Here is a 137,675-nt window from a genome sequence, read left to right on the forward strand (position 1 = left end):
GATGCGGGGTCGTTTCAAGGCTCCTCACAAGTGAGGCGATTTCATTCTGGTTTCGTTTCAGCAGGAGCGCCTCACGCGGTACAGACAGACGAGGAACCGCGTCGGCGAGACGAGTGTGTCACCGGCTGCCTGACGGACGCCCCGGGGGGGTCGGTCTAGTCACACGAGGAGCATTGCCTGGCAGCTGCGTGCGACTTTCTGCCGACGCGGCTCCCGCAGACTTGGCACGGCCCTCGCTGGGGAGCAGGCGTCACCAACGCCAAGTGGGGCCAAGTGGGATGGGGGTGGCGGGATCTGGACTCCAGCCCCAGCTCGTCTCACCTGGCCGTGCTCCGAGGAGGAAATGCAAGAGGAAGGCGGGGGGAGGGGATGTCTCTGCTGTGTGAGATGCTTTTGAGCATCCTGGGGTCTGGGAAGACTCCCAGGGTCACAGCTGAGTGCGAGCCACAGTGGATTGTTTTGCATAAGTCGCAGGCACACGGGCCCAGCAATCCCTGCCGCCCTGTGTTTGGCTGTGACACTCAGAGGCTTGGCCTACGCTGCCAAGTTAGGGCAAGACAAGGCAGCTTACGCTGACCTAGCCGTGCAGATGTCTCCACTTACGTTCATCTTCCAGCCATTACACCAACGTGCGTGCCACCAGCCCCCTGAGCAGTGTAGGGACGGGGCCATCCACATCGTGCGAGTGTGGACACTGTGTTACTTATATTGACCCTAAACTGTCCTCCAGCAGCTGTCCCACAATGCCCTGTGCTGGCCGCCCTGGCCACAGCTGTGAACTCCACTGCCCAAGGGTCACATAGACCCGAAGCTCCCCTGCCCTTTTAAAGCCTCATGAATTTTTGAAATTTCTTTTCCCGGTGGCCTGGCTAGGCGAGCACCCCTAGCAGCTCTCTGTAACTGCCCCCCACCATCCTGGCTCCCCAGTCCAGACGTGCTCCTGCCTGGAGTAGACCCGAGGTCTGGGACCTCACAGGCCTGTGGGGAGAAGGGGCGGGGCAGGTCTCCACACAAGCTACAGAAACATGGTCCTGAGTGAGCAGATGCTCAGGGACAGCAGGGCTACGCGCAGGACTAGCGGCAGTGCTGCGTGAAAGCCAAAGAGCAGTGGCAGGCCAGGCAGGCCGCCCATCACTCCGGAGCTGAGCGACAGACCTGCTGCTGGGACAAGGCTCTGTGTGCCACACCAGCCGAGACGCCCCTGCCCGCACCGCCGGGGATACCTCCAGGGAGCACACGCCACAGGCCCGCTGTGCACAGAGAGGAGGAGGAACAGGACTACGGGGACAGATGAAAGGGGGACCCAGCTGCACAGCCAGCCCAGAGCAGTTTCTGACTCCCCCACAGTGCAGCCGGTCGAGCGCGGGGAGCCCCGGGCAGAAGGAATCGGAGGCAGGTGTGCAGAAAAGTTTTCAGTTACAGGGACGGCCCCCTGCAATAGCAGGCCTCAGCTTTTGGCTTTTCAGTCGTTCACGTGTGCTAACGCGGCAGCTGTACCCCCAAAGAGGTGGAGGTGCTCTCAGGGCGGGCGGGCACAGCAGAGGGACGTTCCTCCATTCCTGCTCTGCAATCCCTGCCGTAGGTCTCAAGGGAGGGCTGCTTTGTTTTCTCCTCTGCAGTAAGATGCTTTCCCATGCCACACAGCAGTGACTTCGGCAGACACGGACGCAATGCACAGGTGAACGGGATACAGGCTGTGACGTAGTGGGGGTACTTGCTGGGCTGTGGTGACCCCTGCTGTCTGTAGCAAGACCCAGCAGGGAAAGCCTCACTAGGCAGAGGTAAGGCCAAACTTGTTGAACCAGTGGCCAGACACCCCCCATGGAGAGGAACAAAGGGAGGTGGAATGCTGCCCTGGCTGGGGGGCAGGGCTGGAAGAGGGTTAGTTAGTTCCTGGCTGGAAGGCAGGGTATAAGGAGCTGGGGAGGGGGCTGGGACTCCCCATCTCAAGGGGGGGCACTGAGGCCTCTTAGCCCCAGTTCCTGTAACCAGATTCCATCTGTACTGCGCTGTGCTGGAGGAGCAATAAACCACCCTCAATTCCACTGGCTGGTGCAGTCTGTTTGTGCCATTTCGGGGTGCAGGAGACGGGGAACCCCCAACGCGCCGTCACACAGGCCTGGGGTGCTTCTGGGCTCCAGCAGCTGTGTTCCCTCTGCCTCTGCTACCCTCGGGATCGGCTGGTGGGAATGGGACCAGTTTTCAATTCCACCTCCCCTCCACCCTGGGCAGGGCAGGCCCATCACAGCTCGGGCTGCGACTCCCAAGCAGAAGTGAGAATGGAAGGCCTAGCACTTTAGGGAAGCAAGGGGCGTAAGGGCTGCAGCATAAGTTTTACTCTCCGGATGAACAGACGGCAAAGCGCTGTGTGTTTTACCTGCAGCAGCTGTCACGGTGCCCTGCAGGGTCTCCCCCCTCCACATCCGTGGAACCCCTGAGCCACGTGAGGAGGAAAAAGGGGCAGATTTGATGACACGTTCAGTGAGATCCTGCAAGCTAATGCTGCTTCGGAGCATCCGCACGGGGCCTGGAGGATGAACACGCAGACAGCCTGGGGAGGAGAGAGAGCCAGGACTGCAGCAGGAAACGAGAAGGAAATGGACCAGACACGATGGGGCTTCTGGAAATACTGCAGACACCAGTGGACTTGCAGATTCAGCACTCCTACGTTTGCCTGTCTCTGCTGCCCACTGAGAACTCTATCCTGGGACCTCCCTTAATGTTCCACATGGCTCCAGAACCCCTAACACGCCAGCCCCGGACGCTAAAGACAGTCACAGCTTCCTACGCACCAGCCGTGTGGATCCAAAATGCTCTTTTCCCAGCATAAGTTCTGCTTTATTGACTTATTCAACTGTATTCAATGTTTAAGGATTTGTTTTAAAATTGCGGGGGTTTTGCGCTGGTTTTGTTACAGAATAAAATTCTGTTATTTGGAGCCTAATTTATCTCTGTTCACAACTTATGCTGCCGAGTGCTTAGCAGTTCTGAAAGCAACCAATTACCCGTTAATGAACAGCGTCACCCAGCTCACGGGATGAGTCACAAACAAAATGACCAGGTGCACTGAGAATGTTATAGGCCTACGTGGGCAGTAGTCACCACATGATTCCGAGCAGGCCACAGAACAGCAGGGCCAGCAAAGTACACTACCACAACACACACTACTCTGGCTCGCTGCTGATATGGTCTTTTCAAGTCTCCCTGAGCCTTACAGCTCTGTTCTGAGCTCTTCTAGTAGCCCTGGTATCTGGCTGTTCAAACTCAGCAGACTCCCACTCTCCATCCTGGTGGAAACTTTTCCCCATTTGCCTCACAGATGTTATGCAGGACACAACAGGCAGCTATAACTTCGGGATACTTTTCTCACTGCGATTCAGTATGGTGAGTGTGCGATGCCTGCATTCCTTCAGACAACCAGAAGCACCCAACTCTCTCCTCACCAAGTCAGGGGGTAGCTCAGTCCTTGCCTGGTGCTGCTGGAGAGACCTGTGAGCCATGGGGGAAGGAGGCTGGGCCCCCCAAGATCATAGCTGTATCCTTCTGGTGCCAAGGGTGATCCCCCGGTGGGGATAAAATGTCCTGCCTGGTAGCTTTCCAAACAGCCCGGTGCACTCAGGAGTGGCCCGAGAGTGTCTGTAGCCGCTGGCACCCCAGGCAGAAGGCGCGATCGGTGCCCCTGCCTGCATGGCCATCAGTAGCCGTGAAGTAATCACAGGGCGCCCAGGCCAGTGGCGCCCTAGGTGACTGCCTAGGCTCCCGGGCCGCCTGAGTGCACTCGTTGCACCTTCCGAGCACCCCACCCTGATGTCAGTGACGTGCCCTGGTGATCCCCAGCGCTCACGTACCTGTCGGAAAGGGATGCGTCTCCAGGGGAGCCGTGTTAGTCTGTTCCAGCGAATGCGATGAGGAGTCCTGCACCTGAGAGACTTTGGTTAAACACGCACTAGGAGGCACGGCGGAAGGAATTGGGCGTCTTTAGTTTGGAAAGGAGACGCCTGAGAGGGGACCCGATGGCGGTTTTCAGGTATCTAAAAGGGCGTCACAGGGAGGAGGGGGGGCAATTGTTCTCCTTGGCCTCTGAGGACGGGACAAGACGCAATGGGCTTACATTGCAGCAAGGGGGGCTTAGGTGCTGGGTCCTGCCGTGGGGGCCGGGGACTGGACTCGCTGACTCTCGAGGCCCCTCCCAGTTCTAGCGTCTGTGATTCTAGGATTCTACGTCTGCATAAACCGACGTGGGCTGGAGCCCACTGCCTCAGAAAAGGGTTGAGGAAATGGGCTTGAGCTCCCCCTGGGCTGGGGGCCGGAGCCGCATGAGACCTGCCCAGCAGGCGCCCAGGGGAGTGGAATATCTGGCCTCACGTATGAAAAGTGCCATGGAAGGAAGGTGGCTTTGCTCCAAGTGCACATCCATGCCACATTCCAATGCTGACTACCGGGTGGACTAACCCCCCTAACTGTGTGTCATAGACCCCGTACCACCGCTGCCAATGGAGATTCTCCTCTGGAGCCAGGGGCATGGGTGACTGGGCCTTTGGGGCAGGAGGAGTGGTGTTGAAGCCCATTGCAGGCAGCCCGCTGACGGGGGCTCTAGGCAGCTGGTGTTTGTTCTGCCCTGGGGCTTTCCTGGGGGCTCCTTCCCTTTCTCGGGGGCGTGGGCTAAGCGAGCGTTCTCAGGAGATCGGTGCAGGATGATTACGCCCCAGCGAGGCGGAATTTGGGTTGCAAGACACGTGGTATCTGGTTACACATCAGTGGGGGGAAGGGGCGCTGTGCACAGATAACAGGAAACAGGACACACATTGGGGTAGGAAAAAACACCCAACCCAGCGCTGTAGCCGGCCTCAGAGGGTGCCAGGGGCGTTGCCCGAACCACATGGCACTTCCTATTCCCAGCAGCCGTGAGACACTCACAGCGAGCTGAGGCCAAGCAGGTGCCGGGGCTGGCTCCTCCTGCCACTTTGCCTGGGGACCCCGCGGCCCAGAGGGCTGGAGGAGAGGATGGGGGGACGTGGAGCCTTGAAGAAAATCCCTTTGTGTGGGGGAGGGAGCCGGGGGCTCACGTGGCGCTGCGGCCCTGCGCCAGCCCCCTGACCCGGCAGCCGCCCGCTCGGGGCCAGAGCAGAGGCCGGCTGGTTTGCGCACAAGCCCCGGGGCCTCTCCTGAAGGGGCGGGAAGGTTAGCGCCAGGCATGGGGCACCCCTCAGTACTGGACTCCCACGCACCCTGGGCCCTCCCCCGTTCTCAGAGTCTGCATTAACCAGGGCAAGACGTGGGCCTGCTTGGCCGCCCCATCCCTGGGCCTCTAGGAAGGGCAAGGCCGTGGGGGCAGCAGCCTCGGGGAATCTGACCTGCAGGGCCTGGGGAATCCTCCAGTCGGTCGTCTCTGTAGAGGAGATTTCAGCCCAGACCCCCGGGGCCTGAGCAGACCCGAGGTGGAGAGAGCACAGGCCTGGGGACTGCTTTGGGGGAGGGGGTCCAGTGTGCAGGATCAAAGCCACTGCCCCCCCCCCAGCAACCAGAGTCTTGCCATTCCCACCAGCTGGCCGTGCCCATGTGGCCACTAGCCTCTGCGAGGCAGCGTGGGCCAGAGCTCTGGTGAGCTGGGGGCCTAGTTCTGCCTCTGTGGGGTGACCTCGGGGAGATCACGTCCATGCGCCGTGCCTCAGTTTCCCTCTCACCCTTTGTGGAGACTGGGAGCTCTTTGGAGCAGGGGCTGCCTCCTAGTGGGTGTTTGGCCAGCCCCTAGCAGAATGGGGCAGCTGGGACTTGCGGGGGGCTGACTGGGGGGCAGAGACCCTGCCCCTACCCAGGGCCCACACCTGCTCTTCTTCCCGTCTCTCAGGGCAGCTGCGGGCTGCGGCTGGCGGGAGCCGAGACGCTGCTGGTGCCAGTGTGAGTGAGCGGCAGTTTCGGGATGAGTCACTGGGGTCTCAGATGAGCCTGGCATCCTGTTTGCAGTCAGACTGCGACAGGACACAGGCGTGGGCACCGTGCACCACACTGAGTCAGGGCCCCCCCCCCCCCCCGTCTGCATCTGCACAGGCCTGTCGGGCCTGGGTGGGGACGCTGGGCCAGGCCACGGGGGCCAGGCAGGGGTGGACACGGATTGCTGCGGAATCCCCCCCCGGCGGCGAGTGAGATGGGCTGGGGAGCTCAGGCGGCAGGAAGAGTCCGGGCCCCAGCCTGGGCATGGCCGGGATGAATTCCAAAGCTGGGAGCAGCCCACCTCGTGGCGGGAGGTTGTTTCTAAAGCAGGGGGAGGAAGGCAACCCAGGGAGGGTCCCCAAGGCCGTGTGGGGCTCTCCAGCCGAAGGGAGGGACAGCGGGCGGGCGCACAGGGCACTTCGGAGCCATCTGAGGGGCGAGATGCACTTCACGTTTCATTTTCTTTAAACTTCTTTAACCCCAAAGCCACCTCATTCAGACGAACAGCCACCGAGACACGACAAGCTCTCAGAGCACAGGGAGGAGGCAGAAGCCCAGCAGCAGAGTGGGGACTGGCCAGTTTAGTGCACCCAATGTAGCATGTCTGATCATCTGCCCCATGGGGCAAGGAGCTCCTGGCCCTCAGGGACCGTGTAGGGGCCCTGGAGACCAGGGTGGAGTGGAGGAGCTAAGGGAGGCTGGGAGGTGCGTGGGTGAGACTTTCTAGGACACAGTAGAACGGTCCCACCCCGGTCAGACAGCCCTGGTGCTGCTGAGGAGGGTGAAAGGCTCAGGGAAGAACAGCCAACGGCAGCAGAGGGAAAAGATCCCCCAGTCGGGACCCTCCGTCCAGAGGATGTTGGGGGACCTCTCGGGGGCAGGGTCCAGTCGTTAGGAAGCGGTGGTGTCAGTCCGGGGGATTCGATCCGACACACGGCGGGGTTTGCGGTGGCCGGGAGGACCCCATGGGGACCTGCTTGCTGGGCGAGGGATGTGGCTCTCTCGAGGCAGCTAAATCAGCAGTTTTCAAACTTTTCTTCTCATGACCCAGTTGAAGAAAATCGTTGACGCTGCAACCCACCGGAATGTGACTGCGGGCGGGGCTAGGAACTCTGGGCTGCAGGAGGGGGCTCCGGCTTTGGGCTGGGGCCGGAGGGGCTTACCCAGTGCAGCGGGGATCTGGGGGGGGCTAAGGCAGCTTCCTGCCTCGCCTGGCCCCGCAGCCCATGCTGTGCCCAGCAGCAGGTTCCCAGCCAGTGGGAGGGCGGAGCTGGTGCGCAGGGCAGGGGCAGTGCACGGAGGCCTGTGTGCTCCCCACACCCACCTAGGAGCCGGGCCTGCTGCCGGCCGCCTCTGGGGCCCAGCACAGCCTGCGGTGCAGGACAGGCAGGGGGCTGCCCCCCTGCTCACCTGATCCCCCTGCAGCCAGGGGGCCCAGCGCCCGACATTCCACCCCCCAGCGTGGGTCGCGCCCCGTTGTTTGAAACCCGCTGATCTAGACAGGCCTGTGGCAGTGCTGGGGAGGACCCAGCGGTCGTGGTCCACGTGGGTACCCTTGCCCCAGGGATGGCCGGGGAGAGGCTGCTAGGAAAGAGACCGAACCCCTGATCCCTGAGATGCTTCCAGTTCCGTGTGCAGGGCCGGGCAGACAGGCGGAACCGCTGGGTCTCAGTGCCTGGGGAGACCAGTGGGGCAGGGTGGAGGGGTTAGGAACCGGGGAGTGTCATGGGGCAGGACTCACCATGGCTCGCTCCCGCCCGTAGCACCAGGGCATTAGACCTGCCATCAGCAGGGCACCTCCTTTGGGCGACCGGCGCCCCGTCCACACTCCTGCTCCGGCCCCGTGTGGCCCCTTCTGGACACTGCCCTCCAGCAGCGCCCGCCGCTCTGGTCTCTCGCCCCCTGCCGGGGGTATCGGCCGGCCGAAGTCTGGCACCTGCCGCTGGGGCCAGGGCCCAGCCACCCACCAATGGCGGCCAGACACAGTGCAAGGGGGGACCCAGGCCCTGCCCAATACTCTCCAGCAACCCCTAAAAGCTCCCCTCCGGCCGAGCGCTCCGCACAGGCTCCCTCCAGCCTGCTTTACCCCCTTCCGGCCCGCGTGGGGCAGGCGCCCCCACAGGCTGGGCTCCCCCTTCCAGAAGGGAAGCAGGGTGCTGGCACTTCAAACAAAGGGGCGTAGAGCAGTTTTGGAACGGAGGGCTGGGGAAAGCTGCCATGGACTAGAGCAAGGTTCCCAACCTGGGCTACGCGAACCCCCAGGGGCACGAGAGGCTCGTCCAGGGGATACGGGGAATAGTTGGTAAATAACTAGATTATTCTAACTGAAATATTCCAAAAGTAGCAGAGTTAGTGAAAAAGGTTGTGGATTCCAGAGTCTGGAATTGATTTCCTTTCCTATTGACTAGGGGGTACGGGAAGGTTCACTAAAAGCCAAGGGAGTACGGGGACCAAAAAAGGTTGGGAACCCCTGGACTAGGCAGAGACAGCCTTAGGGGAAGGTCTATTGCCAGAGCTTCTCTGTATCCTGGTGAGGAGGGGAGGATGAAAGCGATAAAATGCAGGTAAGAGCTGATGAGAAACAGACAAATGAAAAAACCAGTCCCGCCCAATCACAGGAGCTTATAGCAGGCAGCTAAAAAGTGGCAATTTTCAGTGCTTAATACGAACCCGAGAAATCGAAATAACGCTAGTTCACCGTCTCGCCTGGTGTGAAAGGAGGCTATGGATGGAACAGGCATCACAGAAACGAGGTGGAATGTGGACAGAGGGATACAGTCGTACCAGGGCACAAAAGACAGCGGCAGGACAGAGCGCACCGCGCGGGTGGGGGCGTGGCGCTGTGTGAAAGAGCATAGAATCAAATTCAGTAAAAACCTTAAATGAACCAAATTGTGCCATTGAATCGACGGACGGTAACTCCAGGCTCTAGGCTGTAGTGGCAGATACATCACCGACCACCTGCCCAGGCTGGCGAGCGTCACTGGGACGCGCAGAGAGATTAGAGAGGAAAACAGCCATGGCCCGGGGGAGGCGCTGCACCCGGCGTATCCCATCGCCATATTGCAACCCAACCCTGGGCACAAAAGCACCTTTCCTGGGTCGTTTCTGCCTTGTCTCATTCACAGCTCCTTCCCATGCCGACTTCGGGGTGGTTGGTTTTCAAAACAAACGGCTGTTTAAAGTGGAAACAAAATGTGTGTGTTGTGTGCGCACACGTGCACGTGTGTTGTTTGTGTGTGTTGTGTGTGCACGTACGTGTGGTGTGTGTTGTGTGCGTGTGTGCGGTATGTGCATGCATGTGTTTTATGTATGTGTGTGCGTGTGATTTCTAAAGGTTATTTTGAAAACTCCTCTGGGATAATTGAAATTTGAGATCATGGTTGACAGTTCCCTAAAAAAACCCCAAACCAGAGCCAACCCAAGCCCCAAAAGCAAAGCAAGAAAACCCAGCGTCCACCCAAGGGTGAAAGGCGGCTGCGGCTGGCAGTCACACTGCTCCACGCCCGCTGGCCAATGTTCCATGGGTTGCAGGGGCTTTCTCCATCCTGTTTGGGGGACAAAGCCGCTGTTGTTCTAACCCTCTGCTCTAGCAACGATTTGCAGCAGCTCTCTGGCCTGCGTCATGCAAGAGGTCAGACTAGATGTCCCCACGTGTCCTTTCTGGCCTTGGACTCAGCAGACCAGTCCTAAGCAAGCCCCCGTCTTTCAAGCAATCCCCCACACTGCCATACAGAGGGGCAGCACTGGATCTGCTTGAGAGGCAGTGTGGCCTAGTGGACAGAGCACTGGAGTCAATTATCAGCTCTGCCATAGGTCTGCGGGGTGACCTCGGGCAAGTCACTTCCTTTCTCCGGGCCTCAGTTTCCCCATCTGGGTAATGGGGATAAGGACACACTCTCAATCAGAAAGTGCTTGGAGCCCTACAGATGTGAAGTGCTGGGTACCAGCATTTAGGATTGAATCACCCCACAGCCCCGCAGAGAGCAGGGGGAGCTGAGCTCAGACTCAAACATCTGGGGACAAGGGTACTGCTTCCCGGCACCTGGGGTGCCACCCTCTGGAGACTGCACAGGGTGAGGGCAGAGCGCAGCCCTGGCACACCCCCCCAGATCCCCCCGAAGCAGGGATCTCTGCCCTGCCAAGCAGGATTCCGGTTTGCCCCCAGCCCTGCCACAGACCCGCCTGCGGCTGGAAGAGGCGACGGAGGCAAAGCAAGGAAGAGACAAGAGGGTGTGTCAATTTCTGCTGCCTTAGGCAGTAGGAAGATGACCCCGAAGGGTTTTCCCCCAACCCATCCTCCCCCACACTTGTATTTTGATGAGCGAGCCAGCCTGGCAGCCGCCTAGCAGGGCTCTGAGCCCAAGGAAGTGGAGTATGTGTAAGGGGGGGGGGGGGGGCAGGCGCTGTGAGCATCCATGTAACTCAAACGCTGGGGAGGAAATCAGCTTTGGGGGCATGGAAGCCCCCGGCCCGCCTGGCGTCAGGGCTGGGGATGTGTCCGGGGCACAGGGCGTCCCCACCCGGCCCGGGACAGACTGGGAGAAAAGAATAACCACCAGGTTTGTTACTGAGCAGGGAGGGCGCGGGGGAGGGGGTTAGCGGGGGGGAGGGGGTTAGCCCTTACCAGGCTGCAGAGCCCAAGGAGAGTGCCCATCTCGTGCGGCTCCCCGCCCGGCTTCTGGGGGCTGGCGCCCGGCCGAGACTACGGGCTGGCGGGGAGGGCCGGGGCCGCCGAGCGCCATGCAAGCTGCAGGAAAGGCTGGGGGGAAACAGGAGATGGTGAAAGCCCAGAAAAGCAGAAGTGGAGAATGACCACAGCCTGCTCCCAGCTGCCCGCAGGCCTTCCCCAGCACCAGGCGCGCAGGACGCAGCCCCTCCAGCACCCCTCGGTGCTTCTGATGCTCACGGCAGGTAAGCCCCACGGCACGGCCTGGGCTCGGCGTGCGCGGCGCCGCGGGGAACGTGGCAGCAGGCGGGCAGCCCCTGCCGTGGCCGGGCCGGGCTGTGATTCCTCCCAGCGAGGCAGCACCGCCAGTGACTAACGCTCGCTGGGGCAGCGCCGCTGGGCACCCGCTGTCAAACCCCCACCCGCACGAGCCAATGAAACTGCACTGGCACCGCAGAGGCTACCAAAAATAGACAGCAGCAGGAGCGTGCATGGGCAAAGCCACTTCCTCTGATGGTGGTGCCCTCGCACGCTCAGGAGGCTGGGTGTATTTTGGTGCCTCTGAGGTGCTTTGAGAGCTCCAGACTCGGCCGGCTGCCCCACTGCGGCCTGTTAATGGCAAGAGAAACCCCCCAAGCCTCGCAGATCGGCAGGAGGTGAAACGGCTTCGTTGCACGGCAGCACAGAAGCGTCCCTCCGCGGCCTTCGCCGCCCCCTGCGCAAGCAGAAATTGGAGCCAGCACCTGGCTGGGGAGGGAGCGCGGAGGACGGTAACTGGCTAGGCAGGGAGCCGCGGTGAGGTCAGGCAGGAGTGAGCGTGCACACCGCAGCTCGGCTCCCTTCCTGCTTTCACAGCCCCCCCGCACAACTGGCATCTCGCTGGAGCAACCTGTCACCCGGCCAGGCTCCCAGCCCTGCTCCGCCTGGGTAAGTAGTGGGGCAGGGGTGGGGGTAAAACGAGCCCCCGGCGCGAGCCAGCACACTGGGGCTGGGGCTGCCAGGGCTTGTTACTGACAAGGTACCGCAATCCCGCGCCAGATGGGCCGTCGGCTGGGCCTGGAGTCCTCCTCTACCAGTCACTCCTCCCGCAAAGGGGGCTCCAGGCGGCCAGAGATTTCCCATCGCTTCAGGCTCCTCAGGTTTTCTGCAACTAAATCCCTGGTGCTAGATTGTCTAGAGATGGGGGGGCTGTGGTGAAATGCACAAGCAGCCTTTCTGCCGGGCCAAGGGAAAGACCATGCCACGGACTAAAGGGTTTCTCTGTAATAAATACACAGATCAGGGAGGCAATAAAAGGAACAAACAAAATCAAGTGACTCGGGAGCCGGTTCCATTGACACTGAATGAAATTTGGCTTCCCAGTCGCCTTTGGGCTATTGCAAAACGTGCCCCCAGAAGGCGGATTCTCCCAGGGGCTCTGCGCTGCGCGCTGTGAGCGCCATGGCACGCTGCCCCGGGAGGCACGCTGCGGGCTGAGCTGGGTTCAAGAGCTGGCCCGTCCTTTGGGCGCTGAGTTTTCAGAGATCTGGGGTGGGGGGATCCACCCTTCACATGTGCAAAATGTGAAACATCGGCACGGCCCTGGCGGGGGGGAGATTAACGAAGCCAGGGGACATTTCAACCTAAGCGTGTGCGCCTAATGCAGAAACCCGCTCAGGTCCTAACGGCCGCTGCCTCAGTTCTAGTCCAGCTTCTGCTGCCTTTGTTGCTCTTTTCCTGGAGTTTGTGGGTTTTGTGGAATACCGACGTGGTACAATGCAGGACGGGGGACAGGCGCCCCGAGGGGACTCGGTAAAGCTAAACCGAGCAAAGAGGCACTTAGTGGTCAGAGTCTCAATTCTACGGGCTTGTCTAGACACACAAATTGAGTCAGTTGAACTGCATGGGGGTGGAAAGGAAAGAGAGTAAGTTATGTGGCACACGGACACCGGCACGGAACGGCCACCGCCCGGCCTGGCGGCTCTCCCAGGACACAGGCTCCGTGTAGCTCTAGCCTCGGGGGATTCGCAATTACACCATTGAAAATGCCCCCGTCGGGCCTGCTAGCACTTGGCACTATGTGTACCGACGGCAGTGACTTGTATTGATGTCAGGTGTGGGGCACCGCAGCCTGACACGTCTCCGGGTTCCCCTGACACTTTCCCTGCATTTCGCCCGTGGCTGTAGACGCCTCCCCCAGCCCCCGGCAGCACCAGGCTGGTGCTAAGGTTGCACAGTCAAGTCCTCTAAAGTTAGTAAATGCCTGAAGTAAGCTTGGCTGTTCAACCTTCGTCTCCCCCTCCCCCCGGGCCTGTGTATTTTGATACAGTCTTAATTACACGATCAAACGCTGTTTCGCCTCAAGTCCCCGGCCCAGTGCCCAGGACAGCGGGCACGTCGTGGACGAGCACCGAGTTGTTTTCTCCTCGTGCGACACGTGGCCCGGCCCTTAGCTAATTCCCCGTTCCAGCCTTGCTCGGAAGACAGAGATGAAAGGCCAAAGGGGTTCGGATTCGGAGGGCCCTTGTTCGGCAGGGGGCTTGGTGCCACACCAAGTGTTGCTTCTGGTGACGAGCCCGGCACCCAGGAGTCCCCTGGGGCAGCAGCCAGCTCCCTTAGCCACCACCCGCCCCTCCTTGGCCTTACACAGTTCGGCTCCGGGCACAGCGCAGGGTCTGACAGACACGCTGTTCGCTGACCACTCGGCCCCGTCTGGCACCCGGGAGGAGGCGGGGCTCTTGTGGAAAGAACAGTGGGTAGGGAACGACTGTGTGGTCCTGCGCACACGCCGGGACGACTGACGGCTGCCCAGGCAGCTTCACTCCATGCTGGGCCTTGCTGGACCCCCGGCAGCGCCTGCCACGCTGACCTCGTGGACCTACTGCCTGGAAAGTGTTTCCTTGTGCAGGGACGTGCGTTCTCTGGCAAGGCCCCACAGGCAGCAGGAGACCCCGGTTCTGTTCCCAGCTCTCCCGCGGACTCTGCGTAGCTGTAGCCAGCCTGCTCCCCCTCTCCGTGCCTCCATTTCCCCTGTGTAGTACAGGCACGACACCACCTCCCCTTTGTACAGTGCTTCCCGCTAGACAGCGCTTCCCGGGGACAGGCAGCGAGTGGTGTAGCCAGAACCTCTCTCATCCAGAAACAGCCGTCATGCAGATCGATTTCAGCGAGCCAGACGGCCACTTTTCAAGGGGGTGGCCAAGTTCTCCGCAGTCCCGTAAAGTCTGTTAGAGCCCCAGCCCTGCCTCTCAGGGCCCTGTACTGTTCCGTAGCTCTAATCCCCCCCCCCCCCCCCCCCCCGGCCTCTCAAAGCACAGTGAGCAGTGGAAGCGCGAGTAATGCGGCTAGAAAATACTGACCTCCATGGTCCGGAAAACGCTCGTGTTTGGAACCGGTCTGGTCCCGATGGTGCCGGATGAGAGAGGTTCAACCCGTATCGCCGGCCACCGCAGCCCGGCCAGTGCAGGGGCTAGGAATGAACCAGAGACGAGGTGAAATAACCTGAACCAAAGCTCAGCAATCCTGGGTCAGACCAACGGGCAGGGGGGTGTCCCCGGCCTCTGCGTGTCCCAGGCTGGGAACGGGTGACCGGGAGGGGCCACGTGCGGATTCCCCGTTCCATCCCCCGAGGGCAGCTGGCCCTGGCCGCTGCGGCAGACCGGACCCTGGGCTGGGTGGGCCTTTGGTCTGGCCTGCGTGGAGACGATGGAACGGGGCCCATCGGTGTCTGTGCGCGTCCTGCTGTTGGGGGCTCGCCCGCCAGGCTGCTGCCAGGCTCTGAGCTCTGCAGCCAGAAAATCAGCCGAGGGCCTAGCTCTGCAAACCCCTCAGAGGAATCACAGTTATAACCACCATCAGCAAACAAAACTCTCCAGCATGCAACCACATCCCCTTCGCGGACCTGCGCCCAGCAGCAGAACCAACCCAGAGCACCTCTGCCTACGCTGCAGCTCACCCGGGGCTCAGGCTCTCTCCCGCCTGCTAAAAACAGCCCCCCCGCCCCAGGCATTGCCAGGCTCCCCCCAAGGCCAGTCTCAGCGGCACCAAATTCTCATCCCCAGCTGACATTTAATCCCCAAGCCTTCCGGCAAGGCATCCCCTCTGGGCAGCACTGGGCCAGGGCGAGGGGCAGCAGGAGTCCTGTAACCCCCGCCCCACAGCTAAGCGAGCACGGGCCACAAACAGCACGGCCCTCTGCCTCCCTCTCATCTGCTAACCCCCTGCCCCCCCCCCCCCCCCCCCCGGCCTTCCTCCCCACCCGCCTGCCCGCTCGGACGCTGCTCCCGGAAGGTGCGTTGCTACGCTCCGGAGGCTGCTTTTCACCGTCCGTCTTCTCTGTTCCAGGGGCTGGACTCCGCGCCGTTCATGAAGCCGAAATCCTGCCAGCCCTTCGGCCCAGCCAGCAGCTTGGCAAGGCAGGTGCGATGTCAGCTGCTGCTGAAGATGCGGATTTGCTTCTGGCCGATGCTGAAGGCCTTCGCCAGTGCAACGATATTCGCAGGCGTCCTCTGGCACATGAATTTCCTTGGCTACCAATCCGTGGTCCCCGGCAGAGTCCTGAGGCCTGAGACACCCCTGACAGTCTTGGTCTGGCACTGGCCCTTCCAGGACACCCTGAACCAGAGCGTGGACGTGTGCGCAGATCGCTACAGGATCCCGGGCTGCCAGCTGACGGGGGACCGCAAGCTCTTCAGCCAGGCAGATGTGGTGGTGTTCCATCACCGGGAGCTGCAGACGGGCACTGTAAGACTCCCAGCAGAGCAGAGGCCTCCTGGACAAAACTGGGTCTGGGTTACTCTGGAGTCCCCTTCCAACACTAAGGCCCTGGCCAGCTGGAACCGAACCTTCAACTGGGTGATGACCTACAGACGCGACTCGGACATCTTCATGCCATACGGAGAGCTTGTGCCCCGGCCATCCGCCAGCGTGGACATCCCAAGCAAAACCGGCCTGGTGTCTTGGGTCATCAGCAACTACCACCGGGCTCAGAAAAGAGCCCAAGTCTACCAAGAGCTGGCCAGACACCTCCACGTGGATGTGTACGGGAAAGCAAACCAGAAGCCGCTGTGCCCAGACTGCCTGCTGCCCACCACCTCCCGGTACAAGTTCTACCTGGCCTTCGAGAACTCCGTCCACCAGGACTACATCACGGAGAAGCTGTGGAGGAACGCGCTGCTGGCCGGCACAGTGCCGGTGGTGCTAGGGCCGCCCCGCGCCAACTACGAGAAATTCATCCCTGCCGACTCCTTCATCCACGTCAAGGACTTCGGCTCCGTGAAGGAGCTGGCCAGCTTCCTGAAGACCATGAACTCCAGCCGCTACAGGGCCTTCTTCGAGTGGAGGAAGAAGTACGGGGTGAAACTCTACACGGACTGGAGGGAGCGGTTCTGCACCATCTGCACCAGATACCCCCAGCTGGCCCAGGGGCACATCTACTCCGACCTGGAGAGCTGGTTCCGGGCGTGAGAAGACGGGGCTGGGTCGAGCGGAGGCTCCTCGGAGCTGGGTGCTTGTGCTGTCTGCAGCAGCGGAAAAGGGCTAGCTGGGCCAGTCATCGCTGGTGGGCAACTGAGCAGGGCGGGGGCTGGGAGCCAAGAACGCTCAGGACCAGGCTCACCTCTGACTGGTTCTTGCTGGGACCGGTGCATGGGGCGGTACTCGGCTTCCCCTTAGAACGGGCTGACGGACTCCCCTACCTCGCAGGGCTGTTGCGAGCTCTCACTGGTGCCTTGAAAATACACGGTGCTACATGCCGAGCGTTGTGCCTGCAGGTTAGGGGGCGGGCAGGCTCGGCTCTGGCCAGGGAGCTTTGCCGGGCTGGGAAGTTGGGGTTTGCCAGCCCCTGCTTGGGGACCAGCTAGTCGCGCCCCTTTGCCCCCTCAGGAATATATGGGGCAGAGGAGCAAAGTTAGGGGGCGGGGCAAATGTCACCCTTCTGGCTGTGCCGAGAGCAGAGGTTTCCTGTCTTGCTCGTGCGTGGGCCGTGCCAGGTGCTGCCCGGCGGAGCTGCCGTGGTGGGCGCTGGCAGAGCCGTCTCAAGAGCAATCACAGCCCGTTCAGTGCTGGGACGATTCATACAGCCAGGGCTGTGGTTTCTCACTCCTGCGTAGCGTTCACACCTCCGGCAGGAAGCCGTTGAGTCTGGTTTCGCTCTGACGCGAGGCTCCCGGCAGTGGCGATGGCCTGAGCCCTGCCGGCTGCTTTCCCGGAGGTGCCCGGCCAAGGAGCACGGGCGCCCGTCTTGCAGCCTGGATTAAAGATGGGAATTTACGCTCGTCTCGGGGGGAAGAGGAGTGAGCGGAGCGGCTGGAGAAACGGCCCCGCCCAGCAGGGACTTCTCCGCCCCTCCAAGACCCGGCTGCTCCCAGCATCCCGCCGTGAGGACACTGCTCCCCGCTGCCTCTGGCAGGGGCTCACGGCAGGTTGCTCTCGGAGCCCGCGTCGGGGTTCTGAGCGCTAGGAAGGAAGAGGGGCAGGAAAGGGGCCCAAGGGTGGGGCTGCTGCCAGGAACCAAGTCTCCCTTCCCAGGTGCTGGTTGTCAGGAGAGCCGGGGGCCAGCTGAGGCTGGAGCGGACACAGGCTGGGGCAGTCTGGCGCCTGCTCCGGGAGCACGTGGGTCGCCCCTTGCTTGTGGATTGAATGAATCCCCGGGCCCCGCTGCAGCGTAGGGACGGGAGCAGCTCTGAGCTGGGCAGAGAAGGGCCTGGGGGCGACCGTGGGTGGGAAGCTGGAGAGGAGGCAGCAGGGAGCCCCTGGAGCCAAGCAGGCTGAGCACTCACTGGGGCGTTGGGAGGGGCGTTGCCAGCAGATCTCGGGGCCTGATGATTCCCCTTTATGCAGCTCTGGGGAGGCCACAGCTGGAGCGGGGGGTCCAGCCTGGGCCCCGTTTCAGGGAGGGGGTGGCCGCATCGGAGAGGGGCCAGCGGAGGGAAACGAAAGTGATTCGGGGCCAAAGCACATGACCTCCGCGGAGAGGCTGAGGGGTTTGGGTCTGTTCAGTCTGCAGAAGAGAAGAGTGGGGGGGGGGGGGGGGTTGAGAGCAGCCTGCAACTACACGAGGGGGGTTCCAGACAGGGTGGCGAGAGGCTGTTCTCGGGGGGGGGGCAGAACAAGGAGCAATGGGCTCAAGTTGCGGGGGGGGGGGCCTAGGTTGGAGATTAGGAAAAACTCTTTCCCTAGGCGGGTGGGAAGCGCTGGGCTGGGTTCCCTGGGGAGGGGGGGAATCTCCATCCCTCGAGGTTTCAGCCTCCGCCTGAGACAGCCCGGGCCGGGTTGGTTGAGTTGGGTCGGTCCTGCTTTGGGCGGGGGTGGACGCGATGGCTCCTGAGGTCTCCCCCAGCCCTGATCCTTTGTGGTTCTAGGATGCGCTGGTGGCCCGAGGGGGCGCGTACGGTCACAGCCGACTGCACTGTCAGTCTGCAGGGAGGCTGTTGAACCTGCTGGGCTGCTCCACTTTGAGGCCACACACGGCGTCAGGTGAGAGTAAATCAGCTGCCTTTCATGGGACAGCCTGTCCAGTCAGGGACAGACCCGCCGTGGGGGGCTCCCCTTGGGCTGTAGTTGTCACCCCCCGTCACAGTCAGACCCTTCAGGCAGGCTCCCGCAGAAGGCATTATCGGAGGTGAGGGAGGAGCCACATGCACGACCTGCCCCCGCGCTTTCCAGGAACTGAAACCAACACTGCTCAGCCCCGCCAGGGAGGCCAACACCGCTGCACAGCCCCCGGCTCCCCTCCCGGGCCCCTGGGCCCCCGGGCCCCCGGCTCCTTCCCCAGCTCCCCTGGGTCCCCGGCTCCCCTCCCGGCCCCCTGGGCCCCCGGCTCCCCCCCCCAGCTCCCCTGGGCCCCCGGCTCCTTCCCCAGCTCCCCTCCCGGGCCCCCGGCTCCCCCCCCGGCCCCCTGGGCCCCCGGCTCCCCCCCCGGCCCCCGGCTCCTTCCCCAGCTCCCCTGGGTCCCCGGCTCCCCTCCCGGGCCCCCTGCGCCCCCGGCTTCCCCCCCAGCTCCCCTGGGCCCCCGGCTCCCCCCCGGCCCCCTGGGCCCCCGGCTCCCCTCGGCCCCCGGCTCCTTCCCCAGCTCCCCTGGGTCCCCGGCTCCCCTCCCGGGCCCCCTGCGCCCCCGGCTCCCCCCCCCAGCTCCCCTGGGCCCCCGGCTCCCCTCTTGGTTCCCCTCCTGGGTCCCCTGCACCACCGGCTCCCCTCTTGACTCCCCTGCCTGGCCCCTGTGCCCCTGCCTCCCCTGCACCCCTGGCTCCCCTCCTGGGCTCCCTGCTCCCCCTCCTCCTGCACCCCTGGCTCCCCTCCCGGGCCCCCTGCACCCCCGGCTCCCCTCTCGGCTCTCCTCCTGGGCCCCCGGCTCCCCTCCCAGCATCCGCGCTCCCCTCAGGAGCAGTCCCTGCCCGCCCTTGCTCGGCGGGGCCCATGCTGGATGAGCCGACTGCCGCAGGGAGCCATCAGGGATTGCCCGGGTCCCTGCAGAGCACCAATTTGAGCCGCGGAGCCCTGGGTGGAGCCGCGCCAGCCTGGACGCCGCAGCCCCTGAGTGCTGTGGCGCTCACAACCCGCCCGGCTCCTCAGGGCAGGCCTTTGCCAAGGGGGTCAATTTTTAAAGCCGCCCACGGGAAGCGGGTCCCCAGGGCTCAGGACCTCTCAAAGGGGCCTGGCCGTGCGCTGCCGTGGCAGGCCCCGAGCCGGCGAGAGCCGTGGCCCTGAAACACTGGACGTGGGTCGGTTTGTGGCAAGCCCAGCCCTGCCGAGAGAGCACGTTACAGCATCTCACCAGCCCACGGCCGCCTCTCCCTAGCAACAGCAGCGTCTCCTCTGCACCTCGGGCGGGGCGGCCCCCCTCCTGCCTGCAGACAGCACCCGGGTGAATCACCCTTCCTCTGCCAACCTCAGTCAGCCTGTTTGTGCCGTGTGCTGGCACTCAGCCGCCCTGCCACGCCTCAGCCAGGACAGGCCACCGGCCACGGGCGGCAGGGGAGCCCCTGGCTTCGGGAGGAAAGTTCCCCCGCGCCTTGCCCCTTCCATGCCCACCAGAGCCCAGCCCCCCCAGTGGGCACTGCTGGCCCCTGCCCGGCCCCCCCACCTGGCCGCTGGCCCCTGCCCAGCCCCCCCCCCCACCTGGCCACTGGCCCCTGCCCGGCCCCCCCCCCCACCTGGCCACTGGCCCCTGCCCGGCCCCCCCCCCACCTGGCCACTGGCCCCTGCCCGGCCCCCGCACCTGTGACCGCTGACCCCGCCCGGCCCCCCCCCCACCTGGCCGCTGGCCCCTGCCCGGCCCCCCCCCCACCTGGCCGCTAGCCCCTGCCCGGCCCCCGCACCTGTGACCGCTGGCCCCTGCCCGGCCCCCCACACCTGTGACCGCTGGCCCCTGCCCGGCCCCCCACACCTGTGACCGCTGGCCCCTGCCCGGCCCCCCACACCTGTGACCGCTGGCCCCTGCCCGGCCCCCCCACCTGGCCGCTAGCCCCTGCCCGGCCCCCGCACCTGTGACCGCTGACCCCGCCCGGCCCCCCACACCTGTGACCGCTGGCCCCTGCCCGGCCCCCCACACCTGTGACCGCTGGCCCCTGCCCGGCCCCCCCCCACCTGGCCGCTGGCCCCTGCCCAGCCCCCCCCACCTGGCCACTGGCCCCTGCCCGGCCCCCCCACCTGGCCGCTGGCCCCTGCCCGGCCCCCCCCCACCTGGCCACTGGCCCTCACTCCTGTGGCTCTAGCCTGCCCCAGACTCTGGAGACCCAGGCAGCGAGCACAGCCTGGGAAGGCTGGGGCGACGCCGCCCGCCCCCTGGACCAATAAGGCCCAACCCCCCTCAGCTGAGCCGCCAGCCCCAGCACTGGGCAGCCAGAGTGGCCCCAGCTCAGCCCCCAGCCTGCCTGCTCCAGCTTCCGGCCCCACGACAGCAGACTGGTGGGGGGTCCGGGGGACGCCAATGGGGCCTGGGCGGGCCAGGTGAGGCACTTTGGGAAGTCAGCGCCTCTCCCTGCCTCAGTTCCCTGCTGCCCAACCCAGCGGCCCCCGGCCGGGTCGTCGGGGCATCAGGAGGCTGACGGAGGCCTGCACGTTCCTGTGGATAAAAACCCAACCGCCTGCCCCATAAGTGTTACTAATAAGGGTCACCGACCTTCGGAGCACAGGCGGGGTGTCCGGCACTGGCGGCTCAGGTCGGGATGCTCTTCACAAAGCTCTGCTCTAGGAACTCGGTCAGGGCCGGCGCCGGCTGGTACCTGGGGCCGACTAGATCAGCGCGCTGTCCCTTCTGGCCGCGGCGTCCGTGGGTTGCTATTATTAGCGTACTCCAGGCCTGTCGCCCTCCGCAAGGCCGGCCGGGTCTCCAGGGTTACAGCCCCTGGGCATCCCAGCGCCAGGACCAGCAGGAATCAGCCACTTGCTTGTAAACATCCGCACCCCCGTCACCAAAGGGGTCTGTCTCTCACCAAGCAGGGAAGCCAGAAGAGCCAGCCCCCTGCCCGGCCCCCGGCTCGCGCTCAGGCGCTTTCGTACAGAGCCGGCTTGCGTAAGAAGAAAGGGCTCCCCTGAGCCGCTGCAGACCTAGTTTGACAAGCCCCCCCGTGACGTAGGTAACACCGACCGAAGCACCGGAGGGGGCGTCTCTCACCGCTGCGCCCACAGGTGGATTTACTATGCCAAGGGGAGCGCCCCTCCCGTCAGCACCGACCAGCCTTGCCAGTGCAGCGGCAGCAGGTCTAATCAAGCCTAGGCTAGCCCAGAGCAAGGCAAAGCCGGGGGACTTAGATCCTTACTCACTGGCTTACTGGGAGAGCCCTTCCCAGTCAGTCAGAAACTATTAGCTGAATGACAGCAACAAAACCACTCTTCTCCAACCATCGCCCCACACATACACCGTGCAGACAGGCGTTGGGGCCGTCCGGGTGTCAATTACACCGGGCATTGGGATGGGGGGGGGGGAGGCTGCACAGGCGGCATTTCAGGTCTGTGTTCCACTGCCCCAATGCCCCCGTCCAGTTCCACTTGGACAGGTATTTTTTGCCGGGACCCACAATCACAGAGCAGCCCCCTGCTTGAAGCAGCTGGCTGCTCCCTGGGGCTCTCTGCTCTCTGCCCTGGGAGGCTTTGCAGAAACCAGCCAATGGGAGCGGAGAGATTTTGCTGGGGGCGAGGACCGCGCGTGAAGCCTCCCCCTCTCTCCAGCCCTCAGAGCGGAGAGCTGCAGGGAGCAACCCACGGCAGGCAGGAGGCCACCTAGGTAAGAACCTGTCGACCAGAGCCTGCCTCTGGCACCTCAGCCCCTTCCCCCAACCCCTCCCTCCCTCCCCAGGTCACCGTCCCCACCCTCTGCCCCCTCCCCTTCTCCCCAGGTCACAAAGCCAGCTGCAAACTCCCGAGACCCTCCTGCCAGTCGAACGGCTCCGACTCAGCGGGCTCTGCTCAGGAGCTGGGGGTCACGCTCTCGCCTCCGGGAACAGGCTGCTGCCTTGCACAATCACTAACACCTCTGTGCTGATGGGCTGAAAGGAAGCCGGGGAGCGTCCGAAGTGCAAGCCTGAGACCGTGCAGAACGACACCTCGCTGAACTGTGGTTAGAAGCATTTCACAGCGAGACCCACCCAGCACCAACACCCCCTGCGCTCCCAGTGCCAACAACAGGAAACCAAAACAACCGGGCACCTCTCCGCAGCCACGCGATGCACTCCCCGAAGGGAGACGTGCGTCATCACAGATTACTCTTGGGGCTCAGTTACGAGGCCAGAAGGGAGCACTGTGATCGACCTGACGTCTGCAAGACACGGGGCTTCCCGGACGCCTCTGCGTGAACCGGAGGCTGCCTGGTGCAGACAGCCAGACTTACCATTGCAGCCCGTGGCGGGGAAACCCTTGGCATGACCTTTCCAGGAGCCCCACAGCCTCCAAGTGCAGCTCCCAGGCTCCCCACAGCCCCTCCTCTACCAGTGTGGGGCTGGCACCCCTCCTCAGCCTGCTCCAAGCCTGACCCCAGGTGCCCGTTCCCATAACACATCCTGCCTCCAGCTCTTCCCTGCCCTGCCCCCATGCCCTCTTGGGCTTGCTTTGCTGTTAAGCTGCATGGCAGCCATGAAGGGACCTAGGTCCTTGGATCCTGCTCAGTTCCCTCCCCGCCCCATGTCCTAAGGGAGCCTGTCAGCTCTCGGGGGCAGGGACCGTCTGGCTGGGTGCACACAGCTCCCAGCGCAGCAGGGGCCAGCCCGGGACGGGGGAAGGTGCCACCACAAGGCAGGTGCCCAAAGAGAACGGTTCCTAAGAGGGAGACACTGGCTTGCACTGGAGTTTGCCCAGGAGAAATGTTTCCTGCCCCCCTTAGCCCCAAGCTGCCCCCAGGACGTGTGCCCATTGCAGATTCTTGCTGCCCTGAAGGCCCATGTCGCTGGCTCCCGGACAGCCCTGGAGCCGTGTCTCCTCCTCCCAAGGGGGCCAGTTTCTGATCCGTCCAGGTGACTCATTGGACCCACTAAGGGCAGGGAGGACGCCCCTGACCCGCTTGGTCGCTGGCAGTCAGGGCAGCAGGGGACTGAGACCAAACCGTTCGCTTCCATCCCGGGGACTCGCCTCTCTCCCCCCCCCCCCGCCCCCGTGTTCCACAGGGCCGGGAGTTCATACCCAGCGTCCTCCTACAGCAGCGGCCCTGTTCTGGGCAGACGTGCCTGGCTGGGCCTCCTGGAGCTAGGTGCTGTACAGAGAATTTGCTGTGCGCCCCCACGCCAATCCGCTACTGTGCTGCAGGGGTCAGTCCTACAGAAAGCAGCTTGAAATAACCTGCCGCTACCTTGCGCGGGGCAGGAACACGCCAGGCTCGCGGGGACGGCGCCAGCATCTCAGTGCAAGGTGAGAACAGGAGTGAGGGGAGCGAACAGGGACCATCGGTAGGAGGTGTGACGTAGTGGGGGTACCTGGCTGGTTTCTATGCTGCTGGCTCTGGGGTAACCCCCACTGGCTGCCGTGGGTACCACGACCCAGCAAAACAGGATGAGTCACTATGCAAACGAGTAGGGCCAGACACCCCCCATGGAGAGGAACAAAGGAAGGTGGAGGCTGCCCTGGCTGGGGGGCAGGGCTGGAAGAGGGTTAGTTAGTTGCTGTCTGGGAGCATGGAGGAGACAGCCTAGGGAAAGGGGCTGGAGTTTAGGGGCCCAGTCTCCCCCATCTCAAGGGGGCCTGAGGCATCCTAGCCCAGCTCTGTGACCAGACTACATCTGTGCTATGCTGTATCCTGGAGAGGCAATAAACTTCCTCTATTCCACCGGCTGGTGCAGTCTGTTTGTGCCATTTCGGGGTGCAGGAGATGGGGGACCCCAACGTGCCGTCACAGGAGGGAGCAGACGGCACCCCCCTTGCCCCGCACCCCCGGCTGACAGGCATGCAGCTGGCATGGCCCAAAGTGAGGGGTTGAGGGGGTTTAGAACAAGCTGATAAAACCAGGCTAAGACCCGGGTCCCCCACGACTGGCGGGAACTCGAACACGCCATGGCAGAAGGCTGGTGGACGAAGCGTCAGTGCAGCTGCCGGCCCAGGTGACCAGACGATATTTTGTAACGGAAAACGAGGCCTCGCGCATCGACTAGAATTTCTGTGAGGCAGACAAGCAGCAGGTGCCAAGGGGAATCCAGGGAGAACAGGGCCCTTGCGTTCAGCAAACCTCTGACAAGGTCCCTCATCAAATGCTTTGAAGCAAAGTCAGTCATGGTGGGGAGGGAAGCCCTCCCGGGAATGGGTAACTGGTTAAGACAGGAAACAGGGTAGTTGGTCAGTGGAGGCCTTGGCAGTGCAGAGAGATAAAGCTCCTTCCCCTCCCCCCCCGCCCACCGCCTGCCTGCAACCAGGGCTGTTCGACCTGCCCATATGATCTGCAAATAGGGGCAGACGGAGAGGTGGCAGTTTGCTCCCAGTTAGGTCCAAGACCAACTGCAAAGAGTTACAAGGGGACCTCACAGAATTGGATGACCAGGCGACAAAATGGCAGAAAGTCCATGTTGAGTAATGCAAAGTAATTCACATTGTAAAACAAAATCCCAATTATACAACCAATGGGGGAGGGAGGGGGGGAGGAGGGGGAGGGGCGTCCTAAATTAGCTGCTACCACTCAGGAGAGATCTTGGAGTCATTGTAAAGTCTTCTGAAAACATCCCTGAATTTGCAGCAGCAGTCAGAAAAAAAATCCCCCAAGCATTAGGAAAGGGCTGTCCAGTAGCACCTTAGAGACCAACAAAATATCTAGTATCAGGCGCTTTCACAGGCAAAACCCACTTCCTCAGCCGAGCAGCGGAGAGAAAGAGCCTGGCCTAGAGAAAAAAACCACAGTGGCCCGAGCCATGTGAGAAGGGTCAGATAGGACGACAGTAAATACCGCGCCGCTGTATAAATCCACGGTACGCCCGCCCAGTTCTCGTCAGCCCATCTCACCGGCGGGGGAATAGGTCGAGAGAAGGGTGACAAGGATTAGGCGCAGTAGGGAACAGCTCCCCTCTGGGGCTCCACTATTCAGCTTAGAAAAGACGGGGGGGGGGTGGGAGAGGGCCCCAGATCCTGGCGTGGTGAGAGGAAGGAAGTCCCAGCAGCACCAGAGGCGGCAGGTTTAAAAACGCACGTTATTCATCACACGACGCAGAGTCGACCTGCGGAGCCTGGACTCCAACAAGAACTGGACACGCTCCCAGGGGATCTTAGCCGCGTCAGAGATGCAGCCCCAGGCTTGGGGTGGCCCGAAGCCTGTTTGCAAGAAACCAGGTGCGGGCGGCAGCAGGGGAATCGCTTGATAACTGCATCGCTCTGCTCCGTCCCGATGCACCTGGCACTGGCCACGCAGAAGCCCGGGCCCTGCAGGAGACGGACCCTTGCTCTGACCAAGTCCTTAGTCTGCGTATCGCCCGCCAAGCAGCAATGACACCCAACCCGCCTAGCCAGGCATGGACGCAAGGGGGAGCCAAGCCGAGCCTGGCTGCCCATGGACCCGGTGCAGAGCACATCTGCTCGCCAGAGCACCTGCCCCGTCTTCTGAGCAGGGAGCGCCCTTCGGGCACCTCCCAGGAGTGGTGCTTATTGGGGGCAGAGCTCCCAGAGGGGCGCCCTCCACTGCCCCTCTGTCCCCGGGGCAAGTGCTCGCCGTGCTAGAGGTCTAGAGAGAACCACCCAGTGTGCATGGCTCGGTGCCGCTACACAGAACCGCGTTTTCCACCAGTGCCTCCCTACTGGGGTAACCCCCCCAGGGCTCGTCACCCTCCCGCCCGGGGAAATCCCAGCCTTCCGGCACAGGGCCTGGGAGAGGCACCAGTATTTCTAAGCCCTCCCGGCGAGGGGCCGTCTCGCCCTTCCGTGCCACGTGCTCCCCTCCCGCAGAGACGCAGTAACTCAGCTCCGACCAGGTAATTAGGAGCACAGAGCATGCCTGGAGCCGGGCTTCACGGCAGCCGTTTGGAAACCCTCGGGGCCCTTGGCTGGTCTCCAGCAGGGTGGCCCGCCCATCCGCCATGCCAGCCCGGGCTGATCAGCCCCTGGCCACATGGCCACTGGGCCGGCCCAGAGCCCCACGGGGGAACGGCCGTCAGAGCTGCCAGTCTGGAGCTGTTCAGCGAAACCTGCTCTCCGTGGGAAACGCCGAGGGGTCGAGACCAGCATGGCTCAGTGCCCGGCTGAGCCTCCACTGCCATCTGCCCAGGAGACCGAAGGGCCCACGCCAGGGGCACCTAGCATCTTAGGCTCGTGGCTGCCTGGGCCGGCGAGAGACACAGACACAGGACGGGTTTAAAGCTAAAAAAGGCTTTTTTCTCCTCCTCCCAACTAACAATATAGAACATGCTGTTTACAGGTGAACGAGGCCCCGCCCCCCGGGGGAGGGGCAGGACAGGTAGGTCAGCTGGGGATCTCCCCCCCAGCGGGAGAAGCCGGCTCCCGGCAGTGGGAGCAATTCACATCAGCAGGACGGACAGGGCTTCGCTCCAGGGCGCAGGGGGATCTGCGCCCTCGGCCTGGCTTGCTGCTGCTCCCCCAAACCACACACAGCCCCCCCGCCCCTGAGTCAGGCGTCTAGGAGCAGCCGCAGGCTCTCTGGGGTGCTGTTCTCTCCGGGGGGCCAGCCAAGCACCGACAGGGAGACGCCTCCGTCCAGCTCCCCCCGTGGCCAGGCTCAGTTGCTGCCATTCCCCATGGAGACAGCCGGCTGCAAAGCTTGCGGGAAGAGCTCGCCCTTGTGGAAAGCCGGCAGGTAGATGGGAGGGGGCGAGGCCAGGGGCGCCGGGGCATACGCCTGGGCACTCATGGCGGCGGGCAGGGCCGGGTGTGCCAGGGCCTGGCCCATGTCGTACGCGGCTCCCTCGCTCTCCTCGAAGGGCAGCAGCAGCCGCTTGCCCTTCTGGCGCCGGTTGCAGAACCAGACCCGCACCACCTGGGCAGAGATGGGAGAAGGCACAGAAGGGAGATGAGCCAGTTCAGCCTCCCACAGCCCCCCCTCCCGCGAGGAGCAAAGCGCCCAGCGGCACCAAGCCCACCAGGGAGCCTTGCGCTCTCGTCTGGTGGGCCGATTTCTGCCTTCCCTCCGCCCTCCGAGCCCTGCCCCTCCTCCCAGCTCAGCAGGACCGGCCGGGAGGGGCAGGAAGGCTGATCTCTGCAGAGCCGCCTGGCACTCGGACGGCCCCACCGCAAACGAGGCTGTCCTGCAACACCGCTCCGCTCCTTCCCCAGCTGCACCCCCCATGCAGGCAGGCTGGGGGATACTCCCACCAGAGGGTACCACCTGAGAAATGAGCTACCAAGGGAGCCCACGTGCACGCTCGCTGCATCCATGAAGCACACCTGCCCTGGGGGGCGGGGCGTGGGCTAGCCGCTGGCGCTGGACGGCTCCGTGCAAAATCTCACAGCCCTCGGCACGAAAGGGCTGGATCAGAGCTCGCCAAAACTGGCGTGGGTAGGGGAGGAGGGAACAGGAACGTGGAAAACGTTGGTAACACAAAGCAAATTGTTTCTGACCAAGGTGCCAAAGGAAAATTTGATTTTTTGGGGTCCCAAGTTTCAGGTGCCCGAGTTACGGGAAGTGTCATTTGGGTGCCACACGTCCCCATCCTACTCGCTAGGCTGGGCTCCGTGGCTGGGCGACAGCCCCCCTTGCGCGCTACAGCCCACACGAAGTGGGAGGCTGTGCATCCTGGGAGATGTAGTCTGGCTGGGAGAGCCCGCTCCCAAAGGAGAACAGGGAGACGCGGCACCTAAACTCCAGTTCCCACGAGGCACCGCAGCCGGGCTGGCAAAACGAAAGGTCGGCTTCTTGACTACCACCCCCAGGCTGCGGCGAGCCGGGCGGTTCGGCGAATCCTCGCGGGAGCCACAAACCCAACGTTCTCCTTAAAAAGGAGTTTGGACGGAAAAACTTCCAGCGGCCCCGACCTGACTTGCAGAGGTGCCGGCAGGGCAGGCGGGCGGGTCCCTCCGAAGGGCCCTGCTCCGAACCTGCGGCTCCACCCACCCCCGGCGAGCTCCGGCCACACCTACGTCTTTGTCCAGGTTGAGATCCTCGGCGATCTGCGAGATCTGCTGGGGGCTGGGCTTCACGCACTTGCGGAAGAAGCTCTCCAGCGTGCCCTTGACGTTGTTCTCGATGCTGGTTCTGCGCTTCCTCTTCCGGGCCTGGGCCAGGGCCTGCTCCGCATTGCACAGCTGGAACGCAAGAGCGAGACACAAACCCGCAAGAGCCATGTGGCACGTGGCGACCGGCCCTCCTGGGGACACCGGCTCCTCGGGTCACGTGCACCCGGCTGGCAGAGCACCAGGGCGGAGAGCTGCTCCCGGGCCCTGCAAGTGGGTGAAAAGCCACCCCCACCCTCCGAGGCAGGGCTGTCCGGAGGGGAGAGGCCTCTGCAAGCAGCCACAGGCTGGGTGCTGCGTGTCACGCGGCGGGGAGACACCGAACAGAGGAACGAGGGATGCTGAGCTGGGACCACATTTTTCTGCATCCATTCCGATTTGTTGTGCTTGTCAGAGCAGCCCGCCCGGCTGCACCCGCTTCACAACATGTGAGGGAGCAGGAATTCACAGCACGGACAGCTGGGGACAGACCTCTACAGAGCAACACATCAAACCACCACCCAGCAGCCTGGCTCAGAGGCTGGGGGTGCCGACTTGGGCTCGCACCAGCAGCTGGGTGGGCAGCTGGACCAGCGCAGTCTGGAGAGGAGGAGCTGGACAAAACCAGCCTCGGAGACTCACGTTGGTTTCTTCTGGGCAGACGTACCTCCCCACAACGGCTCCGAGACCCAGGCGCCTGCCTTCCAGAGACATGCACCCGACACGGGCACGGCCGGCCTGCCTCCAGCAGCTGCTACGACCACCCTCCCAGAGCCACGGACCCCACGGCGCTCGACGCCGCTCAGACTTCAACCACACTAAACTTCAGGGGCCCGATTTCCACGGCTCCCCTGGGGCCTACCCACGAGCAGGGGCACCAACCGGCAAGGGGCGGTCGCATCCTCCGAGGGGCCGCTGCGTTTGGTGGCCGAGCTCTGGGCTGGGGAGCTGGAAGAGCCAGTGGCTACGCAGCCGCTGAGCCACATGGCGCCATTCCGGCTTCTCCGCTTTTTAACCAGCTGCTCTGATTAATTCCCCAGGAGACCGCACCCCCGGAAAGAGACCGCACAGCAAAACCCCGTCCAGTCCGCCAAGTACGGCGCAATGCCCGAGGAAAAGCCAGGGCTGCGTCTTCACGCCTGCCACCAGTAGGCCCCCCAATTTGTCATGTCCACGTGCGGAATGAGTTTTGTTACATGCACCAACACGGAGATGACGTGCGACAGGGAGAGGACGTGTGGCACATCGCCTCCATATTGGTGCATGTAGCAAAATTCATTCCGCACCAGGGCAATCGGTGGTGGGGAGCTGCTCACAAAACGCTGCAATATCTCCTTGCACTCGGCGGCTACCGTGGGGCTGCGGCGTGGGCCCAGAATGCAGCCTTGCCCCTGCTCGCCCCGCCCCGTGACGGAGCCCGGGAAGGCAGCCATACTGCAGTCTCCAACAGAGGCACCAGCCCCCAGTTAACCCCAGTGCTTTGAGAGCCCCCGTGCCCAGCGCGGGCCCTTCCGCCTGGCGTGCAGGGAGGGTCCAGGTGGGACTCTCCCCCCGGGTCTCGGTTTTCAAAAGGCAGCTCGTAAGAGAGGTGAGGGGGCAGCAGATGGACAAGAGCAGGAAGATCAGGCCTTTCTATCTGCTGGGGTTGTAGCAGGAGAACCGGTTACACAGTCAGCCGATACGCCCGGGCTTACTGGTTACGGGGAACAGCTACATGCAGGCTCCACCCCCTCCCAGGGAGCCGGCTGCCGCCCCGCACTGCGGGTGCGTGGAACCGCTGAAATTTTCGCCGGTTACACGGTTACCCAGTTACCTGGGTAACCCCCCTGCTACCTACCCTGCCTCGTAACGCACGAGCAAGGGGCTGGGCGGCACATTTGAAACCAGCATGAGACAATACCACCCTCTGTCCCCCGCCGAGTGAGAAACTAACCTGCGGAACTCACCGCCCCAAGGTACCCGCAAAGCCCAGGACAGAGCAGGGCTCTCGAGAGCAGCCCCACACGTCCTGCTCCTCCACAGCCACCGCAGAACGGACAAAACGTTCCCAAGGGGCACGAGCCCCCAACATGGCCCCAGCCGACAGCCAGGGCCAGGAAGGACTTTGCCTGCGACTAGGCCATCGGTTCCAGAGCTGCCCACGAGGGCGTCACATGCCCCTTGCTCAGCAGCAGCGAGCCCCAGCCTGGCCCCTCTTACCTCCTGCAGGCCGTCGCTGTTCTCCGCCTCGTTCAGCCAGCGCTGCAGCAGCGGCTTCAGCTTGCACATGTTCTTGAAGCTCAGCTGGAGGGCTTCGAAGCGGCAGATTGTCGTCTGGCTAAACATCTTCCCTGGGGAGAGACGCACCATTCACGCAGGCCCCGGAGCATCCACGTGGGAGATGTACCTCACACGTCCCCATGGCTCCCTTCCCTCCTAACGGGGGGGCCTCCTCCCTTCCTGGGGACTCAGGGGGCGCTTGAGTCTCCCCCTCAACAGCTGGATCTCAGAGCCCAGGGGCTGCTCACTCGGCTCCAGAGAATGCTGCTTCCTCCCCAGGACCCCGTCTCCTCTTGCGAGGCCGCAGCCGGGACAGCAGAGCCCTACATAGTGTCAGGTCGGGGTCCCCCCAGCGTCGCCCCACGTTCACTCAGGACTCGCTGCAAGGAGCATCCAAACCCCTCCAGCCGCTCTGAGCGCCCCATGGGGCAAGAAGCCGCACAGCACCAAGGGGGGCCCGGGGCTGCCCCCCCCCAGGATTCCGGGGCTGCCCCTCCCCCATTCTCCCGTTCTGCACTGAGACCCCCCCCCTCCCCCAGAGGCAGCGGATGCGCGTGGGGAGGGACGCACTCACCATACAGAGTCCCCAGAGCCATCCCCACGTCGGCCTGGGTGAAGCCCAGTGTGATGCGCTTGTGCTTCAGGTCTTTGGCAAACTGCTCCAGCTCCTCGGAGGTGGGGGTGGCGTCCTGGCAAGAGAGGCAGAGGCCGTGTCCGCGGGGGCTGGGAGCCCGGCGGGAGGGGGCACTGAGGCTCACCGGGGCGGGCGCAGACCCGAGGCCGGAGAGACGGAGCCCGGCGAGCGGCGCGAGGACTCAGTGACGTGGACACGCCAGCCTCCAGCAGCGACCCGCCCCAGGAGCCACGCCCGCCCGGCATGGACCCAAGAGACCCCAGACGCGGGCGCGGCCCTCCGGCGGCGCTCTGCCTTTCTACCTCCCGGCACAGCGCCTGGCTGGACCCTCCCTCTGCCTGGCTGCCCGAGAAACAAGCCGAGCCCCAACCTCCCGCCTACGGGGTCTGGCGGGCGAGGCCTTCGGGCTGCAATGGGGGGCAGGGCAGCACAAGCGCAGTTTTCCAAAGGGGGGGGCAAAGCGACCTGCCCAAGCCGGGGGGGGGGGGGGGGGCGATTCCAAGTGCCAGGGTTTTAAGTCTGATTTTCCACGTGCCGTGGCTAGTGCTGCCTTGCTCGTTCTTTGCGCCCTTCCCACGCGACAGCCTTAAATGGCTACAGGGGCTGGTTTGTGCCTGTCTGGGCACCACGCTTCCTAATCGCCAGGGGAATTGCAGACTTTACCTGGCAGCTTTTCCTTCCTGAAGAGTTTCAGCCTTGAAACGCTCCACACAGGCCCCGGGCCTCCCTCGTGGACACCACAAACTCCCCCACCCACGGCCCCGGCCGGGTCGGGAAAGGCTCAGGGAGCAGGGAGACACCAGGCCTTGTCTCTGGAAAATCCCCCCGTTAGGCTTCTAGGGACCCAAACTCCTCGGCCTGTCGGGAGGGGCCGGAACGCTGCTCCCGAGCTGCAAGACGCAACCAGTTGGCATCATTAACTTGGCCCCCACCACGGATGTGCCTCGTACGTCTCACCCCTCCCGCAGCGCCGGGGAAGTCTGCTTAGTACGGGGGAAACTGAGGCTCAGCCGACACGGCCCGCGCATAAGACATGGCTCACGCCCGAGGGACACGGAGACCCACTGATCTGCCGCCCCACGCAGCGCTGCGTCCATGAGACAAAGCCTCTCCCGGGGGTGGGGGGGGGAGGTACCTACTGCGCTGGGTGGCGCGCTCTTGGGCACGGGCAGCCTCTGCACCTCACGGCGCCAGACACGCCGACGCGCTCGGCCAAGGCCGCCCAGAGCCATCAGTGCAGCAGCTGCTGAACCTCGCGCCTGCACCCGCACGCCCGTCGGCAAAACACGTCAGTCAGGGGAGCGACAACCGCCCGGCCCGAGCGCCGCACTCACACGGCTGGACGGGGCAGCGCCAGAGAGCGCGTCTGACACAGCAACCGCCTGCCGCTGGGGGGGGGGGGGGGGGGGGGGGGGTCATTCAGCGGCACGAGACCCGCTGTAAGGCCTGGCACAGACGCGGCTGGTCGCTCAGATTCCAGACCAGCCTCCTGTCTCGGCACGGAAGCCGCGTTGCTGGAGGGATGCGGATTCTACGCTACCACCAGGAACGGCTGGAATAGCAACCGGGGATGTGAAAATGCGCTGATCTCGGTAGACACGTGACCTCCGAAATCGTCTCCGATAGAGGCAGTGGGGGTGGGTGACGTGTTCACACCGTTACATCTCTAGGAGGAACAGAATCGCTGCCGACAGTCCAGCGCCTGCTTCACTCTGGGCCCAGCAGTCAATGGGGCGTGAGTCAAGTTACGGCCCCCCCACGCGCCTGCCAGCCCAGGTCCTTCACGGTCAATGGTTGGGGGCTTGTCAGTCACAGCTTGGCATTTCCTGGCTCCGGCGCCCGGCTCCGGGCAGCCAGTCTGAGTTCCAGAACCCCCTGACCGGAGAACATCGGCATCGCGCTGGTAACGTCCGAGCTTGGGGCCACTTGAAAAGTTCAGTTCCTTATAAACGCTAGAGGCAGGACTGAACGCCGCCCCCCCGCCACACCCATTCCCACTGCACCCCCTCTCCTGCACCACAATACCCACAGCTGGAGGGGCAGCAGGAGGGCAGATCCCCACGGGCTGGAGGAAGTCTCCATGGAGCAATGCCCATCTACGCCAGCCGTGCACCTTTCCTCCCCTTTCGGGAAGGCTGGGAAGTGCCTGGCCACTGGGTCTCTTCCCCCAGGAAGCCAGCAGGAGACACCGATCTCTGCTCAGATCTAAGCACACCCCAGAGAGGCTCCCAGCTGGACCCTCCAGCAGCGGCGGGTTCTGGGCAGGGCAGGGGAGGGACAGGAGGGATGCCCATGTCAAGATGCCCCCTCTCCCACCCTGTATCCGATCTCCAGAGCAGAGAGAGGGGGCACAATGGGACTGGGGATGGAATCTGCTGGCTGCCTTTGGGAGCGGTACGGGGTGAGCCTGCCTCAGCCCCGCTGCAGCACCACCCAGGAGCCACCTAGGAGCCCTAAGCCCACACCCTGAAACCCTGCCCCAGTCGTGAACCCCCTCCTGCATCTCAGCCTGGTGAAAGGGAGGGAGAAGGGATGGAGTGAGCATGGACAGGGCCTCAGAGGAGGTGGGGAAGGGGAATTTGGGTTTGAGGTAGCTTGGATTGCACTTAAAATTCAACAAGGGATCTTGTGTTCCGCCTGGGGGCCAGCCACAGGCATTCAGCCTCCCCTCGGCTCCAGGGGCATTTAGGAGAAGATCTGGGCCCTGCTGCCCAACAAAGCAAACAGGGATCCGCCCCCCTTCGCAATTTCCCCTCCAGACTTCGCAGCCCAGGGGGAGGGCTGGGCTGCTCCAACCCAGCTCTGAGAGCAGCAGAACTTTGGCAGGGAGGGGGCCAGTCACCTGCCCACATCCAGCCGGCAGGATCCAGCACTGCCCGGGGAGCTACATGCTGCTGAAATGAAAGCATCAGGGGGCTAGTTCCCTGCACCTCGCGTCAGCCTCTACCCCGTGCAGAGGTACCACGAGCCAGGCTCAGCCGCGTCGCCCAGGGCGAGTCCCAACACAAGGTCCAGGCCAGGAGAAGCTGAGACGAGCAGCACCCTCGGTTTGCACCAAAATGACACGCACAAAATGCGCAGGCAGGTGTTCGCACGCCCGGATTCTCAGAGCCACCCGTCTGTCCAGCTGGCGCTGCGGTGGGACAGCCAGTCAGCTCCCAGCCTCCGAAGAGCTCGCTGCGTGCGTTCCCCAATGCAGTCACAGCCGCCGGCCCAGTGAGAGTCGGGTACAATGACCAGAACCCAAACCCTTTGCCATTTGTGTCCATCACAAAGGAGGCCGGGCCAGGGGAGTCCCTGGGTTTCTTGCTCACTTCTTGCTGATGAGAGCGTGCAGAGCAGGCGGCACTCGCACCCGAGGGCTTGCGGCCGCAGAACGGCCAGATGCAGAAGCCGTCCCAGATGGACACGTTTCCAAGAGCCAGCAGAGGGAGCCCCAGGAGAAGCAGCTGTTTGGAACAGTGCCAAAGTCGGGCCCTCCTGCCCCCCTCCCCCCCCAACATGGGAAGAAACGGAGCGGTGCTGGTCTCGGGATCCCAGCGGCCCACGGGCCCCAGTGCTGGGCTAACCGAGTTATCTGCCATGTGGGGCTGCCCCTTCCGGCTTGGGCTCCCTGCAGTAAGGGGCAGAACGCGCGGCCCGCAGCCAGTGGGGAGCCTCAGGGCAGCACCACGCTTAGGAACTCTGCCTCCTCCCTGAGCCTGGGCACGCCGGGAGGGCACGCCGGTGACTGCCACCAAGCCGCCTGCAGCCACCAAACCGCCTCTTCGGCAACTCACCTGCTGCAACAGCCTGCACACCCCTGTGGAGCCTCCCAGCCAGCAGCCCCTCCCCGTCCTGCCAGCGGGACCCCCACCCCATGAGATGGGCATGGCCAGGCACAGCTGACTCCTGGTGTTCCCACCACCTGGGTAGGCCACTGTGAACCATTCCCCTGCTGCGGTCACCAGGCTGGGCCCCAGAGAACGGGGAGGGGGCAGGGAAGATGCAGAGTGGGAGAAAGGGGGACCCAACCCTGAGGCTGGCAGGTTAAGGGTCAGCCTCAAACCCTGCAGGCATGTGCCTGGGGGGGGGGGGGGAATCTGGGAGGGCATCTCTGCTTGGTGCCCACTAACCTCTCCCCAGGCATCACAGGGCAGACCAGATGATCCACTCTGGTTCCCCCCCCCCCCCGGCCTTGCTCTGGAAAGACTTAGCACGGGGGCTGAGCACGGGGGCTCCCTGGAGGCGGGGGGGGAACTAGGCAGAGGCAAAGGAAAAGAAAAGGCGAAGGGGGGGGCCGTGCGGGGCAGCAATGGAGGCTGGAGGAGCGGAGAGCCACTGGCCCGCACACGGGGCGGCTGGGAACGCAGCTCACCCCCCGAGCCCAACAGTTTGCAACTTACCCCCCTCGCAATGCAAAGAGCTTTCGTCCGGGGGCGCCTGGCTGCCTCGTCCCTGCTGCCCCCGGGGCGGGTGCGTCTCTGCGGGTCTTCCACTCGCCCAGTCAGAGCCGTGCACCCCGAGGGGCTCCCCGCAGCCCAGCGCCGTCCCGCCGACCCCAAAGCGCCACACCCGGGCAGGACCACGGGCAGCAATCCGGGGGCACGTCCTCTGGGGCTGCAGCGGAGCCGGGGAGAGGAGGGTCCCGTCCCCCCCGCGGAGTCAGGCCTGGGCCAGGTGTAACTGTGCTCGGCAAAGGCGAAGGGAGGAAGATGCGGGCGCCCCTCCCGCCGGAGAAGTGGGGGTCCCTTGAGCAACCGCCCAGCGGGCAGGGCCTCGACGGGCCAGCCCGTCCTTACCTCGTCCCCGCTCTCGCTGGACTGGCCTCCCTCGCTGGCCGCCCCGCTGGAGCTGCCGCTGCTGCCCAGACTGGAGAGGCCGCTGGGGGGCTGGTGCGGGGCGCTGGGGTAAAGGGCGGGGTGGGCCCCGGGGCAGAGCCCGGCTCCCGGGAAGCTCTGCCGGGACCAGAACGCGCCGCTCCAGGGGGGCGCGTAGTAGGCGCCCGCGGGCAGCAGGGCGCATTGCGCGTCGGGGGAGCCGCCTTTGCGCCCAGTCTCCTGGCCCGGCTCTTCCTTCGGGGCCGGCCGGCTGGGCAGCAGCGCGGGGCCCGGCTGGGGGCAGGGCTCCGGGCCAGGGAACGGGCCCCAGGCCTTGGCCGGCCCCGCCTCGGGCTCGTACTCCGCTTTGCGCGCTGGGAAGGGGAAGAGGGGCTGCTGCGGGGCCAGGCCGCCCGCCTCCTGCAGGCTCCCCGCGCCCAGGCCGAAGGACGGGGCGGGCAGCCCCTCCTGGCTGAACATGCTGGCGGCCCGGAGCTGGGGCGCAGGCCTAGGGCGCCCTGGGGCGATAGGCGAGGGCCAGGCGGCCGCGGCTGCTCCGCATGTTGGGGCTCAGGGGAGCCGGGCAGCGCCCTTCCATGCTGCGGAGCCTCGTCCAGCCCGGGGCCTGAGAGTCCTCCCCGCCCTCGGCCGGGGGCCGCTATGTGAATGGCCCTGCTCGGCTATTGGCCCCGCCAAGACAATCGGCACCAATGGCTTGTGAATGAACTTGAGTCTTTTGTGGGCCTCGGGGGTGGGGCAGCGCCTCTCGCCCCCACCTGGACGGGGAAGAGCTTCAGAGGCCGCCCCCCCCCCCCCCCCCCCGGGCAGCCAGCAGGGCACTGGGAGAGGCAGCGGCCTAAGGAATTGGTGGGGACCAGCCTGCCCCGTGTTTCCGAAAGGGGGAGCCCCCCAGAAATGCCGTCGCCCTGTCCCCCGCCCCAGGGCCGTTGGAGGAAGAGGGAAGGCAGCACATTGGCAAGGCCCAGGCCCCGGCCTGCACTTGGCCTGTGCCGCTCCCTGCCACCAGGTTTCACCAAGGCTCAGACGCTGGAGGTGAAAAGACAAAGTCCGGGCGGTCACGGGGTGAGAGAATCCCAGACCCCTGGGACAGAAAAGCCTTTCCCCATGCAACCCCTCGGCCTAGGGCCATCCCTGGCCACCACGGGCCTTTGGCCATGGCCGCTGGTGCTGGCCACGCTCTGCACTGGGGCGATACCTTGCCATAGCAGACCAGCCCCGTGGCTCCCGTGTGAGGACTGGAAGAAGGACTCTGTTTGCCAGATGGGAGCATCCTCCTCCCTTGGCGGCAGGGCCGGCGCTGCAGATGCTCCGGGTTTGGGCTGGACGAGGCCACGTGCACCATGTCCTAGCAGCGCCACTGCGTCCCTGCCTGCTGCTGAATGAACGGCCAAGAACTGCAGAGCCCCTTGGCGAGAGCCCGAGAGGCTCCCAGCTGTCTTCTGAGGAGGCATTTGCAGAGCCAGGGGCTTGATCCTGGCATGGGGGAGGGCCTGGCTCTTGTTTTCATGTCCAGGCCCCGGAGCTCCCAGTGGAGCTGAGGAGGAGCACGGCTATTGCTCCGCACACTGGGACCGGCGCTGGGTTCTCTGTCCACGGGGCGTTACTTGTGATGGCCATTGGCCAATGGTGCTGTCAGGCCTGGCCCGACCACGCATCCCGAAACCCCTCCCTTTTGCAGCATGTTGGTTGCAGGGCTGGGGTGATCCCTTCCGTCGGGGAGCACGGCCCAGGGCCAACTACCCCGCCGGGGGGCCGGGCGGTGGGCACGCTGAACCTGGGCAAGGTGGGAGCAGGGCAACTCCAGCTGCAGGGTGCTAGCCGGCACCCCATGGGCTCCCAGGGACGTCCCCTACTAATTAACTTGGCTGGCTGATAAGGGGCTGGGCTTTCTTTGGAGTCTGGCTCAGAGACCTGCCAAAGAGATAAGCCAGAAAAGCTCATTTCCTCTGACTGGGCGGCTGAGACTGTTCTGCTGTGGATTAGGGAAGGTGTGGCTGGCGGGTTGCAAGCACCGAGCTCCCTCACTCTAGCTGATTTCCTGGGCTCCGCAGGGTGCTAAGGGAAGACAATGCCCTGAGTCCGACACCAAAGTGCAGAACCGTCAGATGCAGGCTGGGACCCTGGTCCTCCTGCCCCACATACCCGCTAAGCTTCTCCATCCATGTGCGGAGTACATTTGCTCTATGCGCCGAGGCACGTGCGGATGTGCACTAGTAGAAACAAAACACCTGGCCGTGGGCGCTCTGCTCGCCAGCTGGGTGGTGTGTGAATCTCTCCTGAGCAGCCCCCCACATCCCCGCTCCGGACATCCCTGGCAAAACCATCAACTTCACTGGGGCCAGGATTGCAGCCACTGGGTGCGGGCTGCCAGCCATAGGGCAGGGTGGCCTTTGCATGGTGCCCTGGGCCACGAGCCCCCCGGCAGGTACTCCTGCAGTGCAGAGCGCACTGTGCATGCAAACAGCCCCAGACATGGCAAGCACAGCGGAGTTGGCAGGTAAGAGATGCCAGCGTGAAAGCCCCGTGTGCCAGGCCCCTGGTGCACTCGGACAGGAGCGTGTTACGGGGCACCCAGCCCCTGGCCTGAATTACGCAGGGTGGGAGAAAGGGAGGACGTGAGGGGTGATCCTGGGCCCTTGTGGGGCAAATGGGGGGCTTTCTGGTCTCCGGGGGCTGCATGGAGCCATTTCCATGGCAAGGCTTGTACACGGAGCCCCAGGAACGCAGCTGCAGCCCCCTCTGGGCTCCTGGGAAAAGGCCGAGGCAGGAACTTGCACTAGTAGAAACAAACCTCCCAGAAGGTGCCACAGCGTCTGGGCAGCAGGGCCGAAGCCCCAGGCTGGCCTAGGAGCCGGGCCCTGCCCTCAGGAAGCGCCGGCTCTGAGGTGTGAGGAAGTGACACTGCAGGATTCCAATTGCCGGGATTCTCGGCTGCTCCTCCCCGGCTCCGGCGGGGGACAGGACACTGGGAGAGGCGCCTTCAGCTCCACAATCAGCCTCCTGCCTTTGATTTATTGTTCTGCGGCCTGGCCCCCTCCTCCCCCCCACCCGGCTCTTTCACTCCAGCCCCCAGGAAGCACATCAAGCCAGCCTGCCGGGCAGCAGCCCCACACATTCCAGCCCCCTTTCATATACAGCGCCCTGCGGAAGGGGAGCCGCTGACTTTGAACCGGCCCTCTGGGGAAGGGCTGCCCATTGTGGAGAGCAGCGTTTCCCGGGGGGGGGGGGGGGGGGAGGGGTCCTCTACATTTCAATGCAGCAATTCTCCTGGGGCCGGCTGGGGGGGTTTCTCGCATTGGCCCGGGGGTCGGCGTGCGGCTGGATCCGCTTCGTTCAGCTCCCGGGAGCGGAGGGGCTGGGCCGCTGGGGGGAGGACCCTCCGACACGCCGCCAGGTCCAGTTGAGCCAGGACACGGATGGTGTCTAAGAGGAGCCGGCTGCGCTCCGGCAGCAGGTGGAGTCCCGTTCCCCAGGCAGACGGGAGTTTTGGGAGGCTCAGCACAGCAGCCAGCGGTTTGCAGCAAGGCCTGGCGCTGGTCACCCACGTTGGTCCAATGCCGCAGCCCCGGTGCGCGGGCCCAGCCCGAGCCGTTCGACGCCCCCCTCGAGGCAGCCGGAGCGTCCGCAGGGGCTGACCAGCGGGATGCCCCCCCACCCCGAGCCCGACTCAGAGAGGGCAAGCGTTCGGCAGCACAGCCGTGGGCGAGACACACAGGACACCGGCAGGGACCGCAGGGTCTTGCTCATGCCCTAAGCATCCGAGCCTGCGACCCCTCAGAGGGGCCAGGGTTCAGCTGGGGGGGCTTGGCCCTCGCTGGCATTCGGGCCCCCTCAGGGTCTTGATGCTTCTGAGCTGCTTGGCCCCTGGCGGTGTTCTGGGCGGGGCGGGGAGGGGGAGGTTGACGGTCACACGTGAGAACCACACCAGGGCCCAGCCATTGGAAAGGGCCCTTTGCCAGCCTGACCCGAGCACCAGGGCCGTCTGCAGGAGCCTGGCCCAACTAACGCTCGCTCTGGAGCCAGCACTGGCCCCGTGGAATCGCTTGGCCCATTGCCCCAGGGTAGACAAGCCCTAGCTGAGATTAGTCTTTAGGTCACGGCGAGGCCTTTTAAGGGCAAGCCTCCAGCTTTCTACCTCCTCATTGGTTTTGGCCCAGGACCAATGCATTCTGGGACTTGTAGTTCCCCAAAGGCACTCAGCCAGTAAGCTGAGATCAAGGGGCGCCGGAAGCAGGGGGCACAGGCTGTAAGTCCCCCCATTCCACTGAGGAGGTGGTGGGGTGGTTTGGGCAGGGGCTGTAGTGGCTCTCAGCTCCCAGGAAGTCGGGCAAGGGGAAGGGCTCTGGAGGAGACCAGAGAGAAGCAGGAAGGCAGGGGAAAGAGCCAGGCGTCGGGTGGGAAAGCTGAGGCTGGAGCAGAGGAGTAACCGGAGTTAGGGACGGATTAAGGGGGGGGGGGGTAGCTGGGCAGCTGCTCGGGCACCAACCTACGGGAGGTGCCTGATGGCAGCTGTAAGGGGCACCGTGTGCCGGGGGCGGGGCTGCACGTGTCACGTGGCCGCTGCCCGGGGTGCAGGAATGGCTCGAGCCGGCCCGGACCAGAGCGGTCACTGTCGCTGGGAATGGGGCATTGTGGGACAGCCGCTGGAGGACTGGTAGAGTCAATGCAGGTCACGCAGTGTCTACACTCACTCGAGTCCTGGCTCAGCAATGCCAGGGAGGCGGTTTCACTGTGTCACGAGCAGGGGGACTGGGTCATGCCTGGAGCAGTAAGGCCATGCAAGACGATTTCCCTTCACCTGGCACCGTCCTGTAGACCAGCCAGGGCCCTGGTCCTGCAAACTCAGCGGCGTAAGGCCAGTCACTGAATGCGGAGAACAGCCGCCCTCGGCCCTACGATGTTACTGTCAAACCAGGACCGAGTGCACCAGGGCGAGCGTGGACTGAGGGAAAGGCTGGAGGCAGCGTGCAAGGGAGAAAAGCTAAAGGGACGAGTGCGTTTAACTTGTCTGAACCAAACCAGTGTTTCTCAACCTTTTTTTAATAAAGTACCCCTTAAAAATTATAAGTGTCCCCCGCACCTACAGTTTTCAGACACGGGGGCTGTGTCTAGACTGGCCAGTTTTTCCGGAAAATCAGCCGCTTTTCCGGAAAAACTTGCCAGCTGTCTACACTGGCTGCTTGAATTTCCGCAAAAGCACTGACTTCCTACTGTAAGAAATCAGTGCTTCTTGCAGAAATACTATGCTGCTCCCGTTCGGGCAAAAGTTCCTTTTGCGCAAAACTTTTGCGCAAAAGGGCCAGTGTAGACAGCTCAGATTTGTTTTGCGCAAAAAAGCCCCGATCGCGAAAATGGCCATGGGGGCTTTTTTGCACAAAAGCGCGTCTAGATTGGCACGGCCGCTTTTCCGCAAAAAGTGTTTTTGTGGAAAAGCGTCTGTGCCAATCTAGATGCTCTTTTCCGAAAATGCTTTTAACGGAAAACTTTTCAGTTAAAAACATTTCCGGAAAATCATGCCAGGCTAGACGTAGCCAACATTTTTTTCTACCATCGCAACACATTTGTTTAAACAACTTCATTGTAGCCAGGCAGGCGATGAAATTTTTGGGTATAAAAAGTACAAAAATAATAAAGCGCTGGAAACCGTAACACAAAAATTCCGTTTTCTCCAAAGTTCGGTTGTGTTGACGTAGCCCCAGACTTCTCTCGAGTGCCCCAAGGGTTCTCGTACCGCCGGGGGAGAAGCACTGCTCTAAACACTGACTGATCCGAGAAGCGGGGCTGGGGCAGGCATCGCCTGGTGCTGCAAGTGCAGACACACCAGGGAGGGAAGGTGACAGCATCCGGGGGCTGGGAAGAGAGAGAGAAACAGATCGAGCCCAGGGTGCTCCGGGGAGCTGCGGCCGCTACGGCACTCGGGCAGGCTGTAGGCCTCGGCTGGCCAGTGTCTGGAGAAGGGCCTGGCCAGGCCGGGCTTGCACTGGCCAGGCTTCCCCCCGGGGCTTGGCTATGAACATTAAAGCCTGTTCCAATTCCAGTCGATGCCCTTTTGCACCTCGCTGCCGGGCCCCTCGTCTCTGGAGCCCAGCACGGCTCAGCGCTGCAACCGGCAGGGAAACACCCTGGCCTCGTTCTTCCATCGACGGCTCAGGAGCAGGGACCGGTAACGTGCCCCAGGGAGAGCCCCCAGCGTCGGTGCTACAAGCCTCTGAGGGCTGCTAGGACCTACGGGCGCCAGCCGGGGAGAGGTGGTAGCAGAAGACTCGGTCTGCACTGAGCATGCTCCAGCCCAGGGCTGCAGGGATTTCAGTGCCCTGGCTGCGCTGGCACCAGCCACGGAGCTGAGGGCTCCCCAGCGACTGCTGCCATGGCTCAGGCTGCACTGGGGCAGCAGGCGCAGAAGGGGCCGGCAGGAGAGCGTCGGCCCTGAAGGGTCTGCAGCCAATCCAGTGCATGGCCCTGCAGACCTGCGCAGAGGACTCAGCATTCTAACATTCCCCCCCCGCCGCCACACCCGGCAAGAACCAGCCTTTAGCTTTGGCCTGCTTAGTGGGGGCCCAGCGGGCGTCGCATGGGACTGCCAGGGGTGCGGGGGCACAGTTACACCGGGTGGGAAACGGCCCACCGCCGTGCAAACCCAGCATGCGCATGCTGGAAGAATGCAAGGGAACCGGCCGGTCCTTCTGCCGGTGCGCCTCGCCCTGCAGCCAGCGGCTCCCCTTCCGGGAAGGCCCGGCGCGCGGCGAGAGGCAGCCGCAGGGCTGTCCGGGAAGGCCCGGCGCGCGGCGAGAGGCAGCCGCAGGGCTGTCCGGGAAGGCCCGGCGCGCGGCGAGAGGCAGCCGCAGGGCTGTCCGGGAAGGCCCGGCGAGAGGCAGCCGCAGGGCTGTCCGGGAAGGCCCGGCGCGCGGCGAGAGGCAGCCGCAGGGCTGTCCGGGAAGGCCCGGCGCGCGGCGAGAGGCAGCCGCACCCCAGCACCGCTGAGGCAGGGGCTTGTGACTAGTGTTCCCAGCGCCGTGAAGACGCGGCCGCAGAGCTGCGCTCCCACACACCACACGCTCCCTGCGGTTTGAAAGACGGTCGTTTAATAAAACTTTCTGTTCAAAATCATACAATCCGTACAACGGGCGGGGGCTCCAGCGACGCTACGCACTGGAAAGGAGCCGGCGTCGTAAAGTGACAACACAGCACTGAAGGCCGGGGCCGCCGGGCTGCAGCCGTGCCGGGGTGCAGAGGCGGACACAGTGTTTCCAGGGCGCGTGGGGTTCACTCGTGGGCCCACATGCGTTGCTCTTCCCTGCAGGCCTCGTGCAAAGGCTGCAGCTCAGCTCCCTCCCAGTAACTCACCTGGGGGCCAAGGCAGGAGGCCGCCCAGAGAACCCAACCTTGCATACATCTGGGGAGGAGAGAGGGGGGGAGGTTGGAGCCAGTGAAACAGCCTGAGAGTCAACTTTGGGACAGATCCTGTGTGCAGGGGGGGACGCCCAGCCTTGGGGGGGGGGGGGAGGAGGCTGTCTACAGCCACACAAGACAGACGCGGAGTGCGGAGACTTGTATCCCCGAGGCACCGTTACAAATGGGCAGAGCTTTAAAGGGCCCACGTCTCATGGCCTGTGACTGGCCCGTCAGTCACACACACCAGCAGCAGCGAGGCAGAGTGAGGAGGGTAGCTGTGGCCAGGCCTGCCAACGGGGGGTAGGGTTGCCAGGTGTCCGGTATTCACTCGGACAGTCCCATATTTGTGTCCCTGTTATAGGGCTGTCAGACGGTTGAACCAAAAATACCGAACATCCCACTCCCCCCCAAAAAAAGGGGGACTAAAATTGTTGAGCGGGGGGGGGGGGGGGGGGGAAAGGACTCCAAGACTTATTAAGCAAAAAAAAAAAAAAAAAAAAATTTAAATAATACAACAGCATTAAAACAGCATGGCCCCTTTCAGGGTGAGCGCTGAGTTAGACTAGGGATAGAAACAGGGGAGCGGTTGAGCACTAAGACCCAGGGAAGGCACTGCTTCCCCTTGGTCTTTTTGCCGGCGGCCATTTTGTGTTCTTGCTCAAACCAGAACTTAGCTTCCCTGCGGAACAAGGTAAAATGGGGTTCGGGGGCAGGGGGTTGGGGGTGTCGTAGCCCAGGGAGGCCGGGGGCTAGGAGGTGCCAGTGTCCGGTATGTTCACCTCCTGGCTGGGAAAAAAATCAGAAAATACCAGACATTTTAGGACTCTGGTATTTTCTGAAATTTTTTACCCGACAGAAGGCGAAAATACCGGACACCTGACAACCCTACCCCCAGCCAGTAAAAACCCAGAAAATACTGGAAAATGTCCAGTATTTCCTGTTTCCCTCTGACAGAAGCCTGGCGGGGACAATTTTTCTCTGCCATGTGTGGCACGTGCAGGGGCGTGAGGAGTGCAGGGCTATTTAAAGGCGCAGCGCTTGCTTTGCTTTGATGGGTTTTTTGCTTAACAACTTTGGTCTCCTCCCTTTTTTTCTCCCGCCCTCAACAGAATTTTTTCCCCATTTTTTTTTGGAGGGGGCGGGTGTTTGGTATTTTTGGTTAAACCATCTGGCAACCCTAACGGGGGGAACTGCCCCCGGGCCTGGCGATTCAGCAGGGCCTGGGACTCCCACATGCCCTTGAAATGACTGTCAGAGCGCCGGGTGGTGCGCTCCGGGATGGGAGGGGCGGTGGGCTCGGGCGGCACTGTGGGCTGGCTGCCCCCGCCCCCGCCCCCACTTGCCCAGGGGCCCAGTAAGTCCGGCAGCCCTGGCTGAGCCCAGCAGCGCCTATGGAGCAGTGTGCGGATACCGCCAGGCCTGGCCGTGGTATCAGTCTGGAAGGGGAACAGAAACGTGCCCCATTTCATGCAAGGAGGCTGGAGCCCCAGGCTCCTGGCAGCCACCAAGGGAGGGGCCAAGGCTGCATGGGCCAGGGCTTGGTCAGTACAGGAGCGTCCCCCCTACCCCCATGGCTTTCAGCGGGGGGTGGGGGGTGGAATGATCTCTAGCCCCTGCTGAGCAGCTCAGCTCCTCTTCCCAGCCACTGCCCTCCAGCATCCCGCGCTGGCCCGGGGGTGGGGAAGGCAAGCCGCAGAAACAGGCTGTAAGCTCCCTTGGCGGGTGTCTGCCCGCTGCCCCTTGCGTGTCCCTCCCGCAGGCTGCGCGGGGCTGGCACGGCCCAGGAGGGACAGGCTCTCCCTTTCCGAACACGGGCCCTTTTGGACGCTGCACTGATGCAAACTGAGCAGCCGCAGCCAGGAGCCCGCGTGGACCCGCAGGGTGGGGACGTGGGATCCGCCCGTACGCAGGGTTCCAGAGACGCAATTCGCAGCCGGAGCCGCAGAAGCGAGCGGCGGGCGCCCGGCCGCGTTTGCGGCTTGCAGGGCTCCAGTGCTCTCCAGGCACAAGGGGTGCTGGAAAGGGCCAGGCGGGGCCCTGGGATTCGCTCTCCTGCACACGCGGGTTTGGTTCCTTTGTGCGCCCAGGCCAGCGGGAAACGCCAGCGCTCTCCCACCCCACGGCCCTTCCCGCCACTCACCCGGCCCGGGGGCGTTGGCAGCGGGGCCGTGTGGACACACACAACCCGAGCGAGGGAATCAGAGCCCGGCCGGCGGAGAAATCCGCCCTGGGGAACCTGCAATGCTGGTTTATTGGACAAACGGGTTCACACAACGACAGAGAAGACGGGCCCTGGCCAGGCTCGGCCTTGGGAAATGCTACAAATATGGAATTATAAAACCCGCATCACAGCCAAATTCGGTGCAGGGCAAACTTGCTGCGTCAGACCCCGAGCCCCAGGGGCAGTGAGACAAAGGCACCGAGTCTAGAGCCACCCGCATGGGAAGCCAGACACCAAGTGTGGGCCAGTCCCTGGGGCTAGACTCTCTCACTCCACCGCTCCAGACCATGGTGCCTGGGGAGGGCTGGTTCCCGTTCACGGAGTTCCCACCCTCTGCTCTTGACCTGGCGACATGTAGCCTGGTCCCCCAGGGCACTCGGGTTTCTGCTGCAGTGGCACCGAGGGGCCCAGCCACGAGAAGGACGGGGACTGGTTTTAACCACGTCTACACTAGGACCTTCTCAGAAAGCTTCCCACCAGTTCAGCTACGAGCGCTCGAACGCCAGGGCTGCGTCCGGCTGCCAGTGCCAGCCCCGGGGCCTGTTAACGCCGCGCCCGCTAGGGTACCACTGCGGCAGCACCGGCCCTCGCAGGGTGGGACGTTTTCCAAGCCCCGGCGCTTGCTTTGCTGTTCATTCCTCCATCCCCACTCAGGGGCCCCTTTTCAGCTGCCGCAGCACGAGACCCCCAGCGACACAGACCAACCAAAGCCTGTGGGGGAGACACCGCTGCCCCTCGCACTATCGCTCAGCCAGCCACCTGCCCCCCGAGGGCCCCGCCCTGCCCAGCCGAACCCCCCGGGGCAGGCGGCAAGCGAGAGCGCAGCAGAGAGAGCAGCGTGAAGCCGGAGCCAGGGGCGGCCCCGCCCAGCAGGCGTGTTCCGAGTGGGTCGGACAGTCCGGGATCCGTGGCTGGAGCGGCGCGGGAGGAGCCGGGTGGCTGGCGCGCTGCCTTGCCGGGCAGGCGGCCTTCTGCATCCCAGTCGGCAGCGAGCTACTGGTGGGTCCGGGGGCCCGAAGGGGGGACGGCAGAGTCGTCGAAGAGGGGGTTCTTCACTTCCATCTCGCCAGTCTGCAGCCGCCGGCGGGGAAAGAAGGGGGGGCAGGTCAGAGCTCACCGCCCCGCTCGGGGCCCGCTAGCTACGGATCCCTGCTGGGGGGCTGGCTCGTGGAATCCCTCCCACCTCAGCAAAGCTCTCTGCTCCTTTCCCAGGGAAGGTTTTGGCTGACTAGACAGGGCCCGTCCTGCGACAGAGTTCGCCGAACGTTTTCCAGTGGGAAACCTCCAGCCAGCTCTACCAAGCAGCAGGGTCCGGATCTGACCAGGATCCCAGGGAGCCACCTTCAGCTGAGGCTGGATGGGGCCCTGTCCCCCCGGTCGGTGGGAGGAAGCCAGGAGGGGGGCTCTGAAGCAGATTTGGCATGAGGGAGGGGGCCAAGGTTTTAAAAGCGGAAGGGTGCTCCCCAAGGCTGAGCCAGGGGGCGGGGCCTCTGGGGCCGGAGCAGCACGGGGGGGAGGGGGGGGGTGTGTGGGGCACCCGTGGTCCCCACTTTTAAGGAGCTTCTGACGGTCCCGCATGAGGCCATTGTAACAAAACAACCGCCAGCCCCTTCCTGGCAAGGGAGCAGGCCTTCTCGCCCCCCGGCGCCTGAGGCCTGGCGGGGCCAGGCAGCGCCGGCTCCAGCGTCTCTCCCAAGGCAGCTCCCGCCTTAGGGGAGCTTTGGGGGCTCCCGAGGAAGCGCGCCCGCCGCCGCCGTACCGGAGCCAGCCCGGGGCACTCGTACACCGTGAAATCGCCGTCCTCGTTCTCTTCGTCGGAGGAGGCCGAGTCCGGCACTTTGGGCTCCTCTTTATGCCTGTGAAGAGACAGGCCCGTAGGGGGGAGGTGAAATCCCCTATTGCCCCTTCTGCCCCACAGCCCTCCCACTGCAGCAGGGCAGCCCCAGCCCTGCAGCCGACGGCCCCTCAGGCTAGGTCAAAGCCAGCGGGGATTCCTAGCACCACCCGCCCGGCCCCTCCCCCCGCCCGGCTCTAGCCTCGGTCGGTCCTTATTGCGGGCAGGCCCCTCCCCCCGCCCGGCTCTAGCCTCGGTCGGTCCTTATTGCGGGCAGGCCCCTCCCCCGCCCGGCTCTAGCCTCGGGCGGTCCTTATTGCGGGCAGGCCCCTCCCCCCGCCCGGCTCTAGCCTCGGTCGGTCCTTATTGCGGGCAGGCCCCTCCCCCCGCCCGGCTCTAGCCTCGGGCGGTCCTTATTGCGGGCAGGCCCCTCCCCCCGCCCGGCTCTAGCCTCGGTCGGTCCTTATTGCGGGCAGGCCCCTCCCCCCACCCGGCTCTAGCCTCGGGCGGTCCTTATTGCGGGCAGGCCCCTCCCCCCGCCCGGCTCTAGCCTCGGTCGGTCCTTATTGCGGGCAGGCCCCTCCCCCCGCCCGGCTCTAGCCTCGGTCGGTCCTTATTGCGGGCAGGCCCCTCCCCCGCCCGGCTCTAGCCTCGGTCGGTCCTTATTGCGGGCAGGCCCCTCCCCCCGCCCGGCTCTAGCCTCGGTCGGTCCTTATTGCGGGCAGGCCCCTCCCCCCGCCCGGCTCTAGCCTCGGTCGGTCCTTATTGCGGGCAGGCCCCTCCCCCCGCCCGGCTCTAGCCTCGGTCGGTCCTTATTGCGGGCAGGCCCCTCCCCCCGCCCGGCTCTAGCCTCGGTCGGTCCTTATTGCGGGCAGGCCCCTCCCCCGCCCGGCTCTAGCCTCGGTCGGTCCTTATTGCGGGCAGGCCCCTCCCCCCGCCCGGCTCTAGCCTCGGTCGGTCCTTATTGCGGGCAGGCCCCTCCCCCCGCCCGGCTCTAGCCTCGGTCGGTCCTTATTGCGGGCAGGCCCCTCCCCCGCCCGGCTCTAGCCTCGGTCGGTCCTTATTGCGGGCAGGCCCCTCCCCCGCCCGGCTCTAGCCTCGGTCGGTCCTTATTGCGGGCAGGCCCCTCCCCCGCCCGGCTCTAGCCTCGGTCGGTCGTTATTGTGGGCAGGCCGGGGGGGGGCTGACTGCTCTGGGAGCGGCAGGCCGGGGGGGGGGGGGCTGACTGCTCTGGGAGCGGCAGGCCGGGGGGGGGGGGGCTGACTGCTCTGGGAGCGGCAGGCCGGGGGGGGGGCTGACTGCTCTGGGAGCGGCAGGCCGGGGGGGCGGGGGGGCTGACTGCTCTGGGAGCGGCAGGCCGGGGGGGGGGGGCTGACTGCTCTGGGAGCGGCAGGCCGGGGGGGGGGGGGGGCTGACTGCTCTGGGAGCGGCAGGCCGGGGGGGGGGCTGACTGCTCTGGGAGCGGCAGGCCGGGGGGGGGGGGGGCTGACTGCTCTGGGAGCGGCAGGCCGGGGGGGGGGGGGCTGACTGCTCTGGGAGCGGCAGGCCGGGGGGGGGGGGGGCTGACTGCTCTGGGAGCGGCAGGCCGGGGGGGGGCTGACTGCTCTGGGAGCGGCAGGCCGTCACTCACTTTTCCATGGAGAGCATCTGCTGTTTTTGGTGCTGGTAGTGATACATCTGGGCGCTCTGAGCCAGCTTCTGATCCCCGGGCTGGAAAAGAAAAGCAGGAGGTGAACGCAGGTCTCCGGAGAGCGGCTCACTCGCGTGGCCACGGAGCCTCCGGTACAGACCGAAGCCCAGAGGCCAAGGGGAGAGGCGGGCTTTAGCCGGCCTCCAGGACTTCTTTCAAACTCTCCATGGCACAGCCCCTCCCCCGTTGCGTTGCATTACCTGCCCCAGGCGTCCTACAGGGTTTGCGCCCCAAGCACAAGGGTCAGGAACAGACCGTGCTGCGGATGGGCCGGAGGGCGCCGGAGCACGCTTACCGACAGCTTGTCGTACGGCAGGGGGCCGGGCAGCTTCTGAGCTGGGTAGTCGGTTTTCTGGGCTAGTCTGATCTCCTTCTGCAGCCTACAGAGGGGACAAGAGGCTGGTTAAGCCAACTGGGGCTGCAGCAATGAAAACTCCTACCTCCCCCTGCACGGAGCTGTTCCGGGACACGCGCTGAGCTAAAACCCATCCGTGCATCCGTCTGCTTGCTGCAGGCCGGGGGCCCTGAACCCCCGTCCCCCCTCGGGGCCGGCAGGGGAGCAAGCTCGTCCCTACCCACGGCCTGCCTGGTCTCCAGAGCGGAACGGGAAATTGAAAGCTGGTCAAAGGGAACGTGCCCTGAACGTGGAACGAGCTTGTGGAACTCTCAGCCACTGGGTGCCACCGAAGCCAGGCGCTTGGACTGGCGGGTTCCACGGACACCCAGAGCGCCTGTCGCTTGCGCCCAGTCTTGGAGGGAACAGCAAATCCCGTGCGTCCGACCGGGGGTGGGGAACACGTGGCTCACAGCCCAGCTCCGGCCTACAAGGCTCAGGGTCGCTTCCCCTCCCCCCACCGCAGGGCGAGCCAGCGCTGGTGTTCTAGCCACGTGGGGGTGCCATAGCCGGAGCATCGGCCCTGGCTCCCGGCGCAGGGGAGAGCCCTGAGCCCCACGGCCCCAATCAAGGCAAGAAGCCATGGGCCAGATCCAACCCACGGATTCTGCCTGGCCGGGGGCTCTGCGCACTGCAGGGAACCGCCCCCCCAGCTCCCATTGGCCAAACTGCCCAGGCCCCTCGCCCAGGCGCGCCCCCTCGCTCCCTAGCCCCTGCCCCGCCCAGGCCCCTCGCCCAGGCGCGCCCCCTCGCTCCCTAACCCCTGCCCCGCCCAGGCCCCTCGCCCAGGCGCGCCCCCTCGCTCCCTAACCCCTGCCCCGCCCAGGCCCCTCGCCCAGGCGCGCCCCCTCGCTCCCTAACCCCTGCCCCGCCCAGGCCCCTCGCCCAGGCGCGCCCCCTCGCTCCCTAACCCCTGCCCCGCCCAGGCCCCTCGCCCAGGCGCGCCCCCTCGCTCCCTAACCCCTGCCCCGCCCAGGCCCCTCGCCCAGGCGCGCCCCCTCGCTCCCTAGCCCCTGCCCCGCCCAGGCCCCTCGCCCAGGCGCGCCCCCTCGCTCCCTAGCCCCTGCCCCGCCCAGGCCCCTCGCCCAGGCGCGCCCCCTCGCTCCCTAGCCCCTGCCCCGCCCAGGCCCCTCGCCCAGGCGCGCCCCCTCGCTCCCTAGCCCCTGCCCCGCCCAGGCCCCTCGCCCAGGCGCGCCCCCTCGCTCCCTAACCCCTGCCCCGCCCAGGCCCCTCGCCCAGGCGCGCCCCCTCGCTCCCTAACCCCTGCCCCGCCCAGGCCCCTCGCCCAGGCGCGCCCCCTCGCTCCCTAACCCCTGCCCCGCCCAGGCCCCTCGCCCAGGCGCGCCCCCTCGCTCCCTAACCCCTGCCCCGCCCAGGCCCCTCGCCCAGGCGCGCCCCCTCGCTCCCTAACCCCTGCCCCGCCCAGGCCCCTCGCCCAGGCGCGCCCCCTCGCTCCCTAACCCCTGCCCCGCCCAGGCCCCTCGCCCAGGCGCGCCCCCTCGCTCCCTAACCCCTGCCCCACCCAGGCTCCAGCTCAGCCGGAAGCCAAGAGATGGGCCAGGTGCTGGCTGCAGGAGGTCCGGCCGCTCACCTGCACCAACAGATCCCAGCCACAATTAAAGCAACGATGCCGGCCACAGAGAACATCACGATCATCCCTGCGGAGGAAGGACACAGCACAGAGCTCCTGACGGGGCAGCACAAAGCGGACGGGGTGGGTGGGTGGGGGTGTGTGTGTGTGTGTGTGTGTGTGTGTGTGTGCACGCGCGCGAGATGGCTGGCTGGCAGGGGTTCACCCCGCCCTTGCAATAGCAAACCCCCCGGTGCCCCTTAATGCCTCCCCAGCCACACCATCACCCACACACACCTGGAGCGCCGCAGAGTCGATGACTGTTATTGCACCAGGCATGCACGGCAGTAAACCCAGCCACTCCATGGACTCATTAGCAAGCTGATTTCGGTCTCTCCCTGCCTCTCTCCTTCTCCCCATCCCGGGAACTTCCAGGAGAGGCCAGCCTGAGCTGCAAAGCTCCTTTTCGGAGCCAAACTGCCTCAAGACCCATCACAGGCAGAGCACCATGCCCCGAGGTGCTAAACCTGCTCCCGCACCGGCTGGATGAGGCCCATCTCTAGCGCTGAACTCCACAGGGAAGCCTGCACCTACCGAGTATCAGGAGGTCATTAGAGGTGACGTGGAACACCTCCACTGGAGAGCTCTTCACGGTCTTGGTGGCAGCGGTGGGATGAGATGTCACAGCATTGTGGTTTGCTCTGCTCTTCTGGTCGGACTCCCCTCTCACTCCACTGGCTTCAGGATGCTTCCCTGCAGGGGTCAAGGTCGCTGTGCAAGAAAGCAGAGACCAACAGCTGTAGCAGATGCAGTGTGATCCATCAACACCCAGCTCTGGGTCAGGGAGCAGAAAGATGCACAGAGTTTCTGTGACCAGCAAGGATAAAGGAGAGAACTCCAACATTCGCGACCCCATAGATGTTTAATGATTTAGCACCAACCAGGACACAGCATCTCAGGAAGCGAGACTACGTGCCCAGCAATCACGGGATGGAAAGGGAGAGAGAAAAGCCCATTTCCACCCAGGGAACGTCTCTCCCCAAAAGCACCTTCTTCCCCCCGTCACCAAACATGCTGCACTTCTAGAGCCTCTTGCATCTAAGAGCCTCATGGGAGAGGACATCCCTCGTTTACAAAGAGTGAAACTGAGGCACAGAGGGGTTAGGGGAGTTCCTCCAGGTCACCCCGAGTTGTAGTCAAGCCAGGAATAGACCTCAGGCCCCCCTGCTCTAACCACTAGTCTGCACTGCCATGACGTGCCTGGAGGACGGGAGTCTGGGGAGCTTCCAAATGAGGAAGCGCACATGTTTTCTGGGCCCTGGGCTTTGCTCCTGCTGAAGTGTTTGCAGAGCAAGGAAACCGCCGTGGCTTGCTCGCTCCCCAGCCAGCCAGCCAGCCAGGAAATGCCAGCAACCCTTCCCTGGAAAGCCAGCAATTCCGGACGGCCCCTCTCTGAACAGCGGGGCCCTGCGGCAGGCTCGTGTTTCTTGCTTTCCACAGATTTCAGCGCGAGAGGAGCCGGAGTTGTCAGCCCCAGGGGCCTGGGGGCCCGGGCCCTCGGGAAGCAGCTGGGAGAAAAGGCTGCGGGGAGCGCGCCGGGGCAGGCGGGTTCCGGACTCACCGTCCTGGGGCAGGTGGAGGCGAGTGGCATCCTGCTTGGCCAGGGCGTCGGCTAAGAGGTCGATTTCTTCCTCTAGGTTGGGTAGAGACGTTCTCCCTGTGGAAAGAAGCAGCCAGGGGAGGGTTACTGCTCCGGCGCCCCCAGCGCATCCGGCTCCCCCGGGGCTCCCGGACGCACGTGCACGGTAGCGAGAATCCAGCTGGGCAGTGGGGAGCTCCCTGCGGCGGGCAGGCCCGACCCACGCTCTGCTGGCAGAGGGCTGGGGGCTCAGCCCGGGGGGCGCGAGGTTCTGAGGTGGGGGGCGGAGCCAGGGAGCAACCGCTGGAAGAGCTGGAACGTAAATGGAGCCTGTAGAGAGTGGCACACGGAGCCTGCGGCGACCCCTGCTCCCAACCAAGCCCCTCACCTCTTGAAGGAGGCTGGACTCTGGGGGGCAGAGACCGCACGTGAGGGCTGGCTTGCTCAGCAGCTGCAAAGCTGCATTGAACTGCAGACCCGTCGGATCACTGGGACCAGCCAAAACCAAACCCCAGGTAACGGGGACGCAGCCGGCGTCAGACGTGCCGAAGGGTTGGCGCTGGCAGGGGGGGACCTGCCGGGCTCCGGCCACCTCCACGTGTCTCAGCCCCCGGCCTCACCCTTCCCAGCGCACAGGTCGAACGTCATGCAGCAGCGAGGGGGGCATGGGACGGCACGGCCAGCCGGACTGCCGGCAGAGCTGCTGCCTTCGGAGCCGGGGGCCAGCCAGCAGCCACCGCCCTCTGCCTAAGTTCCCCCCGCAGGGGCTGAGGAAGGAGGTCGACTGGGTGGTGTCTCTGGCGGGGCAGGGGATGAATCCTAGAGCCCTAGGACCGGGAGGGACCTCGAGAGGCATCGGGTCCAGTCCCCAGCCCTCGTGGCAGGACCCAGCACTGTCTGGACCGGGGTGGGGGGTCTCCCACCCTTTTAAGCACCAGATCCCTTCTGGAATGGAAGTGCAGTCCAGGATCTACCGCAGACCCAAACACCCTTGTCCCGCCCCTTCTCCGAGGCCCCGCCCTGCTCACGCCTGCCCCCCTTTCACTGGGCTGGGGCAGGCGGTTGGGGCGCAGGCGCTGGTCTTTGGGATCTGCACGTGAGGGGCTGTGAGCGGAGTCTCGGCCGGGCTTGAGGTGCAGGAGGGGGCTCAGGACTGGGGTAAGGGGTTCGGAGCAGGCTCCAGCTGGGCCCTGCTTACCCCAGGTGGCTCCTGGGGGGTGTGCAGTGGGACTAAGGCAGGCTCCCCCCTGCCCTGGCCCTGCACCGCTCCCAAAAGCGGCCAGTGAACCCCTCCATCCCAAGCGCTGTTCTGTGGAGACAGACTCCGGGGTGGGAGGGGGGCTCCCTAGCATCAGTGCCCTCCTTCCCCTGCCCTGCCCAGCGAGCAGGAGGCTCCCAGGGAGGGGCAGCTCCAAGGCACAGGGCAGGAGGTGCGCAGCGGGGGGGGAGGGGGAAGTGCTGGCACTAGATAGCCTCTTGGCCTAACCAGTCAGGGGCCCGTCAGAGGCTCCAAGATCGACCGGAAGATCCCGATCGACTGTTGGTGACCCCTTTGCCCTAACTCCACCCTTGGACAAAAGGACATTTTACATGAAGGATTCTCCATTCGAAAAACTTACCCCTGGGTGTCATAGAACCCTAGAACCCCAGGGCGGGCAGAGACCTCAGGAGCCATCGAGTCCAGCCCCTGCTCAAGGCAGGACCAACCCAACTCCATCATCCCAGCCAGGGCTTGGTCCAGCCGGGACTTAAACACCCCTAGGGATGGAGATTCCACCCCCTCCCTAGGGAACCCAGCCCAGCGCTTCCCCACCCGCCTAGGGAAAGAGTTTTTCCTAAGATCCAACCTAGACCTCCCCCACTGCAACTTGAGCCCATTGCTCCTTGTTCTGTCACCACTGAGAACAGCCTCTCTCCATCGTCTTTGGTACTCCCGTGAGGTAGTTGAAGGCTGCTCTCAAACCCCCCCTCACTCTGCTCTTCTGCAGACTAAACAGACCCAAGTCCCTCAGCCTCTCCTCGTAGGTCATGTGCTCCAGCCCCCGAATCATTTCATTGCCTCCGCTGGACCCTCTCCAATGCGTCCACATCCTTTCTGTAGTGGGGGTCCAGAACTGGACACAACACTCCAGATGTGGCCTCCCCAGAGCCGAGTAAAGAGGAATAATCACTTCTCTGGATCTGCGGGCAATGCTCCTCCTCATGCACCCCAATATGCCATTCACCTCCTTGGCTACAAGGGCGCCCTGTTGACTCACATCCAGCTTCTCATCCACTGGAATCCCCAGGTCCCTTTCTGCAGAACTGCTGCTTAGCCCGTCGGTCCCCAGCCTGTACCAATGCCTGGGATTCTTCCGTCCCAAGGGCAGGACTCTGCACTTGTCCTTGTTGAACTTCATATTTTTTTTTGGCTCAATCCTCTAACCTGTCCAGGTCACTCTGGACCCTGTCCCTGCCCTCCAGCGTATCTACCCCTCCCCCTAGCTTAGTGTCAGCCGCAAACTTGCTGAGGGTGCAATCCATCCCCTCATCCCGGTCATCAATAAAGATGTTGAACAAACCAGTCCTAGAACCGAACCTTGGGGCCCTCAACCAGACACCGAACCGTCGGTCACTCCCCGTTGGGCCCGATAATCTAGCCAGCTTTCTATCCACCTCACAGTCCAGTTATCCAATCCAAACTTCCTTAAGCCCCCCGGTCCTCTCATTGCCTCGCTCCACTGTTCTCAGCCCAGGAGAGCCATAGCGCCGGGGGATGCCACAGCCTGCGCCACAGGCGACATCAGACTCCATCATGCTCCATCCCTTCTTGGGCTGCACCCTCAGGCCTGGCACTAGCCCCGTGCGTAGAGAAGGGGGCACTGAGGCACCGAGCTGTGGAGAGATGTGGCTAAGCTGCAAGTCACTGGCAGAGCTGGGAAAGGAACCCAGGAGTCCTAGTCTCCTGCTGTGACAATCCCCCACCTCCACGTCCATCCGCCCTCCCTCCGTCCTATTGACAAACGTGCCCCCAGCTCTCCCCTGAAAGGAAGGTGGCCGGCCCGCCCTCTGACCCCAGACAGCTGGGCAGGGAGGTGAACCGGCTGCTGCTGGAAGTTACACAACGGGAAGCCCCGAGGAGGTTGTGAAACGCCCGCGGGAGGACTGGAAAGTGATGAAAGTCTGGGGAGCAGCAACACCTCCCAGGAACAGGGCGAGCCGGCCCTTCCCGGAGGGAGGCCCCGCAGGAGTGTCTCAAGTCAGCAACCCGAGGTCGTGTCCTCCCTCGAGCCAGGCCTCCTGAGCACCCGGCAGCGACCCCACCGGCGGGCAGGGCCAGCTCGAGCCATTCCTGCGCCCCGGGCAGCCGGGTGCACGGCGTCCCTTACAGCTGCAATCGGGCGCCCCCCGTAGGTTGGTGCCCCGGGCAACTGCCCGGCTAGCTCCCCCCTTAATCCAGCCCTGCTGGCGGGACTGGAACGGCCCGGCCCCGCTTGTTCCGTTTGCACCCAGCTCGGTGGCACGAGACCATCGCCTGCAGGACGACCCGCCCGCTCAGGAGGCAGCTGTCCTGCTCGGAGCCTCCTTCAACCAAGGGCTGCAATCTGGTCCTGCCACACAGGGGCCCCCCGCTCACCCAGTCCTGCATCTTCGCCCTGGAGCTCCTCTGCGCTCCGGACGGCAGGGCCAGATCACAGGCCCCAGGCAATCCGGGGCCTTTCCAGTCATGGTTGCAAGTTACAGGAAGATCCCTAAAGCATGGGGGGGGGGGGGGCCTCGCCCCCACGGGTCCTGCCCACATTCCCCAGGGGATCTCACTGGCTTTGCCATGGGCTGGTGGAGCCCAGGGATCCAGTGAGGCACAAACCAGAATTTGCCCCAGCTGAGTTAAACCCAGAACCCCCCGGCTCGAGAGAGAGATGTGCCGTAGCGACGCCCCCAGCCAGTATGGATCCCTGCTGCCAGCGGCGGCTGCTGGCCGAGAGGAGACAGCCCACCTGCCCAGCGCAGCCCCGAGCAAAGGAGGGTCCAGGGAGCCCGGGCTCCTGCCAGCCGCGGGGACCTGCAGGGCTAGTGGCGTGTCCGGGCCCTGCTCAGGGGTGTCAGGCCATGGCGGGGGTCTCGGCGCGAGGCCGGCGGGCGTCGGGTTAACTTACCGGCTGCCCCAGGCGCAAAGGCGGCTTTGCAAAGCCACACGCTGGCGAGCGGGGGCCTGGCCCTGAGCCCCGGCCCGGTCACATGGTACGAGCCAGCGCGCTGCGAAAGGCTGAGCACCCAGGCAGCACCCATTGCCCCATGCAGAGCGCACCCCCCGCCCCTTCTCCCTGGGTGGGCGGGGAGCCCCCAGCCGCCCCCAGCTGCCACGGCGCACGGCCCGCCCCCAGCTGCCACGGCGCACAGCGCACGGCCCGCCCCCAGCTGCCACGGCGCACAGCGCACGGCCCGCCCCCAGCTGCCACGGCGCACAGCGCACGGCCCGCCCCCAGCTGCCACAGTGCACGGCCCGCCCCCAGCTGCCACGGCGCACAGTGCACGGCCCGCCCCCAGCTGCCACGGCGCACGGCCCGCCCCCAGCTGCCACGGCGCACGGCCCACCCCCAGCTGCCATGGCGCACGGCCCACCCCCAGCTGCCACGGCGCACGGCCCACCCCCAGCTGCCACGGCGCATGTTGCTTCCTGACTTGCCCCCCACCCTTCTGGATGCCACTGTCCCCCCAGCCATTACAAGCCGGACTCGGACAATGCAACAAGCCCACAGGTAGGAGCCAGCGGGCTCTGGAGGCTACGAGTCCTCCCCTGTCCCCCATGGGGCTGCAGCAGCTTCACCTCTCCGAGGAGGGGCCAGGGGCCTCCATTCCTAGCTTGGGAACCATCCGGTCTTTAGCCCTGCAGGGCGATTTGCAGCCCAAATCCAGGAGAGGGGCACCAGCTGCCAGCAGGAGCGTGGCGCTTGGCAGCTCCAGGCCACGTCCAGCCCTCCCTGGAGGAGACAGGGGCCTGCCCAGAGCTTGCAGACCTGTGGGAGGGGGGAAGCTGATGCCAGGAGTGGGGGCGTCGCTCTAGCTAAGGGCGACCGGGCGCCCAGCACCTCACTGCTGACTCCCGTGGGGCCAAAGGGGAACCCCCAGCCCAGGGCAGGGCCCCAACACTGCGAAGAGCACGGGGCAGCGGGGAAGGGGGCAGCCTCAGTGCTGGGAAGGGCAGGGCTGCCTTGGGGGAAAACCCTCCTCCCCTGCGACCACAGGAGCCCAACTCTCGCCTGCCCCCACTGCCGCTCCAGGGCACGGGGAGCGGGTGGTAAAACCCCAGCCCAGGTGAGACGGGGGCACGACCCCAGCCCGGCTCGCGCTGCCCAGCCGCACCTTGCCTGGGCGCCGGCACCGCACAGCAGGCTCTGACGGGCCAGGCCCGCTGGCGGTCTAGAGGGCAGCTCCCATTCACCTCCCAGCCCTTCGGAGCAGCCCCGCTACTGCCACGGCTCCCCAGCTGCAGCCCGCCTCTGCCCCCGGAGTGCTGGTCGGGGTGGGCGGCCTCCCACCGAACCGGGCCTGCCCGTCTCCGACTCCACCAGCGACCAGTCGCATGCTCACTGCAAACTTCGCTCTCAGGCTGCTTGGGCTGCAGCACCCGTATCTGCTCCAGCCGGGCTCAGAACCCTGCACCCCCCTCCGGACCAGCTCGCCTGTGAGCGCCTGCGGGCGGGGGCTGCTGGCATGGGTGTGTTTGTACAGCGCTGAGCACAGGCAGGGCCCCGGCTGGTTGGCCTCTGGCAACGTGCATGTTTCAGGGGGAGAGTATTAGGAGGCAGAGACAGTTACCGCAAAGCATGGTCCTGGGAGCTTTAAAAACAGACGCTGACAGGGCCCAGGCAAGTCCGTCAGTTACACAACCTGGGGCTGCTGCTGAAATTAACCAGCTCTGACCAAACCCCACCATGTGAAACTCATGCTGGGAAGTGCTGCTCATTTTGTGATGCATTGTGCAAAGGCTGCTTGCACTATGCTGCGCGCGCGCACACACACACGTGCACATGCACGCACACATCCTGGCATGTGTCACTCTGCTTCTGACTTCAGGGAGGACCTGCTGGACACAGATCAGAGCTGCTATTCAGGCACCAGGCTTTCAACAGGATTCCGCTCAACTTCACAGCCAGAAGCTGTTAAATGTTCTCGCGCTCCCTCCTCTCTCTTTCCTCCCTCTCAATTGCCTCATTCAGCCAGGGCTGTCCTCAGCAGGGAGCCTCTGGAGGATGAATCAAATCACACAAAAGGGGACCCGGGACAGAGGCGGCTCAGCATCTGGATAATTCAAGGTTACAGCAATTCCAGGCCCCTTTGGAATGTGTTGTCACTTTGAATGTTTGGAAATAAACATCAATTCCCTCCCTGTGGTCCCGTACAATAGGGTCCCTTCCCCACCCCCAAAGCCGCATCCCAGTGGCTCAACAATGCCTTTGGGCAACAGCCCAGCTGATCAGAGACTTGACTTCAAAACAAGAGACAGGAGGTTTCAAACGGGTGGAGTGAAAGCTGGGCAAACCTTTACAGCAGGCACTTAAATACCCTTAATGATGTCAGTCTTCTTTGCATCCATTGCTTTGCCAGCACTTGCAATTCTGTTTCAAGACTCGCTTCACATAGCTCAGTCTGACCCTCCTCACAGCCCAGGTCAGGACGCTGCCGCAAAGGAACATTTCTTTGAGCTAGTGCAAGTTTCTTGCAATATTTAGTGTTTTCCTCAAACCCCAGCTCCCCAAATCAGATGAGAATTTCAGCTTCCATTTAAAGAGAGGAACTTTCTAGCCCTCTGGCTTGCAGAGACAAGCCTGACATCAGACCCAAATACGCCCTAAAGTTTCAGAAACCAAAAGGAAAATAAAAACCCCTCAAATAAATACAGTTTTATATAAATCTGCCTGATTTGTAAGCCAGTCTCAGGATTTTTAGGGCCAGCGGCATGCTGTTCGAACACCTGGAGTTGGCAAAACTGCATCTGGTTTACCAAATTAAGCTACGCTAGCATAAGCCAGGGTACAGCGGCTGCCAGAGCACCTGCAGGAGAGGTTTGCATGGGTTTAGCTAGAGCACTCTAAAACCCGTGTGCAGAGAAAACAGTCACTCCGGCTCGCTGTGGCCGTGTCTATAGAAGGGCATGCCCGGGTTAATACATTGATTTCAACTGAAATCCAGACAGGTTTACGGGAGGGGCTGGCACAGCGATGGCCACGTGCCGACTCGCCCTGGCAGCTCTGAACGGCAGAACGATGCTGAGCGCCCCGGCCGAGCCAGCCCAGCGTTCCATCCCTTGACAAAGGGACTCTGGTGCGGACGGGACCCAAATGTTCGCACCTGGTCGGGTTCAGCCCTAAGGCCTGGCCCGCTCACGTCGACCGGCCGGTAAACACGCGTGGCCGTCCGCCCCGTTACCTTACAGACCCCGGCCGTGTCTGCGCTGGAGATTTCCTGGCACAGCTGCCCCAGCAACCCCCCCCCCCCCCCCAGTTTACACCGGCCACGAAGTGCTCCTGCGGCGTAGCGGGGACCGGCTCCCAGCCGCACCAGCGAAAGGGCGTGGATGCCGGTAGCAGAGCGCGGCTGCACTAGGCCGGACGCCGCTATCGCTCGGGGGGAACCAAGCGTCACATCCTGGAGCACGGAGGAGGGACGTGCAGACCAGGCCCCAGGACGGCTGAGGGGCCGGTCTGAACCCCAGCTCCAAAGACTGCCCAGCGAGGCCGCCTTTCTCCTGCAGGCTCCACTGAGCACAGCAGTGCATGCTCAGCCCAGGACATCAGCCGATCACGGGTCGGCCGCAAGCGAGCAAAGGCGTATTCAGCCCCGCACGCCCAGAACCCAGCTGTGCCGCTCCGTCCCCTTTGTGTGCGGGGACAGCGGCTCCCAAGAGCGCCCTAAGCTGGAGAGGGGAGCTTTTGAGATCACAAGGCTACATCTGCTCCTCTCCTCTGGCTGCAGAGTGACTGCTCGGAAGCCTTTGGGGCCTTGCTCCATGCAGCCCCCTCAGCCTCCAGGGACCTCGGCAGTTCGGGAGAGAGGACAAGGGAGGCCAATGATTTACACGCGAGGCGGGTGCTGAGCACACATGCCCGCGGGCTGCTCTTCCGCACCCCAAAGTGAGAACCGAGCCCTCGGTTTACGCGAAATCGGTTGTCAAACCCATTCCAGTTACACAGACGCAGGCTGCCACGCGGACGCCTCTCGGGGTTTAGAAGCGGGTCATTTTAGCCTTCCCTAAACCGGTCCCTAATCGGTTTAAGCAGCGTTACACTAAACCCGGTTTAAAACGCATTAAGAGCGTCTACACAGCCCGTCGCGCCCCTTTCACTGGGGGCGGAACCTGCACTGGGCGCGTTCTCTCGGGGACAAGCTGTAAGGCCTGGAGCCCAAGTCACAGGGATCAAACTAGCACAAAAGCACCGTGTCAACCGGCTGTGCAGCCCCGGCCTCCTGAGGCCCCTGTGGGAGGCAAACGCGTCTGCTGCTGGGCGGGGAGGGGGAAGCCGCCAGGGCAGCGGAAGGGGCCTGGGGTGCCCTGCTGGGGAGCAGTTACTGAGCCAACCGCCCCAACAAAGCCGAGCAGCAGGAGGCACCCGAATGGTCCTGCCCTGGCCATCCCGGTCCCTGCCTGCTCTGGGCCCTTCCTCCCTCTAGTGGCCGCAGCACAACACGCTGCCTGAGCAGGGACCAGGTCTCCCCAGGGCCCTTCGGCCTGTAACGGCGATGCCAAGGCACGTCGGCAGCCTGGCGAAGGCGGGAACCGGAACCCTGCCCCTCTCCTGGCATCGGTGGCGCCGGACAGGCACAGGCCACCCGCCGCAGCCGTGCTGAGCGCTGGCGAGGCCGCAGGGGGCTTGTGCCGGGCGTCTGGTCGGGCTCTGCCCAGGGTCCACACCGCAGCCATCCTGCTGCTGGCACCACGGAGCCGGAGGGGCCCAGGTTTGGCCCACAGAGGGACCGGTCAGGGCTGGGGCACCTCAGCAGGGCAGCCTCTAGATTCTTCCATGCCCAGGCCTGCCAATGGCAGGTGGAGGAGGCAATTCAAAAGGACCTGGGGCTCCTGCGGTAGCAACCTGGGCCGTCTGGTTGCCGCACGAGGCGTGCAGCACGCTCTGAGCAGCCGAGAGGGCAACCAGGGGGCAGGGGCCTGTGTGGGATGCTCTGGGAGGCCCTGAGGGCTGGCTGCCCCAGCCTCGCCCCTTCTGGGAGCACGGAGCTGCCCCCACCCTTGCCTGGCAAGCCCCCATCCGTGCCACAGGCCAGGAAATGCTGAGCGTGTGAGCAGCTGCCTCTCGTGCCACTCCGGAGTGCTCCCCGTGCACCAAGTGCGAATGGGCACCCCCGTGCGCCAGGGCCTTCGTGCGCCCCCGTGCGCCAGGGCCTTCGTGCGCCCCCGTGCGCCAGGGCCTTCGTGCGCCCCCATGCGCCAGGGCCTTCGTGCGCCCCCATGCGCCAGGGCCTTCGTGCGCCGGGGCATCGCAGGAGGCACCCTCCTGCCCTGTGGCCCAACGAGCTGCCAACAGCTTTGCCCCAGTGGCTCTGTTTTCTGCGTGCTGATCCAACAAAAGATCCTTGCAGTCGAAATGGGAGTTAAAACTGGGCACGTTTTCAGAGACCAGGGACTGCCCTGCCTGCCTGTGGGCACGTGGGTCACCCGGCGCAGGTCGGGGAGGGGGTGGACAAGCCGCTCTAAACCCTGCCTGAGAGGCAGGGTGGAACAGAGTGAAGTCACGGGAGCCCCCCGTGGGGAGCCGTGCCACACGCCGACAGATGGGGCGGGTGCTGCTCTCTGCCCTTTCCTGCACTACGCACGCTCTGTTAGCGGTAAAGGGGCCCCGATTCTGTTCTATTACTTGCGGCGTCCAGGCGGAGACGGGCCCGTTCCCGCGCCACAGCCCCACGCAGCAGCAGCGCCCCGTGTGAGCTGCGTGGCGGGAGGCGGAATCGTCTTGTAGCCACGGAACTGGCAGAACTAAACCCACGTTTCCTGAGTGACTGCGTGGACTCTGGTAAGACACCACCTCCGAGTCCTCAATTCCCTTCCCGCTAGAGTGGGAGTAACGACCCTGGTGGGGGGAGAGCAGGGGTGTGACGGTGAAAATTACCGTTTGCAGAGCCATCGAAGCCGAGTCTCGTCAATGAGATTATAAATAAAACATTGAAAGCCGTGCTGGGAAACATTCGTTTGTTAAAGAAACGTCCCTTCAGAATTCGAAACAGCTGTTGTGGAAACATTGCTCCGAGCCCACGTCTTAGAACCAACGTGTCACTCTCAGATGGGAGCAGCATTTCCGATGCAACTGAGTTGGTTTCATGTGATGTGAAAGTTCCACTGAGATGCGATACCAAGTGCCGGCGGTTAGAACCGAGTGACACATTTTTGATGAATCCAGTGCACATCCCTGACAATCCAAAACTCCCCACCTACTCAGGGAGGAGACTCGAAGAGTCGGAACGGAAGCTACACTTTTTAAATAGGTCTCTTCTAGGTTTGCTCTTAGCTGGCCTCTTTCCTGTGCAGTTTCTACTGGACATCTGATTCCGCCACCCAAAGCTTTGACTCTTGCTAATAAACCAGGAGTTCTTCCAAGCAGACTTCCCGGTGCAGGAGTGGAAGATTTGTCGTCCTGAATCAAAGACATCGGGACATTCTGAAGAGGCGGTGGATGGATGCACGTGCTCCTTAAAGGCACAGCAAGGACTCTGAACACGTGAGCTAAAGGGAGTTCCCGCAGGTATCCTGGCTTTTCAGCCTCCCCTCTGCTGTTCCTTGTGCTTTTACTGGCAGCATTTCTCTCCCCGGGTCCATGCCCAACAGACCCCCACAAAAACAAAGCCACTGCGTGGAGAAGAAGCTATCTAGGCAGTGCTGCCAAATGCAAAGGAGGTGGGTTTGGAACAAACGGATACAAATAAACAGCAATAAGTCCTCAGGCCCAGATGGGATTCACCTGAAAGTCCTCAAGGAGCTCCGCTCTGAAGCTGCATGGCTGCTAATCGTAGTATGTAACTACTCGTTCAAATCAGCTTTTGGACCAGGTAACCGGAGGGTAGCTACTGGGATGCCAATGTCTAAAAAAGGCTTTAGAGGCAATCCCAGCAATTACGGGGGGGAAACCTAACGTCAGTGCCCGCAAATGGATTGAAACTACAGTAGAGAACAGAATGGTCAGACATAAACCCAGGGGATTTGCCGGGGAAGAGTTAACCACATGGCTTTAGTAATGGGAACATGCCGCACCAAGTCTATTAGGGTTCTCTGGGGGGGGGGGGGGGGGGGGGGGTCAACAGGTGAACAAAGCGACACAACGTACTTAAATCTCCAGAAACACTTTGCCAAGGTCCCCATGAAAGGTTCTTCAGCAAAGGAAGCTCTCATGGGATTAGGGGGAAGGTCCCCCGATGAATCAGTAACTGGTTAAAAGATGGAACACAAAGGGTAGGGATAAAGGGTCAGTTTTCAGAAAGAAGGTAACTAGTGGGGTCCCGCTGGGGTCTGTACCGGACTAGCTCTGTGCGACACGTTCACAAATAACCTGGAAAAAGGGATAAACTCTGCACTGGTGAAATTTGCAGACGATATAAAATTACTCTGAAGAGTTAAGTCCAAAGCGGCCTGTGAATAGTTACAAAGCGATTTCACAAACCTGGATGAGTCGGCAACAAACTAGCAGATGAAAGTCAATGGTAATAAATGCAGAGACATGCACATTGGAAACCGTAATCCCAACCACAGATGCAAAACGACGGGGACTAAACGAGCTGTTGCCATGCAGAGATTTCTTGGAGGCACTGTGGATAGTTCTCTGAAAACATCCCCTCAGCGTGCAGCAGCAGGCAAAACCAATCAAAGCATGTTCGGAATGATTAGGAAAGGGATTAATAACCGGACAGAACACACCACGTTGCCTGGACGCAAGTCCACGGTGCACCCACAGCCTGAACCCTGTGCGCAGATCTGGGCGCTGCATCGCAAACAGATGCATGTGAATGGAAAAGCTCCAAAGCAGGGCAACCCAAAGGAGGGCATGGAACAGTTGTCTCTTCTCCTCACGTGGACGCTAAGGGGAGAGGACGGTGGTCTATAGTCATGCCGGGTGTGGAGACAGCGACTAGGGAAGTGCGATTTACTCCGGCACAGAACAGAGGAACTAGGGGGTCACCCAATGAGGTGACGAGGCAGCAGGTTCCACCCAGACAGCGGGAAGTACTTCCCACGGTGCACAGCAGGCGGCAGAAGTCTTTGCTGGGATGTCCAAAACCGAATCAAGATTCAAAAAAGAGTTCGACTAGTTCACGGAGGGCAGGGCTATTGAGTGGGATGAGCAGGGGCGCCACACCGCCTGCCGAAGTATCCCATGCCCAGTGGTGGGCAAGATGGGGTCCGTGGGCCAGATGTGACCTGCCAAGCCATTTGATCTGGCCTGCAACTGCCTGGCCGCTCCCCTGCCCCCAGGCCAATCAAGACCTGGGGATGGGGGAGGGTGCGAAGTCTCCTTCCCCTGCCGGGGCACACAGCACCAGTTCCCTCTTGGCACCACGTACCCCCGGCAGGGCAGGAGAGCATGCGAAGTCTCCCCCCCCACCCCGCCACCTCGTAGGGGCCAGCCGCGCCTAGGAAGAACAGCCCCTTCTGCTGGAAGCCCCGCCCCTTTCACCCGAGGCTCCGCCCCTTCAAGGAGGCAGCCCACAACTACAGCCAAAATGCATGAAGTGGCCCTCCTGCAAAAATGACTGCCCACCGCTGCCCTGGCCTCGGCCTGCCGAAAGCTGGGGTGGAGACTGGTGGACGCATCACTCGGAAGCTCCTGGCATTGGTCCCTGTTGGAAGACAGGCTAGTGGGCCAGATCCACCGGTCTGACCCGGCAGGGCTGTTCGGGTTTGGCCAGCCCCCTGCAGTAAGGCAGGGCCGCGTCCGCCCTCGCCGGTGCCCTTAGTGACTGGCCGTGGCTGGCGACGGACGCTTCCAGCTCACAGCAGCACAGACAGCTGGCGAGTTCGCGCTCCGGAGGCTGGGCCCAGCGCGGGGCACAGCCAGGGTTAATCTGCAGGCCTCTCCTCTTACGCAACCCCTGACAACGCTGTGCGCCAAGGCACTCCGCTCAGCCCTCGCTTTCTTCCGCGAGGCCCGGCGGGGCTCCCGCCGCACAGCCCCACGCCAAAGGGCCCGCCCATCAGTCTGTCCTTTGGCGCGGACCAGCCTGCCTTTACGGAGCTTTGCAAAGCTCACTCCTCTGCTATTTCCTCAGGCTGCAGTAACCGCGTGGCCCCCCGGCCCAGCCCCGGCCCCCGGACACACAACAGAACGACGGTCTCCTGCCCTAAAAAGCTGACACTTGTCTGGAACCGGGGGCTGGTGCCTCCCCTGGCAACGATAGCTCAGTCCCAGGGGACGGCTGCATCCTCGACTTAGGAAATAAGGCAGCGTTGCCGGGTGCCTCTACCCACCGACACGCTCGTCTGGCGCCCTACGGGAGCCCTCTTACCTCTGTGGCGGTAGAATCCAGGGGGAATGTGCCGCACCGGCGCGCTGATGCTCACCGAGACCAGGACGCAAAGGCACTCGGGGAGGAAAACTTGACTGAGTTTCATCTTGAGCAGAATTAAAACACCCCAAGGAGCCCTTGGAGCAGGCGAGTGGCAAGGCAGCAGCGATAAGGCACCAGCCGCGCTCCGCAGTGCAGGCAGCGGTGTTATTCTCGGAGCTCTTGGCTCTGTGCAGGTGCGTGGGCTGGAAGGGGGAACACTGGCTCGTTCGTACTCTCTGCCACCAGGAGCGGCAGCCAATCGCAGGGAGCCAGGGCAGACAAAAGGGACAGCTGGGATTTTCAGATCCGCATCACATGAGCGGCACCTGGGAGGAGGTTCGCTCTTTGGAGCCAACCCCCGTTCATCCCGGAGGCTGAGGAGCGGGGCTATTGGAGGGCTCCGTCTCTCGGCAGGTCCTTGCGCTCAGGAGCTGACGAGGCCGAGGGAAGGGATCTGGCTGGGGGGAGGCCGAGGGAAGGGATCTGGCTGGGGGGAGGCCGAGGACAGGGCTTCCACGGGTACCCCAGGGAAAGCTGGATGGCTCCACCGTCTCCAGGGCCCCGTATGCCTTATGCCGGGCTGGCACGGCCAGGCTGCTCTCCCCAGTGCGGGGCCAGGGAGAGCAGCTCGAGACTGGGAAAGGGCACCCAGATCCTATCACTCGGGATTAAGGCCGAGGCCCCTTGTGCCCGTCACGCGCCCGTTTGTCTGTGCAGACTGAGCCGTGCTGGGCGGCTGCTGATCATGGAGGGAGGGAGGGCGAAGAGACAGCTGGACAGGGACTATGAGGGACCCTGGAAGAACCATGTGGCAATACCAGCCATGGCCAGCAGAGGGCAGGTGAGCACCAGTGAGTCGCCCTGGCAGGCTGGGTCTCCCCCCCCCGCACGCCCACACGACGCTGCATCCCCCCCCCGCACGCCCCCACGGCACTGCATCGCGCCCCCCCCCCGCACGCCCACACGGCGCTGCATCGCCCCCCCCCCACGCCCACACGGCGCTGCATCGCCCCCCCCTCACGGCGCTGCATCGCCCCCCCGCACGCCCCCACGGCGCTGCATCGCCCCCCCCCCCGCACGCCCTCACGGCGCTGCATCGCCCCCCCCCCCCCGCACGCCCTCACGGCGCTGCATCTGCATCCGCCCCCCCCGCACGACACTGCATCGCCTCCCCCCACATGCCACCACCGCACTGCGCCCCTTCCCCCAGGCATAGCACTGCATCCACACACACACAGATGCAGTGCTGCGTCCCCCCCCAGTACACTGCTGCATCCAACCCCAAACCCACAGCAACACTGCACTGCACCCCCCAATACTGCACTGCATTCCCCCCTCCCCACAGTGCCGCACCCCCCATACTGCACTGCATTCCCCTCCCCCCACAACCACATGGCACCGCACCCTCCAATACTGCACTGCATTCCCCTCCCCCCACAACCACATGGCACCGCACCCCCCCATACTGCACTGCATTCCCCCTCCCCACAGTGCCACACCCCCCATACTGCACTGCATTCCCCTCCCCCCACAAACACACAGCACCGCACCCCCCAATACTGCACTGCATTCCCCTCCCCCCACAACCACATGGCACCGCACCCCCCAATACTGCACTGCATTCCCTTCCCCCCACAACCACATGGCACCGCACCCCCCCACACTGCACTGCATTCCCCCTCCCCATAGCGCCGCACCCCCCCATACTGCACTGCATTCCCCTCCCCCCACAACCACATGGCACCAGACCCCCCCACACTGCACTGCATTCCCTTCCCCCCACAACCACATGGCGCCGCACCCCCCCATACTGCACTGCATTCCCCCTCCCCACAGTGCCACACCCCCCATACTGCACTGCATTCCCCTCCCCCCACAAACACACAGCACCGCACCCCTCAATACTGCACTGCATTCCCCTCCCCCCACAACCACATGGCACCGCACCCCCCAATACTGCACTGCATTCCCTTCCCCCCACAACCACATGGCACCGCACCCCCCCACACTGCACTGCATTCCCCCTCCCCATAGCGTCGCACCCCCCCATACTGCACTGCATTCCCCTCCCCCCACAACCACATGGCACCAGACCCCCCCACACTGCACTGCATTCCCTTCCCCCCACAACCACATGGCGCCGCACACCCATACTGCACTGCAATCCCCTCCCCCCACAACCACATGGCACCACACCCCCCACACTGCACTGCATTCCCCTCCCCCCACAACCACATGGCACCGCACCCCCCACACTGCACTGCATTCCCCTCCCCCCACAACCACATGGCACCGCACCCCCCACACTGCACTGCATTCCCCTCCCCCCACAACCACATGGCACCGCACCCCCCCACACTGCACTGCATTCCCCTCCCCCCCACAACCACACTGCACCACACACCCCAATATGGCACTGCATTTCCCCTCCCCATGGCACCGCACCCCCCAATACTGCACTGCATTCCCTTCCCCCCACAACCACATGGCACCGCACCCCCCAATACTGCACTGCATTCCCCCTCCCCACACCACACGGCACTGCAGCCACCCCCCACCAGGCATCGACCCCACCCCCGCAGCGCCGGAAACACGCACGCCGACACGGCGCTGCGTCCGCCACGGAGGCTGACATCACTGACGGGCGAGGGTTGGGAGTCGCTTGTTATTTAAACAGCTGCAGGGAGCTCCCAGCCCGGGGCCGCGCCGCCCCCCAGGCCCACGCCCGGCTGCTGGCTCTGCGCGGCCACGCAGCAGGGTTGCTATGGCGATGGAGACGAACAGGCTGCATCTCTCGTCGCCGCACAGGCCCCGTCAGAGCAAGCTGGGAAGCGCCTCCGAGGACGTGCAACCTCCCCCTCCCGTGCAAACCAGAGCACCAGGCACGAGCCGGCCCCCTGCCTCCCAACGACCACGCGCCTCTGAACGAAACACCGAGCGCCCGCTAGCCACCGGGCCCTCCCCAGAACCCCCTCCAAAGGGGGCAGGAGATCCACAGGCCCCGTCGACTCTGCCTTGGGGCTCGGCCCCCAGGCCCCCAAACACCCTGCACAAGTTACCCGAGCGCGAGAGCCACACAACGGCACTGGAGAAAGATGGGGAAACTGAGGCTCGGACAAGATGGGGAAAACTGAGGCTCGGGGGGCTCTGCCCTGCAGAGCTGCGAACAGACCTCGGTCTCCAGACTGCCAGGCCAGGGCAGAGCACAGCATCCACGAGAGCTTCCCTCGTGGTGCCCAGCCAAAGCGCTTCAGCCTGTGATCTAGGGGCTCCTGCTGGCGACATCACGACCGGGTACCTCTGCCCATGGCCGGCCCAGCTCAGCTGACTCCAGTGCCTGGGGCTTGGGCTGGGGGTCAGAACTACAGTGTGGGCGTCTGGCTCCGGGTGGAGCCCGGCTCCGAGGCCCTGCCTGCTCCCGGGTGCTCAGATGCCAGACTCCAGCCATGCCCAAATGCCTCCATGGCTCAGCCCCCAACCTGAGCCGCACTGTCCGGGGGCAGAGCTCCGTCCTGGGGGGTTTTACTGCAGTGGCGACGTGCCGGCCGAGCCCACTTGCGCTCTCCCCGCACGGGGAGCTCTCGCTGGCTCCGCCCTCGAGACGGTTCTGACCGCCGCTGAGCGCCCGGGGCGGGCTGTGTTCTGTCGGCGACCACAGCCCCGTTCAGAGGTAACCCCCCAGCCCAGGCCAAGGCAGACACGGCCGAAGCGTTACGTGGCCCTGGGTCAGCCGGGCAGGCAGCCCCAGAGCGCGGAAATCCATCTGCAGAAACTCCGGTTCGGGGCAGCCAGTTCGCCGAGTGGCTTAGCAGAAATCCTCCTTTCCATGGGAAGAATTCCTAGTTCAAAAGCCACGTGAGGCCTCCCCGGAGCAGCATGCCACTGCCCCGAGGGACCCGGCAGCCCCGGGCTCGGTTTCCCGCTCTGTCCCCACGGGAAGCCACGCCAGCCTCTACAAGCCTCAGTCTCTCCGGCTGGCCAAGGGAGACGCACCTCAGCCTGCTGCTGACGTGCACGGAGACACTTGGCTAGAAGATGCTGCAGAAAAGCCAGAGCTGAAGGCAGGTCAATCCGGGGCAGAGCGGCTCTGCGAGAACGGACAAAGGTGACGCGCCGCCCACGTCCCCCGAGCTGTACCTGGCAGCTTGGCTCCGGCCATGGCACCTGGGAGGCGGGGAGGAGAGGTGCCTCAAACGGTTACTGCCACGGACACCTGCCACTGCAGGCCTATTAGAGAGTTTCCACTTCGCTGGGCCGGGAATTGAGTGCACAGAAACGCGGCACGGCTCCGGGCGGGGCCACAACCGTCGCCACGCAGCACCATGGCAGGACCGGCGCCGCCGGCTACCAGGCTACCAAGGGGAACCTCCTAAGATGCCTCCGGCTCTAGGCATCTCACAGCCCAACGTTCTACTCCTGTCCACACGAGGAGCCTTGCGCAGCATTTCACCCCAAGTGGGGGAGCAGCTCCTGCCTGGGAGCAGAGAGAGGCCGGGCAGCGAAGAGGCCAAGTGAGGAGCCTGCAGAGGCAGGTGCTGCTCGGGCCTTGCCCCCGGGGGTGGGAAGAGGGGCCCAGACCAGCTGCCACGTGTCAGCTCCCCGGGGCGCAGCACGTCTCCAGGCGGGGCACTCACTGGCCAGCAGAGGCGGGCGGGCCGTTTCCTCGCACTGCCTCGCTCGCGTGCTTGGATCGGGAGCCCCGGAGACGCCAGGCGCACGGAGCAGCACCTACGCCAGCCTCGCCCCCCCCCCCCCCACGGGGCAGCACGAGTCTTTGCACGTCCTCGGGCCAGAGCACGGGGCGGGGGCAGCCCGGGAGGTGCAGAACGCGCCGGAATTAATGTGCAGGCCTCCACACCGCGGGGGGCGCGAGGGGCTCGTTTCCCCACTGCACTGGGGTCGGGATCGAGCCTGGGAACCCTGCTTCATGGGAATCCACTGACGCCTCACCCTGACTGGCCACTAGGGGTCACCGCGTCACCATTCCCACCAGCCGCCGGGCCGTTTCTCTGGGGGTGCACCCACTTGGGGTGCCGGGCCCGACTAACAGCGCCGGGCTCCGGGGGCCGAGACTCAGCCAATGCAGCTGCACTGGCCGCCTGACTATCCCTTGGCACGGACCGGACACGCTCGGCGGGGCTGCCCGTGCGCCCGGGCCCCAGGCTGCATGGCACGCGGGGACCAGCAGCATTTGGATTCCCCTGGCCAGCCCCTTCCTGGTCCCCCGAGGCCGGCCACAGACTCAGCGTCTGCACGAAGGGCTCCCGCGCCCCCAGAGCGAAAGCACAGGCCCCTGCCCGGCCGCCCAGGGGTCTTGGCCGAGGCTCATCTCAACAGCCAGGGCCGGCGCAGAGCGAGGAGAGCCAGCGGCGGGGCTCGGGGCGGGGCTGCGGGGGAAGCGCGCTCAGAACTTTTGCCACAAGTCCAGGCCCAGGCCCTAAGCTCCCTTTTCCTGTCCCACTCTGGGTACGTCGCAGGGCAGAGAGCCGGCTCCCTTCTGCTCTGGAAGAGGCTCCGATCAGATGCCTTTGAAGAGCAGAGCTGAACTCCCCAGCTCTGAGCCCGGCAAACGCAAGGCGAGCCCTTCTCCGACCCATCCACCTCTGCAGCCTCCCGCGCTCCCGGCACGGCTGCTGCAAACCTCAGCCGACCCTGGTCCGAGACGCATGGTCCCCCAGCGTCTCCAATTCCCGCTGAGCTGGGGAGAGAAACCAGGAGTCGCCTGGCCTGGGAGGCCCGACTGGGTTTGCTAGCCAGCCTTCTGCCCTCCCGCTAGGTTTGGCCTGGCCTCTCCCGGAATCAGCCCCCGTCTCCCAGTGACGAGTGGACGCAGCCCTGGAGATCCGAAGATACTTTACGATTATGGCCCGGTGCGTGTGAGATCGCCGGCCGCCGGCCCCGCGCTGCAATCCAAACGAAGCCCGGCACGGAGCGTTACCTTCACCGGCCAGCGCTAACCCCAGCCTGCCTGGCGACCCCCGGCAGCACCGTCACCCAGGCCGAGCGTGGCTGGGATGCCAATGGGTAACCGGGTGGCAGCCTCGCAGGGGCGGGATGGGGGGCAGAAGCGGGAGCCACAGCCCTGCAGTGCGGGGCCCCCTCCAGCCTGGCTGTGGTGGGGGGGGCACTCCAGCCTAGTGGGCTGCATGGCCCCCCTGCCCACCCCCTTTTAATCAATTCACCAGTTACACCTAATGAAATGAACCTACCAAAACCTGCCAGTTGCCCCTGGAGAAGCAGCCGCCTCCCTTTCCAACGGCCGATCCCGCGGCCCGGGGAGGAGACGGGCGAGCAGGGCACAGAAGCCCAAGTGGATTGGGTGTCGGGTTCTCCCCACTCCTATGAGCCATGCCCCTGCTTGGCCCAGCCCAAACCGCCATCGGGGAAGGGGGGACACAGCCCCCCCAGACAGCCATGCTCCCTGGCCGGACTCACCCCCAAACATCACTTGCGTGAGGGTTTGGCGCTGTGTCACCGCCTGCACTGTGTACCGCCCACCAGGCTGCGGCCGGCGCCGGCAGCCTCTCGCCCCCCTCTCCAGGCCCCCCCCAGCTAATGACAGAACTGACATCAGTGCTCTGCGGGCCCACGGCTCTGACTGTAACCAGAGGCCCTGCAGTGATGGGCTCTGGGGGCGCTTGGTAAGAGCCCAACAACGAGCCAGGCGAACAGGCAGGGCTGGTCTGAAGCGGCGCAGGAAGGACGTGGACAAAGAGCTCAAGGTCCTATTGTTGGGATGTGACGTCGCCGCTTCGCTTCCCAGAAGGGCCGACAACCAGCCAGCGGCATGAACCGGCGGGGAGGCGCGGCAAAGCCGGGAGATGGGTCCAATAGCCTTGGGGACCAGCTGCCCCCTGTGGCGAGAGCCCCCCCGAGGCAGAGAACAGAGGCTGACACCAGCGGGAACCGGCGGCTGAGCCCTGCTCTCCCCAGCTCCGTTGCTCAGGCTGCGAAAACGGTCAGGCCCTGTGCGCCGCAGCACGGCCACCCACGGCTCTGCTGGAGGGTGGATGGCAGAATTCTTCCCTCGGGCCACGCCTGAGCCGTGGCTTTAGGACGCCGATGGAACCCCCCTGCCCTTGCTGTAGCAAACGTCCCATGCGAGGGGGGCAATCGATAGGGTTAACGGTGAAGGGCAGAGGCTACATAGCTCCGGCCTGACCCCATCCCAGGGACACCGCTCCCGCATCCGGCTTGTGGAGAACAGGCACCAGGGGTCACGGCTGCTGGAGTGAATGGCTCGCCCCAGTCGGGCACGGCGCAGGAGCCAGCCGGGATGGGCGTTACGCTGGGCCCAGCATCGACCGGGAACCCCTCCTGGGCCCTGCAGGCGGAGCGCTGGCCAGAGGAGGGCGCTGCCGGCGGCTGCGGGGACGAGGGAGAAGACGCCTGCTCCCGACCTTTCCTACCCCAACGCGGAGGCCCAGCAGCACAGGCCGTGCCGGGCAGCCCAGTGACACGACCTGCCTGCCGCTGCGCCCAGGAGGGGCTTCACACAACACGCGGGCGGCCGGCGGCGGAGGAGAGCGCCAAGGGAGCGCAGCAAAGCGCCCTCCGGCGCCGTCTCCCTGGCAACAGCAGGTGCCGGCCCTAGCCCCCACCGCAGGAGACTGTCCCGCGGGGGCGCTGTGCGGCACGGCGCTCTCCCCATGGGGGTCGGTCAAACGCTGGGGGGAGGGTCCCGCGCCCGGGGTCAGGGCTCACGCTGCAGCCTCGCTAGGGTCCAAGGCCAGCAGGCACCACGGCGCCATCTCGTCCGGCCTCCTGCGTAACAGGCTGGAGGCCTGGCCCGGAGTCAGCCCGCAGCAGACGTGTTCGGAAGGTCCAGCTTTGACGGAGTCCCACTCTGCGATGGAGCATCCGCCACGGCCCGGGGAGCTGCCCCCGCGTCCGACCCTGCCTGGCTGTCGCTTCAGCCCCTGGGCCGCGCTGTCACTGTCTCTGGGCCACCTGAGTCCTCTCCTCCCGCTCCGCCTGTAGCCACTAGGGCCAAGGCCCCTTTAGCTGGAGCCATGAGTCTCCTCTCTAGGGCAGGGTCTCTCCCGGCTCTTCTGAGCCTTCTCCAACAGGTCAGCATCCATCCTGGACTGCGGGCACCAGACTGGCACAGGACTCGAGCACTGCGCCCCAGCGCCAAACCCAGAGGTAAACCCACCTCTGCGCCCACGCCCGGCCCCCTGCGTCCGCATCCTGGCCCTTCTGGCGACCGCGTCTCCCTGGGAGCTCACGTCCCACTGAGCCTCCACTGCACGTCCCGTGGAAAGGCTGGCGAGTGGCCTTTGGGACAGAGGTGCTCCCATCTCGCCCGCTGCTCTGGGCACCACCCTCGGGGCTGCTGGGCGCCCTTCCGCCCTAGCTGCTGGCCCTGGGAAGAGGCGTCCTAGGGGCACAGGGCGGTCTCAGCTGGGGAGCCCTGGAGAGGCTAAGCAAGTGGCCCAAAGCCAAGCATCAGAGCCCAGCTCCTGCTCCAGCCCCTAGATTGGAATCCTGCCCCCCTCCGTGATCAGACCTTCCCGCCATGCTGGCGCCAGACCCAGGGCCCCTGCTCATCAGTAAATGGGGGAGGGGTTCCCACAAGGATTATGCTCTTACAGGAGCCAAGCAAAGGTTCCTTGACACCCAGCAACTTCGCTGCGCTTGAGGTTTGCCAGGGCACCTCACCGGCATCTCAGTCCCCCGGAGGCAGCGGGCACGTCGGACTTCTCCGCCCCACAAGCCCCTGGAAGGCAGGGGGCTTGCAGTGCCCCAGGAAAACACTCAGCTCATTGGAACGCCCCCATGCTGCAGGGGAGCCGTACCCACAGTTGGACTCCCCTCCCCCTCCCGGCTCTTCCCACAGCCCCCCATGAGCCAGGCAGCAGAGCGGGCTGGGGGTCAGAGCAGAGGGACCAATGGCTCCTTCCCAACGGCAGACTAAAGGAAGGAGGCCTCCATCCGTCAGGCCAACGCGCCGCGACCCTCCGCTGTAGGCCAAACACGGGGCGTCCGTGGCACGCACAAGCCTCCTGGACTCCAGTTCAAGTGCAAACCCCCCAGAGATCTGCTCGGAGGGGCGCAGCCTGGCGACTAGCGAGCCGGCTCCCAAAGCACCATTCTCCTGCCGGCTGCGAGTTCCTTGTGGGGAACCCAACCCCGCCAGCTCCCATTCCCGTGCGGAGGAAAACACCGCAGGGCTCTACGGCCACACCCGCTCCATGCCGCCCGGCCAACAGCCCTGCCAAGAGCCCCCGGGCTCTGTGATGCGGGGGGGGGGGGGGTGTAATTCCTGCTGCTGCTGCTAATCCATCCCCAAGGCTGACGTGCTTGCGCAGTGCAGACTGCTTCTGGGTGCCGCTACTGCACCTGACTGAGGGCAACCAGGCCTTGCCATCTACCAGACACTGGCCGGTCTCTCCCGGCAGCCAGCTACGCTCAGACTTGGCGTCAGCCCCAGCACAGCGAGGGGTCTGGGCTAAGCGACGTGGTGCAGCCGCGCAGGCGGGGACTCGGAGCCGACCCGCACAGGCCCCCGTGCGAACGAACGAACGGACGGACAGCAGACGTCAGCCAGCCACGAGCGGGAGTCCTAACTCCGCCGGTATCCGCTCCATACCCACAGGTATCCGCCTGTGCGGAGACGCGGGCTGATCGGCGGGATCCGCGAAAAGGAGCAACGACTGATACAAATGTACCCGGCAGGGATCTACCAATGCAGCAGGCCCTGCTTCACGCCACCACGTGCAGGGTGCCCCCGCTCCGCACCACATTCAGTCACGGATCCGATTTCACAAGCCCATCGAAGGCAGCGTGGAGACCGGCACGGGCGGGGGCGAGCGCGGCGCGTGGAGGGCGCTTACGCGGAGCCAGCAGGACGGCCCGTTGCCCACACACACTTACCAGCGGAGGACCATTTCCTCTGGACGCAATGGCCATGTCCATCTTCCACAAACTGCTGGAGGCAGGGGCCGCAGGCATGGGACCCGGCCGGGCAGAACTCCCTTCGCTGCAGGGCGCAGTCCAAGCTCCGCGGGCAGGACTCCACTGGGCAAAGGAAGAGAGAAGAGATCTCATTGAGTTTCCCCGTGGGCGATGCAATGAGAGTGCGCGGCCGTGAGGCTAAGCTCAGAGACTACACTGCTCAGTGCTATGCCAGAGCAGACCCCAGAAGGCCTCCGCCCTGTCCCGCAGCTCTGCGTTTCCAGGAGCCCAGGCGGCCCGGCAGCTCAGCGCTGCTCACAGAGGAGTGTCTCTTCTACAAAACGGTGCGCGGCCAACTTGCATTGCTGCTCTGTCGCTGAGCGCCCGGCCCATCCCTAGCAGCAAGGTTGCCTCTAAGCTGCGTGGCAGCACCTCCCTGCAGCTGCTTAATCAGCCCCGCCCAGTCAGGCAGCAACATGCGCCCTGAGCCCCTGGCTGGGCGGGGCTCATTCAGCGGCTGCGGGACCGTGCCCCTGCACAGGGAACCTTGCCTAGCCCAGCTCCCTGCTGTGGCTTACCAATTACTAGCCCTGGTAGCAGATAGTCTGGAATTTACAGAGTGTCGCAGACTGGGGCGGGGCGTTCGCAGGGTGACTCCCGCCCCATGGAATTCCGAGTCATCAGAAACTCAGGGGACCCCAATCCATGCCTGGTTTTGATCAGACCTAGGAAACCCACAATCCGTGGGGGTGCAGCCATCCAGGGTCTCCTGGAAGACAACACCTCAAGTGATCCAGCTTACAGGACCGGTAGCCACAGCTTAACCTGCACCTGTTAATTAGACACGGCTTAATGATGTGCCAGGAGCATTATACACTGCAGTGGGGGCACATCCCAAACTCGCACAGACAGGCACTCCGGTCTATTTGCCAATGACTAGCGAACAGCCCCACCTCGGACCCTGGCCCGGGGCAGACCTCCACGCTCTGTACAGACGGGCCCAAAGGAGAACTATTCCCGCATGGACTATTCATCCCTCACGCCGAGCCTGGCTCCTGCCTGACAGCCACCAGCCAGCCCCCAGGGCAGCGAGCCAACAGCTTTGCCGCATGCTGATGAGGCAACAGGGCTTTCGGTCTTTGGGCTGTCAATTTCCAGCACGTCCCTGATCCCGGAACAGCCTCCAGCCCCAGACAAAGGAAGACTTGCTGCTTGCAAATGCCACCCCAGGGGCAGCCAGCAGGGGGTGCCAAGCAGCTAAGAGTCAGTGTCTTGCTCAGAAACACCACGCAGAACCACAGTTCTTGGAACAATTTCCGTTACGGGCAGCGTCTCTCAACGTCTTCCAATTAGGGCCCATTAGACACACGGCTCGACTCCACAAAGAGCACGCAGAAGCAAGCTGCCGTGATTTGCTCATATTATTATTCCGCACGCCACCGCTAGAGAAAGGCTGAAGGGCTTAATGCAAAAGAGTTTAAGAGCATTAGGAGGTTGAAAACAAAGTCACCGCTGCTTCCGGAGCCTGGTAATTTGCTTATTAGAAGAAAGCAACAGCCGGCTTCAAATAAAGGGCAGGAAGCAACAGGGGAATACTGTATTTAGCAGCGTAATGCACACGCAGACAACACATCAGCACGGCAAAAGCGCAGCTCCTTCCGAATCAGACTCCCACACAGCTGTATCAAATATGGAAATAGCACCAGAGAAAGACAAGGGGTAGAGAGCTAGTCCACTCAACGTGTGGTAATGAGACGCTGGTTTTTCATGGAAGGAATCAGGGCTGTTTTAATGTAGCTGATTTTAGACAATCAGCTAATTGGATACTTCAAGCAGGAGGAGAGAGAGATTAAGAGCTGGAAACTACTCTTACAGGCTGGTGGAAACTATTTTTATTTTATTTGTGGCTTCTTTGGACAGTTTTCTGCAAAAGGTGACTGCTGAAAAACCCAACTTTCTGTGGAAAGCAAAGTATTTAAACACCCAGAAACAGACAAACAAGAGAATTCAAAAAGCTGCAGCGTGTCATGGGAGACGTAGTTCAGGTATCTCAGGCCCCCAGTCTCCAATGGGACGAGCTTCTTAACTGGACTACACTTTCCATGTTGCACTGCAAGGGAATTCACAATGCATCACCGATGATGTAGTCCTGGGGTGCCCAGCTCATAGAAGGAGAATGAGGCATGAGGCATGAGGCATGAGGCATGAGGCATGAGGCATGAGGCACTCAAATGAGCACTCCCATGAAGCGCTGCCCTGAATAGAAATGTTCAACTTAAACAACCACCAATAGTTTTGCAGCACCTTAAAGACAAACAAAACACGGAGATGGTAACATGAGTTTTCATGGGCACAACCCACTTCTTCAGATGACTGGAGTTACTAAAGATCCAGGTTCTCTATAAATAGCTGATGGGCCGGGGGAGGGGGGAAGAGACGGAAAAAAACGGGGAAAGAAGTAGTCAATTAGAGTGTCCATGCTACATGAAGCGGATAGCGATGGTGCAAATTAAGTCCCCATGGTTTGGTTTTCGATGTCATTAGGGTGTGGAATTAACAGCCATCCAGCCAATGCCTTTCCTCAGAGCTTTGCGGTAGGAATCAAACCGGTGAAGGAAGTGAAGTTCTCAGGCTGAAAGACCACGGTGACTGAGATCCACGAACGAGAGCCGGCATCGGAAGAAGTGGGCTGTGCCCACCGAGGCGCCCGACATGTTTGGTCAGTCTCTAAAGTGCTGCAGGACCATTCGTTGCTTTTTAAGTCTTCCCAGTTACAGAATATCCACCCCCCCCCCTCCGGCCCCCCGAGCTTTAGAAATGGTCAGGCTTGGCTTGTTTGCCACGGACACAGAGCCAGCTCCCTTTGCCACACCTCAACAGGGCCTGCCCCGGAGCACTCGCCCTCCTGGAACGGCCCTCGAGGGACCCTCCGTGGCAGGCTCCCCAGCCACGAGTGGCCAGACAAGGATGAAAGCACCAAGTGTGCAGCTGAGCTCATTTTACTTCAGTCTCAAGGGTCTTCTTGGGGGGCCTCCCGTCATAGCCCTGCTGCCCGGGAGGGCTCGCAACACCGACACGTGCCACGCCAAGCTGCCTGGCAGCTGTCAGGCCGTTTCATTATCCACGGAGAAAGTGGATCAAATCGTCCCCGGCACAACCAGTTCTCCTCGGGCTGCCCCGCCAGAGGGCTCCAAGCAGCCGTGCTCCTCAAGCCCAGCAGGAAAGACAGGCCTGGGGCAGCCCCAACAGGGAGGGGGGCAGTGTCTCGGCTGTTTGCCCACACACTCCTCTGAGCCGGCGTCCGCACGGCCGCGCCACACAGCCACGGGGCAGTGGCGCTGGCGTGTCTGCACTGACCCCGCGGACTAATCCAGCTTGTGCCAGTGCATCATGGGAAAAGCAGGGGGAGGAGGCCGGAGGCCACAAACGTGGAGCATCAGCCCAGGGTGTGCTGCTGCAGATGCTGCCACTGGCCCACGTGAGAGCTGGGGCAGAGCCCCTCTCCCCAGGGAGTCCTGTCCTCACACGGAGCCCGTGACAGGAAGCCACCCCGTGCCTGCCTAGGGCCTGGGCAGAGGCAACGAGATTGGCTGCCGTGAGGAGTGCAAGGGGAGTAGCGGGGGCTCCCCCCGGGCCTGAGGTAGCGGAGGAAGAATCCAGGCCTGGAGCTCTGGGCTTTCCTTGCTGAGGAAACGGAAACGAGGTGGGCGGGGTCGTCTCTTTGCGGGACCGGCGTCTGCTGGGGAGAGAGATGAACTTCCCGGCTCTCTCAGAGCTGGACGGGACCCTGAAAGGCCAGCGAGTCCAGTCCCCTGCCCTCACAGCAGGCCCAAGCACCATCCCTGACAGATTTGCCCCAGATCCCTAAATGGCCCCTCAAGGATTGAACTCACAACCCTGGGTTTAGCAGGCCAGTGCTCAAAGCAGAGCTAGCCCTCCCCCCAGGGCTGGCCAAGCGTGTTTCCCCCCAGCCGAGCGAAGGCGGCCCTCTCCCGCCTTGTCTCCTGGGACCCGCGTGGCTACCCCGCTGCATACAAAACAATTAGCAGAGCGCCGCAAGCCGGACCTCGCCTAGTAACCTGCTGGGGGGGGGGGTCACTTGTCTGGTAAATCCAGGGACTCCGCATCATCAGTCGGCCACGGCCAAGCCCCCACAGCCGGGCAGCTGGCGACGGGGCACTGACTCTGGAGGAGCACTCGGGGTTCTGGAGCGCAGAACACTTCCACGGCACGCAGGAGGGAGGGGCTGAACGTTTGTGGCCTTTGCAGATGCTGCAGCACTTCCCAGCGGCCGAGGCCGCCCTGAGGCGAGTGGGACAGGAACGCTCCAGATCCCTGCGGCATCTCTGCCCCAACTCCCCGGGGAGTTTGGATTAAGCTTTATAAGCTGCAGTCGCCTACTGGGAAACCGCGATAGCGCTGCCTTGACGCAGGTAGTTTTAAGCAAGTACCTACAAGGAGGAGGGAGAAAAATTGTTCCCCTTGGCCTCTGAAGACAGGACAAGAAGCAATGGGCTTAAACTGCAGCCAAGGAGGTTTAGGTTGGACATTAGGAAAAACTTCCTGCCTGTCAGCGTGGTTACACACTGGAATAAATTGCCCAGGGGGGTTGTGGAATCTCCATCACTGGAGATGTTGAAGAGCAGGTTGGACAAAAGTCAACAGGGTTTCTGTAAAGGGAAATCCTGTCTTTCTAATCTATTAGAGTTCTGTGAAGGGGTCAACAAACATGCGGACGAGGGGGATCCAGTAGATCTAGTCTACTTAGATTTCCAGAAAGCCTTTGACAAGGTCCCTCACCAAAGGCTCTCGTGTAAATTAGGTTGTCATGGGATAAGAGGGAAGATCCTTTCATGGACTGAGAACTGGTTAAAAGACAGGAAACAAAGGGTAGGAATAAATGGTACATTGTCAGAATGCAGAGGGGTCACTAGTGGGGTCCCCCAAGTGTCAGTCCTAGGACCAATCCTATTCAACTTACTCATAAATGATCTAGAGAAAGGGGTAAGCAGTGAGGTGGCAAAGTTTGCGGACGATACTAAACTGTTCAAGATAGTCAAGACCAAAGCAGACTGTGAGGGACTCCAAGAAGATCTCACCAAACTGAGTGACTGGGCAACAAAATGGCAAATGAAATTTAATGTGGATAAGTGTAAAGTAATGCACATTGGGAAAAATAACCCCAACTATATGTACAGTAGGATGGGGGCTAATTAAGCTACAGCTAATCAGGAAAGAGATCTTCATGTTATTGTGGATAGTTCTCTGAAAATGTCCACACAGTGTGCAGCAGCAGTCAAAAAAGCAAATAGGATGCTAGGTATTATTAAAAAAGGGATAGAAAAGATGAAGAATATCATCTTACCGCCCCTATATAAAACTATAGTACACCCACATCTTGAATACTGCATACATATATGATCTCCTTACCTCAAAAAAGATATTTTGGCATTAGAAAAAGTTCAGAAAAGAGCAACAAAATGATGAGGGGTTTGGAACAGGTCCCATATGAAAAGAGGCTAAAGAGACTGGGACTTTTCAGTTTAGAAAAGAGGAGACTGAGGGAGGAGATGATAGAGGTCTATAAAATCATGAGTGGTGTGGAGAAGGTGAATAAAGAACAGTTATTTACTTGTTCCCATAATATAAGAACTAGAGGACACCAAATGAAATTAATGGGTAGCAGGTTTAAAACTAAATAAAAGGAAGTTCTTCACACAGCGCACAGTCAACCTGTGGAACTCCTTGCCAGAGGAGGCTGTGAAGGCCAGGACTATAACAAAGTTTCAAAAAGAGCTAGATAAATTCATGGAGGTTGGGTCCATAAAAGGTTATTAGCTAGGGGGTAAGGAATGATGCCCCTGGCCTCTGTTTGTCAGAGGCTGGAGAGGGATGGCAGGAGACAAATCACTTGATCATTGTCTTTGGTCCACCCCCTCTGGGGCAGCTGGTGTTGGCCACTGTTGGCAAACAGGCTTCTGGGCTAGATGGACCTTTGGTCTGACCCAGTCTGGCCGTTCTTATGACACACCCCTGTGGGGGATGGTCGTAGCTCTCCTGCCCAAATCACACGGTCTGCACCATGGGGCAGGTCAGCATCGCTACCTCGCTGAGGGGTGTCGAGTTTTCACACCTCCCCGCAGTGTTGTTACATTAGAAGTCTGTCGTGTAGATCTGACCTCGGTGCTCGGCTACAGGGCATTACTCGGATTTACAGCCAAGGACAACCAGCAAGCCAGCCAGACGACTGTCAGCAACCAGCATTACCCTGCCTATCGATTCCTGACCTCAGCGATTCTCAGATTTCTCCCTGGCCGACAGCGTCTCGAGAGAGGTTTTCCCAAAGGTGCCTGCCCGCCCGTGCAGCTCCCAGGCCACCCCTGGGCCAGCGCCAGCAGCAGCTGACACAGAGGAGTAAGAACAGGGGCAAGTCAGTATTAGGAGGATCTAAAAGGTATTTAAGCAGGTGGAAAAGCCAGCCACAGATTAGAGCCCCGCTGCCCCACATGGCGCAGAAATCCGTGCAACACGCAACACAAAGGCCAGGCAACGGAACGGGTGCGTCTGGTTACCGTGGGAACTCGGTTTTCACAGAAGCAGAAGGATGGGGTAGGAGGGAGCAATGGATCCGTCACACACCCAGCTCCATCAGCAGCCTCCTCAGCCAACGCCTGTCACAGAGGAGAAGCTGCTAATGCTGCTCCTCCGAGAAAAACACAAACAGCCCCGCAAGCCTGCTCGAAACGCTGACAATTTCATTTCTCGGGCTCGCCATTAGCCCCCCCCTCCCCCTCCCGAGAGGCGCGTGGAGCTCCCCCTCCTTCCCCCCAGCGAAGGCGGGGTATTACGCAGCTCTCAGGAGGAATTACTCACATAGACCAAAACAAAGAGGAGAGAATTAGCCGGGAAACGCGACCGACGCGGCAAGACGCAGGAGGGAGGGGGGCGCGTTAAAAGCTTTTGGCTCGTTTCCGAATGACGTGAGATTCCGGAGCTGATCTCCGAGAAGGATTGCCTGTAAGAAGGGGGGCGTCAGAAACAGGCGGCAGAAAAGCTGGTGTTTTTCCTGGCAGTGAAATAGAAAGAGAGGCTCCCGGCTGTGAAACACGAAGCCTTGTTTTGTGCCCCAGATGAGCCCGTTACATCGGTTGATGTCAAAGGCCTTTACGCAAGAGGGCAAGTAACATTAAGCCAATCGTTCGGCTCTGCGTTTGCCCCGTGCCGAGCACAGCGGGGCCTGGTCTGTAGCCGGGGCTTCTGGGGGCTACTGAAATGAACAGCAATCCCCTTGCCGTACAGACGGGCACCCGGCGCCATGAAAAGAGATTTGCTCAGCAAGTCCGAGATGGAGCCGTGACTAAGCCTGGGCTTCTAACTCCCCATCGAACTCCCAGGGCATCGGAGGGGGTGACACCATACTCCTTTGCAAAAATGTATCCGCCCTAAAAGCTTTCCAGCTGTACCCCACAGCTGCTTCCCTAACCCTCAGCACCCTGGGGTGGTGCTAATCCCCAGCTCCGGCCTAAATCGGGGGATCTCAAATTGTGTTATAAAGGAAGTCAAGATCATTATTCCCACTTTACAGGTGGGGAAACTGAGACACACAGAGCCCAGGGCCGCCCAGCAGGATAATCAAATTCAGGTCTCCTGAGCCCCAGTCCTGCTCACCACTTGACCCTGGAGAAGTTTGCTGGGTGACCTTGAGCAAATCACTGTGTCTCACCGTGCCTCCATTTCCCCATCTCTAAAGCACACGCCTCTGTAGGCCATTTGGGCTGAAGTCTTGGGCCCTGGGAAGACCTGCACAGGGTGCCAGGGGGACTGTGGAGAACGAAAGGGATTCTAAGCACTTGCTGGCAGGATATCCAAGGGGGGATTGAAACTGACTGAGACGTGGCTGCCAAACCGTTCTGTGTCAAGGAACCCTGCAGTTTCCACACGCGCCTGGCTGTGCTGTCTGTCCGGGGGTGCAGGGCTTAGCGAAGCAAAAAGATTTCCGCAAATTAATCCAGCCCTGGCAAAACAACAAAAGGAAATTTGTGCTTCTATTGTCTTAATTCTCTACATCTGCCCTGGAGACTTTCATCATCCAAGTCCATTTCCCCTGCGGGGCAGCTGGGAGCACAGCAAACAAGGCAGCCAGGATGCTCCATCGGTAACAGGCCACGTTCGCACAGCTAGCCAACTGCTGCAGGACTCCAGCCACTGGGATGGAGAGACCGATGGATCTAACGACATTTTCAATGTGTAATCAATCGTCATTAAAACCCCACACGATCCTCTTACATTTTGTCAGCCACGAGCCGGGTAATCAGAATTTGGGGAGTGTCAAGTGAAAAATAACCAGAATGTTAGGAGTCATTAAAAAAGGGATAGACTAGAGAATAAGACAGAATATCTTACTGACTCTATATAAAACCACGGGACGCCCACAGCTTGAATACTGTGCACAGATGTGGTCGCCTCATCTCAAAAGAGATCTCTTGGCACTGAAAAAGGTTCAGAAAAGGGCAACAAAAATGATGAGGGTTTTGGAACGGGTCCCATATGAAGAGAAATTAAAAAGACTTGGACTTTTCAGCTTAGAAAAGAGGAGACCAAGGGGGGGACAGGCTAGAGGTCTATAAAATCATGACTGGTGTGGAAAAAGTGAATAAGGAAAAGTTATTTACTTATTGCCACAATATAAGAACTAGGGGTCACCAAATGAAATGAATAGGCAGCAGGTTGAAAACAAACCAAAGGAAGTTTTTCTTCGCTCAGTGCACAGTCAACCTGTGGAACTCCTTGCCAAAGGATGGGGTGAAGTCTAGAAGTTGGACAGGGTTCAAAAAAGGGCTAGATAGAGTCACGGAGGTTAGGTCCATCAACGGCTATTAGCCAGGATGGGTAGGAATGATGTCCCTGGCCTCTGTCTGGAGGTGGGTGACAGGGAAGTGATCACGTGAGGATTACCCGTTGTGTTCCCTCCCTCTGGTGCACCAGGTATTGGCCACTGTCAGCAGACAGGACCCTGGGCTAGGTGGCACTTTGGTCTGACCCAGCCTGGCTGGTCTCGTGTTCATAAGTGGCGGAATGCAAGAGCAACTAATTAAAAGGTATTTTACTGTGTCCAGCAGGGACCAGCTTTATTGCACTGACCCTGTGTGTCTCACAGCAATCGCATGGACCCAGGAATTGTGTGTGTGTGTGTGTGTGTGTGTGTGTGTATAGCACACAGCAATCGCAGGGACCCAGGAATTGTGTGTGTGTGTGTGTGTGTGTGTGTGTGTGGGGCACACAGCAATCCCAGGGACCCAGGAATTGCTCCAGAGCAAGGCACTTCTGTGCAGCCGCAGAGCAAAGTCTGGGTGACGAGATCCCACAATGTCACCCAGGGTGCAGCTCCAGTCCAGCCGGCGTTTGTCTCCTCCTCATTGCTCCCCGCCGGCTGCATCGCCACGGGACGGCCCCGAGGGGCGGCGGAGGTGCACGCCAGAGGACCCCGGCAGAACATCGTCGCATCGAGCGCAATGCCCAGCGTGGGTGGGAGCACAGCAGGGTCAGAGCAGCCCTGGAAATCCGCCGAGGAGACAATGGGGTTCTTAGGCGCTCGGTGGCCCGGGTCACTGCAGGGCAGTGAGGGAGAAGCTGGCTGTGTCTGGGGCGGGCAGGGGCGGATGAGAAGACTCTCAGATGAACGGACCCAGCTGGCGCTGGACACAGGAGACGGCCACAGCTGTGTGCGGATCCCGGCGTGTCAGGGCCTCAGGCGGGCTTGGAAATGCAGTAACCGATGCAGCTACCGCCCCTCTCTACTGCAGCTCCAAGCGGGGGCAGCCCCAGAGTGATTCAACTGGTGGGGAAGCAGCTCCGGACCAGAGGCCCTTGAAATCTGGGGTGCCACTGCCTTGTGAATGAAGCCCCCCGGGCTGGTTACAGGACACACACTTGCACATCCACGTATGGAAGCAGCAAGGTCCAGTGCACAGAGCAGGAGCCTAGGCCGTCAGCCATCCGGGTTCAATTCCTGGCAGTGCCACTAACCTACTGGGTGACCTTGAGCAAATCCCTGTGTCGTGCCGTGCCTCAGTTTCCCCTTCCACGATGCACACTTTTATAGGCCATTTTGAGACCTGCTGTTGGGAAGGGCTGCAAGAGAGCCTGGGTGTTCCGGCACGGCACACGCGAACCCGGGTCCTGGCTCACAGCTCCATGGTGTGCACAAAGTCGGCGTCATCGGTCCCTGTGCCAGGAGGCTTACAGCCCAGAGTGTTAGATGGGAGGGGACAGGTGGGAAAAAGGCAGACAAACAACAAGGTGAGGAAAGGGGGGAGGAAGGGAAACTGAGGCACAGGGAGATGGGAGTTTTGAAGAAGCGTGACTGGCTGAGGACGGTTATCTTAAAAACTAGCCTAGGGCTGGAAGGGACTCGAGGGGTCGTCTGCCCAGTCCCCTGCCCGCGCGGGAGGCAGCAGCGGGTGGGGTGGAGGGGGCCCCATGGGAGCCGGCTCCCCACACGCATCGCCTCCCCTGACAGCGAGGGGGGGGGGCTCACGTACCCGAGAGGGTTCATCGATGAGTCCAGGCTATTGACTACACGGTCCCAGCCCGAGCATCAGGAAAGCAGGTAGCTGGGCGGAGGAGCCAGCAGCCGGGGTGGCCCTCGCTAGCAGGGGAGGGTGGACGATGGTGAGCAGCCTGCTCGGGGCGGGTCACAAGGGAATCGGGTGGGAAACCGACCCCCTGCCCGAACAGGGAGCGAAAGCAGGGTCCCTCTGGTTGGCCCGGGCTTGCTTTGCTCGCGGCAGCTTCTCGGAGCCCCAGGCGACCCTCGGAAAGCCCCCGGCAGCCAGATTCCGAGCAGGATGCCGATGGGGTAACACTTGCCCGTTGCCCTGGCAACCCCAGGCGGGGTGGGGGGGCATGGGACAGCTGTGACTCTGCAAGGGAGCAGGGTGAACAGCCACACGAAGAACCTGGCCCAAGGAGGGAGGTGTTTGCGTGGGCACAGCCCTGGCGCGGACCCCGGCTCACCTCCCGCGGGCGCAGGACCGGGGGCGACGTTCAAAAGGGGGAGGCATTTTCAGATGCTGAATCCAAGTGTCACCCGCATGGGGCATTTCCGGGGGCGGGAGGGGGAGGGACGAAGGCCCCCCCACCCCATTCATGTGCGGAGCCGGGAGACGCGCCACGTCCCGGGGCTGTGAAGAGGCGCGTGCCGGCGCCCTGCTCAGTCGGGCGCGGATGACGCGGTTCCCGCAGAACGTTTCCCCACACGGAAGCCGGCTGCCGTACTCGCTGGTGCGTCTCCGCTGTGCGCACGCCGGGGATTCGTGAGCCTGGTAAGACTCGGGGGCCATTCCATTCGCTGGCTCCAGCCCCCTCGACCCCCCTTCCTGCTTCGCACCCAGAGGCTGCGAGGGAAGGAAAATGGCACTGCAGGGGCGGGGGAGCCTGCTCTGGGAGAAGGGGAGGAAGAATCCCCTTAAAACTGCTCCACTCCAACGGGGAGCCCCGTAGAGACGTATCTGAGGGAGCAGGCTCCAACCCAGGAAAGCTTCCGCCCAAATCAACCCATCCCTCAGCTGCCACAGGGCTCCTGTTGTTTTTGCTGAAACAGACCAAGGCTCCCCCTTCCCCCCCGCCGCTGAGACTCTGGCGAGGAACGCTTACACAAGAGGAAAGCCACCCACTTTGTGGGGCCCAGAACCTGGGGGGCCAGGAGGGCCACGGCCTTCCCACGAGGGATACAGCAATATATGGAAACGTTCAGCGTGGAACCGGTAACAGTTCTATCGGCTACACAGTTAACTGCGGGGCTGCCGGCCCAGCCTGTGGCACTGGACCACAAGCTAGTCATGCGATCTTGGCCTCCCCCCGCAAATATCTCCCTCCCCCCTGTTCCTGTAGGAGATCCCACACAGCCCCCCTCAGCACTGCTTGCACTGCGCTGTGCGACGCACAACGAGAAGAGTCTGTTCTCCAGCCCCTCCAGGCGACCGTCCCCCTTCGGGAAGTGAGGTGCACGAGTTGGGGGGGGGGCTCTGGCCATGCCAAGGGCACGTGCTACGTTCGGGGGGGATGGAAGCTCTGGGGAGGGCGGAGCGCCTCGGCTGTGTTCTCTGAAGAGCCGGCCCCGGTTATGGCGCGACGTTAAGTGGTTTACAACAGCAATCCGCCCTGATACCAAGACAACGCCATCGCGGGAGCAAGGCGGAACGACATCCGGCTGCTCCCCAAAGCGAGCACACAACCGGCATTTCAAAGCTGCTCAGGGCCTCGGATAAACTAGCAAGGCTAAGATAGCAGGCAAGTGAACTGCAGCAAGAAATCCCGGAGAAGTCCTTACGCCCTGCCCACGGTCAGCACCCAGGGTCCCCGGGATTAACGGGAACGTCATTTCTGCTGCCAAACGAGTGCGGACAATCGGCCCGTTAGAAGCAGCCACGCAGACAGCGGCTATTCCCACCCCTGCTCACGGGCGTATTCTGCCCAAGAACAAACACCCATTTGAGTGGGGGGGGGGGGGGAGCACCCCAGCGAGGCTAGCGCCCTGCTCGCTGCCAGACACTAGCCCTCCCGAGGCCAGCGGGCTGGAGAGGGGACCGGCGCGCTCAGCCAGGAACACGGGCAAGGAGGGTCAGAGGAAAAACAACCAACTGGCTGCACCCAGGGCTGCTCTGCGCTCCCTGGCGGTTCGTTTTCCTCACCTACTGGCGCACGGGGAGCGGGAGGGCTAAGGCCCGTGTGTGCACAGAAAGGGGATCACTGCAGGGAGGGACACAGCTGGTGTTCAATGGCTCAGGATCAAGCCATACCCGTGCCCTTCCGCAGGGCTTTTCGTCTCGGCACCATAGAGACACCTGGCCAGCAACCTGCGTTACGCAACTCCAGCTAGGGGAAGTACCGTGGCGGAAGGTGAGGTACCCGGGTCTGCTTAGTATCTTCACCACAGCAGGCCAACAGCTGACGCCCTCCTGTCAACTCCGCTTACTCGTCTCGTTTTGGAGAAGTACCGAGTTGACGTTAAAGCACTCGGCAGTTGATTTAGCGCATCTGCACTAGCCAGGATAAATCGACCCCTGCTGGATGGATCGCTGCCCATCGACCCAGCTGTGAAAAGACCTGCCCTAACTCCCGGCCCGCCTGCAGGTATTGCCATTGCTACGGATGGAAAACTTGAGACCTAGAGAAGGGTAAGTCTCGCAGAGTCCAGAACTGAATCCAGCCCTCTCCACCTCATCTGCAATCAGATCCCGGGGCGTGTAGTGTCCTGCCTCTGAGGATTTACAGGTGAAATGTCTCCCGCTCCAGCCACTGGACACATGCTGCCCAGGAGCGTGGGCTGGGTTCATTTTTTTACAATCCCTGAGATCTGAATCCTGTACCGGGCCCGTCGCTTCCCATCGCCGCAGGCACCGTCACCGTCACGTCCCTGAAGGACGCCGGTGGGATGTGGACACGAACTGGACAGCAAACCTGCTGTGAGCGGGGCTTGGCTGGGGGGGGGGGGGTGTCACACTTTGGGAAGCGCAGGGAAGTTCGGCAGGAGCTGGATACAGCTAGATCTCGGCGCCAATCTGCTCTCCATCCCGGTCAGCCACGCGGGTCAGTCCTGCGCATGGAGCAGCTTGAAAAACACAAGAGGAGCGAAGAGCAAGGCTGCACGGGACCAAACGATCGCACCCATTTCAGCTATGACCAGTGGTGTTAGTCTCATCACGAGCCCACGCCGCATGGGAAGAGCTCTGTGCATTTTGGATGTAAAGATCCAGGGCTTAGCAGCTGGGCCCTTTCGGCCACAGGGAAGCAGAGCAGTCCTGGCTCAGCCAAGCCAGGCACAAAAATAGAATTTCACTGCCCGGTGGCTGGTAACTGCTTCCATAGACAAGCCCTGAGGGTGGACAGCAGGTGCATCTGGATGACTCGAAGACTAGTGTAAGCCAGCAGCCAAGATCCAGGGCAGGAGTCCTGCGCTGACTTTCAAGGGGGACAAGGTGGGGGAGTTCATCTCTCGTCCTGGACCAATTTCTGCTGGGGAGAGAGATGAGCTCCCCTGAGGCCGGGGGAACGTAGTGAGAGCATCGCAGCTCTCGAGCCTGGCAGAAGTGCTCGTTAATAGCAGCCACTTCACCTGGATTGGCCCTGCCGAAGACGTGCCGAGTGCTGATGGGTCTGTTCCACCCCGGACGTAGCTCCAGACTGCTGGTAGCTTTTCCAGCCCCGAAAGGGAGGTGTGCGCAGCTCGGCTCTGGCAGCAACACAACCTGTTCCAATACAAGCTTTTCCTTCCCCTGCATTGTCTCCAACACCCCAGAACCCACCCGGTGACCATCACTGATTCTCAAGGGACATTTTGCTTCAGACTCAAGGCCATTGGTCATTCCAGCACAGCTACAGCACGTCTAGGCCACAAAGTTCAGTCAACGTCAGGCAGCTGCCAGCGGCCTGGCTACACAAGCGTGTGTGCGACGGTTCCTCCTGCCACTGAAACACACATGCTGCACTGAGCTAGCGAACCCACCTCCGCCCTGTGCTTCTCTAACCGTCCTCAGGTCTCAGCAAGTCTCATGTTGGCCCCGCTTGGTCAAGGGCCCCCTGAAACCACCCCAGGTCCAGGTGCTGCAGCACCTGCGAAGACAGCAGGTTACTTACCTCCCCGGTTGGCTGCCAGCTGGAGCTGTGAAATTGACAAGAAGAGAATTTCACACTAGTAGTGTCCCGGTTCTGAAACTAAGTAGGGGAGGGCAGGAGGGAACGTCCCGGCTGGGAGCCCCAGCAGCCCTGACAGCTGGAGCCAAGCGGCCATCCAGAGCCTCAGCCTCCCCCCTCACCACCGCCCTCTTAAGTCAGCGCGAGCTCTGCTGGGGAGGACTCACGCCACCACCAGGAGCAGGGCGACGTGGACGTGAAAACACTGCAGTGACCAGGCCGTGGCCGCCTGTGAACCGAGCCTGGACTGACTTAGCTGTGTAATCAGACACGGCTTGAGCCCGGGAAGTCTGCTTCAGAACAGAGGGTGAGGCTGGAGCGAAAGTGGCTCCCCCACAGGTCAGTGGAGGGGTAAGAGGAGTTCCCCGAGTACCCAGATGCCAGGGCTGCCCAGGCTGATGGCTCTTCTAGGGCATCTGGCAGTGGAACTATTTCTTTGCTACCAAGGTGGGGGGGAGGGGGCGCGGTACTCGAACCCACCACTCGAGGGTCCCCAGACGAATGTCCTATCCCCTAGGCTGACTCATTTCCAGTTCTCAGCTCCGGGTTTCCAGCAGTGCCCGTGCTGTGCGCGGCCTTGTGCGGACAGAGAGCTGCTGACGGCCCTGAAGAGCTCATGGGCCAAACAGAAGCGGAGGGCAAGCACACGGGGCAAGCGGGCGACCAGGAACGTCACCAGCCCCACTGCCCTTCAGGCCCAAGGAGCCCGGGGGCTAGAAATGGGCACCACCTTTCAGCCCCTTCTCGGGCCCAGGGCACTGTCGCAGCAGGTGCAGAGTCCAGAAGGCCACTGGAAGGGGGTAGAGACTCGAGGACGTGCAGGCACCGGGGCTGCGATGCCACCGGTCTGACAACCCCAAGCACACAGGACAAACCCAGGGGCCTACAGCGGATCCAGCACTCTCCCGCAGCCCCATTGCCCCCTGCCAGGGCTCCAGCGTCCCGCCAGAGCCACTCGACACCCTGGGCCGGTCTGAGCGAGTGGGGGCTCTCCCATGCCACGGGCTCTGTGCACTCGGGGTCCCGTTCAGACCTGCTGCCGCCAGTGGTCCAGGCCGTGACCCACCGCGCAGGCGGCTGCAGCCCAGAGAGCGGGAGGGTGGGAAACGGAATTCACGTGTCCATGGCAACGGCGGGGACGGTAACGGCCCCGTGACAATGCAAGCCTCGATGTCTTTGTTCTGCGGCTGCCATTGTTGTAAGCACACCCCGTCCCTGGCTGGGGCTTTGTGCAGCCAGCACAATGGGAGCCGTCGATAGGCCCAGCGATAAGTCCTGGAGAGGGGGCTGGGCGCCACAGGAGCCCTGCAAAGGGACAGGGCGTCTGCTCACACGGGCAGCCACAGGCGTCCCGCCCAGAGGACAGTTCGCGGCAGGTACCCCAGGCCCATGGCGGCTGCCTCAGCCTTCCTATGGGCCGGCCCCAGGGCAGCTGGGGAATCACCCGGGAGTCTGGTGTGGGGCTCCGCTTCCTGCCACCCAGGGGGAGCTTGGAGGGGGGGGACCAACCCCTCCTGTCACCCACGCCAAGCCTCCCAGTAACCCCCCGCCTCCCGCTGCTCGGGGAGGGGCCTTCGGGCGAGGGGGCAACGGGGGTGGGAGCAGGGCCTGGCTTTTGCCCACAGAAGCTTCTGCCCGGACAAAGCCGTGAGGCTCCAAAGCGCCTCGGGACTCAGGACTGTCTCCGCGGATCCGGACGAACCCGGCTCCCTCCGACCGGCACCGCGCAGGGGAAAGCTGCCCGCAGCCGGGCGACGGCAGAGAGGCGGGAGGCGCGGGCAGGCTGGGGAGCCACGTGCCTGGGAGGGTTTTATCAGTCACTCCGGCTTCTCGGCAGAGGGCTGGACTACGCAACCCCCGCGGTCCTGGGAACCAGTCCCTTGCAGCGCCTCCATGAGTCTCCTCAGCCCTGCCGGCCCCGCTGCACAGCCGGCCCCTCATGTCCTGACGGGCGCTGGACCTGCAGCCCAGAGGCGCCCGGCGGGCAGCTCCCAGCGACGCCCTCGGGGGCCCAGCCCCGCCTGCCCGGGAGGAGAGGAAGCTGCCTCCCGCTCTGGAGACCGGCCTTGGCCAGGGAGGCGTTAGGAAGTAAAAAGGCAGCGAGCGGGTGCAGTAACCGCAGAACCCCACATCCTGCCATTGTTCCCAGGGAATCCCAGCCGGCACTGCTCGGGCGCTGGTCCCCGACAGGGATTCCAGGCCCTTCCGCCTGCTGGGAAGTGGAGTCTGGCTGGGACTCGGGCCTAGACTCTCTTACTTTTGTTTTCCGAGGCTGCCGCGGTGCCAGCTCTCGGCAGCTTGGCTAGCGCCGCCCAGGCCCACGGAGACAAACCCAGTCAGGGGGCGGGACGGGGGCTTCTCAAGCAAGCTGGAGAGGCCGGGGAAGGAGGAAAGCTCACGACCTCGCCCTGAAAGAGGCAAAGTGTGGGAGCAGGGCGGATGGCGGTGGCAGAGCGCCAGACCTAGAACAGGCGCGAGGGGAGGCATGCCAGCCTCCCGAACACAGTCCCTGGGGCGCCAAAAACCCGGCCTGCCCCAGAGAGGGGTTTCAGAGAGACGTGGTTTTCCTCCAGGAAAAGCCGAGAGGGGCGCACCCCCGCTCCGTGCCGGGAAGTCGAGGCACCGTGCTGGGGGGGGGACCCCCCTTCCTGGCCTTACAACTGACTGCGAAGACCTGAGTCACTGGCCAGCCCGCTGGGTCTCCACTCCAGGCACCTGCTTAAAAACCACTGCGGGAAATGGATCTGCAGCTCCGCAGGCGCGTGGGGAAAACCCTCGAGGGGCTGCCCTGCTTCCCAGGGCTGCTCTCCTGCCTCCGTGGGCAGCCCAGCCCCCCGGGATCGCCCCCGAGAGCAGCACAAGTCCCCTTGGCCATCGCACGAGAACAAGGCACCAGTGTCCCAGGATGCCCTTGTGGAGCGGCCTGGGCTGAGGAGTGGACCAGGACAGGCCTGCGCACGCGAGTTGCTTCGGGGTAACGGGGCGGGAGGGGCGCAGCCGGAGCAAGCAGGGCACAAGCGATCGGCGTGACACGCTCTCCCCGGTTCCCATCCCTGTCAGACTGGCCTGGGCGCCGCGCCAGCAGCGTTTCTTCTCCCCTTGGCACCTGCGCGAGACGCTCCCTCGCTCCCCATTGTGCGCTCGGCCTGCTCTGCTAAACAGGGCACCTCCGTGTCCTTGGCCGCAGGTCCCTTTTCATCCCTGCCTGGCGCTTGCCTGAGCTAATCTGCAGGGAGCGGCCCGGCAAGTCTCTCTGACCTGCCCACCCGCCCGGCTCGGGCACCCGCAGGACGAGGTCCAGTCAGACATTTCCCCCCCGGCATGGTCCTGGGTCCACACGGCTGCCACCACCCCGGCCACGCCAAGCAGCGCAGGCCCCAGGTCTGCCACCACATCCCACGGCTGGGCCATGAGGGGCTGCAAAGGGGGAGCCACCACTGGGCTGGGGCGTGTCCCGTTCCCACTGGCAGCAGGCTGCACGCTGTGGGGACTTGGTGAGATTAGCGAGGGCCTGCGGCGAAGGGGAAGTGGAAACCAAGATGGCACCTGGACTCTGGCGGGGGCTGCGATTTGCCAAGCCTGCCAGATGCAACGGACACGGAGTTAACACCATCAGACTGTGCCACGGACGCTCACCCGGGTCTCCCCAGCAAGCCACGCTTCAGCCCAGGAGACTGCCACCAAACCGGCCACGCAGCGCCCCTCGCGTGGGACTTCACATGCCAATTCAGCCTGAATACACGACACTGAAAGAGCCGCGCAGAAGCCAGAACTCAGACCTCTGGAAACGCCCCATTTCAGGAGCCCGGGCGCAGGCCTCGGTGGCCCGGCCCACTGCCAGCTCGTGAGGCCCCGAGCCATCAGCAACGGTAGAAAGGGACGACCCGTGAAGACCAGGCAAGGCAGAAGGAAGCAGACAGAGCGGGGTCGGATTTTGCTTCACCAACGCTCTTCTGGCCTCTCACGTCTCTGACTGGCCGAGGCGGGCAGCTCTCCGCGGGGGAGGGGGGGTCGTCTCATTTTGGTCCCACAGGGATGGGCATGAAAACAAGTTGTGAAACTTGGCACATGGAAGAAAAAAAAAAATCAACAAGTGTCCACATTTGAGGTCCCCCCCCCCCCCGTCTGGCCCTGCCAGTGCTGCCTGCATTTGCTCCCCCTCGGGCACAGTACGATCCAGCCTTTGAGGGTGCTCTCCCCCCTCCCCTCCCCCCTCAGCGCTCCATTCACAGGCAACGGGTCAGCTGCTTGTTCTCCACATTGTCCAAGGCGCAGCCCTCGGGCTCTTTTACTGCTCAGACCCTGCTCTGAGGCCAGAATTCTGCACTTCACGGCCGCCCCAGGCTTTATGCTGCAGAGCCAGCAGCGCGGGGTGGCAGCCAGCTCCCCAGGAGCCGGGGCACACCAGAGCCGGCTATAAATCAGCTCCTGCCACGTACTGGCTCCTGCCTGCTGCCCCACTCCCACCCTGCATTGCGGGCTCTGATACCGGCACGTTCGATATCGGGTAACGGAATCGTCGTGTAACCACTAAACGACTATTCGATAGTCCCCGGGGGTGGGGCCGGCAGCCAGTGCGCTCCCAGCTCCACTCCCACTGGATCAGAGGCAGCAGCGCAGGGTGCCAGGTGGGAGCTGGTCTGCAAGGGGAGCAAGTTAAAAAACCAGCTGCCTGCTCAGACCAGCTGCCTGCCATCCCGTGCTCCGAGGCAGCAGTGCAGGGCAGCTGTAGCCCTTCTCTATGGGGTGCCCGAGCTCCCCACAGACAGAGCCTGCTCCACAGCAGCAGCCCCTGTCCGTGGGGAGCTCAGACCGCCCATGGACAGGGGCTGCTGCTGCGGACCACCTCGGTCTGTGTGTAACCATTCCAGGAACCGAGAGGCATGAGCCAGTTCAACGGTTACGCGATCACATCCCTAGTAGACAAAGCCGAAGGAACACAGCAGCCCGCATATGCAGCCACCTAGTCCAGACCCCAAATTTAAGCCACTCTGAAAACAGAGTGGGAAGAATCCTAAGTGGATAGTGAGAAGCTGACGGGGGCCATTAAAAGCCACTGCTGGTGATATTGAAATGAAAGACACGAGGGCTACGTCTAAACTGGCAGGATCTAAACTGGCATGATTTTCCACACATGCTTTTAACGGAAAAGTTTTCCGTTAAAAGCATTTCCAGAAAAGAGCGTCTAGATTGGCACGGACGCTTTTCCTCAAAAGCACTTTTTGCGGAAAAGCGTCCATGCCAATCTAGACACAGTTTTGCGCAAGAAAGCCCCGGTCGCCATTTTCGCCATAGGGGCTTTTTTGCGCAAAACAATACCCCGTTGTCTACACTGGCCCTCTTGTGCAAAAGCATTTCCGGAAAAGGGCTTTTGCCCGAACGGGAGCAGCACAGCATTTCTGCAAGAACACTGGCAATCTTACATGAGATCGTCAGTGTCTTGTGGAAATTCAAGCGGCCAGTGTAGACAGCTGGCAAGTTTTTCTGCAAAAGCAGCTGCTTTTGCGGAAAAACTTGCCAGTCTAGACACAGCCCAGATGTACAGCCAGCCGGGCTACTGCTCCAGTTAGCTGAGAAGGCCCTGACTCCCTGAATAAACACTTGTTCCTAGACTAGCTACCACCACCGAGGCGGGAGGTACATAAGCGAGGAGAGAAACTGCGACCTTGGCTTGTGTTCAAAGTGGCGGGGGGGGGGCGCAAAGCTTTGCCAAGAAGCGATAAGAAGTTTGAGCCTCGCTTTTTTTTGAGCAGGGAATGGAACAAACCCTGGAAGAAACAACAGCTGAGAAGCTATGGAAGGTCACTCGTTCTGTGTATTCAAAAGATTAGTTGTTTTGCCACGCTCATGGAAAACTCCAGGAGAAGTCGAGAACGTTCTGCTGCTGCTGTGGATGTGTAGAGAGGGGTGAGCGTTCTGGAGGGGCCACACCACCGTTCTACACGCTCTGACTCGGCGTTCTCGAGACAGTTGCATATTTCATGGCAATTTTCCGACCTGTTTAGCAACATCCCCCCTCGCCCAGCTCCGTTCTCCAGGGCTCTCAATGTGCTTTACAAAGGTCGGTCTCTCTAGCTCTGTCTTGCACGGGGGCAGTTGGGTGTTGCTGTGACCTGCCCAGCAGTTCTGTGATATTTCACAGGGGTCATCTTGTGACTCCGGAGCCGGAGAGCCAGGCCAAAGCTCCCGCCCAGCATGGGCAATTGTTGTGAAGCGGCGCAGGGCTGCCCTTCCCTAGGGAAATAATGGAGGGGAGCCGTGTTCGTCTGTGTGACGGCGCGTTGGGGGTCCCCCGTCTCCTGCACCCTGAAATGGCACAAACAGACTGCACCAGCCGGTGGAATAGAGGAAGTTTATTGCCTCTCCAGGATACAGCACAGCACAGATGGAATCTGGTCACAGAGCTGGGCTAGGATGCCTCAGGCCCCCTTGAGATGGGGGAGACTGGGCCCCTAAACTCCAGCCCCTTTCCCTAGGCTCTCCTCCATGCTCACAGACAGCCACTAACCAACCCTCTTCCAGCCCTGCCCCCCAGCCAGGGCAGCATCCACCTTCCTTTGTTCCTCTCCATGGGGGGTGTCTGGCCATACTGGTTGAGGTCCCTTTGCATAGTGACTCATCCTGTTTTGCTGGGTCGTGGTACCCACGGCAGCCAGTGGGGGTTACCCCAGAGCCAGCAGCATAGAAACCAGCCAGGTACCCCCCACTACGTCACAGTCTGTAGCCGAAAGAAACCTAAACAACCACCTTGGAGACCAGCCAGACGTGTCGACGGGCCAGGAGCCTTTGTGGGCACCGCCCCCTTCTCGGGAGAGCGTGCTGCGGGGCCACTCACTGTGCGTTAGCGGAGGGGCTGAGGGGCCTGGGACGCAGCGTGGGCCGGGGGTGCGGGAGGCACGTGAAGCGAGGGGCGTGCTGACTACACACAGCGCTGACGGGGAGAGCTGGACTCCCTCGGCTTCCAAAGGGCCCATCCCGCAAACTCTCGGTGCGCAAGCGCAGGGAGCCAAACGGCCCCAGCCCGGGAGACCGGCTCGGCTCCGACATGCTTGTGGCCACTGAGATGGAGGCCGCAGGGGTGGCCCCTCGCTAGGCTGCGTATCGCTGACCCGAGAGCACACGCCACGCGAACGCCACCCCACCAATGTAATCAAGAGCATGCAGGGCTGGGGGTGCCGACAGGCAGGCAGAGGCCTCCAGGGGCCCGTGGGCACTGGAGCACAGAAGGAGGCAAAACGCTACTACCGGGGAGGAATAAGGCCGTTCCCGGGGCCCGGCAGCCTCCTGCGTAGCTCAGCACAGAGGCAGGCTCCACGGGAGGTGGGAAGACATGAAAGGCAGCCAGGCTGCCTCCAGCATGGACAGCCCAGGGGCTTGGCTGCAGCAGAACGCTGGCAGTCCCAGACCTGAGCTCGAGGGGAATGGCCCCAAAGGGGCACCAGGACATTTCCAGGCAGTTGCAGCTGCAAGAAGTGTGCCCACACCCTCAGAAGGCAGCTGTGCGCATTCCCTGGGCACCCTTCACCAGAGGCTAAGACAGCACCGGCTTTACCTTCGGAGAATCCTAGAACACTGGGCGGGACCCGAGAGCGCAGCAAGTCCAGTGCCCTGCCCAGACCCGGCACCATCTGAGCATCCCTGGCAGGATGATCCAACCTGCTCTTCAACATCTCCAGGGATGGGGATTCCACAGCCCCCTGGGCAATTGATTCCAGTGTGTAACCCCCCTGATAGGCAGGAACTTTTTCCTAATGTCCAACCTGAACCTCCCTTGCTGCAGTGTAAGCCCATTGCTGCTTGTCCTGTCACTAGAGGCCAAGGGGAGCAATTTTTCTCCCTCCCCCTTGTGACACCCTTTGAGACACTTGAAAACTGCTCTTGCGTCCCCTCTCAGTCTTCTCCTTTCTAAACTGAACAAGCCCAGTTCTGTCCGCCTCCCCTCACAGCTCAGGGCTTCCAGACCTTCCAGCATTTTTGTTGCTCTTCTCCGGACCTTCTCCGATCTCTCCACATCTCTCCTAAACCGCGGGGCCCAGAACAGGACACAAGACGCTAGCGGAGGCCCACTGCGTCTGGAACGGGCTGGACAAAGCACTAGGGCAAGGGGCTGCAGCCTCTTTCCAGAGGTGGTCCCCTACCGTCTCTCACACGGAGGTGCAGGCCCCTTTGGGAATCCCAGGCGGGCTGCAGAGCTCCAGGGCCCGCAGAGCCCAGAATAGCGAAGCCCTGGCCCGGAGCGCTGCTGTGGGCTGGCCTGGCTGACCGGCACAAAGACTTTCTCCATCTCCATCGTCTGATTGCAGGCGCCTGGGAGCAGGCTGTTTGCAGGGTCCCCACTGCTCCCCTCAGCCGCACCGAGCCCCCGGGCCGGACGCTTCCTCCCAGGCCGCAGTCCTGCTCAGCGACCCAAAAACAAACCCGGGAAGCCCTGGAGGCTAGTTCGCCTCGGTCCCCTCCCTCTGGAGAGCCCACGTCATGGGGGCGACGCCAGGGAGCCCCCCCCGCAGGACTCCCTGGCTCTGGTGCCTCAGCAGGTTCCCGCCTCGTCCGCGCTGCTGGACGATGGACGCTGCTCTGAAAGGCCAGGCCGCCTCGGGAAGACGCCAGGCCGGGTTTAGTCAGGCTCTGCCTCTTGCCGGTCGAGCGCCAGGGCGTTCCCCCTGCTCCAGGAGGCTTAAGGAATGAATGGGGTTGACCAAGGCAAGCTCTCCGGCCCGTCTCTCCTCCTGGCACCTCTCCGGGAGCAGGGCGGGGCTCTCGTCCGGGTGAAGGACCTGGGAGTCAACGGCAGGGCTAACAGCTTCTGCATCGGGAGACTGGAGGGAGACAAGAGCCGTGCCCTGGACCGAAGCAGAGGCGGGAAACCCCTGGCCTGCTGGAGACCAAGCAGCAGAGGGGAGAGTGTTGGGGAAACGTCTTTGGAAGCTGCCACCCGACGAGAGCCTCCAGCCAACTAAACCAGCGCCAGCCTCCCTTGCCACCCGCCGCGTCTCTGGCCAGGCCAGGGCCTGGCACAGCCAGCGCATTGCTCTGCCCCCGGCCGAAAGCCGCTCAGGGTGCTCTAGGGAGCACGCCCTGGGCCCAGTCGCTCCTGCCCCTCCCCTGCGCACAGAGCAGGACTGCAGGGGAGGAAAAAACCCGATCAGCTGCACGACGCCACCCACAGCAGTGCAGATTCCGCCCCCCCCCCCCCCCCCCGAGCCCCTGGGGCAACTGAGCTCACTGCACAGCCGCTCTCGGGCCTCAGGCGCACGAGGCCCCCTGGGCTCTCCCCCCAGTCAGCTCCTGAGCTGCACCCCGGGCACGAGCCAGGAATGGGAACCAGCAGCGTTCACTCAGCGGCGGAGGCTCCTGGCTGGCCCGGCTCTGGGAGGCGGGAGAACCTCAGTGACCCTGGGTCGCAAGGGACAGTCAAGCAAGTCCCCTGGCTCCCTGCACCGACCCCCGCGGGGCAGCGTGGACAGGAAGGATGGCGTTTCCAGAGCCCCGCCCCAAGGAGCTGGGCTAACTTGCTGCTCCCAGAGGCTGAAGGAGCCGGAGCCACGAGGCCCAGCGCTGCTCTGCCTGGGATGTCCCACAGCCGTTTGCCAGGGTGAGTCACCGCTCTGAACCCAGCAACGTGTCCCCAGACACAAGCTGCCATCGGGGGCTGCTATGGGGCAGCGCCTGCCGCTTCCATCCGCCCCACCGCTCGAGCGCCTCCGGAGATGGGAGCAGCTGGGCTGGAAGCGCCTGAGGTTTGCACAATGGGAACGAATGAGGGCCCTGGATGGGCCACGAGATGGCCTGGTGCCTGTCCTGGCCACGTGGCTCTTCTCCCTGCTGCTCCCTGACCCCCACACCGACAAGGACCAAACACTGAGCAGTACCAAGGCCTGAGGGGCAGATGTGCCCGGCTTGGCACGTGTCTAAGGGGCCCGACCGGACGTGCTCAGCACACGGCCTCTGGGGAAAAATCCAGGGCTGTTTTAGATGCCTCAGGCTGAGCTCCCCCCAAAAACCCCCTAGTCACCTTAAAGGTTTATTGCAGGCCCCCGCCAAGGTCAGGGCTCTCCAGAGACGAGCAACGCAAACGATTAAATCTCAAGCTACACGAACGCGTCGTCCTGCAGCACCTTAGAGACCAACACCAATACACAGAGCATCACGAGATTAGTGGGCAAAACCCACTTCCTGAGGGGAGGCGGAAAGAACTGGGCTTGTTTGGTTTGGAAGGAGAAGACTGAGGGGGGGACACGATGGCAGTTTTCAGGTATCTACAAGGGTGTTACAAGGAGGAAGGAGAAAAATTGTTCCCCTTGGCCTCTGAGGGCAGGACAAGCAGCAATTGGCTTAAACTGCAGCAAGGGAGGTTTAGGTTGGACATTAGGAAAAACTTCCTGCCTGTCAGGGGGTTAAACACTGGAATAAATTGCCCAGGGAGGTTGTGGAATCCCCATAGCTGGTTGTGGAATCCCCATCACTGGAGATGTTGAAGAGCAGGTTGGACACAGCTGTGGGGGACGATCTAGATGGTGCTTGGTCCTGCCGTGGGGCAGGGGACTGGACTCCATGGCCTCTCGAGGGCCCTTCCAGTTCCAGTGCTCTAGGATTCTACGATGCCAGTAGCTGCTCAGACACCTGCCGAGAGGCAGGCCAGGTTACCTCTCCAAGTGTGAGCTTCCATTTCGGAGAGAGCAGGGGAAGGGACCAGCCACCGAGAGCCCCCTTTTCCTTTCCCCTTCGCGCAGGCTGGCCAGTGACAAATCCCGCCCCAAGTTCAAGCCCGGGGCGTGAGCCGATGCTGCTGACCCGGGGAGGGGAGGAGGACTAGTTCTGTGCTGCGCTGCTGTTCGCTGGCTGGGTAACCGATTTCCCATTTACAGCAGCCAGATGCTTAAATCTCTCGCCCCTAAATGCTCCCACAACTAAAGCCGCGGGCGGAGGGAGAAGCCGATTAACGCTTCTAATGCTCAGATGACCCAGAAGATGAGCTGGTTTAGGCAAACCCACCCTGCCAATGGGGCCTTCCATCTCCGCTCTGGAGCCGCCCAGCTCTGCCGGCGGTGGCACGGGGGAGGGTGGCATGGGACGTATTCCACCCTTCCGTCTACACGGCTGCTGGCGCTGGCTCTGCCATGAGAGCTGGGCTCCTGGCCCACAGCCGCAGCTCTCCAGCCGCCCCGCTCCGCAGGCAATGGGGGATGAGCGTGTGTAACCAGTTAACCGATTAAACGGGATTTTGCACCCCTACTAGCAATATCCCCAATAGAACTCCCCCCCGCCCCCGCACCTCCCTGTTGGGTCAGGACCCCCATTTGAGAAATACTGGTCCCGCTGTGAACCCTGTACAGGGCCAGGCGCACAGAGACCAGACTTCCAGGGGAGCCCAGATGTCACCGTCTGTGATGTGCGTTGCATGGCCATGAATTTGGAAAGGCCCCATCCAGGACCCCTGCTAAGATGAGCTCCACGGCGGGTTAGGGCTCCCCTACCTGCCAATGCCCCCCCAATCTGAAATGGCACCGCTGGCTCCACCTCCTAGGGGTGACCCTCCCCACCCTGGCACTGAGGGGGACCCAAGTACCAGCCTCTCGCTTGTTTTCTCATTTACTTCCACCTCCCCTCCCGCCTTCCAACAGCTGTTGCCTGTTTACTCATCCCGCCCTCTAGCAGCTGCTCCCGTTCAGAGCAAGGCGGGTGCGGAGGAAGGAGCCGCTGAAGCTCCAGCCTTAGTACAGGGGCTGCTCCCAGGTGCCAGCTGCCGCTCCGATTCCATGCCAGAAGCACCGGGCATGATTCCTGCCACCGGGGAGACGGGACGAGTGCGCTGCACCGGAACAGTGCGGGGAGAGGGCGGCTCCATGGCCAGCATGGACTGGTCCTTACGGGGGGTTTAGGGCGGGGCGGGGAACCTGTTTGGGGTCGGGGGCCGCACACAAATGAGAAGCAAAAAGGAAAAACCAAACCTCCCCGGCGTGGTCCCTGCCTGAGACACAGAGAGACCCCCCCTGCCCCTCGCACACCAGAGCCGTGGGCCCCCCAACACCATGTCCAGCCCCCGGTCCTGAGGCTCCCCACCTCTGGCCTAGGGCTTTGTCCACTAGAGATGCGAATGGTTAACTGGGTAACCCTTAATGGGGGAGGCTAACCGGTTCCCTTAACCGAGGGGGGCTGGAGTAGCTCCCTGCCTGCCGCAAACAGAGATTCCCCCCCCCCCCCCGCTTTATTGGTTAAACATTACCATTCACTGGTTAGACAATTAAATGGGATTTTCCAACCCCAGCGTCCGCTCTGCTCTCCTGCCCCAAGGCGGCTGCAGGATGGTCTAGCTCTGCCCCAAAGCCAGAATCACAACCCCGGGCCACAAACTGTCTGCAGCTGGAGAGCACAGCTGGATCCAGCCAAGGGGAGGCTGCTCTCATAGTATCATAGAGCTGGAAGAGACCCCAGAAGGTCATCAAGTCCAGCCCCCTGCTCTAGGCAGGACCAATCCCAACTAAATCAACCCGGCCAGGGCTTGGTCACCAACCCTGTCAGGGATGGTGTAGACGGAGCTTGGTCCTGCCTTGAGGGCGGGGGGCTGGACTCGATGACCTCTCGAGGTCCCTTCCAGTCCTAGGATTCTATGATTTGTCAAGCCGAGACTTAAACACCTCTAGGGATGGAGATTCCACCCCCTCCCTAGGGAACCCAGCCCAGCGCTTCCCCACCCGCCTAGTGAAATAGTTTTTCCTAATATCCAACCTGGACCTCTCCCACCACAACTTGAGCCCATTGCTCCTCGTTCTGCCCCCACTGAGAACAGCCTCTCTCCATCCTCTTTGGAACCCCCTTCAGGAAGTTGCAGGCTGCTCTCAACCCCCCCTCTCTTTTCTTCTGCAGACTAAACAGACCCAAATCCCTCAGCCTCTCCCCGGGCACTGGCACCTCCACGAGAAGAACTAACCTCCCCTCCCCGGAGGAAAACAAGCCTCTTGCTGGGAAGAGCAGCCGGCCTCTGCCGCGAGGATACAAGCTGCGAGGCTCTTCGGTGGGAATTTAGCATCACCCCGGCAGGTCCCTTGCTGAGGTTACTCGTCACAGCCCTGCAGAGCCAACGGAGCTTGGACCATTCCCACCCGGGGACCTGCCCCCCCACTGCTGTGACACACAGAGAAATCGGAGTCCATACTGCACGTGTGCACTGCAGATACCCCCCCCCCCCCCCCCGCATTGCCAGGCCCCAGCTCGTCAGGCCACATTTCTACTGGATTTACCCTCAATTCATTTGTGTTTTTCTTCATTTCAGTCAGTGCTCTGGGGTGGGGCAGGGAGGGAGAGGGCCTCGGGGTGCAGGCCGCCCCAGGGAGAGAGGACACCCCCGGCCCCCTCTCACTGCAGCAGCTTGGGGCCAGGTGAGAAGCGCCTCCCCATGGTCGCTGCAGCTCCAGCGGGCACAGTCGGGGGAGGGGGGCATTTCCCCCAGCTGGGGCAGGTCCAAGTTCACTTGCCCCCTTCACCCCCCCCAGCCAGAGTGTGGGGTGCAGCAAACTGGGCACTTCCCCCTCAGCTCCCAACAAAGGGGAACAGCCAGCAATGTGAATGGGGAGCTGCAGCCCCCCCCCAGCTGCACCATTGGGGGTCCTGGCTCTGTCTGCAGGAGGCCACAGAAACACAGGGGTGCGGGGCATTTCCCTGGAGGGGTGGAGATTTAAGAGTCCCCGTAACGTGTTAACGGGAGCGAGTCCCGCTCAGACGGATTCCCCTGCTCGGTGCTGGAGGATCAGGGATATGCAGTGCAATTCAGCACAGCACTCAGAGCTCTGGATACTGTGCAAAAAGCCTCCCAGAGCAACAGGGACCTGGAAATCAGCCAGCGAAATGCAGCCCACTCCAACTCCATTCCCTGAGGGACGGCCCTTTCGCCGAACTGGCTCCAGCAGCGCAGGGCAGGACTGGGCCACAGCGAGCAGGCGCCTGCAGAACAGGGGCAGCTGGTCCCTAGCTCCCCAGTCGGAAAGCAGAGACACTGTGTTCTTGGCAGCACCTGCCGGAAACAATAGAATCCCGAACTCCCGGGACAGAACTTGGCTCCTACTGGGCAGAAGTGTGGCGGCTGGGGGAGGGAATGGACTTGGGAGCCATTTGCCCCCATTGATCGTGGGGTGGGGGCACAGAAGTGCCCCTGACTTTTAACCCCCTTCCTTAATGCCCTAGGAAAGGACACACGTTTTAAACCACAGGACACTTTCCATTTCTTTTTTTAATTGTTGGTTGTGAAACTGCATTGAGGGGATTAGAAGCAGGAAGTTTCCTTCCTATGGAATTGCGGTACGGCCCCACGTGGCCTGTCCAGGGACAGGGACACCTTCCCACCAAGCATACACATCCGGGAAAGGCCAGCAAACGGCTCGGTGTTGAGAACCAGGCTCCGTGCGCTCAGAGGCGGCAAACCCGAATCTTCAGGCAGGGTCTTTGGCTCTTGCCCAAACGGGGCCAGGGCGAGGCGGCAGGAGAGCATTATTTCACCTGTACTCTCCACGAAGGTGGAGTAATTACTCTCCAAAACGTAAGCAGGGAACCCTGGGCAAGTGAGGGACGTGCAGAGCGTAGCTTTACACTGCAGAGCCCGCAGCGAAGCCGCCAGCCCCTGCTGGCGCCGCTCCCAGGGAGCCACAGCGCGTAACCTGCACTGCGGGGCCGGGCCGGCCTCGCCAGACAGGGATTGCTCCGGCCGACTGCAGCAGCCCCTGCCGGTGGCGGGCCACACAGGGCTGGAGCAGCGCCTTGCCCGGGGTGGACGGGGAGTGCTCCAGCCCCTGCCAGTTAACCCTTGTACAAGCACATGGTCAGCTCTTCGGGGCGTCTATCAGCAAACAAAGGACAAGATGGGAGACAGGCACAGGGCAGGGACGTGACCTTGCCAAGGTGCACCGTGAGCAAAGGCCAAGCTAGGAAAGGAACCTTGTTCTCTCCTGACTCCAGTCAGCGGCCTGGGCTCGTCCTAGCACTGGTGCCGTTCCCCGGGAGGTTGGGGGAAGCGGTAGTTGTGCATCTACAGCCCCACACGAGACGGGAGGAGGAGGTAAGTCCTACACGTGGCCACTTACTCCTTCCTCTGGCAGGGAACTCACTGGGCCGTGGCCAGCACGGGTTAAACACAGAACCATGGAACTCTAGCACGGGAAGGGACCTCGAGAGGTCATCGAGTCCGGCCCCCTGCCCTCATGGCAGGGCCCAGTACGGTCTAGACCACCCCGACAAGTGTCTATCCAACCTGCTCTTACATATCTCCACAAATGGAGATTCCACAACCTCCCTAGGCAACTTATTCCAGTGTTTAACCACCTTGACTGGTAGGAAGCTTTTCCTAATGTCCAACCTGAACCTCCCTTGCTGCAGTTTAAGCCCATTGCTTCTTGTCCTGTCATCGAGGCCAAGGAGAACAATTTTTCTCCCTCCTCCTTATGACACCCTTTTAGATACCTGAAAACTGCTCTCATGTCCCCTCAGTCTTCTCATTTCCAAACTAAACAAGCCCAGTTCTTTTCCCTCGTAGGTCATGTTCTCTAGACCTTTAATCATTCTTGTTGCTCTTCTCTGGACCTTCTCCAGTTTCTCCACATCTTTCTTGAAATGCGGTGCCCAGAACTGGACACAATCCTCCAACTGAGGCCTAACCAGCGCAGAGTAGAGCGGAAGAATGACTCCTCGTGTCCTGCTCACAACACACCTGTTAATGCAGCCCAGAATCATGTTTGCTTTTTTTGCCACAGCGTCACACTGTTGACTCATATTTAGCTTGTGGTCCACTCTGACCCCTAGATCCCTTTCTGCCGTATCCTTCCTAGAAAGTCACTTCCCATCGGTGTGTGAGAGACTGATTGTTCCTTCCTAAGTGGAGCACTTACAAAAACCATGAATTACAGCAGGTAATAAGTGCGCCTTGGAGCTTGCCTGCCTGATCCTGCAGCTCGCAGAACCACCACTGCAATGTTGCAGCCCGGGCTCAGGGTGGGCTCCCCATGCAGCCTGAATTGGCCAATGAAACCCAGCTCTTCAGAGTCCATCTTAGCGGCATGGCCGGAGCTTCTGGGGCGCGACGTCATCCCCATAAGAACAGGCCCTCCCCCCCCGCCCCGGCAGGCGTTCAGTGCTTAGATCAGGTCTGGTGCCTCACGTTTGCTCAGCGTGCAAGCCCCGGGCGGCGAGTTATTTTCCAAAAGCCACTTCTCTGCCCAGCAGAGTAATTGCAAAGGCACCAAGCCAGACGCGCTGCGGGATGAGCAACGGAGCACGCTGTCAGAGAGGAGCAATTCATTTCAGCCTTCGTTACCACCAGTCCTTAACCTCCACAGCAGCAGAGCCGAGCTACAAAATCTGACAGAACCCTTCTGGGAGCAGCACGAATTCAGGGTCCTCTCCCCCTTCGAAGGGGCCCTGCAAAGGTGGGAGGACAATCAGGTTTGGGGCCCTTTTTGCCTCTTCATGCTGCATAAAGGAGGACAAGGATTTCCCCTGCTCAGCTCCCTGTGTGCCGAGGGCTTGGGCAGGAGAGATTCAAATGCCACCTGACTGATTTTCACAGCACCCCCAGCCGGCAGCATGTGTTTCTACTGGCGGTGCACATCCACACATGCCTCAGCGCACATAAAGAACATTTATTCTGCACCTGCATGGAAAGATAAAAGGGACCGTTGTCCCTGACCCATTTTTCCCTTCTGCTGCTTTTGTGTCTTAAGCCGCCCAGTAATGCCCCGGCTGGGTTTGCTGAATGACACTGGGTGTGGATTGTGCGGCCCCTGCCATGGCAGAGGAGGAGGGTTCAAAGCTTGGCCACTGAGATGCTTTCCCCTGAGTGTTCTGTGGGCATTTGAGTTCAATGGGCGTTACCAACAACAAAGACCGTCCACAAAGGGGCTTCCCCTGTCAATCAAGTGAGAGCGCAGGATGTCTGCTGAAAGGGCCTGACAAACAGGTCAGGCAACATCTGAACCTCTAATGTCAACAGGATAAAGCCTCTTTGGAGGAGCACAGGGGTCAGAGCAGGGCCACAGCGATTTCTTCCCACCCCGCTCATGCCAAGCGGCCTGCCAGAGCGGAGGCCACAGTCTCACACTTCAGAGACCACGGGGGCTGGAAGGTCCCCACAGCGATCTCCCCAGGAGGGAGTCTCAGGGGTTCAGTCTCCCAGCCCCTGCCCCTACAGCCCCCCACCATCCATCCCTGTGGCCAACAGCCAGGACAGTCCCCAGGCTCTTCTCACTAGTGACCACAGCCTCTTGGATGGCCGCCAGCACCCCAGGGCCTGGGGGTCTTCCAGTCTTAGCAGATTCACCCTCGAGCCCCTGTGCGGCGGAGGAGGGGAGGGGAACAAGCCTGGCCTCACAGTCCTTTCAGTCCCAACAGGCAAGACAAAGCGGTGGAGGAAAGGAAGGAACACGATCCCCGTTTTACAGACGCGCTGAGGCCCAGAGAAGAGATCTGCCAGATCACGCCCGAAACCCAGATCTCCTGAGTCCCTGTCTGGCACATGAAACAAAGGGCCAGTTTTCCTCCTCTGCGACAAAATCGGACCGGCACCCGCCCCCCCGCCATCAAGGAGCGGAGCTCGTCCCTTGCAACGTAGGTCCCAAGCAAATTAAGGCAGAAACAGACACCAGAGTGGAAAACCGGGAAGACATGTTCATTGTATGACGCTGCCCCGTAAAACGCTGCCTTCTCCCCCGTCCCACGGAAGGGTTCTCACATGCCAGGCTAGTAAGCCAGGTCTGGGAACCAGGCAGCACACCCCAGGAGGCTGAGGGCGTGGCTCGGAGCTGCCGTGTCGGGCTCCCTCTCTCCGCCCACAAGTGACACAGCTGACACAGGAGGGCAGGTCCCAACAGGATCAAGGCCAGGCCTTCCTCCCCTTTCCCTGGGCTTTGACAGCAGAGAGAGGTTCTTGGCTGACAGTCAAAGCGTCTTTGCAGTAAGAGTTCAGTAAAGTTTTCACAGGCAAGCGTGGGCCTTCCACCTGAACCGCAACGTGCACTCCACAGCGCAACGCCAATCCCGCGTCAACGGGGCCCTCTCTTCCCGGGGACGGCTGGAATTTAGGGCCAGACCCATTACTGGAGGGCAGCCCAAACACTGACCCAGCCAATAAATCATCAACCACCCCCCTCAACCACTCATGAAGTGTTGAGTGAACCAAATCACCAGGACAGCCACTCTCTGTCCCAAAACAAGGACCATTTCCCTCCCCAGCCCAGCTGGGCTCCCAGTGAGTTCTGACGGCATCCCCCGCTTTACAGAACTCACCTGCATATCGCAGCCAGCCATGCCCTAAAGCAAACACGGGAGGCACCTGTTACCCGAAACCCCACCCACGAATACAATGTCAGCTGGCGAGTGCTGCTCCTGGAGCCCGTGGGTTAGCTCTTGTTCTAAATCATCCGCAGCGGTGCGGGAGGCTCTTATGCAGCAGCACCTGAAATTAACCAACCCTAGGACCCTGGCATTCTAATCAAGTCTCCAGCGCCAGGCAAGCGAGGGCCAGCAGCGCGCTGCATTCCGCGGCCAGGCGAAGGCAGGTCCCGCCCCATGTGCTGCGTGCGGGTAGAAAGAAGGGCAATGTTTGCTCTTCAGCAGACGCTCCAGAGCAGGCACAATCATCAGGGCTCGGAGAGCCGTTCCGGGGGAGCAGGTTTCTGGGGCTCTGAGCAGCAGCAAAGGAGGATCAGGCTCATTCTCTGCATTCTACTTGCCACCAATAACCTAGTCACAGGCCTGGGTTTTTTAAACACCGCTTCTTGGCACAGAGAGCACCTGGGCAGCCTCTCGCTCCTCCCCCCAGACTGGAACCCACCCAACGCTGGTCAGTCTCAGCACTGCCTTTCCAAAACCTGTGCTACAAAGAGACAGACTGGAATTACATCTGCTGCTGGCTGAAAGCTTGGCTAGCAGCCAAGACACTGGAGAGGACATCCATTGGGATGGCAGAACAAGGAGCAATGGTCTTAAATTACAATGGGGGAGGCCTAGGTTGGAAATTAGGAAAAACTATTTCCCTAGGGGGGGTGGGGAAGAACTGGGACGGGTTCCCTAGGGAGGGGGTGGAATCTCCATTCCTCGAGGTGTTTCAGTCCCAGCTTGACCAAGCCCTGGCTGGGCTGATTGAGTTGGGGTTGGTCCTGCTTTGGGCAGGGGGCTGGACTCGATGACTCCTGAGGTCTTTGCCAGCCCTGGGGTTCTATGACTATGATTCCCCCCCCCCCCCCCCCCCCCGATTCATATCGGCCTGTGGCTGGCAGCGTTAAGGCCAGACTTTTAAAAGTATTAACCATGGTCGTGCTCACTGCCGCGATCACTCACTGAGTCAGGAGCCTAAATATCATTTTGATATGGACTGAGGCACGTAGGAGCCAAAATTCCATTGATAGTTAATGGGATTTAGGCACTTCAGAACCTAAATCACTTTTGAAAACGAGACCTAGGCTCCTAAATCAGTTAGGCATTGCAAGCTGGGCACAGCAACACCTACGTGCCTGAGTTTTCCAAACTGGGCCATGGACACGATGAAAAAGGACCATCCATGGACATGATAATCTGAAGATCCAACCTGCCTTGTTCTCTCCCTCACCAACCCATTGCCTCCATCCACCCACACTTACGCACAACAACGCCCCCCACCCGCAAAGGACAACTAGTCAGGATACCGTTGGGTCACTGAAGACACAGCCCTGGAAGTCCTGCAGGAGCGCCCTGGCACAGCAGCACCCCCGCGGCACTGGCTGCTTGGATAATTAGAAAGCTTTTCATGAACTTGCTACTGACAATGAGACAGAAATTGCTCCCGCTCCCGCCAGGGCTGGCGTTAGGCTCCCTGGGGCTAGGACAGTATCTAAGGAGCAGGGTCCCCCCCCCCCCCCCGGGTGAATCCAAAGCCCAAGTCCTTCAGCTCACGGAGCCCCCTGCCCATAAGTTCGCCACAGGGAGCCCCCGTTAGCACGGGGCAAGAAATGACTCAGGCCTGCCAATAGTGATGGGGGAGGGCAGCCGGCTTCGGTAGTGCTACGGGGCATGCTCAGCTCATGGGCACATGCTCAGTAGGAGCCAAACAGCAAATCGGAGGGGGTAAGAGCACATGCCCTGCATACCCCCTCCCCACACTGCCTCTGCACGGAGTCCCAGGCAATTTCCCTGGCTGCTACCCCCAGCGCAGGCCCAGATTACACTGTAAAAATTCTGTCTGTCAAACCAAGGTCGCTGCCTCTCTGTTGACTTTCCATCGTCAGTATTAGCCAGAAATGACCAGCACCACAACTGGGGCTGGCATAAGACTGAAAAGTAACTAGAGAAAGCGCCGCTTCCCCAGGCACAACACAGAAACTCTGGGAGGTGAGTCGCTCTCAGAGGACCCGGGTACGTGCCTTCACGGTGCAGGTGCATGAATGCCCTCTGCACTTGTGTGACGGCGCGTCGGGGTTTTCCCGTCTCCTGCACCCCCGTAATGGCACGAACAGACTCCACCAGCCAGTAGAATAGAGGGAGTTTATTGCTTCTCTAGGATACAGCACAGATGTAATCCGGTTACAGGGCAGGACTAGGATGCCTCAGCCCCCCCTTGAGATGGGGGAGCCTGGGCCCCTAAATCCCAGCCCCTTTCCCTAGGCTGTCTCCTCTACGCTCCCAGGCAGAAACTAACTCACTCACCTCCAGCCCTGTCCCCAGCCAGGGCTCCACTCCCCTTCTTCCCATTGTTCTGCTCCCTGGGAGATCACTGGTCAGACAGGTTCGGAGCCCCCTTGCATAATGACTCACCCCCTGCCCTGCTGGGCCGTGCTGCAGACAGCAGCCAGTGGAGGTCACTCACAACCCACTGCCCAGCATAGCAACCAGCAAGGTACCCCCCGCTACGTCACAACTTGACAGCCACGGCCCTGTCCCAATCTATTCTTTATCCCATCCCTGTGCACCATGCCACAGCCCAGCAATCAGCCGCTGGGTTTTTTTTCAAATGAACCCAGCACACACCTGAACTCCAAATCCTACCAAACCAGCTCCTTCGCCATCAAACTTGCCACTGCTGGGGCAGAAAGTCCACTTCCTGTCCTACAGAGGAAAACAGGGGAAACCTCTCCTAAAGCATTTCAGCTGACAATTCTACTCGCTCCGGGGAGTAATTTTAGTGAGTCATTTTGAGTAAATATCTTGTTCATGACCAGTCCTTGGAACACAGGGTGGATGAGCAATTCTGGGGCTGGCACGATTCAGCAAAACGGTTAGCTCGGCTTCTAAACAAAGCTGCATGACACGGTATGTTGGCGGGCTCCTCCCAGCTCGAATCCCAAAGCAAGGCCCTGACCAGTGCAGGATGAAAACTCGCCCCCTAGACTAACAACAGATCCCTGGGTACAAGTGTCTTGCAACATTTCAGCAAACAGAACCACGCAAGTAGAGAGATGTACAGCAAACAGCACGAATGGCCAGCAACTCCTAGCAGCACCCTGCCCACCTGAACACAAGACTAGCAGAGACCTCTTATTTTGAGTGAATTCTCCAACGCCTGGCTTGGCAACGCTGCGAGAAGCAACTCAGCCATGATTCCCGGGGAACTGACTCTGTGTAAGTCACCTCCCGCTCATTCCAAGGTCGGAGGGAGGCCGCAGGGGCCGGTCCTGCCACGTGGGCACTTCCTCCACTTTTAGCAGGTCAACACGGCCCTGTCGCTAACAGCTGTGCAGTGTAAACAGTCTGAGCGTCCATCTGCACAGCCACCGCAGCGAGCCTGCCACCCCGGCTGACTCACCTGTGCTTTGCAAATACTGTAGAGACAGAGCCACCCCTGCTGTGGCTCAAGAGCCGGAACTTCAGCGCAGGCTGCAGCCCCAAAGCACCGTGTCCACACAGCTATTTATAGCACGCGCCACCTAACCTGCATCCAGAGACCCCGACTGGGACGCTCACTGCCCGGGGTTGCACAGACACACCCCAAAGGGTCAGAATCGGCCGCCCTTGCCCATGCTTAGTCCACACCGCAGAGTCAGTTTCTGGTCACCTCCAGGGTGGCAGAAACAGATCCACATGCAGCCCTGGGCTGGACAGACACCCATCTGATTTTGATGCACATGGCCTCATTGTAATTCATGCTCCTAAAGCACAGGAAAAATCCCATTCTAGAAGCTTATGAGACTCTGATATGTTTTTGTATCAACCCCAGTTCTTCCCCCAGCATCTTCACGCACTGAGCCCCTCTCTCGGGAACAGGCACACAGCTTGTCCTGTGTAAACCAACCTGGTGTTTAGGAACTCCTATCAGTTTACACTGGGAAGTTCCCAACTTTGTAATTAACCTGCAGAGTAAAAAATTGGCTGCCAGTCCCTCTGAGAGCCATGGAGGCGTTAGCAATGCCATGTCCTTCAGGCCACTGGCTACCTCGGAGGTTTTATTACAGATCTGAAGGTGTTTTGCCTTGTCAGCCACTCACTGGATGGTCATCTCCGGGGGTCACAGACACACACTGGGCCAACAGTCAGAAGCCCTCAACCAGTCATATAAAAACACAACACAAGCCGTGTGATTATTAACTTATAAATCTTTGTACTGTGCATGTAACAGCCTCCTCTTCCTGGTCACACACAGCTAGGCAAACAGCTGGACCGGACAGTCATGGGATTTCCTGGTTCTCTGTATTGCAGGGATGTAAAATCCTGTTCAACTGCTTAGCCAGTTGAATGTGAAGTTTAACCCATTAACCAATGTGGGGGGGGGGGGGGCATGCCATAGGCAGGGGCTGCTCCAGCCCAGCCAGAGCAGCCCCTGCCTCTGGCCCCTCCAGGCCCACCACGGACAGGGGCTGCTCCAGCCTCCACCGTTAATCTTTCCCATCCCTAGTGTCTCTAGATCCACACTGGAGACTGAAGCAGTTGGGTTTGCTGCCTTCCCACTCCCCCTCTGCAGCCCCAGCCCCTCTGTTCTATGCTGGGGGCCCGACTGGAGCAAGAGCAGCCTGTAGTCACAGAGGCTGGGGAAGGAAGCAGCCAAACCCAACACTTGGGCACCATCCTGTTTCTCAGTCCCCCTCCTGCAGCAAAGGGCCACACGGCCAGACATGGGCGTTTTCTGACCTGCCCTAGGGCGCTGCCAGCCAGGAGCCATGGGGTGGGGAGCCCGCCCCACTGCTACCTACGGGTACACAGACACCCTGGGATCACCGGGGCCTAAGCGTCCTGCCCAAAGCCCCCCCCCCCTCCCCCGGCCTGGCTGCTCTTGCACGACCCCCCACGAGAGGGACCCTCGGCCAGAGCTGGCAGCGCTGAGCCCCTCTGCCGCGGATCCCCACGAAGCGGAGTGCGGATGGGGACGGGGGGGGGGGGGGGTCCACGCAGCAGCCCCGTTCCAGCGGCGCTGCCAGGCAGGCTCCGGTGGAAACGCAGCTCAATCCGCATCACACACACACCACCCGGCTCCGATTCGCGGCTCTTCCCGGGGGCCCAGAGGGGATCTCTGGGCTCACCTCGCCCCCCAGCCTCCGGCACCAGGGAGCGCAGCAAAAGAGCACCGGGACCTGCGCCCCCCCCCCCCCGGCTCCCGCTGCACCGGCCCAGCGCAACCCCCAATAACCCAGCGCAGCGCCCCCGCGGGGCTCACCTGGTTTGCCGGCGCCGGGCCGCAGCAGCCAGGCTGCCAGCACAACCGCGGGCAGCAGGAGGGCTCCGGGCCGCGGGGCGGGCGCTCGCCGGGCCGCCACCATCCTTCAGCAGCGCCGGGGGCTCATGGCAGCGGGGCCGCTCCGTGTCCGCCGCGCTGCGGAGCCCGGCCAGTGAAACCCGGCGGGGGCGGGGCGGGGCCGCTGCAGGGGAGGGACCGGAGCAGGTGCCGGGCGGGGCGGCCCCGGGGCAGGAGCTTCCGCTGCGCTGGGCACCTGCCCCCGCCCCCAGCTCCCCGCTGCCCTGCGGAGACCCTCCCCCCAGATCCCTGCCCCCCCTGGCTCCCCACTGCCCTGCGGAGACCCTCCCCCCAGATCCCTGCCCCCCTGGCATCGGCCCGGCTCCCACTGCCCTGCGGAGACCCTCCCCCCAGATCCCTGCCCCCCCGGCTCCCCACTGCCCTGCGGAGACCCTCCCCCCAGATCCCTGCCCCCCCCGGCTCCCCACTGCCCTGCGGAGACCCTCCCCCCAGATCCCTGCCCCCCCCGGCTCCCCACTGCCCTGCGGAGACCCTCCCCCCAGATCCCTGCCCCCCCGGTTCCCCACTGCCCTGCGGAGACCCTCCCCCCGATCCCTGCCCCCCCGGCTCCCCACTGCCCTGCGGAGACCCTCCCCCCAGATCCCTGCCCCCCCGGCTCCCCACTGCCCTGCGGAGACCCTCCCCCCAGATCCCTGCCCCCCCGGCTCCCCACTGCTCTGCGGAGACCCTCCCCCCAGATCCCTGCCCCCCCCCGGCTCCCCACTGCCCAGCGGAGACCCTCCCCCCAGATCCCTGCCCCCCCCCGGCTCCCCACTGCCCTGCGGAGACCCTCCCCCCAGATCCCTGCCCCCCCCGGCTCCCCACTGCCCTGCGGAGACCCTCCCCCCGATCCCTGCCCCCCTGGCATCGCCCCCGGCTCCCCACTGCCCTGCGGAGACCCTCCCCCCAGATCCCTGCCCCCCTGGCATCGCCCCCGGCTCCCCACTACCCTGCGGAGACCCTCCCCCCAGATCCCTGCCCCCCTGGCATCGCCCCCGGCTCCCCACTACCCTGCGGAGACCCTCCCCCCAGATCCCTGACCCCCTGGCATCGGCCCGGCTCCCCACTGCCCTGCGGAGACCCTCCCCCCAGATCCCTGCCCCCCGGGCACCGCCCCCGGCTCCCCACTGCCCTGCGGAGACCCTCCCCCCAGATCCCTGTCCCCCTGGCATCGCCCCCGGCTCCCCACTGCCCTGCGGAGACCCTCCCCCAGATCCCTGCCCCCCTGGCATCGGCCCGGCTCCCACTGCCCTGCAGAGACCCTCCCCCCAGATCCCTGCCCCCCGGGCATCGGCCCGGCTCCCCACTGCCCTGCAGAGACCCTCCCCCCAGATCCCTGCCCCCCGGGCATCGGCCCGTGGCTCCCTACTGCCTGCTACCCCCCAGGCTCCCCACTGCCCTGCGGAGACCCTCCCCCCAGATCCCTGACCCCCTGGCATCGGCCCGGCTCCCCACTGCCCTGCGGAGACCCTCCCCCCAGATCCCTGACCCCTGGGCATCGCCCCCGGCTCCCCACTGCCCTGCGGAGACCCTCCCCCCAGATCCCTGACCCCCTGGCATCGGCCCGGCTCCCCACTGCCCTGCGGAGACCCTTCCCCCCAGATCCCTGCCCCCCGGGCACCGCCCCCGGCTCCCCACTGCCCTGCGGAGACCCTCCCCCCAGTTCCCTGTCCCCCTGGCATCGCCCCCGGTTCCCCACTGCCCTGCAGAGACCCTCCCCCCAGATCCCTGCCCCCTGGCATCGCCCCCGGCTCCCCACTGCCCTGCGGAGACCCTCCCCCAGATCCCTGCCCCCCTGGCATCGGCCCGGCTCCCACTGCCCTGCAGAGACCCTCCCCCCAGATCCCTGCCCCCCTGGCATCGGCCCGGCTCCCCACTGCCCTGCAGAGACCCTCCCCCCAGATCCCTGCCCCCCGGGCATCGGCCCGTGGCTCCCTACTGCCTGCTACCCCCCAGGCTCCCCACTGCCCTGCCGCCTCACTCTCTGAATCACCCAGCTCCCTAACTCCCTGATGCCCTGGGGTTCCCCCCAATTGCTGCCCTAGGAAGCTGGGGACCCACCCCCACCTCATACTGTCCTGGGGTCACCCCCTTTGGCGCTCTGCTCCTAGGGCACTGACAGGGGTGGCAGGTTTGCAGAAATGTTGCTGGTGCCCAGGACACACACACCCGCCCACCTGCCTGAGGCTCTGGGAGGGAGTTTGGATGGGCGGGGCTGCAGGCTCTGGGAGTGAATTGGGGTGCTGGGTGCAGGCTCTGGGCGGGAGCATGGGATTGGGGGGCAGGGTCTGGGAGGGGATTTGCCTGCAGGAGGGGGTGGAGCTTTGGGAAGTCTGGGCTGCAGGCTCTGGGATAGGGTTGGGGTGCAAAGAGGAAATGTGGATGCAGGAAGGGGAAATGGGTGCAGGCTCTGGAATGGAGTCAGGATGCTGGCTGTGACCTGGGCAGAGGGTCCTGGGATCAGCCCCCTACTCCCAGATCTCTGCTTCCTTAGGTCGCTGCCCTCTTCTGCTGACAGTGCCTGGGGGACTGTGCCGGGCCAGCTACTGACCCTGTTCTGCTCCTATGGGACCCCATAAAGTGTTGGAAACCTGCCCTCTGGGGACCAGTAGGGAGAACTGGGCAGGTGCCAAGAGCAGCCACATTCGAGGGAACTGGTACTAGAAGAGTTAAACAATTATAAGGAACATTGGCCATTTTCCACTCCGGTGACTAGTCACATTTCAGGGCCTAGGGGATGTTCCCAAGCAGAAAGTGAGGGAGTTGGGTATTTACTTTGGTGCAAGCTTGGTTATTTTACAAGCAGGGTGGCAAATCCTGCTCCTCAGAACGCTGGAGGAACCAAGAACAAAAGCATCAGTTTCTTGGCTTAGAACCCCAAAACCCACTGACCCAGAAGCTCTCTCGCTTCGCTCAGGGTCGCGCTGTGCACCCAAGGGACTGCTTTGCGTTCTCGCCTTTTGCCTCTGCCTCTCTCTGCATCCTTGGTTGCTGTCTGTTTCTGCATGTTCTCTCTCTTGCTCCCTGTGTGTGCACCCCACACAGTCCAAACCCCTGTCTGGGCTCGCTCTCCCCTTTGCTCAGGGCTTTGCTTGTAGCTATGTGAACTGAAGAGTGAATTCACCCCTATCAATCTCCAGGGGGTTTAACTGTAACAAGGCGTCACTTGGCGCCTAACATGACTAGGATTTCTTTGTATTACTGTGGTACTGCCCAAGGAGCAGCAGCAGCCCTGGGCCTAGACCTCATGCTGCGAGGTGCTGTGCAAACAGAACAAAGAGAAAGCCCCTGCCCCAAGGAGCTGAAAATCTTAAGTATGCTTGTTTGGGTTCCTGGGGCTCCTGGTGCACTGGGTACCATTGCCAGATCTCCACTGAGAAGGACGGGTGAGTAGTGGAGGGAGGCAGCGTGTCTGTACGTGGGCAGGGGCTTAGTGTCCAGCTCTCCGGCCACTTCAGGAAGGAATCTCAGGACCTCATTGTCCTCTTGCATGCGTCAGCGTAACTCCATTAGCACGAGAATCCTAGAACACGAGAACTGGGAGTGACCTCGAGGCATCATCACAGCCAGTCCCCTGCCCTCACGGCAGGACCAAGCATCATCCAGGCCGTCCCTGACAGGTGTGTGTCCCGCCTGCTCTTCAGTGTCTCCAGGGCTGGAGATCCCACAACCTCCAATGTTATTCCTGATTTCCCCAGTGTAGATATGGCCGGGACTCACAATCTGTCTCCCTTTCTGGGATTCCGGGCCCCTGGCAGAGGTCTCTGGTGTACCTTCCCCTTCTATGTGAGCTGGGCTTCTCAAGTTCTTCCTTTTGCGTGGAGGTGTGCAGACAGGGCCCTTTCTCTCACTAGCCCATGACTGAGGAGCTCTTGGGGGGCTGATGCTGTAGGGGGACTGGGCTACATCTACACTACAAGTTTTCTTGGCAAAAAATATGCTAATGAGGGACTCATTTGCATGAGTCACGATCTCATTTCCATATTTTCTGCCAATCCGTTTTTTGTGCAAAAACAAGTAATGTGGACGTTTTCTTTTTGTGCAAAACCCCCTTTTTCCGCAAGATCGGTATCCTTCCTTTTTTGGGACATAAGGATCTTGCGGAAAAAGGGGGTTTTGTACAAAAAGGAAACGTCCACACCATAGGCGTGTGCAGCAGATTTCATTAGGGTGAGCACCCAGGGAATTGTTTTTTAAAGGAGAACATTTATTGACTATTCAATGGTAAAGGGCATGCTGCGAGCGAACGCGGGCTTTCTATACATTTCTACACCATCTATAGTATGTAATTCTGCGCTTATTGCAGAACACAACAACCCTGACTTTAAAACTAAAAGAGTGTATCATGTGATTACATTAAAACGCAAAGCCACTTTTTTTTGAGACATTAGGGTGTGCCCAGGGACACCCAGCACACCCCCTGCGCACACCTATGGTCCACACTGCTTGTTTTTGAGCAAAGACCTCTAGCACAAAAACGGATGGGCAGAAAATGTACAAATGAGATCACGACGCATGCAAATGAGTCCCTCATTAGCATATTTTTTACTGAGAAAACTCGTAGTGTCGACGTAGCCTGAGTGTCTGATCTCTATGGGGCAAACGCTGCTCGCCCATGTAGCGACAGCCTGCTCTGCTGCTAATAATCCTTAGCTCTTATCTTGCATTTTTCTTATCTAAATCTCAAAGCGCTTTACAAAGGCGGAGATAATTATTCCCATTTCACAGGTGGGGAAACCACGGCACTGAGGGGCATCGTGAAGTGCCCAAAGAGTCGGTATCCAAACAACCAGGCTGCAAACTTCAAACAGAGATGAGGTGCCCAAAAACATACAATGAGCTTGTGCGCCTCGTGGCAATGCACGGGCCCGGAGAGCCTCGCAGGGCTCAGCAGAGGAAGAGCGACTTATGCTGATGATGGACATGGCCAGGGTCCAGTAGTAATGACATAACACAAGCCCCAAGTCTGGAAGGGGCAAGCCCCTCCTCCCCCTTTTTATCCCAGCGTGGACCACTGCCGCGTGTCTTGGCCCCTGGCCAGGGTCAGAGACAGGCTGAGGACTGAGAGCAGCAGTCCTGCTACCCATGCTCTAGCACAGTGTTTCTCAACCTTTTGTTTTATAAAGTACCCCTTAAAAAAATTATGAGTACCCCCGGTACCTACAGGTTTCAGACACATCAAATTTTTTTCTACCATTGCAACACATTTATTTAAACAACTTAATTGTAGCAGGGCGGGCAATGAAACTTTTGGGTGTAAAAAATACAAAAATAATAAAGCGCTGGAAAACTTAAAACAAAAATTCAGTTTTCTCCAAATGTCAGTTGTGTGAATGTACCCCCCAGACTTCTCTCGAGTGCCCCTCAGGGTACCCACCACTGGCTGAGAAACACTGCTCTAGCACTGCATTTCGGTGCTGCTCACAACACATCCAGGAACATCTGGCATGAGAACAGGCTGACGGCAGGCGCCTAGACACGGGAGAAAACACCTACATCCAATCTCACTGCCCACGGCCCCTCGGAAGGGAGACGTTTCATTAAAAGTGCTCATCCCCGGCAGCCAGAGGCAATGTCGGATTTGCTCTGAGCACTGACCTGTCAAGCCACTTCTCAACACACAGCAGAGGACTTAGAGTTTTGCTGTCCCCAAACCACCCCTGTTTAAACGTGTGCATGTTCTGGGACTCGGTGCTATTGCTCTGCTGATGCGGAGCAGTGGCTGTAACAAGCAGTTCCATTAGGTACTGTATCCCTGCTGCTGTTTGGCGTAAAGCCATCTCCCTAAGGGAGGTGAGATGGATTAAAAGGTCAGATCCATGGATAGAATCAGGTACTAGAAATAGGGGCAAACACAAAAGCAGACCAGGGAAACTGCACCAGGCTGGAACGCTGGGAACAAGAGCCTGTAAGGACTTACATGCCCAGAGGACGAGACTGCCATTCTGTTGCAACATTTATTATAACCATCTCCCTCCCTAAATTAACGAGCTAGGTTGCTCTTGCTCCTCTGCCCCACCACGAGTCCCTGGCCTGGATAACGAGAGATGCCCTTCCTGTGAGCAGAGTCAAACCAGCAATCTGAGCTGGGAGAGAAAACAGACAGCAGGCGTCTGGCCTCCAGCCCTGCCTCCAAATAGCATGCTGGTGACTTACAGGGGCTGGGAACGAGCTGTAATGGATCTGGAGAGAGTCCCCCGCCTTCCTCCCAGATCCCAGTGTAGGGCAGCAGGGCCGGCATGGGGGGCCGCTGGGGGCTTCTCCATCGTATGCTGTGGGCTGTTCAGAATCGGGGTGTCACAAGATGGTAGGAAGCCACCTCTGCCTCCTCCTAGGCCACACCTTCCTTCCCTCCCTCCCTCCCTCCCACTGAGCCATAAAGGAAGAACACAACATACATGTAGACAGACTGTCCCTAAATCTACCCTCCTTCCCAGCCTTGGCAAAGAGGGGGATGGGTGAGGGGAGGGGGGCTGTATTGTGTTGCGATGGTTAAGAAGAGAATGCCCGGCCACTTCTACAGGGAGGTGAATGTTGCTCGAGCACGGGTCCTTGTTTGTGGCAGCACATGGTGGGGAAGGACAGCCTCTCACCCAATCAGTTCTTCACGGACTCCCCTTCAACATAAACATAAGAGCGGCCGTACTGGGTCAGACCAAAGGTCCATCTAGCCCAGTATCCTGTCTGCCCACAGTGCCAGCACTAGGTGCTCCAGAGGGGGTGGACTGAAGACAATGACCAAGGGCTTTGTCTCGTGCATCCCGCTCCAGCCTCCTTCCCTACTCAAACATCTAAAAGATGCTTTTGTGAGTTTCCTTTGCAACTAGCATTTGGCCAGCACATCCTGTGGCCAAAGTCTGTAGCTCAAAGCCCAGCTTGGCTCAAGATGCCCCCATTCCTTTGGCATTTTGTTCCCATCAACATGAGTCCCTCTTACTGCATTGGGAAAACGTTAGCTTAATTATGGAGCAGAGTGACACCCAAACTTCCAGTGTCTACCCCCATTTTACTCCAAAGCTACCAGGGTTGGAAGACTGAGGCCTGGTCTTCTCTTAAAGTTAGGCAGACATAACTACACCTCTGAGCATGGACGCTCTGCCAACCTAACTCATGGTATAGACCAACTAGCGTGATGGGAGAACACCCCCTTTAACCCAGCTTCTGCCACCCAGGAAGGCCAATTAGCGTAAGCAGAGTCTGACTCTACACTATATGGCAGTGGCATAGCTGCTACATCCCCATATTTAACTACTAGCTGGAGTTACCCGGCGTTGCTCGGGAAACCAGAGGAACAAAATGTAGAAAAACAGAGATCCATGATCTTTTTTTGAATGGTAGAAAAGTTTCACTGATTTCTAGAGGGATTAAAATATAGGTCCGTGTCATCCCGGGGGGGGGGGGGGGGGGCTGCGACTCCGGGTAGAGGGGAGCTTACATGCGGGAGGGGCGCCCCAGCTCACGCACAGGGCTGCGGGTGGTGCGGGGGGTAGGGCGGGTGCCCGAGCCATTGTGTGCGTGAGGATCGGGGCACTGCGTGCCAGCACGGGGGTAGGAGGAAGAGGGTCGCTTATGTAACCTCATGGGCGGGAGGGGGCGAGTGTCGGACGGCGCTGGGGGCTACAGGCAGCGGGCATGGGGTCTAGGGTGGGCGGGGCGGCCCCTGCAATGCTGCAAAGTGGGTTTCTTTTTTATTTTTACAGCTTGAGCTCGGGCTCGATTGGGTCCAAAAGTCCCTTAAAACCTTCTCCTCGAGGAAAGGGTATCCCATGCAAAGCTTGGTTGCGGTAGCTCTTATAGCGTCCAAGTCATTAGCGCACAAACTTACAAACATTCTCCTCTCCATAGCAGATTATTATTGTTCTATGAAGCGATTATTAACCCCTAGTGCGCGCACAGCCTGAGGCAAGGACAGAAGTAGGATGGATTTGGGAATTCCAATGCAAAGCTGTTGTGGAATGCAGCATCTTTGGCAGAATCCCGAAGGCAGCCATTAGAGGACCCATGCTGTTGGCAGGAAATAGTTGACAGCAGGACTAGAGCAAGTGTAGATCCTGCTGCTCATTTCAGAGGCCCGACTGAAAGAATTTAAGAGCCATTGGGACATTCCTACTAGTGGAAATCCCTCAGCGATCCTGATTTCAGTGAGGTCAGATGCTGTAAGACCCTTTGGTGGTCCTGTGTAAGCCTGTGTGGGCATGTAAATAGAACCCTACTAAAGTTGATATTAAAAACTAAACTCCATTGATGCCAGCTACAAGCTCTCTGGCCTGATCTCGATTCTGTTATACCAGTGTAATGCCAGCAAAACCTATAAAGTTACACCCAATTAAACATACGTACCCGAGTGGCAAATCAGACCCTGTGCGGTTCCATTCATATGGCTTTTCTTTTTGCAGTCCTATTGTCTTTTACATTTTCCTTCTGCTTTTTCTCTTCTCTCCAATCTGCCTTTCATCACGTCAACCTCTAACACAACTCAGGGCTACGGCGCCTCCTGCTGGTCACTTGGGAAGTCGCTCAATTCAGCCTCTTCCGGCCCACATCGCACCTGCTGTTACCTGGTATTCTCAACTGCTGTGTATTAGGAGCCGCATCCCTCCCAAACCAAGGCTCCCTCTCCTCAGGGAACTGCCCTGCTGCACTGCCCCACACTCTGGGGTCCTCCCTCCCAGGGAACCCCAAAGCCCTAAACTCACCTTGCCTGAATGCCCCACTGCTAGGCGTCATCTAGACCCTGCCTCGGGGGCAAACTGCAGCCAAGCGAGTGTGGCCCTGCTGCCTTTTCCTGCCCTGGCTGCCTTCCTGCAGCCCTACTGGCCTCAGGCCTTGCCTCAGCTCTGCTCCCCCAGCTCTGCCGGCCTTTCCCCAGCCCTGCCCTATCTACAGCCCTCGTATTCTCAGGCCTTGTCTCAAGCCCTGCTGCCCGGGAGCGAGGTCAGGCCAGAGCCTCCCCAGCAGCCAGGTCCCTCTTGTTCCCCGGCTGGAGCAAGAGTGGTGTTTTCCTCTCACGAGCCCTTATTATACAGCCCTCTGCAGCCAGGCAGGGCCCAGCTGTCTGCCTCCGCCCTCTCCCAGGGCTGGATCCCACCCTCCTCAGGCCAGGCCAGGGCAGGTCCCCGCACTGGGTCTCATTCTTCCGGTGTTCTGAGCTCGGGAGGGCCCCTCAGTTGCTGGCGCCACTTCATTTCAGAAACTAACCGAGCCCCTGCCTCTGGCCCAGGCTCTGGGAGCTGAGGCTTATTGACTCGCCGATCTGCTGGCCTGCGAGCCCCCACGCGCCCCCACGCGCCGGGTGAGTCGCTGCTGCCTTTCCACAGAGCGACTGAGCCCCCTCCTGGCCAAGCACGATCGTCCCCGAACCTCGGCCTCTCTTCTCTGCAGGGCAGACAGTAACTCGGGTCAAGCCAATTCTGTCCTGGGCTGTGTGCGTCCGGAGCCAGGCAGGCTGGGCCCCGCCACCCCCGGGTGCCCTGGGCCAGACTGGGAGCGAGCTGGCAGCGGGTGGGAACCGAGGGTGCAGAGGTGCTGTAGCCGGGTGGAGATGCAGTGGAGGAAAGAGGGGGCAGGGCAAGGCCTTGCTGAGTGTTGTCCGGCTTGCCATGCACGTGGGGAGGTGGAGCTGGGAGCTGCTGCTCTTGGTGAGGGGCGGTGGCTCTGGGAGATAGGCCAGGCAAGGCGGAAGGGAGGCTGGCTTACTGCCATCCCAGGTACCTCAGGCCCATATGCAGGGGGTGCGAATGCACCCCCCATGCCCGTCAAGGAAGGGTGGGGGGGTCTGATGTTAGTATGTTCTAACAGGATCATTTTAGGCGTCACTGTTCCCACGACACTTTTGCATTAACTTCTTATGCACACGCATTGCAGGACCATTCTGAACTCCTTGATGTGTAAATATTGTGGCCCACATTTACCGAAAAAGCACCCCCTGAAATTCCTGCACCCGGGCCTGCACCTGCCGGCCAGCTGGGGGGTGCAGTGTGTGGCATGGTGCTGTGACACCTGGCGTCGTGGGCCCACATGGCGGTCGGCGTAACAGCTCCGGACCAGCTGTGGGTGTTGGAGGAGGGTGTCCCGGAGCTGGCCTGGGCGGCGGGCGAATGGATCCCACTGCTCCAGATGCTCAGGGACACGCTGGGGTGGGGTAGGTGGGCTGGTCTGGGAGCCACGGCACCAGGTGTCCTGTGGCTGGCGGGGGGAGAGAGCAGAGCCAGGCCCGCAGCCTCGTGTGTCCAGTTGCCTGCGGGGGTGAAGGCAGAGGGCTGGGCACCCCCTTGCAGGCCGTCCTGTGGTTGGCCAGGGTGCAGGCCAGGAGGAAGGACACGTAGGGACATGCAGGCAGTCCGGGGCTCTGCTTTGCCAGAGTCCAGGCTGTGGCCAATGGGAGGTGGGGGAGGAGGACCGGGAACCAGGCCCTGGTGCCAGCCATTAGAACTGGAGGCTCTGAGCTGGGACGGGGGTCCAGGCTGGCAGGAGAGGGGCAGGTGGAAAGGGGCAGCCGGGTGCCATTGCCACAGGATCTGGGCATGGATGCGGAGGGGGGCGGGGGGCTGGGCACAGTGGCTCGCTCTGAGGAGAGTTGTTTTGGTTGCTCGGTGCTGCTGGTCCTGGAGCTCGCCGGCAGCGCAGCGTCTTCATTCACCGCCCTCCATGTTCTCCACAAGCAAAGCCCTTTGGCCTGGTTCTGTGGCAAAGGTTCTTGGGCAGATTTACCGTCGGCAGAACGTGGGCCCAGGGACAATACCCCATGTGTGCCTGTGACAAGCATGGGCCACAGGGGGCTAGCTCCAGCCTGCCCCCCCCCAACAAAGCCTAGAGGTCCCCCTGCATGGCTGCCGCAACCTCCCCAAGGCCGCCCCTCTGCTCGTGTGCCATGTGAGCGACACAGTCTCCTTCCTCCAGCCCCAGAGTGCCCCAAAGCTGGCATACCCCCCCCCTCAGTGCACTGGGTGGGTGGTGCAGCCCCCTACCAGCAGCTCCCATTAGCTGCAGCCCCGGCCAGGGGCACCTTCTGCAGCACAGTGCGGGGAAGAGGGAAGGGTCCGGGGAAGAAGCGTGGGCAGGGCCAATTCGAGGATGTTTGAGGCAGCTTAACCATCCCCTGCCTTTGATCCGCTCTGCCCATGGTGCCAGGTAAAGGCTCAGTCAGGGCAGAGTCAGTCCTGGCCCCTCAGCCGATGCCAAGTTGCACCTTCTATAACTTTTCCCTTTTCAGCTTGCTACAACCAAGTGATGGGGCAACCCCAGCTGTCCTCGGCTGGCCTTTGTCCCTGTTATTTCATACAAAACGTTCTCATCCATGCGCCTGTAATCCCAGGCTCCTCTTACCGTTTCGGTGTGCGTCTGCACACTCTCTTGGGAGCTTGTTTCGGTAGTTCCTTGAGACCTCTCCATGTTCCTGGGCTACGCTCTCGGGTCAGGGATGCACCGACTTGCTGAGCCAACACCTGGTCCGTGGGCGTACGCCCCTTCATCATCAGTTGAAGCTGATTTTTACTGCAAAAAATCACGTGTTTTACAAAAATTATTTTTTTTTTCTGATTTTCACCCTACTTTTGTATCATTCAACTATATAAAATAATTTGTTTCTATTAGGAAAATACAATCCATTGCATGAGACGCAGGCATTACAATAATATATTAGTCTCTATGTACCATGTTTTAGCGTATATAACCCGTGGATTATGCAGTTTTACAAACCCTGTCCCTCCCCCCACGAACTATACATGTCCACATGTAATACAGGGTTTTTTTTTTTACTGAAAGTACAGGAAGACAAGACTGACTCTTACTTGATAAAAGCAGCATATTTTAATTTAATAATTGAGGCAGTTATGTTAAAATACATTAAAATACATTCTTTTACTGGGCAACTAGTAAAAGAATAAATATATGGTAAAACTATTTATAAAAAAAGCCATCTTCGCATTGTCATAAAATACATAAGTTCATTCACTCTGTTCTCTAGAATCTGCACCAGCAGCATCCTCCTCAGCATCTGAGTTTTCAAAACCCATCAAAACTTTTGTCGTAGTCACTGTCATAAAAAACATCCATAAAATCCATAGCCGAGGCTAGGTGTGCTTTGGTGACACGGAGGTCTGTGGTGCCGAATCAGAATCGCTGTCGTAGTTGGATTCAGAGCTAGAAGAGTCAACATTGGGAACAATGTCATATTTACGGAACCCATTGCAAATAGTAGCCAGTTTTATTCTGTCCCAAACAGCCAAAACCCATCTGCAAACTTCCACGTAAGTGGCACGGTGCTGTCGACCTGCTGGAGTGAATGTGTGTTCCCCATTTGTCATCCAGTTGTCCCATTCCTCTCTGATGAAGCACTTGACTGGGTGGTTGACAGCCACATCAAGCGGCTGCAACTTGCCCGTCAGCCCACCTGGAATTATGGTGATATGTGCACCCATGTTGTTTATATGTTTCTGAACTGAAGTTTCTTTGTGGGCGGCCAAGGAATCTAAAACCAGCAGAGATTTAGGATTAAAAACCCACCTTTTCATGCCCGAAAGCAGCTGTCTGTCCACATCTTCATAACATCTGTGTTCATCCAGCCCTTTTTGATACAAACCACACAAACGCCAGCCGCGGTTTTTCTCTAGACATCGTTACCCTCTTAAAAATCACCATAAGTTTTAATTTATCACCATTTGCCATGCATGCCAACACTACAGTAAAACAGGTGCATTCATGACTGGTGATTGCTACACAGACTGTTTTCGTTCCAGTTTCCGCAACAGACCGAGTAGCGGGTATATCAAATGACATGGGCATCTCATCCATGTTAATACCATTGCTTGGTTTCAAGCCCAGCTGATGAATTTCTTTATGTACAAAAGTTTTAAAATCATCCATTTTCTTCTCCCATTCATCGGGAAGCCGTTGGCCAGCAGATGTCCATGCGCGAACTGACAGATTGTTTCTCCGCATAAATTTGTACACCCAATTTCCCGAGTTCCCCTTAAAATCATAGATTTTCTGGTCCATAGCCATAAGTCGAGCTTTGAGTTGCATGGCTACCATTGACACCACTCGTTTGCTCTCTCTCTGTGTATGAACCCACTTCAATAAGTTTTCTTCCAGGTTTGGCCACTTGGCTTTCTTTCTGCATTGCGCTCTTTTCAAAGGGTGTAATTTCTCAAGCTCTGCTTCTTCCTTTCTCCACTCCCGAACAGACTTTTTGTTCACAGAGTATTTTCTCCCTGCGGCTCTGTTTCCATTGTCCTTTGCATATGTCACAACACACAATTTAAAATCGGCTGTGTAGGATTTTCCCTTAGGCATGTTTAAAAAGTTTAAAATACCTTTTTAAAATTCAGTACAAGTTAAAACTACTAAAGGAATAAATGAATGGTAAAACGGTGTGGTTGAAAGGGGTTATATACCAGCGATAAGGATTGTAGCATACTTACTGCTCAGTGTTATCAGCTACGGCTCATTAACACAGGTGCTGTTCATTAACAGTACCCACGGTTCATCTCCCGTGGGCTATATATGCATGCGGGGTATATAAGACTATTTTTACTCAATCAGGAAAAACTGCAGGTTATACACAGGTGTGGGTAATACTTGTGTGGGGTTATATACACTAATTTAAGGTATATGCAAAGTTGGCTGTTGCAGTAAGGCTGTGTACTAGTCTAGAAGATTTATACAGTAAACAAACAGGCATGCATGCAGGCTCTGGGTGCATCTGCATGTGAGCACACTGATAATCTCACACCCGCTATGTACATATTTCAAGAAATTTGCAGCTAATGGTTTAAAGAGCAGACACACTAAAATGGGAAGAAAATAAAAATCTAGACCAGAATACGTTTCAGCCCACAAGGAAACAATCAAAAATCTTTAAAAACAGCAGAAGAGGAGAAAAGGATGAAGTTGAGTGGACGTGCTGCAAATGGTGTGGCCTGATTATTAAATGTAAATATTTATAGACAAATATTTTTCAGTCTAGAACGGGAAACTGTTTATTCAACTAAAAAGTGTTACTTGGGAATTAGTGATGCCTTGTTTTCTTAACCTCAGAGGTGGCATTGTAGTTTGAGTTCTGTTTTAGTCCCGCAGCAATTCACTAAGCAAAGTGTTAATCTACAACCTCTTCCCGACTTACGAACCAGTTACGGACCAAGCAATTGGTCATAACTCGGTTCGTTCGTAAGTTGGACTCCATAGAGTTACACGCGACCACGCTGTTCATAGGCACAGATCGCGTTCATAACTCGGGGTCCGGAATTTACGACAGCTTCAGTCGTAACTGCGAACGGTCGTAAGTCGGGAACCGGCTGTACTGAATACATTTCTCCCCGTCCTTCCATCCACCAGAATAAACCCCAATATTCGCCCAGAACAATTACTAATAATGTTTGAACCAATTTTTGCCTATTTTTGTTGCTGCAATAAGAACCAATACATTCCTGGGAAAATGAAACAAAGTAAATCCTGAAAGCGAAGGGCCCTACTGGTGCGTTACTATTCCGCCAAGGCCAGGCCTATCCTGGGTCACAGGCTTTGGTTCACACAGCCAGCCAGGCCTACTCGGACCACCCCAAAGGTGGTCTGGGCCAGCAAGCAGGATGGGGAGTATCCAGGCAACACCCCCACAACTGCCCTGAGGCCAGCAGGGAGGGCACTATGGGCAAGTGCTGTTGCCATGGCAGTGAGGCCAGTGGAGGGGATGGCGGTGGGGTGGGGCTGGTCTTCACGGCCCCATGTGCCCGGAGGCCAGTGGGGAGTCAGGGAGACGGGAGGACCATGCACTATCATCAGGGCACCCTCACTCTGTTGCCAGCAGGAGGAGCAGGGGTGTTGGGTGCCAGGCATCACCTCCACACTTGCCCACAGGCTGGTGAGGGGGATGAGCGGATGGGGAGGGTTGGATGCAGCCACTGCAGGTAACCTGAGGCCAGTGGGGGAGTTGGGAGGGGCTAGTCACTGCACTCACATGCTCAGGCGTTGGCACAGGGACGGAGGGATGGGGCCATGAGAACCCTGAAGCTGACAGGCAGCAGGGGCACACCTGTGGCAGATACATGATTGTGTGATGGGTGTCCATGAATATGACTGATGCACCCAGCACGTGCACACCCCTCAGGTGTGAGCACTCATCATGTGCATGCACACCCATCACACTTCCACATACCCAACACACTCCCCTGCACACACCCATTCTATGCACAGACTAATTACATGCACACACCTTATTGAGAGTTGATCAAATAGTCATGTCTAATGCGGAAGTCTGGATGGTAAGGGTGACTTTGGCCCAGAAACCCCTGAGCTAAAGGTAAATGTTGCCTAAAGGGATCTTGTGATTGAGTAAACTTGGCTAAAACTGCTGTATAAGACAAAGAGGGTGTTTGAACACAGGATGTGCTTCCATTGAAAGATAACATAACTACAAAATGTGCTGCCAGGAAGCAATTAGAAAAAATCAAGTAGAAGAAGAATGGAGAGCGCCAAAAGCTTGTAGGCAGAGAAACAGGTCAAAGTGACCTGGCTACATATACACAATTAGTGCCTAATGGTAACAAAGCACTCCGAAAAGAGAAACAACAACATGAAAATAGCAAGGAGAGCAGCAAGTTGTCCCCGTTGAAGTTCATGCATGCATGCCGTGTACGCTACATACTTCATAGTCCCTATACTTAATGGTGATTGGAAGAGAATTCATAAATATGAAATCTATCCTAGCCTGTTTGTCAGAGGATGGAGATGGCTGGCAGGAGAGAGATCGCTTGATCATTACCTGTTTGGTTCTCTCCTTCTGGGACACCTGGTCTTGGCCACTGTTGGCAGACATGTCAAGTATCAGAAGGGGAGCCGTGTTAGTCTGAATCTGCAAAAGCAGCGAGGAGTCCTGTGGCACTTCATAGATTAACTGAAGTGTTGGAGCATCAGCTTTCGTGGGCAAAGACCCACTTTGTCAGATTGGGGCTTATGCTCCAATACTTCAGTTAGTCTATAAGGTGCCCCAGGACTCCTCTCCACTGTTGGCAGGCAGGATACTGGGCTGGATGGACCTTTGGTCTGACCCAGTCTGGCCGTTCCTATGTTAATCTGGATGCTTATCTATATATTTTAGAGATGTGCATCTGTCTGTATGTCTGTCTGAGAGTCTGTTCAAGAACTCCTCCTAAACGGTAAGAGCCAGGACCACCAAATTTGATAGGCAGTCTCCTCTTCTCCTAACATAAAGCAAGGTCAGGGTCTGGCTGTGCCAGGAAAACAGGAAGTGCCTGAAATGAGATTGTTTCCATAACATGAAAAGGGAGGGGCAGTGAGCAGAGGGGAGAGCTATTCTGTACCACTGGGGGCAGCTGCACCACCAAGAGCATGGCCAGCTGAGGCTGGGGCTCACTGTCTCGATGGCCACTGGACCAGGTAAGTGGCCTTCCTGCTCAAACTCTCTCGGCCTCAGCGCTGCAGCAGGAGAGGGGAAGGAGAAAGCCCTGTCGGATGTGGTGAGGAGAAAAGGCCTGTGCCAGATGGGGGGGAAGTCCCCTCTGGATGGGGAACAGGAAGCTGTCTGAACAACAGGACTCCAAAATAGGAAATGTACAGTACTTAGCAAAATATTGAAGAAAAGCTGAGGCAGAGAAAGGAGGCTAGGATAGGAGGGAGGAGGGAGGGCAGAAAGGAACATAAAAGGAAGGGAGACAGTGTAGCAAAAATGTATATTTTAGTATTGGTTATAAGACTGTAAGTATGATGTATAATTTCATGTATAATGACTTGCTTATAAGTTCTGTAGCTTCTAGTTCTCTCTGTCTCTCTCTCATGATTAGATAATGTTTAGTGAAACAAAAAACAAGACTACGTAGCACTTTAAAGACTAACAAGATGGTTTATTAGGCAATGAGCTTTCGTGGGCCAGACCCACTTCCTCACATCAAATAGTGGAAGAAAATTGTCACAACCATATATACCAAAGGATACAATTAAAAAAATGAACACATATGAACACAAATTTCAGAACAGAAGGGAGATGTGGGGGGAGGTAAATGTCTGTGAGCTAATGATATTAGAGGTGATAATTGGAGAAGCTATCTTTGTAATGGGTAAGATAACTAGAGTCTTTATTCAAACTTAGGCGTAAAGTGTCGAATTTAAGCATGAATGACAGTTCAGAGGATTCTCTTTCAAGTGTAGTCTTAAAAGGCCTTTGAAGCAGGATGCAGGCAATCAAGTCGTTGAGACAATGTCCTTTCTGGTTGAAATGTCAAGAAACTGTTTTTTCTTTGTGATCCTGTCTAATATCTGTTTTGTGGGCATTGATCCTTTGGCGAAGTGTCTGAGGGTAAACATAGATTAACACCTCTTAAGGATGGGTGGTTGCAGCATGATACTGCAAAACCCATAGACTCCAACGGGAACTGACATGGATAAGAAGGGAAGCTCTGACCATGGGACTCTGGGTTCAGTCCTGCAAGCCAAGCCTCAGAGGAGTCTCAGAGGAACCCCAACTCCTTACTCAGTCAGCCTTGCCTGGCCAGTAAGACTGACGTGAACCACCATGGACTTGTAACTACGCACCATCTGCAGGACTTGTGTGTGTGCATGTATATGTGTGGGCTTGTCTTTATGAAGCAGATGCTAACCGCTTCTCTACTATATTCCCAATAAACACAGTCTATTGACTTTTCCCCTGAAAAAGACCCCATGTGTTTTTATAAGCATAACAACAGAACAGGATCTTACCTCCCTGTGCAGGACTGGTAACTTGGCATCTCCACTGATGGGCTGAGGACTGGATGTCATTATGATTTTCGGGACTCACAAGTGAAAAAGTTTCTTGCGCCACAGCCACACCTAATGGCTTTTCTCTCACAAAGACTTTTCTCTTCAGGCTCGTCTGCGCTGCCTGTCTTGGGGCCGGGGAAACAAGAGGAGACAAGCTCGAGTACAAGAAGGGAGGAGACCAGCTGATTTGGTCAGTCCCTATTTAAGTACCCCAAAAAGGAAAAAAGCGAGTGTGAGAGGGAGGCATAGTTCATCTCCCTGATTATTCTGTCCACCAATTACAACACTAGACCAATTTTGGTTCATTCAGATTTCATCAGTCCTTGAACCGTCTCAGCAGGCTCTTTTTGTCTGAACTGATCTAGTTTCGCTGGTTTTCTTGCCTTTGTTCATAATGTTCATTTATTAAAATCTCTTCCTAGGTTCTGTGGTTAATTTCTAAGAAGGCGCAGGCAAAAAGTTGGAGGCTACTGTGACATCTTAGGAACTGGCGCACACTTTTCGCATTTCAGCTTGTGATTTGGATCCAATTTTCCATAATGACATCACCTGCAGCTGACCTCTCGCACAAGACAAGTCGCATGCGAGGTCACCTCTTATTGGTCTCCCACAGCCAGTACAGGCAGCAGCACCCAGACCCCATCCATGGCCAAACTCCCAGAAACAGCACAGCTAGTATCTGTGCCCCACTTATTGCAGGCCTCCCAGAGCTGGTACTGGGGGCACTGAGTTGCCACTTGCTGCAGAACTCCCAGGGTAGCATCGCCAGCAATTGGGGCCCCCCCCACAGCTGGCCTCCCACATCCACAGCTGGATCCACCCTTTGCTGGCCCCCTCTAGAGCCTTGGGCTGTGAGACTTGCTGATGTGGGAGTTTTTGCCATGCAGACACACCCCGCCCAGAGCCTGTGCTGGTGGCAGCTGGGCGCATTCCCAGCAGTCCTCCCATATAAAAGGCAGGAGCCATGGCAAGCGGAGGGGCGTAGCAGCCTGCTCTTCTCTGCCGCCCACCTCCCAGTCAGGTCACTCTGCTTCACCCCAGCTCAGCCTGCTCCGCTCCCGAGCAACACGGCTTGAGGGGATCAGAGCAGAGCAGGCTGGGGCACTCTGCTTCCTGCCACCATGGTAGAATGGAGCCACCTGGCCGGGAGATGGGCAGAGGAGCCGAATAGGCTATTGGGTTGCTCTGCTTCCCACGCCTCCTGCTGCCGCCCTGCGCCAGGCCTTGCAGTAATCCTCCAGGTCACATCTTTCAAGGGAGGGGCCTTCAGGGAAGTGGTGCAATGGAGGTGGGGAAGGGATGGAGCAAGGGTGAGGCTTGGGGGAAAGGGTGGAGTGGGGGCAAGGATAGAGCAGGGGTGGGAAGAGGCGGGATGGGAGACAGTGTCGGGGTGGGGGACTGTACTGTGCCCTGTGTCCTCTAAGGATGGCCCTGTCCAAAGGGGACATGTTTAGAATATTAGAAGCAACTACTTAAAACCATCTTTTCACTCTCTCAGGGCAATTTGCTTGAACTTACAAAGCACAGTGTGAGGGGTGAGGGGTGCGATCACCCCCTCCCGGCGTGAGAGGGGGCTCGGCAGACCCCTACGCCCTCTTTTTGTCTATCTCGTGCCCCGGACCCCCGCCTGGGTGCCTGGGCGATCGGGTGCAATCACCCCCTCCCCGGGTAGGAAGGGGGGGTCAGCGGACCCGGAGGTTGTCACCTGTCCCTGCGGGGTGGGGCCTGAGCCGCCCCCTCCCCCCCCAGTCCTGGTGGGTTCCCGCTTGGTGTCCTGGTTTTATGACAGGTCCAAGTTAAAGTCACCCGGAGCTGTATGCTCCTTCGGGGGAGGGAGGGGGACCCGGTCCCACCCTCTCTCCGGGTCCCAGCCCGGGGCCCTAAGCGTCGGGGCTTGCTCACGCCTCAATGCGGTAGATGGGGGTCACTCTGGCTGTAACCCGTCTACCCACGGCCGCCACTAGCGTTCCGCCCCGGGCTCCTTCCTCCCTTCCAGGGTTTCCCCGGATTGTGGCTCCGATCTCCGCCACCTACCCTGGTTCAGCAGTTCAGGTCCTGGGTCATCCAGGCGAGGTCTCAGGGGTTCGCTCCCTCCGCCGGGTCCACTCCTGGCTCGGCCGCTCCCTCCAGGCTCGGCGGGGCAGAGCCCGGTCGCCGTCAGAACAGGGGCTGACCGACCGCCAGCCGCAGTGGCTGTCCCGGGGATCCCGGGGCCGAGGCTGGGCCGACTACCGGCCTCGGTGCCGCTCAGGGTCCGTCCTTGTTCTGGGGCCTCGCCGCCTCTTCTGGGAGGAGGCTGCCCCCTTCCTCGCTGGCGGCGAGCCCTTTTGAACTGGCCCGCTGCGCCGGCCGCTGCCCGGGACCCTCCCCTTCTGGCAGCGCGCCGGCGTCCTCCCACGCCACCCGTCTGCCTCGCTCCCCCCTGCCTCCGCCCTGGATATCCTCCGGGGAGGGACCAATGCTCCCCCGCCAATGCAGGCGCAGCAGCCGCGTGCGGTCCCGCCGGCTTCCCCCGCCTGTGCCGAGACCGTAGGGGAGGGCTTGGGGCTGGCTTCCATTTCCCGGCGCGCGGTGGCCCCGGCCGTCCTCCGCGCGGGTAAGTGACGGCCCGTCACACACAGAAAATGTAAACTATGGTTATTTGAGGTCCCACTCGAGAGTACAGACATAACAAGGTACCCCACCGTTATTTGTGTTTAAGATTCGAAGGCAAAATACAGATGTTGTCTGAACTCTGGGCTGAGGGACTTTCCACATGGCTGGTCCAGGCATGGATCACATCTGGATTCCATAGCTTCTTGTGCCATAGTCAGTCAGTTCTCTGGAGCACACAGTGACCTGAGTTTATAGACTCTAGTTTCAGGGCTTGCTGGAGAGGGCCACCCTGATTCCTACAGGATGGCTGTGTCTAGATTGGCATGATTTTGCGCAAATACTTTTAACGGAAAAGTTTTTCCGTTAAAAGTATTTGCACAAGAGAGCGTCTATACTGGCATGTGTCTTTGCACAAAAGATTTGCTTTTGCGCAAAAGCATCCGTCCCAGTGTAGAGACGCTCTTGCGCAAGAAAGCTCCAATGGTCATTTTAGCCATCAGGCTTTCTTGCACAAGAAATTAACGCTGCTGTCTACACTGGCCCTCTTGCGCAAGAATTCACGCCAGACTAGAGGCAGCCGATCTGTATTAACCAACTTGGGTTCTCTGCAGCTTCCACTGCTCTCCAGTAGATGTCACTAGTGTATAACAAATGCTCCGTGTCTTTGTAAAATGGATTTATTTTGATGGTTGTATTTCATTATGTGCCCCTGCTATCAAATGGATATGCAATTTCTCTTGCTATCCCAATGTTATACCCTGGTTTATATCGACATCTCTTTTCCCCATGTGCCAGACAATGCCTAGTACTTCACGAGCGTAACAGTTATTTACAATGAAAACCAACAAAATCCGTACACCTTCGGCCAGGTGAAACCAGCAGCAACTAGGCATGTAAATATTCATTTAAAAAGTTATCTGGTTAAACAGTAGAATGGTAATAATTTAACTGGTTAACAATGTAGCTGGGGTCTGGCCAGCCAGCCATGGGCAGGGGCTCCTCCGGTGCAGCCCTTCACAGGTGCGGGGGGGAGAGGGTTGCTTCAGCTGGCCAGGATTATTGTTGGCCAGGCCACCGTGGCCAGGGGGACTACTTCCCTCACCCAGCCCCCTGGTTAACCCGTTGCCAGGTAAGCCTGCTGGAAAGGCTAATGCTTCCCGTGGCTCTGCTTGGCTGCAAATCAAAACAGAGTCAATGGGAGCCGTGAACCTCCGTGGTTGCGGCGCCGGTACATAAACAAACCAGGGCAGCCAGTTAAAGTGTTTCTGAAAGCGTTTCCATGGTACACGGTCAGGAACACGGCTCTAAGAGGCAATACTTCCCCTCTCGCAAGCACAGAGTCTGAGCGTAGACAAGAAACCTTTCAGGAAAAGAGACAAGTCACCCAACTTTAATTAGGGAAAATGCCACAAGCAGGATTCATACTCTTAAAACTGCGAAAGGGATCCCAGAGTGCCTGGGGCAGCGTCTTTTGCCTCATTTTCTTGATTTCTTCAACCAAGATTTTCTTTTCTGTACTCCTCTCTGGACCCTCATCATTCCCCACTCACAGAGGTTGTCTTGGTCAGTGAGGAAAAGGGTTCAGAGGAGCATCTAGAGGAGTTCACCTCCCACCCAGAGACAAGGTACCTTGCTTGCTCGGCCATCTCGCCAGCCGCAGTTCCTGTCCACTTGATCAGCTGCTTGTTCTGCTCCACTCGTAACCTCACCAGCTGGCATTACATTTGTTAGTCACCTTCTTCCACGTGCCCTCTGCTGTGACCTCTGCAGGTCAGTCTCTTGGGGTGTGTCTAGACTACACGGTTCTGCCGACAGAGCCATGTAAACTAGCTTACCCGACATAGCCAATGAAGCGTTTCACGAGGCATAAGGGAGCGGTCGACAAAGGCTTCCCTTGTCGACCAATCCGCATCTAGACTCCCGTGCTGTGCCGGATCGGCTGATTGTCGGCACAGCTCGGCGGCCATTTTTATTTTAATGAAGCGGGGATTATTTAAATCCCCGCTTCATTGACTATGTCGGGTAAGCTAGTTTACATGGCTCTGTTGGCAGAGCCAGATAGTCTAGACCAGGGGTCCCCAACGCAGTGCCCGCGGGCGCCATGGTGCCCACCGGGGCATTTCTGTGCGCCCGCCTAGTGAACAGGGCCGACCCAAGCCATTCTTGCGCCCCAGGTGTCCGGCACATGCACGGCCCCCACCCCGGGTGCACGGCGCATGCACGTTGCCGCCCCCGGGTGCGCGGCACATGTGCAGCCCCGCACCCGGGCACCCGGCAGCCCCAAAAGGTTGGGGACCACTGGTCTAGACATATCCTTGAGGTCCATCTAACTCTCAGATGCATCTGACAAAGTGGGTCTTTGCCCACGAAAGCTTATCTCCAATACATCTGTTAGTCTATACGGTGCCACAGGACTCCTTGTGGCTTTTGCAGATCCAGACTAACACGGCTCCCTCTCTGAAACCTAACTCACAGTGATTTTCAGAGGTGCTTAGTCCTGCCATGAGTGCAGGAGACTGGACTTGACCTTTCGAGGTTCCTTCCAGTTCTATGATTCTAAAGCCTAGCGTATACTAATGCGCTCTCCCCACCACTGATCTAACCTACATAGCTTCAGCTACACAAAGCGCATAGCTGAAGTTGACATACTTATCGCAGTGTCTTCCACACGGTAAGGTCAGCGGGGATATGGTCCCGTTGTCCCCAGCTACTCTTCTCATCCTGGTGGAGTACCAGAGTCGACGGGAGAGCGCTCGGAGGTTGATTTATTATGTCTATGCCCAGGGCTTGACAATTAGGGCAAGCTACTAGCCCGTGGCGAGTAGATTTTAGCCCGGCACTGCACCTCAGCACAGTCTGCGCATGTGCAGCATGCCAAACCGTGCGGCTGGCCAGCGGGGCTCACCGCTGCTTGTCAAGCCCTGTCTATGCCACAGTAAATCA

At 61.0% G+C, this 137,675-nt stretch overlaps 3 protein-coding genes and 1 long non-coding RNA gene across 7 annotated transcripts; 1 reads left to right on the top strand and 3 right to left on the bottom strand.

Annotated features, from left to right (window-relative positions):
- Nucleotides 1–2,187: 2,187 nt before the first annotated feature.
- LOC112545894 (uncharacterized) lies at nt 2,188–10,686 on the bottom strand. Its single transcript, XR_003089476.2, has 3 exons — nt 10,559–10,686; nt 3,849–9,106; nt 2,188–2,551 (listed from the first exon to the last, which is right to left on the bottom strand). It is a non-coding gene; the product is annotated as an uncharacterized LOC112545894 (long non-coding RNA).
- FUT7 (fucosyltransferase 7) lies at nt 10,316–17,513 on the top strand. 4 transcript variants are annotated; one of them, XM_075905826.1, is made up of 3 exons: nt 10,316–10,493; nt 11,456–11,527; nt 14,924–17,513. In XM_075905826.1, the coding sequence occupies exon 3, from the start codon at nt 14,945–14,947 to the stop codon at nt 16,043–16,045; it is 1,101 nt and encodes a 366-aa protein (XP_075761941.1). In that variant the 5' UTR covers nt 10,316–10,493; nt 11,456–11,527; nt 14,924–14,944; the 3' UTR covers nt 16,046–17,513. The 4 variants fall into 4 exon arrangements, with proteins under 4 accessions (XP_075761941.1, XP_075761942.1, XP_075761939.1 ...); XM_075905825.1 differs by lacking the exon at nt 10,316–10,493 and adding an exon at nt 10,715–10,845; XM_075905827.1 differs by lacking the exon at nt 11,456–11,527.
- Nucleotides 17,514–26,598: 9,085 nt separating this feature from the next.
- LOC102457876 (POU domain, class 5, transcription factor 3-like) lies at nt 26,599–36,536 on the bottom strand. Its single transcript, XM_075905823.1, has 5 exons — nt 35,816–36,536; nt 30,975–31,089; nt 30,341–30,471; nt 28,070–28,234; nt 26,599–26,969 (listed from the first exon to the last, which is right to left on the bottom strand). The coding sequence occupies exons 1-5, from the start codon at nt 36,311–36,313 to the stop codon at nt 26,712–26,714; spliced, it is 1,167 nt and encodes a 388-aa protein (XP_075761938.1). The 5' UTR covers nt 36,314–36,536; the 3' UTR covers nt 26,599–26,711.
- A 6,809-nt stretch (nt 36,537–43,345) lies between these two features.
- NPDC1 (neural proliferation, differentiation and control 1) lies at nt 43,346–114,511 on the bottom strand. The gene is made up of 9 exons (XM_075906050.1): nt 114,309–114,511; nt 75,998–76,141; nt 52,577–52,672; nt 51,550–51,726; nt 50,977–51,043; nt 49,287–49,371; nt 48,932–49,011; nt 47,227–47,323; nt 43,346–46,538 (listed from the first exon to the last, which is right to left on the bottom strand). The coding sequence occupies exons 1-9, from the start codon at nt 114,409–114,411 to the stop codon at nt 46,461–46,463; spliced, it is 927 nt and encodes a 308-aa protein (XP_075762165.1). The 5' UTR covers nt 114,412–114,511; the 3' UTR covers nt 43,346–46,460.
- Between the last annotated feature and the right edge of the window lie 23,164 nt (nt 114,512–137,675).

The sequence above is a fragment of the Pelodiscus sinensis genome, chromosome 22 (assembly GCF_049634645.1).
Source record: "Pelodiscus sinensis isolate JC-2024 chromosome 22, ASM4963464v1, whole genome shotgun sequence".
NCBI lineage: Eukaryota > Metazoa > Chordata > Testudines > Trionychidae > Pelodiscus > Pelodiscus sinensis.

Bases quoted from the DNA above. Each gene is read 5' to 3' on its own strand.
- FUT7 (XM_075905826.1), top strand. From the start codon at position 14,945: ATGAAGCCGAAATCCTGCCAGCCCTTCGGCCCAGCCAGCAGCTTGGCA.
- LOC102457876 (XM_075905823.1), bottom strand. From the start codon at position 36,313: ATGTTCAGCCAGGAGGGGCTGCCCGCCCCGTCCTTCGGCCTGGGCGCG. The intron at 30,472-30,974 runs GTGAGTGCGTCC...GTCTCTCCCCAG, and splicing joins GGCTCTGGGGACTCTGTATG to GGAAGATGTTTAGCCAGACG. The intron at 28,235-30,340 runs GTAAGAGGGGCC...CTTGCGTTCCAG, and splicing joins ACAGCGACGGCCTGCAGGAG to CTGTGCAATGCGGAGCAGGC.
- NPDC1 (XM_075906050.1), bottom strand. From the start codon at position 114,411: ATGGTGGCGGCCCGGCGAGCGCCCGCCCCGCGGCCCGGAGCCCTCCTG. The intron at 52,673-75,997 runs GTAAGTGTGTGT...TTCTTTCCACAG, and splicing joins GAGGAAATGGTCCTCCGCTG to GGAGAACGTCTCTACCCAAC. The intron at 51,044-51,549 runs GTAGGTGCAGGC...CTTCCTCCGCAG, and splicing joins TAATGACCTCCTGATACTCG to GGATGATCGTGATGTTCTCT.